A 129,287-nucleotide genomic window follows, 5' to 3' on the forward strand; every position below is an offset into this window, starting at 1 on the left:
TGACATTTACTTTTCCTAGTTTGTTTTTCCTCCATATGAAAAAGCTGCCCCGGTATTGGTTAAGAGCGGCTATTGGCCTGCTCTCATTGGTCTGGAGCAGGCCAATAGCAATAGCTGCTTGGCATGCAAAGTGATCACGTGTGATCACACAACAACAGAGTTAATGAGCGTAAGGAGAAAGAAGGTTGCGGTCAAGTGTTATAATACTTGACCGGTAAACGGTATCAGCGCTCTATTTGTTGGTACTCGCTGATACCGATACCACAATTTAAGTGCCGGATTGGCCCCCCTGCCGATACTGGTATCGGAATCGGTGCATCATTACTAAATACTAGCACTCTAAATTTATTGCTTTTAGGACTGCAGCTATCGATTATTTTAGTAGTCGATTAATCAATGAACTAGTTAGTTCAAATAATCGAGCAATCGGATAAGGAACTTGAAAAATTAAAATACCTGAGCTGAGCCTTTAAAATGAGCCTTCTTTAAAATGAGGATCTATGTACAACAAAAGAACAATAGGCTAACTTACATAGCAAAAGTCCACTAGCTTAAAAGCTATAAAATGCTATTGTTTAAAAAAATTTTTTTTTTTAATAATGATCTTAACTAATGGTTCAGACACATATTCTGACAAAAAAAAAAGGCTAAATGTACCTATAAACTAAATTACTAATGCATTAAAAAACATTAGCTTAGACAAAAACTTGGTTTACGTTGGTCTTAACAGGGAGGAGTTGGATTCAGCCATGTGAAATGAGGCAGACCAGAGGGCAGTGTATCCACAATAATCAATAGAACTAAGTGCAAACACTTTCAAAATAAAGCATTACAACGCTACTTTAATTAAAGGAATACTCGAAGCAACAAAATTTAATTCGAGTATTATTTTCTAATCGAATACTCGAGTTAATCGATTAATCGTTGCAGCACTAGTTGCTTTTTTTTTAAAAAAATTAAACGTGATTTTTCAAGAAAGCCAGCCTGTCTCATCAGACCATAGGACATGGTTCCAGTAATCCATATGCTTTGTTGACATGTCTTCAGCAAACTGTTTGCGGGTTTTATTGTGTACCGTCTTCAGAAGAGGCTTCCTCCTGGGGTGACAGCCATGCAAAGCAATTTGATGTAGAGTGTGTGTATGGTCTGAGCTTTAACAGGCTGACCCCCCTACCTCTTCAATCTCTGCAGCAATGATGACAGCACTCCTGTAATGAGTCACATGACATTTGGGAGGGAAAATGACAAGCAGTACTGAATTTGGACATTTAGGGATGTACGTAGTTTCTAAGGGGTGTACTCACTTTTGTTGCCAGGGGTTTGGATATTAATGGCTATATTTTGATTTATTCTGAGCGGAAAATAAATTAACTCAATTATATAAGCTGCACACAGACTACTTTTTAATGTGTCAAAGTGTTATTTTGTCAGTGTTGTTCCATTAAAAGAAATACTTAAAGGGTATTATAATAGGGGCTGTGAGATATCAATAGAACCGTTATGTGGCAGGATAACAAATATTAATAAAGTCAACAAAACAAAAAAAATCGCATTCATGAGCTATTATCGAAAATAGATCGAAAATTACAAACATTTCCGAAAGTATTCCGGAAACAGCCGAATGGGGCGGAGACGTCACAACAAGGAAACAAAATGTCGAGGCAGGTGCCATCGTTGTTTATCAACGAGAGAGTTGCTTTCGTGTTTTATCAAAAAATCGCTAAAATGGTTCATACATGTCATGCTATGTGGTGTACAAATAGCCATTTGTCGCAATGTAGAACCCATGAGTTCCCGAACGCGAGAAAAAGAGCTGGACTACACAGACAATGAGTAATGTTCGTCCGTGCTAAGAGGACTAATTTTGCAGACCCAGCCTCCGGCACAGTTTTGTGTGGTTCGCATTTTACACCTGAAAGCTATTCGAACTATGGACAAATGAAATCAGGTTTTGCTAAGAAAGTTCTGCTGAAAGCAGATGCGGTGCCCACCATACACACGCAGCCACCTAAATGTCCCGAGATATCAAGAAAGAGGATGATGACTGGCTCTGATGAGACCGCCCCACCACCCCAGGCTAACCAAAGGAGCGGAGCAGCCAAGCTCGAAATGGCCAGAGTGAGTACTCTTTTATAATAAAAAACATATCACGCATTGGATATAGGACTGGACACATGTATAAATTATCGCTCGTAAAATATATAGAACAAATCCTCTAATCCCATTCATATTTGTGTCTGTAGGCAGAGCGAAAACCTAAGATAGCACAATAAATGATAATTATTCTATACATTATTTTGCGGTCACGGTGTATCAGCTTCACAAGTAGAAATGCAAAACAAACCATTCGGTGTTTCCCACACGATCTGTTGCCCGTGTTTCATCAGTGTGATTGCTCCCCTCAATGATCCTTTCATTAGGCTGCATTGGCTTTCGTTTGGGCTCAAATTGATAACCCAAAACACCAAAGAAAGGTTCATAACTCTCCTCGTCACCATTAGAAGAACGTTCGTTACGTCGGATTCGTCGCTGCAACTAGAAACAAAATTGTCCGCCATCATCGCTGCCATTCAGTACTAAGCACTGAGTCGGTTGTTTCCTTGTTGTGACGTCACGCGCACAATATGCTAGATTTCCGGGATCTCGGACGCCGGTCGTTTTAGCTTGAAAATCGATCCAAATTTCTATCATTTTCTTGGTGTTGCGATGTGTGTAATTACACGAAGTGACATGATATGAATCCAAAAGGCATGAGTTTATGGATAAATGATGGAATATTAGCGTTTCCCCAGGTGTTGTAATACCCTTTAAAAATCTGCATAAATGCGAGGGGTGTACTCACTTTTATGATACACTGTATCTGGAAAGCTTCCTAGTTCCATACATGTAACATGAGGAAATGAGTGTGTGTCAGAAGTATTTTGGAGATACTTTGAAGTCTTATTTTACCCCATTTGCCTTCTGGGGGATCGCGCTGAAAATAGGGAATAGGGGGCTGGTTGAAGAGTTATGCAGTACGATTCGGGGAGATCTGCTCTTATATCCCAAAAGGCACTGCTCTCTGCTCTCCTGATCTCTTTCCTGGGTGGCCAAAATAGAAATGTAGTTCCATTCAGATTTGATGAGTGAGTTTTTATGTTCAAAATAGCGTTCTGAATGCATTAATTACCTATAAAATTTGAATATTTTCCTGACCTCAGTATTTTGCTTTGTGAATGTAAAATGTTTCATTAAGAACTGCTTTGAGGAAATGTATTGAGAAGACAACAAACAAGCAGAAAAAAAAAGAAAACATAAATCAGAATCCTGGTGAAAAAGGCATTGTTTTTCTCATATTGTACAATCAATAATCGCGAGGGAGTCTGTCGATATGAGCCTTGAGCAAAGGACTCCTTTTGGGGGAGGGGGATATTCCTGAGGTACACATCAAACAATGTTTTCTGCTCACTTAAACAAGACAAATATTTGCACACAGAAGCCAACAGCAGCTTAAAAGAGCTTCTTTCTCTATGGAGGAATAAAAGAAATAGGCCTGGTCATTGGCATATGAAACATCAACAAAATTTTAGACCAGTGAAGCAAGCCTCATCTTTCCATGACAACTGCCTCGCCCATGTGCTTCTGTAGCATCAGCAGAATGATTGCTAAAGGACTACAGAACACACACAAATGCGCATGCACTGAACCAGACTTCCTTGGTAAAGATGGTGGAAGTGTCCACCCCCTGTTGCTTAGGCAGTGATGTTCCTGAAGTTGGAACAGTGAAAAGGGCATCCCGCAGAGCTGTTCGAGCGTCCTTGGCAGCGCCAGACAACTTCACTATCCCCTCCGTAGCAGGGGGCAATAATCACATCAGGCTCCCCTGACAAGAGGCATTGAATTCAGCTCCGGTCTCCTTCAGAGCTTGGCATCCAGCTGCCTCTTCTGAACATGCTGCTGACATTAGCAAAGGTTTGTATTCCCTTTTTTTCTTTCTCCAGACTCAATGGCATCCCTTATCTTTTTTGTCCCTCTTTTTGTACCACAACCATTACATAAATGTAAATGGAAGTATTTGACTGGACAGAATTGCATCTCATGTGTGTTGTTGGACTTGGACATTCTGTTTGCCTTGGTCTTGGAATCACATATATTTTCTAGTCCCAAGACATAATAGGCTTTGGATAGTAGTGCTTTTGGTTTATGAGAATCACATACACTTTTGATAGCCCATCCACCAATCAAAGCATCAAATTATCTTAATTAGCATGATATATTTCTTCTCAAATCCACCAAAACTGACGATAACTCCACTGGACTGTTGTAAACAGCTTTGAGGCCCGACAGAGCTCATCCAGCTACCCAGGGAGTCTGGCTTCCAGCAGCTATGCTCCATTCATCACCTGCTTTCAATGGCCACCACCAAGCCGCCTCCGGCTTGAAGGCCAGGTAGGGAGCCGAGCAGCGCACAATGTTTAGGGGATTAGCAGTCAAAGGAACGTGAAGGCTAGGGCCTTGCATCTCAGCCGGCCATTCTCTTCTAGCCTGTGAGAAGAGCTCCAGCAGCGGCCAAGGTCACCCTCTCCTGCTCGGCAGGAGGTAATTGGGAAAGACTCTGGGAACTGGATGTCTGCGTTTCGCTAATCGGCTACTAGCGGGCCAGCAGCACAGCTGGTGTCTCATCAGACAAACATTCATTTGTTTGGACCTAAGTTAGCAAGGCTGACAACATGATAGTAATGCCTTTTGCCAGCCTTGCACTTTTTCCACTGTTCCGGTCTGTCACATTAGTTTGCGGATGTTTGATGTAAACTGTATGTCAAGTTAGACAATAGCTAGATAGACTGGCTCCATTGTTTTGCTATTTTCATTATGTCAAATTTGTTGTCAGAGGTTGTGAAATGATATGAAATTGATTACAACGGACTACTGGACAAGGAATTGAAATATCTTGCGTCTGGTCTCAAAAGAAATACATTCTTTTCTTGCACATCTTCTTACGTAAGTATTTCGGTTGTTTTTTTTTTTTTGTATCATTCCTCTTTAGACTTCTGTTGTCACTCTGAAGAGTTTTAAGCTGATTTGGCATGCTGGGTTGCACGGCACTGAGCTATTAAACTGTGATGGGACAGCTGGTCGTAGACTTGGATCATAGTTCATATATTTCCCGCAAAGGCACACTGAAAAGATCAGCGTAGCCTGCTACAACCGAGAGGGGGGAATCTAGCGGTGAGGTAACAGTGATACAAAACAATTCGTAATCCAGTCAGAGGCAAGAAAGCTGGCCAGTCCAGCCTCCCACAAACACACCCCTGTTGGGATATTGGCAAGTTGTCATGACGACAAGGATGTTCTGCTGATGAAGTCTCGCTTAACGTTGTCCAATCAGATCGTGAAACTACCACCGCAGCATGAACAGCGCAGGACGCACCTATTTCGGTTGCACAATTCCAAGAAAGGACTGGCGAAATCCGAGACCACCAACGGAAAACTGGCAATCTATGGGATGTTGTCATTGGAATGCCATGGTTCGACAAAACGCGATCAGCAGGGGTCGTGGATCCAGGGGCTGCCAGGTAGGGGGTCTCCATTATTCAGCCGGTAAAGCCATATTTATTTCCTGTTATTGGTAGAAAGTTTGAATCTACTACTATTATGGTGAAATACATTTAATATTTGCGTTATTATGACTTACGTAGGGTGACCATAATGAGTCAAAGTCATCCAGCTTCTTTGGAGCACTTAGCTCAAAACACTCCTGCAGGTGGTTTTTACAAAACTGCACTGCCAAGAATGAAAAAATATGAAAGGGCTGGAAGTGTTATGAATCTTATGTCACATTCAAGTTACACATAATTCAACGTATTGTCATGTGGTATCCATTTCATTGTGGTATGTGGACCCGCAGTATGAAAGGCTACTATTACAAATGTGCAAAGTGAGCTAAAAACTCTCCTTGTGTTATCTTAAGTCAGGCCTTTTATCACAAACTGCGGGGAGGATTTCTCTATTCATTTTCTTCTAGCTGGCCAAAGGAGAACCCTTTACTAGTGAAAGATGGCTTGGTGGGGGTGCATTCCTTTTTTTCCCCCCAGTGCACTGCAGGTAGCCGTTACGGTCAACATCCTTTTAAGCCTATTGTGGCGCTCTATCAAATTGAATGTATTTACAAATAACACTTAATCATAATAGAATACTGAAAAATAAAAACATTATGTATGTTATAATCGTTTTCAGTTTTTAGCTTTTCATTTGTGGACTTTAAATTTCCACCTTTCAACCCCATCCCTTGCTGAACTACATTCTACGTTCTCTGTGGGATACTATTGGAAAAAAAAACTTGGACATAACAGAGTGTATTCAAAACTATAAATATCTTAATATATGTTTACTTGTGGAAAAAAATGGCTTGATGTTGGCTGGTTTGGGGCAAGTGAAAGTAACGGGAAGCCACTCGTAAATTGAATTTCTTATTTCTGTTTGACAGAACGCTGACATTTGTTGTTTTTTTTCTCTCTCTCCAGTTTCTACTTATTGTGTTCTTGTCAATTTCATTGTTTTATTGATGATTTATTTCCAATTACTATTAGCAGCAAATATGATTTGAAACAATACACATTCAGTCAACTTTTCAAAATAGAGTAAAATAGAATAGTCCAACAAGAAAATTATGTTGGTTTTATTGTCAATTGATCACTATGTGTTAGAAATGGCAGTAAGATAGTTATTTTATTTTTAGCCAGCTCAGTCTCTTATATACAATGATGATGACAATGATGTCAATTCTTCTTGGCCCAGACCGATCCCATTTTATTGTTTTCTATAAGTAAAATAGAGTTGGGCCAAGTTCCAAAAATACTCATCACAGGCTGATTATTGTGCAATCATACTAAATGCAGTATCTGTAATATGCGGATCACTTTGCCTATTTGCAAGTAGTAAAGACGTGTCAGTTAAAAAGTTTCACAACAGTGCAGTGGTTAACAACTTTCCAAAAAGAGAAAGCACAGGTCAAGGTACAGTATATGGCCAAAAATTAATTAACTATTATAATTGTTTGTAGTAATGTTTTAAATAAGAATCATCTCTTACACTAGAAATTATACATCCTTACAGGTAATTCATTATGCACCTAGGCACCTACAGCCCACATGGTTTTACTCATGAGGGCATTCTGTGCCTTGGTACACTAGGCCCAGCATAATCAATGGAAGTTACATTAAGCAAAGCATAACTGTTCATTTAAAGTACAAATATATGCAGAGGCACAACCTGGAATGGTTACATAGTCATTCCACGACCACCAGTAATTATGATAACAGTGCACCTTGCAAAAGAGGACAACTCAAAATATTAATTGAAATTGGGAGACTTGTAGTGATGCATTATGAAGTGATGGTGCATGACCTGAAGGATGAGTTAGTGAGTAAGGACAAGCAAAGAAAAGAGATGGCAAAACCCTGTAAATGGTTGGTTCCCCAGAACTGGTCCAGTGTGAATGCACACTTAACCACTTTAAAAATAGCAAATTTCTGGGAAGTGATCATTATATTTGGATTTTTTTTTTAGCATTTGAAACCATACACCTCAAGCAGGGTATTAGTCACCATTGTAAAAATGTTCTTTATAGTAGAACATTGATTTGTGTGATGAGTATGCAAATTCTTATGTTCTTCATTTGATACAGTTTTACTTAAAATGTCCATATCTCCAGGGATTGTACTCCAAAGGGGTGGGCCACCCCTCTGTAAAAAAGTTTTTTGAGCTGACCCCAAACATGGACGATGAGAAACGATACACTTAAAGTTTACCTCCGGCAGGATTCCAATTTGTTCCACTCTTTCATGCATTTTAGTGAGACAAACGAGACAAATTTTAGTGAAACAAGACAATCCAAAATTGGTGACGATGTGATGTCACACTGCGCCCCTTTTTCATTAGTGCCTGCCCACTTTGTGCTTCCTCCACACCCATTCAGCTCAGGATTGCACTTTCTGGTTCTGGCAGGGGGTTAATGCACAAAGACAAACAAGAACAGTATATGAACGCTATACGTATGTAGAAACTGTACATGTACATTCATTGTGTTTAACTAAAATACATTTAATACTAGCATTTTACCATATTATGACGCATTAGGTTAAGACTGGCCTTCAATAGAACATGATGTGCACATTTGCTGCCTCTGACACCGGGGCAGCAATCCGCGACCATCACTATAGTAGTACAAAACATTAATGCATGCATCTGTTGTACTTTAATTCCAATAACTAATACTGGGTGTAACTGTGGATTAAATATCAGTTTAGTCTTTCACTCATCTGCAGTTTGAGTTGAGGCTTCATGTGATACATATTATGTGAGCAAATCGTCTCCTATTATATTTTGTCCATTTTTCAATCTTTGTGGGAACACTATGTTAATACTGCTTCCCAACTTGTGACTTGCCTGGCACGGCCAGACTGCTCTCCCTGTATTTTTCAAACACTGAGAGAATAGTCTGGGACCCAGCCCATTAACGGCCTCTCGAGCAAGTACAAAATCAATCGTCAAATTAGATTCGTTTATTTGCGTGATGTGTTCTTAACGAGCAACGTCACTCTTCCACGTCAGAAGTTGTCTCCACAACAACACAGATGGCGAACAGGAAAGCCGAGAATATGTTCCAATCCACGGTAAAATCGGTTTTAAATTACCAAAAACACATCGACACTAGTCATTCACAACAATCTGTCTCGCGCTAGCCATTTTGAATAAACAATAAAGTCCCTCGTCGCGTTTCTAACGTCATTAGTCCACTCCGCTGTCTGTTTGCTGTGGCTTGCTCCGCCCTGGAAATTTTATCCGCTTAATGGTGGCCAGACTCAATAGCTGGAACAGCGGTGAGTCTGGAGTACCAGGCTAACTTGTGACACCCCACATCATCAAACCATCGAAATGAAAGGTCCTATTCTTTGTCTATATACAGTTGCGAGTATTGCATTCGACACAAGCATTGCTAAAGATAAATCAAGACAAAGAGTTTAAATTAAAATATCAAATGTTTGAATTCAATCCAATCAGTTAGATATGAATGGGATTCTGGTATTTTGCAGGTGCAAGCAAAAATGACCAATAAAATAGCATAGAGAAGGACATTCTGGACTTTCAGTTAAATTGTCTTGCAAACACGATAAAATGGCGCCAAATGTTATGAAAAGTAATGTGAAAAAAACCCAAAACAAAACAAAACAAAACAAAACAAAAACATGGGGTTATATTAAAGATGAGTACTGAGGATATGCCATTTTCAAAATATTTTCTCTGAAAACAAAGAAGCTTGTAAAAGAAACCGTCTACTGTTTATGATCATCATTACAGCCAACTTCAGGATCTATTCAAACCCTGGCAGGAAATCAGGAAACATATCATATGATGATAGGGGCTGGAGGTGGGACAATTAATTGCCTGTCACTTGTCAGAGAAGTGCATAAAAGTAGCACTGTTGTCTAACGGACTGTCAGCCAAGGACAATGAATGCATCCCATTTCATCCCTAACTTCCATGTGATTTAATAAAGAGAGACGTAGAGCCCAGACAGAGTTGTGAGAAAGTACACAGCGGCAGTGTGCTCAGGTTGTAAACACAGACATGAAATAAAAGAGCTGGATTACAAACAGGTTTGATCTCCTCAGGGCTGTCCAGACTGACTAATGGGGGAAGGGGGAAAGCAATGATTTAGGCCCCTTTTATTCACATTTTCACATCAAGTACCTATCAAATGCCTTCAGCGTTGTCATTTGAGCTGTCCAGATACCAGTGAAGGTCCTGCATTGACAGAAGCACCGCAATAAAGAATGAGACAAACCGGCAGACAAATGCAGCCAGAGGCTGAAGACAGAGAAACAGCTGAGACCCTCCAATTTGTTAACAGCACAATTTTCAATAGAGTTGTAACATTTCCCCTCTATCCCATCCTTGTCTCTGTCTTTCTTTATGTCTTTGTTCATAACTTTGAGGCACAAAGAGCTAAACAACACCCGTCCCCCACCCCTCTTCTTTTTTGTGCGTTTGATGGAAGCAGCAGAATCATTGCAACGGCAAACTAATCAAATTAAATTGATATAATTTTATTTTTAAATTCATGAAAAGCTGTCGCCATCCCAGTGAGATTGAGTTCTTTATGAGACAGTAATAATTGTCCTCTGTGTTCTTATCCTACTTGTCTTGGAACAACTACGGGCAGATCATGAGATAATGATTGTGGGCCTTTCTTCCTATGATGAGGCCCAGAGTGAGGATGACACGGTCCAAAGATGAAGAGGCATCCTCCCCAGCTAATTTAGACAGGAGAATTAAAGGTCTAACATAGCTCCAAAGTGAATTGTGTCCTTGAAGTTAATGTGAGACATCAAATATCATTTGTGGCTGAAAGGCAGTTTTCTCAGTGAAAGGTAATTATACATCTGCAGGAGATTAAATCGTATCTGCCTTAAAGAATTGAAATATGTTAGAAAGTAATGGAGAAAGACGTTAATTAGTCCAACTTATTGTTCATCTAAAATTAATATTTACTTACTCAGTTATTTCTGTTAAAGACCTATGCCCACCCACAGAAATTTGGTAGTGGATGTACTATAGCACCTTTAGCTCAATTTCTAAGTAAATGATCTGACAGTAAATCGACATGTACTGTAGATTCATTAAATTATTTTTAAAACAAAAATTTTAAATTGAATGTGCACATTTAGTATTTTGAAAGCGGGATTTTGACTTAACTTGGAATGTTTAGGTCTGAACAAAAGTGCTTTTATCACACTGTATGTTGAACAAACACTTCCTTTCTTTCTTCTTCTTCTTTCTTTATTTTCCTTCAGGCATGGCAAATCCAACAACATACAGCATTTATATGTTTACAATTAATTCAATCCGAAAAGAAAAGGGCAGACGGGAGATGCAGAAGCTTATTGAGACCCGCCCCCAGTATACCATAGGACGCAGAAAATATCGTATAAAAAATTTTGACATTCAGATTGCGAAGTGATTACAAGGTTTTTTTTTTTTTTTTTTTAATTTAACCATCCCCCTTGATTGTTCGTTTTCCCAATGGTCCATTGTCGATCGTGTCCATGTGATCGTTATGTTAATTAGATCCAGTAGATTAGTTCATATTTCAGTGGTTAGTTTATTCAGTTGATTCGATCCAGAAGATAGGGAATAGCTGAGGACCGATGGCAGGCCGTTTCCGCCACATCCCTTTCGTCGACCTAATCCTCGGCGCAGTTTTCGTTTCTTGCTGCCTCGCGACGAACATTCATCTCGAGGTTGCGCAGCTTTGCAGTAAGTTGCATTGCCATTCAGGTTGTGGCAGTGTTGGATGTCGCCTGGTCATTCTTCACCTGTAATATATCATCACAGGCCTTGTTGCTGACATTCACTCTAGCGATAGCATTGACCGCAGTAGTTGCCAATTCCACCGATCGCTATTGGCTATCCAACACTTTGATGATGTTCCGACGAATCAAGTGTACTCCAAGCCCCTGCAGAAGAATAGCAGCCAGCAGCGCAACAAAAAGAACATCCTCGATGTCATTCCACTTCGAGTGCGGTCAGACACAGCGACCGCCATCTACCCCAGCTATCCATCACATATCCAGACTTTAGAGTTTATCCCAGGCAGACGTGTTGTCCAGGTTTTGGCCGCATTGTAGAAAGATCTTGGCCAGGGCACTCAGTGGCCAATTGATCAGTTCCATGTCGTTACAGAATGTCACAATATTACTATTTGAAGTCAATTTTCTGTGCAATTACAGCCAAAAGATTATTTGTCCTTGTGATGTCTGGATGAGTTCTGTTTGCATTGGCTTTGAGTCACCTTTTTTTTTTATTTTTTATTTTTTTACCCTTACCATCAAAATTAAAGAGTCCAATTTATGTGCAATTCATAAACGGCTACCAATTGCTCATAACAACCTAAAAACAAATCAAAGTAAAGCACAAGTTTCCACAAAGAACAGTTTAATGATTAATCACATTCACATCAAGAGCGAGTAGCTCATAGGCCAATGGGTAGTTTGGTATTCAAGGTACTCCTATAATTGTGGTGGTAAATGGAGAGTACTTATATAGCGCATTTCCCCATGGTTACCATACCCAAAGCACTTTACATTAGCACACAATTACTCTGTCACGCACACATTCACACACCAACTATGCTGCCAGCACATTGAAGGAAAATTAGGGTTCAGTGCACTTCGACAATGGGCAGTCGTAGCCGGGAATCGAACCGCTGACCTTCGGTCCCAGGACAACTCAAGCTACCAACTGCACCAAGTGTGGTGAAGTAGATTACCATATTTTTTAGACTATAAGTCGCACCTGAGTATAAGTCGCACCAGCCATAAAATGCCCAACGAAGAAGAAAAAAACATATACAGTGGGGAGAACAAGTATTTGATACACTGCCAATGGGTTTTCCCATTGGCAGTGTATCAAATATTTGTTCTCCCCACTGTATAAGTCGTACCGGAGTATAAGTCGCATTTTTGTGGGAAATTTACTTGATAAAATCCAAAACATAGAACAGATATGTCATCTTGAAAGGAAATTTAAAATAAAAACACAATAGAGAACAACATGCTATATACCTGTACAGTATGATAATGTTACATGATGCATGAACAACGAAATGCGAATGTGGCCGGTATGTTAACGTAACATAGCTATTAAGAGTTATTCAGATAACTATAGCATAAAGAACATGCTAACAAGTTTACCAAACCATCAGTGTAACTCCAAAACACCAAAATAGCATGTGAAATGATATAATAATGTGGTAATAATTTCACACATAAGTCGCTCCAGAGTATAAGTCACACCCCCAGCCAAATTATGAAAAAAAAAACTGCGACTTATAGTTAGTCCCGGATCTAGGTTTACCCACCAGAGTGGGCACTAAGAAATCTTTATTGGGCACCCCCAATGCAGGCTTTTTTTTACCCTCTGCATTTCTCCGGGCTTAGGACCGGCGCAAGTAGGACATTGGCTTGTGTTCCGTTGAGGCCGCATTAATTAAAAAAAAATTTTTTTCCTTCATCTATCTACTTATTCTCGCAGTCGGCGTGATGTCACGATGACGTCATCTCGCATAGCAACGTGTCGCCATTTGGAGATGGGGGCATACACATGTAAACATCCAAACATCCGTAGACAAACGTCTGAAATTCATATATTTCAGCTGTGTTTTGCGTCTATTTTCATAAAAACATCTTAAACATGACTTATTATTATCACAAGTCACTGCCAACAGACGCGAGGAGGCGATACAACTTAAAATTAGCGTGTATTGGCCTGCAAATCTGCCCATACAAAGTCGCAGCTGATAGCTGGATAAACAATCCAAAAGACTTGCCTGCAGTGGAGTTCGGAAACATCTACAACTACCTCATATAGTCACCCAGTAAGTTGACCTTTATCAATTACGTGGAATATGTACTGTGTGGAAGTAACAAAACTGGTAGTATATATGGAGTGATTATTTCTGCTGTAACCAGTAATTCGCCTCCAATCGTTATTTAGCCATGAACCGTGGTAGTACAACTAAATGGGGTGTCACGAGGCAAGAACGCAGTGCATGAGTCACATCACGGCAAAATAACCAATTCCCACCAGGCCAATAATACATTGGTTGACCAATCAGAGCAGTTCACGGCAAAAGAAAAATAACGCTTTGTGAGTTGTTGGTTACAGTAATAATAACCACTGCCTAGTCTATTGAATCCTAGCAGCTAATTGGGGCAAAAAAATCGATTAAAGTTTACTCACCAGTAATAAAATGTCGGCTGCAAACGTAAATGTGCCTGGATTTAGGTTCCCACTGACGAGAATGGTCCACGGAAAAGTCTTCTTTTACTGTTCCTCGATTGATTGCTTTCACCCATTTGCTTGTCCTTTTCTTCTCACGAGGAAGAATGAAGATCTTAAAATGCTGCTCCGAACTCTTCCTTGTGTTACAACCCGCAACACGGCAACTTTTAGTCATTCCGACGGAAAAAAAGACTGCAAATAAGACAAAAGTTCAACGCGTTTGTACTACAATGCATGACAGAGCAACTGCATGTGACTCGTGTTTTGCCCCCATTTCAATATGGCGACGCTTTGTTGTGGCTGGTGACGTCATTAATGCCCGGATATCCGACTGCGAGAATGTGTCTGGAGGAGAGAGAGGAGGCGCGCGGATAACAAACAAGGTTGGAAAAACAGCTTGTTTTGGTGATTGCTTGTTCGGCGTGGTTGCAGCCAACAGTAACCTTTAATACTGCAATAAAAAAGTAGGTGAGACTAACTCTCCGTGCGTTCTCTATATCCAGTGCGATGCTACAATAGATATTCCCGACATTTTGATTGGGTGGGCACGACTCATGTCTGGGTGGGCCGTGCCCCCCCATACATCCGGCCCTAGTCCGAAAAATACAGTAATATTTTTAAAGACTAGGTTTGGTCTGTTTTCATTGGTCAGATAAACTTATTTTGTTTTTTGTAAATTGAATGACTTACTTTTAGGACTACGAAGTGAATAAGTGGTTAACAGATGCCTCGTCATTCAAAATTGATAGGTCCAAAGCCAAGCAATGTGTTATTCTAGGTGTTCTGCTGTTTTCATCATGTCTGCATTGGTTTTACTACTGTTTCCTTTCACAAAAAAATACATAATTAATAAGAGACCATATTGTTGGTAGATGTATCTGTGAACAATTGTTTGTCTATTGTGCAGGTATGTACTGATTGACTTGCAGTTGGTCAATGGCCAATCAAGGGTGTACCCCAACTGTCACCCGAGGTCAGCAGGGATAGTGTTGCGCATCCATGACTCTAGTGAGGATAAGCATTGCACAGATTGGATGATTTAAAAAACATGACCATTTCAATCAAATTCAACCCCACTAACATTGAAAAGGAGTGTTGACCCTCTAACACGTTTGATCGTTTGAGTTCTGCATTTTTGTTTTTTGTTGTTTGCACTACAGCAACCTCATGCAGGAGCAAGCAATTGTCCAAAGTACAGGAAAAAGCAGAAAAAAATGGAATAAACTAAGACTGCCCGAAGGAATGCATTTGAGCTAACGTTGTGGGAGCAGTGCAACATTTTTACAATGCTTACGTGCTTCCAAAAAAATAAAATAAAAAAACAAATTGGCTCAGTGAATCGATGCATTTACAGCCCTAAATTATATTAACCAAATTTCATTCTAATCTATCCACGAATAATAGAGGAGGAGCAATTTTAGTTAGTGTCTTCAATATTAAGAAGAACAAGAAAAACAAAGTGATTGGCCCATTAGGCTTGCCCCCATTGTTAGTAATATATTGTTCTGTTGATTGAATGTATTATTCATTCATTTTTTTAGATGGCTGTCCAGAGGAGAGATAGTGAGTATATTTGCAAAAGGCTGCTGAATTTCCATATGCCAGGCAAAAGGTTTATGGATGTAGTTAATGAGGACATGAAGGTAGTTGGTGTGAAAGCAGAGGATGCAGAAGACAACGTTAGATGGAGACAACTGATTCCCTGTGGCAACCCCTGAAGGGAAAATTCGAAAGGACGAAGAAGAAGCTCAATACTTTAGTTGTAACATTGAAATATCAGCAGTGTTATCTTTGGTGGCCCTTTGAATTTTTATGTCTTTTGAACGCAAATATTTAAAAGTCTATGTCATATTTTAGACATTTCAAAATGGATTCATCATCGTCTAGTTTTAGTCGACAGTTATGCAAAAATGTTTTTGTCTCTTAAATTCAAAAGTTTTAGTCAAAAATAAATAATGCTTTAAAAAAATTTTGAAAGAACATAAACAGATGAGCACATATTGTAGCATCTACAAGGACAATGCCAACTTAGTGATGATAATACACACTCAGCAGGAAAAGCAGTACATTATTTTCAAATAAACCCACCTAGACGCCACAAACTGTATGTAAAAAAAGGTTTCTGAGCGTTTAAAAGGATGGTTGCCACGCTAAAGTTGATGCTAATGCTAATACGAATGCAATGCTAAAGTGGTTAAGGTTAGTAGTAACGTTTAGTGTGAGACGATCACTGAGCAGAGTCCTTTAAAGGCTAAAGCAACATTGCATATTCCGTTTCGCCAAGATAAGAAAACAAATCTTACCATGTGTTTCCAAACAAGTAAGATGGAGCACAGTCTAGCTTGAAACACATCCTAATCTAAAGCAGAGTGAGGGAGAAGCGCAGCACATCTCACATGAGTGACATGACCCAAACACTGCTACGATGCAAGCTGACGTACTCCAATACAATATGAAAATGTCACGCATTGTGAACAATTTACAGAAACTATGTCGCATTTTCGTCTCGTTGACTAATCAGACAAAAACTGACATTCGTCTCGTTATGTTGTAGTCTCACAAGCCACGTTTTTAGCTCGTCATTGTCATGACAAAATTTTTCATTGACTAAATATTTTCTTTATTGTCATTGTTGGCGAAAACAACAATGGAACTATGCTTGGTAGAACGCGACACACATACACGCACATTTACAGATGCACTAATTGGAAGTGGAACATCTGTAAGACCAGTGGTTTAGTTAAAAGATGAGGAACACTCTGCTACTCATTTATCTCGCATGACTGCCCATTGGTTTTAATTATGGCTGGCGCTTTCAACTTACAATCAAATATAATTCAAAACGCTCCGTCTTTGACTGTTGTTTCTGTAAGCCTTAGAACATAGTGGAAGGGTCCACATATATGTGTAGAGTCTATGTGAAAGTGTACTATATCACTTCTCGACTATGATTTCTTACCCTGGTTTCTCCATCTGTGTGGATGCACGCACTAAGTTTTGTATTTGATGAGCATCACACTCTGTGTACATACTATGCACACGTCAGCGCACACAGTTCCATGCAATTGGGGGATTGGTGCGCTTTATTTTCCCGGCACAGCTGCACAGGGACTGGATTGATGTGTAACCCAAGCCCACACTTTAAAGGGTGAGAGGCCTGGACAGACGTGGTCTTGCTAGTACACCAGATGGGCTTTATGATGAAAAGAGCATAATCCCCATCCAGGCATCACATCCATCACTTGTGCCCTACAAAGCCGTTCACAGTTTTATTTATTGCAATAAATAATCCTTTTTAGCACACTCCCAACTAGAGCCCAATTTTGACGTTTCTTTCCTCATGCTCTTACTTTCTGATTCTATCTTTATCTCCCCCTTCTGACATTCTTGTGTTTCTTCATGCTTTTCTAACGCCTTCATCTCTCTGCCCCTCACCCCCTTCACCAAAACCCCCCAATGCACTTGAAGACTTGCAAATGTGGTATTAGCTCAAATTCAGAGAGCCAAGCAAGTGATCTCTTTTTATCCACCAGGGCCTTTCTGATTGAGCTACAGCATGTGCATTGGAAATGAGTGCTGCACTGGGGCAGGCAAACCCCATGCCTCTGATTGGTATTCAATATACATGTCACTGCAGGACATGCTTGTTTGGGGGTACGATTTTACTACAGTATGTCTCTATTTCTTGCTCTCGTGTGAGCTCTCTCTTAATTCCAGCCTTAGAAAATGCCTTTCTTTTCAAATAGCAGAGAGAAAACAGTAAATTGGACTCTCTGGAAATTATTATGTTGGGCCATGCCTGCGCTAGAAGTGTGTCAATGTTATTTTGAGGCTCAGTCATGCTTTGAAAATCTTTGACAATGATCTGATGAAGAGTTACATTGTTACCAAAAGACAGTATTGTGTATGCCTGTCTGGGTTTCTTTCAACAAACACTTTGCATTCAGTAGATATCGAATGCATTAAATAATATTCACAGAAAAATTGATGTACATTTTATTACATATTTGCTCATTATCTTTCCGGAGGTACAGACACAGAAGTAAGTTGTCAGTCGAGCTGTCAGTTTCCTGTTCTTGTCTTTCTCAAAGTTGCACTGGGATCCCAAGGGAAGCAAATGATTTCTCACCGTCACACTACTTATGTCACACTTGCAGAAATTATGAGAGCTTGAATTTAAAATTCATGTAATGTAGGCGCGGCATGTATTAGGAAAATGACATTGCCCAAGTATTCTGTGACATTGTCATTTAGACTCATTTACTCATCTATGAATGCCCATGTGTAGTTTGCCTGGAACTTTTTTGGTAAAACGTATAGAGTGATGCTTAAAATATGACTTCGAATAAGCTAATTAATGACACAAATAATTATGTATTCCACGGAAAGAAAATGTGTAAAAATATTTCCAGCATTTTATGTGTCATGTAACATGGATTTTGATAAGACTTCAGAGTAAGGACTGGCGACACGTCAATTTAGATGTGTTATGGTGACCGTGTGACTCCCATGTTTGCTTTCATTGTCAGAGGTTGGGGCTGTGTGTGCAGAAAAAATGTCTAATGTGAGTATAACTGGTTGTGTTTCCCAACCATTCTGCTTGGATAAGCTCCAGCTCACCCGCAAACCTGGTGTAAAAAGTACTATAGAGCTGCATAGTATGTATGGAAAACTACGTATGTAAGGATGGACTATTAAAATAACTTTTTTTTTTTTTTTTTTTGTCCAGTCAAAATTACTGAAATATTCGATCAGATTAGATCATATCAAAGCGCTGAAGTTTTAGACTAGTAAGACAATATTCTTCTTCAATGCAAAAATAGCCCTATTCAATCCAGTCTAACTTAAACCTGAGTGAGTCGCTGCCAGATGAAGCAGAATACCAGGTTTTGGAATTTCGTGAACAGACACAAGACTGCACTTTGGAAAGTGTAGCATACGCTGGATAGGGTTGTGTATATTGACAATACTTGTATACCCAATAAAAATGCTTTATGCCATTCCCTATAACTATCACATTTGTTCGGACAGCGCTTCGGCGACCTCATACAATAGGGGTCAGGAACCTTTTAGAGGGAGAGAGCCAAAACCAGGGGTGAAAGTGGCTAGAATTTCTTGCCAGAACTCCCCGACATGAAGGTCGCCATGGAGCCAGAAATTAAAATTACATTTATTTTTTTTTTGGGTGGGTGGGTCAAACCTTCCAATACTTCTGAAATGCAAAGAAAACTGTTTTGGCACAGTTATTTCTATAACACATACAAAAACGGATTTTCATTCAAAATTGTATTTTTTCAATGATTTGCAAAATAATAGTTATTAAAACAGCAAAAACCCCAACCTCTATCTCCAAATTTTTATTTTCCCACATTTCCTCACATACTAAATGCCAAATCTCAATTTTAACTACTTAAGGATGTATATTAAAATTGAAGTTAATGTAAACATTTACTTTTGCTTTCTTTTTTTTATTAATTAAGATATAATTAACATACATTCAGAAAAATAAGTACAAATGAATTATATTATGCAGAGTGAAATGGAATATATTTTGAAGATCGCGCAAACATTGACTTTTTTAAATCATAAGGAAATGAATAAGTAGCCTAACATAAATGAACAAACAGTCCAAAGTGCACATTGACACTAAGATGTTCTAAACCCTCCCATCAGAGCAAATAAAACTAAATAAAATAAATAAGCCTCCTCAACTCTTTCTTTACTCTTAAAGATGTGATCCATTTTCTGTTGCATTGCCATTTTTTGTCACATAAATTCAACAAACCTTTATTATTATTATTATTTTTTTGCTGCTCCAGAAAACATGCATATTTGAACCAACCAGAGTTAACTATCTCTGCTGATCACATGTCAGTATGTCAGCCAATTGAACGGATAAATGAGTCCAGGCGTTTTGCTTTGCATTCGCATATTGACATGACTCATCATCGTCAGACTCAGATAATTGCAGCAGATGGGGAAACCTCCATGCCGTCCATGGAATAAAATAAATAATAAGTATCGTTGGAAACGGATTACACTACACAAGCACTTTATTATGCTTGCTGTTAATACTAGTGTATGTAAATCTGACTTTGGTAGATTGTTTTCTTCTTGGAGATGAAATGCATGTGTGGCAGCTTAGCCTTTTCTATTTTGTTTCGACATTTGCTGTCATATTTTTGGAATCAAAGCACTGTGTTCCGGAACAGCATTCCAGCCCTGAATCTTATACCGGAACTGCGTTCCAGCCCTGAATCTCATACCGGAACTGCGTTCCAGACCGTTCTGGCCCACTTTCACCCCTGGCCAAAACCCAACATATTTTAAAATGTGATTCCACTAGAGCAAAGGTGTCAAACCGGTCCTCAAAGGGCCGCAGTGGGTACTGGATTTATTTCCAACCAAACGAGATGAATACCTTTTCACCAATCTGGTGTCTTACAAGTGCAATCAGTTGATTGCAGTCAGGTGCTGCTTATTTTAGCAGAAACCTCATTGGTTGAACTGTTTGTGCTGGATCTGCTGGAACAAAGAACATGACCCACTGCGGCCCTTTGTGGAATCGGTTTGACACCACTGCACTAGAGCCATTGCCTGGCACCGCCAGACTATTCTCCCCTGTATTTTTCAAACACTGTGAGAAATAGTCTGCGACCCAGCCCATTAACGGCCTCTCCAGCAAGTACAAAATCAACCGTCCAGTCAGATTCGTTTATTTGCGTGACGTGTTCTTAACGAGTAACGTCACTCTTGCGCGCCGAAAGTCGTCTCTACAACAACACAGATGGTGAACGGGAGAGCCGAGAACATGTTTCAATCCGCGGTAAAACCAGTTTTAAATGACCAAAACCACATCGACACAAGTCATTGACAATGGTCAACATGGCTCGTGCTAGCCATGTTGAATAAACTTCTCCATTCTCCGCTCACGCTAATTACTTGGGAACGGTTTTGCTCAGTGGAAGGTCGACTTCGGCTGATCCTATGAATTTGACAAGGGATATGTGCGCAGAAAAATTGGTACTTGGAGTGTGCCTTTCTACTTGATTACTCGCTTCCCACCTCACCCCAGACTGTGCTGGAGCCCATGACATGTTTTTAGAACCATAATAAAGATGATAATAACCATTAAGCGTTAAATGAATTGAGATATATAATGATTCACTGGTTTAGGTGCACAATTAGACCACCTATTCGGCATCATTGTATGAATGTTTTCATCCGCAAACTTGACCAATGCACCGTACTTGTCCGCAAGGACACGCCTGTGCTTTGCAAGTATGCCTATATTGGTGCAGACCACCAAATTCCAAAAATATGTGACGTAGGCTGCACTGACACAAAATACATTTGCGTCGCATTTTACACCAGAGCGCAATGGTGCCATGCATGAAAATAGCTGGCTCTCAATATTCTCTGAACAAAGAGTGTCACACTTGTGAAACTCAAGAGTAGTTTTTCACAATGACAGAGTCCTAGTTTGTAGTGAAAACTTGAGCACCCTGAATTCAGGTGAGTAAAATAAAATACAATCATGGCGAGGCAAGTACTGTAGGAACAGTGTAGTGAAAAGGGGGAATTCAATGATCATATCAACTGTTTACGAGAAGGGATTGTTTGTGCACACACACACCCGCACACATTATTCTGAAACCAGTCGATGCTGTAACAGTAAAAGTAAAAACAACAAATTGAGGTGGAGGCAAGCAAGGGCTTTGAAGAAGTAGAAACGTATATCTCCAAGGACACATACCACCCAGCAGATCAAAGGACCCAGAGGACATTTTTGATGGGGAAACCACAGCGGTTTTCAAAGCATTGTCGTGCTGCATCTCACGTTGCCACCAAGGCTCGTGATAGAAATTCTAACATAGCCGCCTGTCAGTTAATTGACGCTCGATTCTGTCCCTTGGGGGACAACGGGCTCGCCTTGGGAGAGCATCTTTCACCCGACTGCATGCTCATCATTCATTTTTATTGATTAATAAGCTTGTCACTAACAGTTTATCACTGAATTCTTTTCTGTCTTGGGACTAATATCTAATCTTCGGAGAAGAGGGCGAGGGAAACACCACAATACTTCATCTATTCATTTATATGGCATCCACCTACCTTGAGGGTAGTGTTGACTTAGGAGATGTTTGTTTATATTTTCTAGTGTTAGATTCGATCAAGGAGGGACTTGTTTTGCCGAGGACACGAGGAGGACGTGGAGAGAGAAAGACTAGCATTAGTTAACTGCATCTGCAATCCAAACACAAAACCTCATTTGAAACCAGTGTTAAAGCTATTCCAGAAATAAATACCCACTCTACAGAAAAAAACAATACAGGAAGTCAGATCAGTCAGATATTTGTTCCCATATGTTTGGTCATTGTACTACTGTTCATTTTCATATCATTTTGTACCGGATAAATCTCTCAGCGTCTGGTCATTAGATACGACTGCTGCCTGGTGTTTCTCCATGAGGAGGTGGGCGCTAGCCTGCCGCCTAGTATAACGACAAATATAAACTGTATAATCTTGAAGGGTCAGGGCCAGTGTTGTCACTATCGCGTTACTGAGTAACGCGTTATTATAATCTGATTACCTTCTTTCAGTAATGAGCAATCTAACGCGTTCATTTTTCCAAACCAGTAAACTGATTAAAGTTAGTTTGCTTAGTGTCTGTGCGTTACTATTTTGTTATTGCCTATTGAAGAATATTGTAGTCATGTACGAAGAACATTTTGAATAAAAAATGTTAGAAAGAGTCCCACTACGCATTCGTTTCCATGGTAACCGCTCATCGCTACTTCCTGTTTTGGTCTCGAGTCACAAGCAGTATGTGTTTTGGGACTGAGAAAGGCGTGAGGATCGCGGGTGCATATTCCAGCCGAGTGCAGCCACCTGTTGAGATGTGCGAGGGAATGTTGATCTGTGTGCGTCAATGAATGTACGTGAGGATTTTTCCTTCATTCTGCAGGATTCCAGCGATAGGTTGGAGCTGCTACATGCGCAGCCGTTTCGTAGCTTTGCTGTTGCAAAGGTGGTTAGTCATCGCTCCCTCTCATCCTCAGCGAGCATTGTTTACATCATATTTGTGTTGAACATTAATGCCGAGAGGTGACATTTTTATTTAGCATCTTTGGGATGTGTTGTAAGTCCGATTGAGTGTAAATTGCCTAGTTGCCGCTGCGTTTGTGGCCTAATTGACCACGTGTGTGTACAGCGTACTTCCGGCTTGCGTACGCGCATTCACGCCCGCCCCACCTTTGTCGTTATTGCACTGTGCAATTCATTTGTGTGTTGTTGATTACTGTGCAGTCAATTTGCAATGTGTTACATTGGCGCTGATATGCTGTTAACCCTAACCCCTAAACCCAAACCCGAAGCTCAGAATTTTGTCATTAGGCTTAATCTTTGAATTAGTGGGGGTTTAATTAGTCGGTGGAGCTTTCAACGAATTCCATGCAGTTTGTCAGTTATTTGTTAGTTTAAGGGCTCTGAGGTGGCTAAGTTAGCACGAGTCCATGGTGGTTGAAATCAACTGTATGATAATAATTAAACTCCCACTAACTCGAAGATTAAGCCTTATGTGAAAAATTCTGATCTTCCCCTTTAAATTCAATGATCAGAAAGTAAATTACATGCGATAACATTTTTCTGTTGTCATTCTTATGTTGAGGCAGCAAAGGGAGAACAGTTGGTAAAAAGTTTTTTTTTTTTTTTTTAGGTGTAATCAGTAATTAAATTACTTTTTCAAATAATCTGTAACACTGGTCGGGGCAGATCTACTTGGGGGCACCTGGGGCTTCGGGGATGTTGGTCCTGGCAGGCCAGCTTTTAATTATTCTTGCCTTAAAAAAGTTTTTATCGTAAGCAATTATTGCTTTCTTTTTGTACCTGAATTGTGTGTCATCATTTCCTATTCATTAAGAGAATAAAAGAATCTGTAAAAACAGAAAATTGACTTTTTCTTCAATATTCATGTGTTAAGGGTGAACGTTCACATGGATATACTGAACTGTTTTGGTTTTACCTGTTCGGTTCGGAGATGCCTTAAGTGTTGGATACGCTGAATAAATAGTTTAGACTTTACGGCCTGTAAAGTCCCTTAAACTACAAGCATGACAAATGGCAACATGACAAATGCTAGTGAGAGACTTGAGCTAAAAGGTATTTCACTACTGTTGCTGGCTCACCTCAAGCAGCTGGGGGCGAGGCTATGGGTGCACGGGTTTCCGTCGGTGCCAGTGCTGTTGAACATTTTTTTTTGGCTTCCCAATTAACCTAATCGGTGGACAGTGGCAAGTGGATTGATCCATAGTTATGTCGACAAGGGCTGCACAGATATGTTAACCCACTTAAAACCGCACACTCAGACAATGAATGTTGCGTGTATATATGCATTTGCATCTGCAGAAAATGTGTATATGTTCATCTCGCTTGCAAAAAAACTTAAACTTGGATTTGTCATGTTCAGGTTGTTGCTGCTGATGATGCAAAACCGAACCGAATGACATTTTGGTGCTTACACCCCATATATATATAAAGGGTGTTCGAAAATGTTTGACCCCATTTTGTAGGCCAATAATTTTGACAGTTTTCGTTGGAATGACCTCAAATTAGAAACGTTTAAAGTTTTTGTGTGTAACGTTTGGCATTTCTATCTTTTCAGGTTAAGAAATGCCGTTCACTTCAAAAGAAAAGGCATTTTGCGTGTTAGAGTATGCTCGGACTCAGTCACCGAAAACAGTGTAATGTGCCCTCTTCACAAATTTTGCAAAGAAGGCACCAACTACGAAACAAATTAGGACTTGGCACCAAAAATTTCCAAGTTTGAGTTTCGAATTTGGCACGAGCTTGGATACTGACTCAGTCACAGGCGGCGCTCATATTAAACATTTATGAAAATCAGTCATAAAACCAACAAATGTTTGTACTTTTCTTTGTAAATATAACCAATAAAACTTATGACCTTAAACATAAAGTGTATTTAGTTTCATTAAGATCCATCAAGTAGTTTCTGAGATATTGGCATTTTGAACGGGGTCAACCATTTTGGAACACCCTGTATAAAACTGAGAAATTATTTTATAATTAAATATACTGTACTGATTATATATATCGAAATCGTCGTCTCGCCCACCCGGGCGGTATGGTCTCTCCTTTCAAGTTCGGGTCCTCTTCCAGAGGCCTGGGAGCTTGAGGGTCCTGCGCAGGATCTTAGCTGTCCCGAGGATTGCGCTCTTCTGAATGGAGACGTCGGACGTTGTTCCTGCTATCTGTTGGAGCCATGCACCCGGCTTTGGGGTTACTGCCCCTAGTGTCCCGATCACTACTGGCACCACTCTTACCTTCACTCCACACATTTTCTCCAACTCTTCCTTCAACCCTTGATATTTCTCCAGCTTTTCATGTTCTTTTTTCCTGATGTTGCTATCGCTCAGGATTGCTACATCTATCACTACTGCTGTCTTCTGATGTTTATCCACCACCACTATGTCAGGCTGATTGGCCATCACCAGTTTGTCTGTCTGGATCTGGAAGTCCCACAGGATCTTGGCTCGGTTGTTCTCGACCACCTTCAGAGGTGTCGCCCACCTTGACTCTGGGGTCTTCAGTCCGTACTCGGCACAGATGTTCCTGTACACTGTGCCTGCTATCTAGTTATGTCGTTCCATGTATGCCTTGCCTGCTAGCATCTTACACCCTGCTGTGATGTGCTGGACTGTCTCAGGGGCCTCTTTGCATAGCCTGCACCTGGGGTCCTGTCTGGTGTGATAGACCCCAGCCTGTATTGCTCTTGTGTTAAGGGCCTGTTCTTGTGCTGCCATGATCAGTGCCTCCTTGTTGTGTTTCAGTCTGGCCTTTTCCAGCCACTGGTATGTTTTTCCCATGTCAGCTACCTCCTCAATTTGTCGGTGGTACACACCTTATATATATATATATATATATATATATATATATATATATATATATATATATATATATATATATATATATATATATATATATATATATATATATATATATATATATATATATATATATATACACCGTTGCACCCCTAATGTATATATATATTGGGGCTGTCAAACGATTACAATTTTTAATCGAATTAATTACAGCTTAAAAATTCAAACCATCTCTAAAATACGCCATATTTTTCTGTAAATTATTGTTGGAATGGAAAGATAAGGCAAGGCAAATTTATTTATATAGCACAATTCAACACAAGGCAAATTTATTTATATAGCACAATTCAACACAAGGCAATTCAAAGTGATAAGACACACGACGGATATATACATACAACATACTGTACATAAGTACTGTATTTGTTTATTGTAACAATAAATCCACAAATGCCATTATTAACATTCTTTCTGTTAAAGTGTTGCACGGATAGAAAGACTTGTAGTTGTAAAAAGATAATTGTAAAAGATAATTGTTATAGTTACAAGTTATAGTAATTTTATCTTAAAACCCCTCTTCATGTTTTTGTTTTGATAAAATTTGTAAAATTTTCAATCAAAAGTAGAGTTAATATAATAAGAATAAGAATAAAAATAAAAATAACAATAATAAAAATAGAGTGACCAAAGTCTAAGTTTTACCTGTATTTTGCATAGCTATTTTGATATGGAATGCCAGTTCATTTTGCATTGTTGTTTAACTGTGTGTCAGAATAGGGCCTCATTACTATAGACCCTACCCACCGACGTCATAAAACCACGTGCTCGCTGTATGGTTCCGCCCACTTGTCCGTCATTTTGTCTCTGTATTAGCATTGGTTTAAAATGCATTTCATGGAAGACCCGGTGCTTTCTGATGCCGTAAACTCACTGGATGTGTTGCATAAAAGGCGTTATGTGGAAAAGCTTCGTTCTATACAGTCGCCAGATCCATATTTGATGCCCAAATCGATGTTTTTCGACCCACTGTCTTCGCCCTGTCTGCCTGACATCTGCTACGCTGATATTTACAATTATCTTGTCCACACAAAATCAGCCTATTCTCACGAAAATTTGAAAAACTTCAAGAGCTTGGAGGCTTATAAATACTTCGTTGCTGGTTGGGTGAAACAGTTCCTCGTCCACGAAAATTCGGCAGGAATCTATCTTGTGCTTGGAAAGGTGAGTTACGAAATTTTCAATTCAAAATCTTTTGTTATTGCTAACATCCACTGTCAAGTCTAATGTATTTCATGCCGTTTGTCAATGGAGTTAAGGCTTTTAATGTTTATATGGTTTAGCGATAGCACTCTCACTACATACATACGTGTATGTTGTCGGCGATTAGCCTAGCAATGATCTTAATTGTGGTTATTTGTCAGCCCAAAACCCTCTAAGTATATCTTAAATGCATCTTACCGGATATAAAATGACTACTACATAGTCTGTGGTGATTTTTTGGTGCCCAGTTTTCACGTCGAATTGCAGCCGTCCATTTCGCTCTCCTCTTTGGATCCCTCGGAATACGGTAAAACTTCAAGTCTCTCCTTCCATCTTCTCTGTTAGTGCAACCAACAGCCACACACGCCTTCACCATTTTGATTATTATTGTTAAGGAGCAGAAAAACACGCCGTAAATAGGAGGAATGTACGTAGCCGTAACAGGTTAACACTATGTTTTGACGGACAATTGGGCGGTACCATTCAGGAGAGCGGAGTTGTGACGTCACGTGGGTAGGGTCTATAGAATGAAGTGCTTTGTTAGAAACAAAGTAACAAGCGGACATTACACTGCTGTCATTTTAATCTGAGCGGGGCATGTGCATTATTTGCGTCAAATATTTTGACGTGATTAATTTAAAAAATTAATTACCACCCGTTAACGCGATAATATGTATGTATATATATATGTATGTATATATATATATATATATATATATGTATATATATAACCATTAGGGCTGTCAAAATGATCGCGTTAACGCGCGGTAATTCATTTTTTATATTAATCACGTTAAAACATTTGACGCAATTAACGCACATGTCAGACAGTATTCTGCCTTTTGGTAAGTTTTACAGCAAGGTTTTTTGTGCTGTCTAACAGCGAACTCTTGTGGTCGCTTTGCGACATGGTTTATTGCTTTCTTGCCAGTTCAATATGGCTGCACGACGTCTCGGGCTGACGCCTACGTTGTAATGTTGTGCTTATATGATCCTTGGACAAGATTTGTCCGTAAGTATGGTTGTTGTAAAGAATGTACATATTATGTTAGTAAGCGAAATGTTATATTTTTTGTATGAGACGCTTTTTGTTTATGTTTAGTAAACCTGTATAGCGTGCTAAGCTAACGTTGTTGCTAATGCAATGCTTGTGTACGTTTTTTTTGTAGTTTCACTACGGTCTAAAGAGGACAATGGTTTGAGGCCATTTTATTAATAAATCAGATGAAAAAGGAAGAAGTCTGATTATTAAGGCGTCGTTCACTAGCTGTTTAGCTTTGGAAAAAGTAGACGCTTCGGAGTGAGGACAGCATAGACAGATTTAAATGACAGTAGAGTGAAATGCCCACTACAGTCCTTATGTACCGTATGTTAAATATATATATCCATCTTGTGTCTTATCTTTCCATTCCAACAAATTATTTTACAGAATATATATATATAATTTACAGAAAAATATGGCATATTTTATGATGGTTTGAATTGCGATTAATTGCGATTAATTACGATTAATTAATTTTTAAGCTGTAATTAACTCGATTAAAAATTTTAATCGTTCGACAGCCCTGATATACATATATATACACAGTGGGGAGAACAAGTATTTGATACACTGCCACCATTGGCTGTGTATCAAATACTTGTTCTCCCCACTATATATATATATATATATATATATATACATATATGTGTGTGTGTATTATACATTATGAAGTTCATAACCAACTACACTAGTCTGGTTTTTATTCAATGCAGACTTTTTGCTACCCTTTATGCTTTGGCTCTCATTAAATCATGCAGGTGTATTTGCCTCTCAGTGTACAAGCCTAATCTTGCTCTAGTGACAGGGAGCTGACAAGACCTGAATTGGGGGCAGCACAGTAGTACAGTAATTTCCGCTGTTGCCTTACAGCAAGAAAGTGTCAGGGTTAAAGGTTTTAGAGACTATACAACCTTTCTGTACCTCTGCTACTGTATATCATAGTAGGTTAACTGGAAACTCAAAATTGTGGTTGCAAATTTCTTTTCAGTTGCGGGAATCTGCCCCGCTGCATGCCTATTAGAATAAGCTGCAATTGCTTGCTCTTCATGAGACAGAGATGTCCATGTTAAAAAAAAAAATCTGGTTAAAATAGTAATAATAATTTATTTCTATTTTTTAAATTTGGGGCCAATTCCTACAATTACTTGTAAAATCAATTATTTGATGTGGTTCTCAGGCAGCTTAAGAAGCTTCTGCCGAATGGTAGCTAGAGCCCACATCAAGTTTAAAATCGCATTTTTAGAGACTTTCTGAACATATTCATTTCCTGTAAGCATTATTTCTTAAAAACAAAAACAAAAAAACCATACTGTACACTAGTATTAGAGAATGACTTTTAAGCCACCTTGTAAACATTGAAGAGTTACTATGTGTGGTCCTGCCTGATAGAATCCAATCCAATGAAGTTTTGACAAAAGCAATTCCTTCTATTTACATTCCAAAAATGTAATGTGGTTTACTTATGCACGGCACCAATCAAAGCATTCATGCCCAAGGATCAAGTGCAGGCACAAAAAAGCAAGAAAGAGGGATTGATTGGTGGAGGAGAAATTGTTCAAAGCGTTCAAGGTCGCTCTTTGGGGTCAATCCCTGTGCCTCCTCACTGGCTGCATGAATTAATAACTGCCAATTGACTTTCCAAAGGCTTTCATAGGAGGGTTATTAAATATGCAGTTTAATAATAATAGTCATTATGCGACTTTTTTGTTCCCACCGTGCTTTTAGTACTAAAGCATTTAAAACGGTGGCGTATAATAATTGAGCTGCTACCTGGTTCCCTTTTGTACAGTGTTTTCTCTGAAATACAAAATGACAGCCAACCATTTCCTGCAACCACTCACATAAAAGAACACCCGTCATTGGATTTTCCTCTGATTGGATCAAAGCTTTGACCTGTGTTGCCAGGTGACCTTTACTGATCCCACTGGAGGATGCAGAGGGGTGGGGCATTGCCTGCACACCTGGGAATTGCTTCAATGGAGGCATATTCAGGGGCTCTAACCTTGGCTTTTTGATGCTACCACTTGAGACAGCTGACACTCTTCTGGGCTGTGAATTAAAGAATGAATGTGCTTATTTCTGCCCATCATTGTCACTTGAGTAATTATTAGCCATGCTCATCTTAAGGAGTTACAGTGTCTTGTTGACTGTTTCAGGGTACAGAGCAAGGTGGTGGCAGCTAACCATGGGAGCCAGCTGGCAACAAGCTGCTTCAGCTGGCAGTGCACAAAGCTCCCAAGAGGAAAAGATGTGTTTGAAGAGGACACTCCAGGATGCTGGAGGATGATATGGAGCAGCTGGAAAAGAGGAGTTCTGACCCAGGCCTGGACTGCAGTCCTCCCATTTTCCATTTGATCAGTAAGTTAACCATGGTTTGATCAGCCATTATCATTGCCTTACATCAAAACAGTGCTTATTACCTTTGTTAAACATAAAGCACCAGGAAGAAGATATAAAAACAACCTACTATTACAGCCATGACATCAGAATATTTCCGGATATGGCATGCCGTAAATATACAGGTATGATCAGACACATACAGTGTGAAGAGAAAGGGTGAAAATACAGTCCATTGCAGCGCCCCAGTGTTGACCACTTCATCCACTCCCTTGTTCTCCTGCGACGGATCCTGTGTCTACTTGGTCTTAGGTCTGAGCTGTCAAAGTAGTAACCTCGCCATAGTCTTCATTATTACGGACGTCAGAGCAACTGGTTTGTAGTTCATCCCCACCGGCCTTGCTGCCTGGGCACTGGTAAAAGTCATGAAGTCCTCCATTGGGCAAGGGCATGTCCAGTTTAAAGACTGCAGTTGAAGATTATGTAAATATATGGAATTACACTTGTATACTGCCTTTCCAACTTCAATGACTTAAACCTTTGAAGCACTTTGAAATTATATCCTAATTGACCTACTAATGACGCAGCATTGGGTGAAACCTAATATTTAGCTAATATGCAAATTCAAATTTAAATGACTGGAAGTAACAAAACAAAATCTTGAATACCTCAGACTATGTTTACATTGTTAAATTATGAACGAAACCTATACTCAACTACAGCAGTTGGCTCCTGCACATGAATCAGTGTGATAATAACAATTCCTACTTGAAATTACAAATTTTGAGAATCTTTATTTAAAGGGTATTTTGTGGGTTTCTTCTAAATGTGACAAAATGTTGCCGTTATTTTCAATACCGTGCACCTCATCCACGTAGATATAATGCTCACAAGGGGAAGTGTAATTTGGTACCTTCTTCCATCAAGCGAAAGGCTTGTAATTATTTTGCTTGTTATTATTTGTGATTGATGAAGAAAAAATTAAGCTGTTATTTTTTTCAAATTGACATTGGATAATTTACTGTGCAACTCCCTGTCACGGTTCTGGGATAACGGGGAAACCATGTGCAGAGACGGGAGACAAACTGGCAGTGGTAACAAGAATTTATTGACAGGGATGATGGTATGGCAGGTGGTGTCCAAAGATTCGGGTGGGTGGTTTGGTGAAAGAGCAGATGAGCGGCCAGGCAGGCGTTCAGGCAGGCAAGCTGTATGGGATCCAGGCAACAAAAAGCAAAATGAGTTCAATAGCAGATTTTCAAGATTCTTGATTGGTGGACACTGGATTCACAAACTCATGCAGTTGAGTTGTTGATCTGGCGATGATGTGAGGGCAAGAATTGGTTTAAGTACTGTATTTTTTGGACTATAAGCCACTACTTTTTCTCTCCGCTTTGAACCCTGCGGCCTATATTCCAGTGCGTCTTCTATGTGGATTTTGCAGGCCGATAAAGTGTATGTCTTTTGTAGAGTTGTTAAAAGTATTGAATTGTATTGATACTGAAATGTTGTATCGGGATACGATATTTGATTACTCAGTTTTCTATTGGTTTTGGGGCAAGCACAGTTGAAGAGAATTTATTTGTCATGGGGTAAATTTTAATTCTGCACGACTCTCCATAGTAATGGAGGGCATTTTTCCATTTTCATTGTTAATTCGTTGACTGCACTTTAAATGTTGAATGAATATTCATTCGCTTGCAACCCTCCCAATTCAAATGGATTGGACATCTACTAGTCTCTTTAAACTCTTTAAAAGATTTAGAATTTTTCATGAGCCACAAGACTGGACGTCTATCATCATCCAATGGCACTGAAATGGTTCCTAAAAAAACTAAAATTATGTAGTATCGAAAATGGAATTTAGTATTCTTTTTTTTTTAATGAATATCAAGTTGAAAATATTATAGCATCATGACAACAGTAGTCATTAGGTGTGATTACCCTGTGGCTTATTGTCCGGTGCGGCTTGTCTATCAACAAACTTCGTTTTCCTGTCAAATGTGCGGGGTGCGGCTTATAGTCAGGTGCGCCGTTAAGTTCGAAAATTACGGTAATCCGTTGATAATGATCACCAGCACCTGGTCCCAGGCTCACTAATCTGTCCAATCCTGCAATGAAGGCAGTGACACACACGTAAGAAGGAGGATCAGCGGGGCTCAGGGGGCAAGGGCCCGAACACTCCTAGGGATTTTTTACAGCATACTGGTTGGAATCACCAAGCTAATCTATGTTGACAAAACATAGAGGACGTAACAAAACTTTACATCATTCTATCAAAGTTAAAATACTCATATAGTAAATACACATACTTGGATATCATCAAAAAGCAGCAATTCAAATATTTTATATTGGTGTATTGGCACTAAACTGTGCGATACAATACAATACATCACAATACTTCAGCGATATTTTGAGCCACCCTTAGTTGTGACACATCAAAATCAAGGTCTGCAATAATTTCCTTTAACATTACGGTATTGAAGCGCAAAATCTACATCTGAGAATTATTACGGTCTGTAAATGTCTGTGGAATGATGTTCCATCTATTATATTTTTTCCTTTGTAATCAATATCAGTGAAATAACTGAAATAAGCCAACCACGTTGGTCTCTTCTTTAAATGATCCATGAACAAATAAATGACTTATCCATTTTTTCTCTACATGCGATAACAAAACCCATATGTAGACAATTCACCAAAGTGGTATGGTTCCTTTTGTTCTGTCACTGTTGATAAAATTGGCTGATTAATGATGATAGAAAAGATACAGCAAACAACATCAATTGGAATTTTTCTCCCAGCATCATTTTCTTATTTTCTATCCATTCATCGTCACCTAGCACCTATACCAATTCCATCTTTCTTTCTTAGTATATCTCACTTCCCACTCTTTCTACCTGCCACTAAGCTATTTGGAGATACAGTACAAACCTCATTCCAAGAACGCACACAGAAATGCTCACCACGCCAACGTCAGCATTTCTTAGTATGGCTTACTACCCCCCCCCCCCCCCCACACACACACACACACACACTCTACAGAAACACAGAGCAAAGAAAAAAAGATAGTGTAAGGTGAAATCTACTAAATCTGCCAAAGTCAGGAATGTATTTTCATTAGACAAGTTTGTTTGAGGGGATTGGTTGCTGAAGGAGAAGGGAAGGTTAGTCCAAGGTATCAGAAACTGTGGCTGCAGTGGTGGTGTGTAATTTGATTTCAGAACAGAAATGAAGTTTATCAGCTCACAGAGGACAGCAACAGCTACAATTAAAAAAAAAAAAAAAAAAAAGTGCGTGTGTACGTAAGTGTTTGTGTGTGTGTTTGTGCTGTACCTTCCCCAAAACCATCATACAGTAAGTCTTCATTACACCTGATCCAGCACCTACATCTCCATTTGTTTCTTATCCTTTTCAGTCTCGGGGAGAGGTATCTTTCAGTAAGACTAATAAAATTTTACATCTGAACTGTGTGTCCTTTTCTTAAGTACAGTACAGTATGATTTTCTTGATTTTGACTTAGTTTATTTTTTTACATTTCAACATCTCACATAAATCATATGATATCTTGAAAAGTTCTGTTTCATGAAAAGAACTAAGTAAAAGGGCGTTATTGTAGCGCACAACACAATTTTATACCAGCGCAAGCATTAGGAATGCGGCATTATAGGCATGAACACCGCCAACACTTTTTACCAAAAAGTAGGCTTTTCTGAAATTCGTTTAAGTTCGACAGGGGGATAGTGCAGTCCTATTCTCTACCTAACAGTAGGAGACCCTAGTTTACTCAGTAAAAGGTTGATGTACTGTATTAGGAAGTACTGTACAAGCGGACCTCATGGGGAGAAGAAGTAAATTTGTAATCGGGAATTGGTTCTGTGAAATAACCACTTGGAGACCCCCTTCCATCAAGATCACTTTATGTCCTCATGAACATATCATTGCTCAGTGCTTAATTTGTAAATCATAGGTGCCGGAGCACAAAGTACATGTACATATGACAGCGTAGGGATGACGACACGGGCACAAGTCCCGGAACATACTCAGAAAATGGTGCTGAAAACAAAACTCAAATGCCCACTTGCCATGCCCACAACACTGTCTGTTTGGCATGTTGAAATACCGTTTGATCCTTGCTGCTTGCTCCCCAGATGCCGCAAATTTCAAAAGTTTTTTTTTTTTCCCATGTCAGGGGCATGATTTGTTGGTCCAGCTTTCCAGTGCATCAACACATCTCCGACTCTTTCAAATGATGTTGAGTTTTTATAAACAACATGCAATTCATGGGATTAGTTGTGTAAATGAATTTATGCATATTATTATTTAATTTATATTGTAATGTCTGTAACTATGTGTAATATTCTGATATTATGTTTTCCGAGGCACCCTGAAGGGCACACAACGTTACTGTTGTTTTGGTCACGTGATGCAGGAGTGCGATAGAGAGGCAAAGCCTGCCGAGAGCCCAGAGCTGTGTCCGTGCTGTTAGCTCCATGTGTTAATAAAGAAATCAAGTTGTCACCACGTCATGTGTTCGATACATTTGTCAACAAAAAGCTCAAAACAAGACACTATGCACGATCCGTTTTAGAGACGCTGGGACTGGAAGGCTATGAGTAGTAGGATGCGAGGGGGAGACTGGCGAGAAGCAAAAGTTTGCGGTCGAATGTGGCGGCCGGCTGCAATTATTTTGTTTATTGTTTTCTTATTGTTGTCACAATAGAGCGGAGAAACCCATCAACGACCCCCCCCCCCTAACGATTTTATATTTTTTTATAATTCTATATGCACGAGAGGTGCCGGATCTGCCCAAATAAGTCCCGGGATACAGGGAGGTCAAAATCAAGAGGTGCCGGATCTTGTTCCAGCAAGATCCGGCTCAAATTAACCCCTGCCATTGCTCCAACCTTGAGCCTCCTCTCAGGTTGTCATTTCAACAACGACCAACCAGCAAACCTCTACCTTAACTTCAGACATCTAAAATGGCCTTGACCAGAAAGGGAGGTTAGTCTTTGACTAACAGAAAAATCAGGGGTACACACCAAGCCCAGACTGGCCATAGGGAGTAGGTGGAGAATTCCACCAATCTCTCTCTCTCTCTCAATCTTTTTTTTTTTTTTAAATGCAGGCTTTGCTGGTTATGAGAAGCAGGTCAGGCCAATCAGTGGCCACTCAGGCCAGAAGCATGTGAGTAAGGCAAGACGATTGATTTGTTTGCATTAACACCCGCCAAGGGCAACCCTAAAAGTCCGTATCAGTCACACAAACAGCGTTTGGATGGAGGGAATGATGTGTGACTTGTCTGGCACCTGCAGCTGTGGCGTCGCGGTGTGTGTCGCGGACAGAGTAGGGAGGAGACGATAGATGAAGTTAATCGATGGACTCGCAACAGTTTAAAAAAAAAAAATTGATGAGAGAGAGAGGGAGAAACGCGCTGGAAAAAGATGGAAAAAAGCAAAAAACAAAGAATTTTATTTAAGCCCCCTGCCACGATGCCTTTTAAAACAAGGATGCATCAGCAAGCAAGTTGGCAAAATAATAATAGCAACAAACAAACAATGTTTTCTTGTCAGTATGAGATCCAGTGTGTGTCACTGTCATATGAATGAAGGCTTTCCTTCTGTGGATCAATTGTTAGGTTTCATTCTAGTTGGCTTTGCTAGCTAAAGAGTCGCTTGGTATGCAGTGATCTCTTGTTTTTCGCGGTTAAAGGGGACCAGAATAAGTGAAAAAAAGCGAAGTAGCACTCCCCCCAATTTTTTTTTTTTTTTTTGTGTGTGTTCAATGTATTTATTCACTATATGTATTTTTTCACTTTTATAGTATTATTAAAAAACTTTTATGTACTATATATACTTTAATAAATGTTTTTTAAGCACTTCAAATGTAATAATTATGATAAGTTTTAAACATGTTACTCTCCCACCTAATTAATTTTAAACAAGTAGAAAAATGCTTGCCTTTATAAAATGCTTCATTAAGTGAGTCCACTCAAATCCGCTCAAGCTGCTCACTTCCACGCAATGAGTTACCACAGCAACTGTTTAACAAGCTAAAAGATGACTGACGCATGCTGCGCTTTGAAGTTTCGGCTTCCAAGCGTCTCTGGCAAAATCAAACTTTAACCTCTGTCAATCATCGCTAATAAGCAACTCCAGTGCACTCCTAGACCAAGAACAGCAGCAGGAGGGAGAGGAGACTACGTGATCGGATCAGGACAGCTCATCTGTATTTATTTTAGGGCTGACAAATGATTAAAATTTAATCAAGTTAATTACAGCTTAAAAATTAATCAATCGTAATTAATCACAATTCAAACCATCTATAAAATATGCCATATTTTTCTGTAAATTATTGTTGGAATGGAAAGATAAGACACACGATGGATATATACATTCAACATACGGTACTTAAGTATTGTATTTGTTTATTATAACAATAAATCAACAAGATGGCATTAACATTATTTACATTCTGTTAAAGCAGACATGTCCAAAGTCCGGCCCGGGGGCCAAATGCGGCCCGTGGTCAAATTTTATCCGGCCCCCAGCCTCTGTCGTAAAATCAATAACGTCTGGCCCACACACAGACTTAATAAATTGGTCAGCAGTACTGCTACCAGCATATAAAGTAGCTTACACACTAAATGCTGCTCCTCATTTACCCACTAAAAGGAAGCAGCACTCTAAGCAACATTACCCCGTGTTACCCTTTACTCCCAATTTTCTAAAATGGCAATCAACAAAAAAAAGAAAGTTGACTGTGACGGCCGTCGCTTCAAGGATAGGTGGAAATTGGACTATTTCTTCACAAAAATACGCAACAACTGTGTGCGTCATTTGCAAAGAGAAAGTCGCTGTTTTTAAAAGAGTTCAATATGAGGCGATATTACAAAACAAGACATGCTGACATGTACGACAAGATTACAGGGAAGATACGTAGCGAGAACTTGAAGCAACTTGAAGCTCGTTTAATTTTATAGCAGCAATATTTCGCAAGAGCCCGAGAGCCGAAAGAGAACGCCACAAAGGCTGGTTGCGAGATTGTTGAAACAATTACTTAAAAAAAGAATAATAAAGCAAATGTGACACACAGAACGGCTTGCTAAAATTTGCTTAAATATATTGTTCTACGTAAAGGACGTCAGCCAAGGTCGGCCCCCCCATTTTTACCACACCATATCTGGCCCCCTTTGGAAAAAGTTTGTGTTAAAGCGATCCATGGATAGAAAGACTTGTAGTTCTTAAAAGATAAATGTTCGTACAAGCTATAGAAATTTTATATTAAAACCCCTCTTAATGTTTTCGTTTAAATAAAATTTGTAAAATTTTCAATCAAAAAATAAACTAGTAGCCCGCCATTGTTGATGTCAATAAATACACAATGCTCATGTGTTCTGAAGCCCATAAAATCAGTCGCACCCAAGCGCCAGCAGAGGGCGACAAAACTCCAAAAAACACAAGTTACAAGTGGACATTGCACTGTGCTGTCATTTTAATCTGTTTAAGCGGGGCATGTGCGTTAATTGCGTCAAGTATTTTAACGTGATTAATTTAAAAAATAAATTACCGCCCATTATTTTAATTAATTTAATTAATTTTGACAGCCCTAATTTTTTTTTTTTTTTTTTCAATTGAAACTGAGATTTGAAGCACGAAGTAGCCAGGGATGACTGTACTTTCTTCCATGCACACGATGGTTTACTGAATTTTTCCATTTGGATAAATAAACTTTGCAACTGGCCATTGCAAAAATAAAATGAAATATATTTCTATGTTTCCTATGCATCAGGTGCATCAGACATTGAGCCCAGTATTAGCTTAGCTTCCAAGCAACTGGAAGGCAAAGAACAAACAGTCATCTACCAGTATACTAGAAAGCATTTCTACCAGCGCGTTTGTAGTTTTGATTATGTCATCACAAGGCGACTATGGTTCTTCACACTTTTCGGCGGTAAACTTTTAGTCTTTTAACCGAAAACCAAAAATGAAATTTTATGTATTTTCCGCCGAAAGTTTTCACCGCCAAATTTTCGGTCATGTCTCTAATTCATTCCAATTGAAAATGTAGACACGTCACTTAAGGTATCCATACATTTTTTCCAAAATTAGGGTACCTATAAAACGGACACCAGGGGAGAATGTGCAAACTCCCCTCAGGACGGCCAGAACGTGAATTTAAACAGCAATCTCTGAACTATCGACGTGTTAACAATTTTACATTTTAAAATCCTAATATTTTGCCAATGGTCCACAGATTCTGTGTATGAGGGCACCTAAATGTCACAGTAATTTTATGTCCTTAGAATGTTTTCCTTCTTCTTTTGCCACATTCCTTATCACCTTGAAGTGAACCAGAGTGGTAGTGTTGATATTTAAAGACTGGGTTCGTGGAGAAAGATAAGGATGAAGGAGCATCAGGAAAGAAAATGAGAATGTTGGGACAAGCATAAAGGAGTAGACAAATGAGGAGAGAAAGGAAAGTGGGTGCTTTTCTTTTTACTGTGGTTTTCTTGCATTAGACCCATAGCTGTGCAACGCTGATAGCACTGCAATTGGCATGTGTACACACATTATAGACACAAACATGCACGCTTTCTCTAGCTTTGCTTGCTCAATGTTGCAATCACCATGGTAACAAAATGTACAGAACACAATCGAGTGGGATATTTTTAAGTTTCAAAGACATGGAAAAAACAACAAGGACAACAAAGGGAGGAAGAGAACTAGGGACCAAGAGAGATGAGTGAGCAAGAGAGAATAAGACTAACATCAATGCAAGAGCAAGCAGATGGAAATCTGAGGTGTATGTATTTGTGTGTGTCTAAGGTCACAGCCCAGAACTTTCTGTTAATTAAGGAGAAAAGTGAGAGTCAGATATGGAATATTGATAAGGTGTATAAAAAAGAAAACTCCATACATTAATTTTGACCAAAATATTACACACTTAATCCCTGATTCACCCTGTTAATGGCTGTTGTAAACGCAAATAATAAGTACTGTATCTCATGGTGCCAAATTGAAATAAATCTGTGAAATTATCATGAAATTATCATGAAAACCTGTCCAGGCAATGCCAATGTTTTATGCAAGTGCAAATTTGTCAAATTAACCCTCTAATGCAATTATGAAATCCTTGGTCAAGATTTTTTTCTGAAGTTTTTTTATTGTTCTTAGGCAGTGTTGGGAATAACGCTATTATAAATAACGCTGTTACATAACGGCATTATTTTTTCAGTAACGGGGTAATCTAACTAATTATTTTTTCCGCCGTTACAACGCCATTACCGTTACTGATGGTCATAAGTGGCGCGTTACTTACTTTGAATAAATTGAAGAAACTACCGGCCGTAGCGAGTCTACTCTGCTCTGTTTATTTGTCATCCAAGACTTGGGGTGCGTTCAGGTTCCTGGCAACGAAAATAGTATACCCACATAGCCTACCTTTGCAAGAACGATGGAGTTGCCGTTTGATACGGTCATAATGTGCAGGTCCTGCACCCATTCGCAGCAAAACTGTTCGTAGCTTTGTAGCGATTTGTAATTTTGGAATCACTGATGAGTTTAGTAACATACACCAAACAATAAATACAGCAGAATGTCGCGTAATTTTGGAACCCGTCGACATCTTTACTCCATTTGTCTTCGGCTTGCTCGTAAGGGTCAACATTGTTCACATCCTTAAGTTTGATCACATATCTGTTCTTCGCCTTAGTAACGTGTTTGTCTCTTTATCAAACTGGCAAGTTAAAGTTTAATGTCCCGCGAGCCAGACCTGCTTCCAATATGGCTGCGTTGTTGTCAAATCTCAAGTGATCCCCCATTCTCTGACGTAAACGCTCGAGCCTAATAGCGCACGTACTTCAGAGCCGGTGTTTTCACACACAAACCAGAACAGCGTGTGCAGCAAACACACACACGCAAGACAGATGCAGAGGGATATGATGGCATAGCATTCAGAGGATGATTTGTTAATGTGTATCTGCTGGAATTTTAGACCATTCTTCTTTGGTCAACTGCTCCAGGTTTCTGAGATTTGAAGGGTGCTATCTCCAAACTGCCATTTTCAGATCTCTCCACAGGTGTTCTATGGGATTCAGGTCTGGAGTCATTGCTGGCTACTTTAGAAGTCTTCAGTGCTTTCTCTCGAACCATCTTCTAGTGCTTTTTGAAGTGTGTTTTGGGTCATTGTCCTGCTGGAAGACCCATGACCTCTGAGGGAGACCCAACTTTCTCACACTGGGCCCTACATTATGCTGCAGAATTTGTTGGTAGTCTTCAGACTTCATTATGCCATGCACACAGTCAAGCAGTCCAGTGCCAGAGGCAGCAAAACAACCCCAAAATATCAGGGAACCTCCGCCCTGTTTGACTGTGGGGACCGTGTTCTTTTCTTTGAAGGCCTCGTTTTTTTTTTCCTGTAAACTGATGCCTTTTCCCAAAAAGCTATACTTTTGTCTCATCTGACCAGAGAACATTCTTTCAAAAGGTTTTTGGCTTTCTCAGGTAAGTTTTGGCAAACTGGTAGACACAGGAACATTCAGGTCTTTGGAGATGGACTTGTAGACTTGAGATTGCCCGTGCTTCCTCACAATTTGCTTCTCAAGTCCTTACACAGTTCTTTGGTCTTCTGTCTGTCTTTTCTTCATGCTCAATGTGGTACACACAAGGACACAGGACAGAGGTTGAGTCAACTTTAATCCATTTTAACTGGCTGCAAGTGTGATGTAGTTATTGCCACCACCTGCTATGTGCCACAGGTAAGTAACAGGTGCTGTTGATTACACAAATTAGAGAAGCATCACACGATTTTTTAAAGGGTGCCAATACTTTTGTCCAGCCCATTTGTGGAGTTTTGTGTAAAATGATAATGATTATTTTTTTCCATTCTCTTTTTGTGTTTTTTCATTACAAGCAAAATAAATGAAGATATTACTACCAACGCATTTATAACTGCAAATATTCTCTGGGAGAAATTAAGCATTATCTGACAGAATTGCAGGGGTGCCAATACTTATGGCCAACAGCGTACATACTAACTTATAACCGAAACAGACAGACAGTGACGCAATAATGTGACTTGTGTTAAAAAAAAAAAAAAAAATACTGGGACAGATGGTTAATTGGTTAATGGTTATATTATAAACAAATATTTGATATTCCAAACAGTTATTATCTTTCCTGAGATGTAACTGTATATTATAATATGTTTTTACCACTGTAGCTCTTCGGGCATTGTAGTATTGACAGGATACGCCAGTTGTAGTTAACATAGGTGGTAAATTGCCGGTTGTCTTGGATTAGAAGGATATTTACTTGCAGTTAAACCAACTGACCACTGAATTGAATTGACCTCAATAGGTTATGGCAGCAGAGAGCAGTCTTGAGGTTGCTATGCAGTTGTTAAACCATAGAAACCAATGCATTAAAGAGAAAGGTACGTTTCAGTAGCTGTCCACTGTAGTGACCACTATGCACCAGAGATAAATTACTTGATGCTTGACCTTAAATTTGATATGAAGCGAAGCTCATATTAAAAGTGGAACCTTAATACAGTATTTTTTGGACTATAAGTTGCACCTGAGTATAAGTCCCACCAGCCATAAAATGCCCAACGAAGAGGAAAAAAACATATCTAAGTCGCACCGGAGTATAAGTCGCATTTTTGGGGGAAATTTACTTGATAAAATCCAACACATTGAACAGATGTCCTCTTGAAAGGCCATTTAAAATAAGATAAAATAGAGAACAACATGCTGAATAAGTGTACAGTACGATAAAGTTACATGATGCATGAACAACGAAATGCAAACGTGGCCAGTATGTTAACGTAACATAGCTATTAAAAGTTATTCAGATAACTATAGCATAAAGAACATGCTAACAAGTTTACCAAACCATCAGTGTCACTCCAAAACACCAAAATAACATGTGAAATGATAAAATAATGTGTTAATATTTCACACATAAGTCGCTCCTGAGTATAAGTCGCACCGCCAGCCAAACTATGAAAAAAAAATTGCGATTTATAATCTGAAAAATACATTACTAGTTATTTCAATCTGTTCACATCACACACTGAATACGCAGAATCTACATATTAAGCATTAACCTTTGCTCTATTATAAATTAAAATGTGTGTTTTTGCTATAAATGGTAAAACCCTATCACCTAAGGTTGTTTAATTTTAGAGCTTTAACTTAATTCCGATGTCAAATGATTTGTAAGAATAGATTTCCAAGACTCAGGTGCCTCTCTGAAAAAGAATGCACAACACATACATTCGGATGATTGTTTTGATTGTGTAGCTTTAAGACTAACGACATGTGCTTGCTGATGTACACTTAACCTTGAAACCATCTGCAATTTTTGTTCTTCGGCCAATGTGTTGCAATTAAAAAGCTTTATACTAGCAAACCTGGTCCGGTCCGTCTCAGTTCAGTTCAGTTATGAGACCTAATGTGGAATAGTCAACTGGAAACCTTTCAACTATACTGTACATCTGGGATGAACTAAATTAAGACAAGAAGGTCACAACAGGTTTACTGGCTTTGTTATTTCTTTAGACAAATAACTTCAGACTGTGCGGTAAGCAGCTGTAGAGACTCAAAATGTTTCACCATGAAAATATGCCTGAAAAGATATATGATGATCTGTATGTTTTGCTGCCAGGTTAGAAAACCACCTCCACTATCTTCTTCCAAACCTTCCTCCTGTTCATTAGTTTGCTGCCTTATTAATTTCTGTCAGCTGTTTTTCTCTGCCATTTGGAGATACTACCAAATCACATTATGTCAGTCATGGATTATGTGTGCAGGCAATCTATCTCATTGAAGAGGGGGAAAAAAGATCAAAGATGTTCCTACAATCACATCTTTATGGATATGGGAGGTGGACGTTTGTGTATGTGCCTGTGCGTGTGTGTGCGTGTTCGTGAGAGCATCCGTGTGCATGCGCGCTTGTGTTTATATGAACATATGTAAACATGTCTGTCCAGCATCTATATGTGTGGGTGTTTTCATTTTGAACTGGGAAATTGATTTCTTTTATATTTTGTATTTTTATCTGTTTTTCCCCTTTCTCTTCTCAAAAATGTCATCATACTGATTTTCATTATGTATAGAATAATTTGTGTCGACCATTTTTTTTAATACAGCACAGAGTAGTTTCAAACCACTTTTTAAAATAGTTGGACACCTTTCATATAACACACTTTTAGGGACCCACAGACACGTTCACGTCTCCTGGTTGAAATGGATTGGACGTTTATCGCAATGGCAGCACATAAATTAATTTCAATTTTTAGCTCCTTGTATTGCTTTAGTTGACTGGAGACACATCAATGCTTTGTATTATAAAGTAATACAAACAATTTACCTCATCAGACATCAAACTGTGGTTTAAATCAGGAGGGATTTATGATATAAATATTTTTAAAGTAAACTACAGTATATGCTCAGCATGGCAGGATACAGGTAGTGAGAAAATGACACTTCCATATTGTAAATAATTACAGTCAGTTTTCCTACATACTGAGTAATTAAAAGAAGGTAAAGTAAACTGATAATAGTAAGATGAGTTAACAATTTTACATTTGTGAGTGCAGTATGTCAAAAAATGCATTTCTTTCTTTTATTGCACTATGAAGACAATCCAATCATTTTTTCCCCCCATATGAATCTGTTTATTTCTCTGTTTTTATGTCTGATCAGAAACCATCATGGAACAATAGGAAACAACAACACTCACAAGAAACCCTTACAAATAAAGACAAGGACAAATGACTTGAATTTATAGGACAATGGCGAGATACAACTAATGTTCATTTTTTTATATTCAATTGTTGGCTGGGGAGATCTCCAGAGAATGCAGGAAAAAATGGCCATGAAAGGAAAATGTGCCGGCAACCAGAGAGAGAGCCTCAAAGAGACAAAACAATAGAAACTTGTCCTTGGTTATCAATGTGTGTGCTATTGTCTGTTCTTTTTTTCTTTGTCCTCAAGGACGAAGGAAGATGGGGAGCACAAAAGTTGTGCATGAAAAGTGTTAAGCCCACCAGATAGATGGGTCAGAAAGGCCGCGATTAAAAGCTGCTGCTCGCATATTTCTTAGTTTGAAAGTGTGAACAGTTGTTAGTTTGTATGAAGTCCGTTTTTTTTTTAATACAATAATACAGAGAGAGCAGCAAAATTAGATGACTGGTCAGCACATTTGCCATGGTCGGCAAAGACAGGATCCAGTTTATCTGTGATCTTGAACAGTAAAAATTGGGGAAAATGTATGGAAGGAATATATAATGTCGAACGTAGTGGCATCCAACAAAGTGTGTGTCCCAGACATAGTTAATGATGAATACCATTGAATACCGTTATTTCGTTCAACCTATTGCCTGAAATTGTGACATACTTCTGCGTTAGGGTGATCTTAAATTGCCTTTAAATTTTTACATACAGTCGGTCCTCCTTAATGAAATATGACACTACATTCCAGCAATCTACGGCAACGTCTACACAAGGACAGATAATGGCCTTAAACGTGCAATTAGTTAGACTGTACGGCATGTCAGCTACACTAATGTGCCTCCTGTCCAGAATAGTTGTTACACGGATAATATAGGCAGGTAATATTACCCACCGCTTAATATAGACTGCTGTCTCCTTACAACTATCGGATACTAAGGAAATAACGTCATGGAGCGTGCCATTGCCATTTTTAGTGCGTGACGGCATTGTAAACAATGGGGGTGGGCGATCAAGACGTGGCATTCCTGCTCCTCTTTTCTTTTCCACAGTCATTGTTTACAGTTTATCATCTAGATTTTAGAACAGGTGTCAGGAACCTATGTCCCATTAGTAATTTCTGGCTCTTTTGATGAGTGCATCTGCCCCTCCGCCAACCCGTAATTTTAAATGTGGTACCAGCGGGCTCGCTCGACATGAACGAGCTGTGATGAGCTGATAATGCATTCACACATTTTTGTAGAACCTTCAAACGTACGTCGCAATAATATGCTTCAATTTGATGCCCATTTGTGGTCCTCGCATCGCAGATTATGCGGAAATGACCGTTTTATTACACAGCTCGTGTCCCGCGTTAAGTCTCCAATTAGCCAGCAGCGGTGCTGGCCCCTCCTAACTCAGTGCCGACCGAACTGAATTATATAAAAATTCGTAGAGGAAAACTAAACCCCAAAAAGTGAACTGCGTGGTACCCCAAGTCACATAGGTGCTAGATCAGTTTCATTTTGATGACATTTCCTCTTGTCAAAACTCTCACAACTTCCAGGAGTGCCACTATTATGCACAAGCACTCCTGGTTGCGGTTTCCACTTCCAGGTAATATACGCAGCGCCACACCATATGTTTCTATTTGTTATTTTCCAGATGGTGAGTGTGCAACTGAGCATCGATTGTACCATCCCAAGTAACGATGTCAGGCTTTCGTTTTTGTTTTTTAAAGATTTTTTTCAAACACAACTCAGCAACTGTTCGTAAAAGCCGAGCGTGCCCTCCCTTCACTCTTTGTCCCACGTGATGCGTTCAATTGCTCATGAAAAAAACAGTGATCCCAAAACGGAGTTCCCAACCTCTGGTCTAGAAGGTGTAGTAATTTTGAAATATCCCGCCGGCGAGTAATGAGTTTCTGGTTCAGAGGTAAACCGGGCTGGCGATGAGGTAACACGTGAGGCTGCCTTTCGTAGTTTGCGCAAATGCAGGCGTACCGTGCAGAAGCGGGGGTCCTTAAAGAGAATTATAATACTAAGGGGCTGTGAGGTATCAATAAAACCGTTATGTGGCAAGTTAACAAATATTAATAAAGTTAACAAAAAAATAAATCACATTCGTGAGCAATTATCGATAATAGATCGAAAATTACAAACATTTCCGAAAGTATTCCGGAAACAGCCGAATGGGGCTTTGACGTCACAGCCAGGAAACAAGAGGTCGGGGCAGGTGCCATCGTTGTTTGTAGACGAGAGAGTTGGGTTCGTGTTTTATCAAAAAATCGCTAAAATGGTTCAAACCTGTCATGCTATGTGGTGTACAAATAGCCATTTGTTGCAATGTAGTACCCATGAGTTCCCGAACGTGAGAAAAAGAGCTGGACTAGGCAAGGAGTAAAGTTCGTCCGTGCAAAGAGGGCTAATTTTGCAGACCCAGCCTCCGGCACGGTTTTGTGTAGTGTGCATTTTACACCTGAAAGCTATTCGAACTATGGACAAAGAGGGCTAATTTTGGAGACACAGCCTCTGGCACGGTTTTGTGTGGTGTGCATTTTACACCTGAAAGCTAATCGAACTATGGACAAATTAAATCAGGTTTTGCTAAGAAATTGTTGCTGAAAGCAGATGCGTTGCCCACCATACACACACAGCCACCTAAATGTCCCGGTTTATCAAGAAAGAGGACGATGACTGGCACTGATGAGACCACCCCACCACCCCAGGCTCAGCACAGGAAGGGAGCACCCAAGCTCGAAATGGCCAGAGTGAGTACTCTTTTATAATAAAAAACATATCCAGCATTGGATATAGGACTGGACACATGTATAAATTATCGCTCGTAAAATATATACAACAAATCCTCTAATCCCATTCATATTTGTGTCTGTTGGCAGAGCAAAAACCTATGATAGCACAATAAATGATAATCATTCTATACATTACTTTATTTTGCAGTCCCAGTGTATCAGCTTCACAAAAAGAAATGCAAAACAAACCATTCGGTGTTTCCCACACGATCTGTTGCCGGTGTTTCATCAGTGTGATTGCTCCCCTCAATGATCCTTTCATTAGGCTGCATTGGCTTTCGTTTGGGCTCAAACTGATAACCCAAAACACCAAAGAAAGGTTCATAACTCTCCTCGTCACCATTAGAAGAACGTTCGATACGTCGGATTCGTCGCTGCAACTAGAAACAAAATTGTCCGCCATCATCGCCGCCATTCAGTACTAAGCACTGAGCCGGGTGTTTCCTTGTTGTGACGTCACACGCAGAATATGCTAGATTTCCGGGATCTCGGGCGCCGGTCGTTTTAGCTTGACAATCGATCCAAATTTCTATTATTTTTTTTGTGTTGCGATGTGTGTAATCACACGAAGTGGCAAGTGGCATATTAGCATTTCCCCAGGTGTTGTAATACTCTTTAAACGCGCCTTAAACGTAGTGCGGACAGGTATAAAAATAGTTGGCAAAATACCCTGGAGAAAATGATCTGTCCTAGTGTAGACGTAGCCTAAGGTGACCTACGTCACGTCAAATCCTGCCTCGATTTCTTCCTATACAGCACTTTAAACGTTGGTACATTACTGGCTGTTAAGCAGCATCTTTTTACTTGTCAATTACTTTTCATCATTCATTTAGGCTTTTGCTAAGATTGAACACTGGCTTTTTCTTATGCTGATTAGATGTGCTTCAGTCATATTACAGACATTTAACAAGAGCTGTGGTGGGTTATGACAGTGGTTTGTCCCCATGGCGTCCCTGATTGCTGTGCCTCCAAAGCTCCATGTGTGCCACTGTGTTGGTGTTTCAATGCTAGCTGCCAGGTCATGGATCAGATGTCTCTGTGAGTGTGTTTTCTCACTTGCAAGCTCTGTACCCAGCCACGTTCTTTACTGCATCTATTTAACCTTTTTCTATGTATGTGTGTGTGTCTGAGTCCTTATGAACAAGTCTGTTTGTAAGAGAAGGAGTGGGTTATTATTTTAATTCATGTGAAACATATGGAGTTGCATTTTTACATAATAAAAGCACTGCATTAAAAGTTTCAATGATTGGCATGCATGCATCCACTCCTTGCTCTTTTAAGCTACTAACAAAACAGGATTGTAAATACGACCGATATTTTAGTCACAGCCCAGATTCGATCACCTAACCTTAGGACTGTGATACAAATTGCATGTGCCCATCTAAAGAAGGGCATCTTGGCAATAAATAAATACAAGCCAAAATGTGTCATAACAGACATGCAAAACCTTAACAGCAATGATCACATCCTGTTAGTCAGCTTCAACCACAGCCAGCCTCACCGCTATCCTGAATGAAATCATCAAACAACACCCCCTCTACTCTGCTCTCTTTTTACACAGGCAAAAAAGACCTTGATGTTTCTCCAATAATTGGCAGTAGGGGTTGACTTTTATTCCCCCCCTCTTTTTTCTGTTTATCCTTTTTTATTTTTTTTGCTCTTCCTCTTCCTTCAGAGATGAATAGTTGGCCTAGGATCAAAGGCAGTTCCCAACCGGCCACTGTGTCCAACACAAAGGGGTGTTGGGTGCTGGCGTTGAGCCAGGTGCTGCACATGGTCACACAACCAGGGACAAGACATGCAGATGGGGCCAACAGAGCCCTTGTCATCTCCGCCCCCCAAGCCTTTATACAAGAGGTCAGTGGCTAAATTATCAGAGCGTGTGCTTCCTGTAAGTTGATCCAGTCACTAACTCCCTTTTCTTTCCATTTGGTTGACTCTTTTTGTTTCTTTAACGTCCGACTGTCCTAGCTTTGTTTTTTTCTACAACACTCATATACGCTTCATCTGTGTTTTTGCAATTTTCTTTTCAGTCAGGGAGTGGTCCTCCCAAAACACACAGCCAGCATGCTCAACGACAACAGAGGAAGCTGAGGTAACAACTTACTATCCTCAATCACGACCACACAAAGTTCAGTTAAACAGGCTTTGTCAGTCATAAATATATTTCGCTGAATGCACAGCTCATCAAAATAAAATTATTGAGCCTTTATTTATTTAAGAAACACCTAGAAGTAACGGACAGTTTTGCTGAATCTTGGACAAAACATTTATGACATTCAAAAATGTTGCTTAAGTTTCAAATTCAAAGTTATTATCATTATTATTACTGTTATTTATTTATTTTTTTATTGTTATCATGATTAAATTATGTCAATATCTAGTGTCATGTAGCTTGGACTATGCAGTACAGTATCTTAATAGCTATTTCTATTGGTTGTTAAATTCTGCAGATTTTCTCTTTCTTTGTGACAAAACAGAGTTTATGCATAGACTTCACTATCATTTGACGGGACACGGGGCCGATCCGTAGGGGCCCTATTTTCAAAAACTTAAAATTCCAATATTTTCAAAAACCAAAGCCGCCAGCGACCTAAAACCAAATCACGCAACTTCCTTTGGCACATATGAGTGTCCATGAGCAGCGACATAAAAATTTCAAAGTTGTTCCCTAATGAAATTCACATGAATTATTTTTTATTGAAATATAACAAAACTTAAAATGGTTATAAAATTCTCAAATTTTATGCTAGATCCACAAAAATCATCAAATGCAGAGATAATTATCTATATTTTCAGGATCAATAGCAATATTTAACATATCGTATAGGTTTTTGCCCACAATAGTAATATTTAACATATCATATAGGTTTTTTGCCCAAAATAGCAACTTAAATTTTTGTAAAATTAGTTTTCAACAGCTAATAAATCACCCAATTTTCATATCGGAATTATCTTAATTTTTCTCAACAAAAGCAAAATTTGCATTTTCCTATATTCAATCACAACTTATTTAGGTTGAATCCCGCTATTGTGTAGAGATACAAAATGCAACATTGCGGCCATCACAAAACAAAGAGTTTTTTAAGTTGAAAATGCTTGTAAATGAATGCTTAAACCACAGAATTTTTATAGGTAGAACGCACAACAGGCTAGATTTTTGGTTAAAAGCAAAAAAGGGCAGGTATCATTCATTTTAAGTAAATATTTCAAGCAAAAGTTACATTATTGTCTAAAACAACATGACAGCCTTCACGAAACAAAGAGTTTTTTAAGTTGAAAATTCTTATAAATAAATGCTTAAATCGCAGAATTTCTATAGATATGAACGTAAAACAGTCTAGATTCATGGTTAAAAGCAAAAAACGGGCAGTTAGTCATTTTATGTTTCAACCCTAAGTCACACTAATTTTATCCATTGATTTTTTTTTTTTTCACAACATTTACAAGTCCATGCATGGTGCTATTTATATATTATAATTACCTTGATTCCTCGACCAAATTACTCTTGAGACACTCCTGCCTGCAAGTATGTGGTAAAACCTTTGTCCTATTTCCACCTAAATCCGGCATTAGAACGCAGCGTGTGTTTGAGTTTGTCACAGTGAAAGCCAACTCAACGTTCTGCGTGGGTTGGCCCCCTACGGAGGGCGTGACGCAATGTCTGTGGGAGCTGTCTTGTCAGCTGATGGTGGAGTCTATGAGTTATGCATTAAATAAATAAATAAAAACCACACACGATAAATTTGTTGCGCTTTTAATGGTGATTTATACTTGCAGGATTTGAATGCCTAAATCCAATAATAATATCCAGGTATAAATAGGCTTCAAGTCTACACATCCGAGTTTAAATGCCAAGTTTCTGTGATTTACAAACTGTGACCAAGATAAATAGTTTCCCAATTTCACCTCATATCTGTAAAACTTGATTCTTTTTTTTTTTTTTTTTTGTCAAAAATGGGAAGTAAACAGTAAACAGTTCAAATGCAGTGGTTGCACAAGTGTGATGAAATTGAGATGTGGTTGTGATCATAATGAGCCAATCACATTCAACCTGATGTTAAGTAAATGGTAAATGGTGTTATACTTATATAGCGCTTTTCTACCTTTCAAGGCGCTCAAAGTGGCAATAATAAACCTGACACTATTTAAAGTGCTTCTGATTTATAAAATTCAGATACTCTTGTAGTATCGGCTTTTCATGACTTCATATATTTTGCTTTTTTGAAGAAGACTTTTTTGTGCTATCACAGACTACTGTTTTATTTTGTTCATAAATCCCTTCATCTTTTGTTAGGCCCAAAGTTGAGCTAAAGAAAAAAAACACCAACCACATGCTACCATAAAGTTTTAGCTTAGGTATGGTGATCTTTTTGATGATGAGCTTTTTGGAATTGTGGCCAAAAAGCTAACCTTGGTGTCATCAGACCATAGCAAAGCCTCCTAAAACACAATCGGAGAAAGGTGTGAGGCTAATCTGTGAGATGCTGGCTGACAATACGTGAACCCCCAAATCTCTTTCTGACCCAAGTTCATTAGGATTGGAGATTGAGGGGCAGTTTACATGGCGACTCTGCGACACGAAGACGCAATGACTACGTTGCGGAATGGCCTTGCGTGCATATGGTGCCGGCGAAGACGGAAGGCAAAGACGCAAATATCCGAATCCTGCCTCCAAAGTGGAAAGATTCGATTCGGGGGGTCGCAGCGCATTCATATGAATGGAAACCCCCCTCGCTTCGATGACGTAAGCGTTACCACATATCACATGGACGTGCGCAGCTTTGCTATTAAATATCAAAAACAGCAAATGGCAGAACGTCGGCTTTAATTTATTGTGTTAATAATATTTTTAAATTTAAATATGTTGAAGTTTTCCATTTTTTGTGCCTTTTGGAGCAAAAGAAAAATACCATTGCTTTGAGTGGTCGGGCATGTTTTGTTCCGGGCTGAGGAGCTTGGTGGGGTCAAAGTGCATCATTCGCTGTTGCCTTGTAAATCTGCACTGCCCCCTTGGGCCTGGCATGAATACTACATCGTTTTCATGCGTAATTGCGACATTGTCCGAATGGAGACAAAACCATATAAATGAACATTTTAAATTAAACGTATTCTCTGAGCGTCCCCATGTAAACGGCCCCTGATTCTACTCTACCGTGACTTTATAGCGCAGGAGCACCACAGGGCTGTCACCTCTTCTTGTCACCCTATAAACAGCCGACTCACTTTACAATTTGAGAAAGTTTCGCATGCAGATGTTCCCAGCTGCCTGCTTTTGTGTCAAGGTAGGGCTGCGGGCAACACGGTTGAATGCAGCGCCAAAATAGTGACAGCTCAACACGAAGCTGGTACTTGACTTTCTGGCAATTGACACTGACAGAGTGGATTGGAGGTCACGGAGTGTTACAGGTACTACAGGCTGGAGCTCAACAATAATAACGGTTTGTGAGCACTTACCTGCCCGAGAGGACTTTCCCCCATAGAAGCCAATTACCCTATTCAAGGCTCTAGTGTGTTGGGACGTCTGACTTAAACAAGGATGAGGTACACACAGCAGCTAAAAAAGATAATCATGAAGGGGTTTCTGGTGGTTGTAGAGGAACTGTACTCTGATGATGCTAAAGGGGAACAGAAAGGAAAAGGGAGTATAAAAAAATGGAACATCAAAAGTATGAAAACTGAGTTTTTTGCCTTTTTGACTCAATTGTTGTTTTACTATTTTATTTTCTAATACTGTGTACACTGATGGATGTGCTTCTGTTAAGTACGTTTTCAGTCTGGTAGATTACTCGCTATGTTTATGTCTTGTAACTTTGCTTTGTTTTAGTTTGCATTTTTTATATACTGTATGTTTTATACATATCAGCCTGACAAGGAACTATAGATGAAATTTAGCTACCGTAATTATCGCACTATAAGCCGCTACTTTTTTCCCTCATTTTGAATCCTGCGGTTTATAGTCCAGTGCGGCTTTTTCGTTAATTTATATGGGTTAATAGGTAACACTTTATTTGACAGCGGCATAATAAGACTGCCATAAGACTTTCATAATTATGACATTACACTATCATGGGCATTAATGAATGCTTATGACGGTTTTCATTTAGTGTCATCTGGCAAATTATGTTTCGTTATGTTTTGTTTATGTCCAGCTCAGATGTTTTACATCCATTAAAAAGTGAGATTATTTTCCAGATGACACAAAATGAGATCTGTCATAAGCATTCATTAATGCTCATGGTAATGTCATGTCAGAGTTATGATGGTCTTATGACAGTCTTATGGCACGACTGTCAAATAAAGTGTTACCAAATACCATAACTAACACTTAAAGGGTATGTCATGCCCTGGGAAAATTTTAATATTCCATCATTTATCCATAAACGCATGCCTTTTGTATTCATATCATGCCACTTCGTGTAATTACACACAAGAAAATGAGAGAAATTTGGCTCGATTGTCAAGCTAAAACGACCGGCGCCCGAGATTTGGCAGATTGTGTGCGTGACGTCACGACAAGTGAAGAGAGTGCCCACTTGGGGGGCAGCGCCTGTCTGCATCAATATAATTCCTTCTAGTGAGGGGAGAATTAGGGGTGTTTTAAGCTGTTTATGCTGATGCATTGTGTTCGTCATGCACATATTCCAGGTTCCCTCATGAAGAAACACCCCTCGTTGTCAATAAAAGACAATTCAGAATTGACAGTGAGGGGTGTTTCTTCAACAAGAAAAAGGCTCAGTGCTTTAATACTGAATGGCGGCGATGATGGCAGACAATTTCGTTTGTAGTTTCAGCGACGAATCCGACGTAGAAGGACGTAACGAATGTTCATCTAATGGTGACGAGGAGAGTTACGAGGCTTTAATCGGTGTTTTAGGTTACCAATTTGAGCCCAAACGAACGCCAATGCAGCGTAATGAAACGGTCATTGAGGGGAGCAATAACACTGATGAAACATCGGCAGCGGATCGTGTGGGAAACACCAATGATTTGTTTTGCATTTCTTTTTGTGAAGCTTATACACCGTGACTGCAAAATAAAGGAATGCATAGAATAATTATCATTTATTGCGCTATCATAGCTTTTCGCTCTGCCAACAGACACAAATATGAATGGGATCAGAGGATTTGTTCTATACAGTGCCTTGCAAAAGTATTCGGCCCCCTTGAACCTTGCAACCTTTCGCCACATTTCAGGCTTCAAACATAAAGATATAAAATTTTAATTTTTTGTCAAGAATCAACAACAAGTGGGACACAATCGTGAAGTGGAACAAAATTTATTGGATAATTTAAACTTTTTTAACAAATAAAAAACTGAAAAGTGGGGCGTGCAATATTATTCGGCCCCCATGCGTTAATACTTTGTAGCGCCACCTTTTGCTCCAATTACGGCTGCAAGTCGCTTGGGGTATGTTTCTATCAGTTTTGCACATCGAGAGACTGACATTCTTGCCCATTCTTCCTTGCAAAACAGCTCGAGCTCAGTGAGGTTGGATGGAGAGTGTTTGTGAACAGCAGTCTTCAGCTCTTTCCACAGATTCTCGATTGGATTCAGGTCTGGACTTTGACTTGGCCATTCAACACCTGGATACGTTTATTTTTTAACCATTCCATTGTAGATTTGGCTTTATGTTTTGGATAATTGTCCTGTTGGAAGATAAATCTCCGTCCCAGTCTCAGGTCTTGTGCAGATACCAACAGATTTTCTTCCAGAATGTTCCTGTGTTTGGCTGCATCCATCTTCCCGTCAATTTTAACCATCTTCCCTGTCCCTGCTGAAGAAAAGCAGGCCCAAACCATGATGCTGCCACCACCATGTTTGACAGTGGGGATGGTGCGTTCAGGGTAATGAGCTGTGTTGCTTTTACGCCAAACATATCGTTTTGCATTGTGGCCAAAAAGTTAAATTTTGGTTTCATCTGACCAGAGCACCTTCTTCCACATGTTTGGTGTGTCTCCCAGGTGGCTTGTGGCTAACTTTAAACGAGACTTTTTATGGCTATCTTTGAGAAATGGCTTTCTTCTTGCCACTCTTTCATAAAGGCCAGATTTGTGCAGTGTACGACTGATTGTTGTCCTATGGACAGACTCTCCCACCTCAGCTGCAGATCTCTGCAGTTCATCCAGAGTGATCATGGGCCTCTTGGCTGCATCTCTGATCAGTTTTCTCCTTGTTTGAGAAGAAAGTTTGGAAGGACGGCCGGGTCTTGGTAGATTTGTAGTGGTCTGATGCTCCTTCCATTTCAATATGATGGCTTGCACAGTGCTCCTTGAGATGTTTAAAGCTTGGGAAATCTTTTTGTATCCAAATCCGGCTTTAAACTTCTCCACAACAGTATCTCGGACCTGCCTGGTGTGTTCCTTGGTTTTCATAATGCTCTCTGCACTTTAAACAGAACCCTGAGACTATCACAGAGCAGGTGCATTTATACGGAGACTTGATTACACACAGGTGGATTCTATTTATCATCATCGGTCATTTAGGACAACATTGGATCATTCAGAGATCCTCACTGAACTTCTGGAGTGAGTTTGCTGCACTGAAAGTAAAGGGGCCGAATAATATTGCACGCCCCACTTTTCAGTTTTTTATTTGTTAAAAAAGTTTAAATTATCCAATAAATGTTTTTCCACTTCACGATTGTGTCCCACTTGTTGTTGATTCTTGACAAAAAAATTAAATTTCATATCTTTAGTTTGAAGCCTGAAATGTGGCGAAAGGTTGCAAGATTCAAGGGAGCCGAATACTTTTGCAAGGCACTGTATATTTTACGAACGATAATTTATACATGTGTCCAGTCCTGTATCCAATGCGTGACATTTTTTTATTGCAAAAGAGTACTCAATCTGGCCATTTCGAGCTTGGCTGCTCCCCTCCTTTGCTTAGCTTTAGCCTCCTTTACCAGTCATCGTCCTCTTTTTTGACATCTCGGGACATTTAGGTGGCTGCGCCTGTATGGTCGGCACCGCATCTCCTTTGAGCAGAAATCTTTTAGCAAAACCCGATTTCATTTGTCCATAGTTCGAGAAGCTTTCAGGTGGAAAATGCGCACCACAGAAAAGCGTGCCGGAGGCTGTGTCTAGAAAATTAGCCCTCTTTGCACGGACGAACTTTACCCATTGTCTGTGTAGTCCAGCTTTTTTTTTCACGTTCAGGAACTCATGGATACTATATTCCCATAAATATTTATTTGTACACCACATAGCACAGCAGTTTTGAACCATTTTTGTGATGTTTTCGTCAAACAAACCCCAACGCTACTCTCTCGTCGTTAAAAAACAATGGCACCTGGCTCCGCCTCGACTGTCAATCACTTGTCGTGACGTCTCCGCCCCATTCGGCTGTTTCTGGAACACTTTCGGAAATGTTCGTCATTTTCGATCTATTTTCGATAATTGCTCATTAATGTGATTGATTTTTTTGTTAACTTTATCAATATTTTATAACGGTTCTATTGATGTCTCACACCCCCTTTGCCGCTACATACCCTTTAATGAAACAACTAGAACAGTAACTGAAGAAATAATTAGCAGAGAACATGAATTTTGGTTGTAATTTACATTTTTAGTGCTGCAATGCATGCTAGGAGGCATGCTGGATAACAACAGTGTTGACAGCAGAGGTTGACTGTCACCCCCAAGAGAGCAGTGATGGCCAAATGAAGCTTCTTGAAGCAAATTTGGGCTTATGACAGTCTTGTGTTTCCGCTGTCAAATAAAGTGTTACCGGTTAATATCTGTTGGTGTAAATATTCCATGATACAGTGAGGACGGCTGCCGCTTATAGTCCAGTGCAGCTTATCTATGAATAAATGCCGTTTTCGTGTCAAATTTGGTGGGTGGCGGCTTATAGCCAGGTGCGCCTTATAGTCCGAAAATTACCATACATGGCTACTGTATATCTGGCATATTTACAGGTTTTGTATTAACACTGTATATATTGTCCCTATTTAAATATATAAATATAAAACACGCCCCATTCTTGGAGATACCACTATTCCTTGCACACTTACAACACCCACTAGAGGCCCGCCAGAATGGCAGGCTGCCGTCAAAGTAATGCTTTATACACTTAAAAAAATAATTGCCCCTTGAATTACTAGACTTCAACACAACATTGAGGAAAATGGCAGTTAAGTTCTTAAGCAGCAGTTTGTCTTTTTATATTCTACAAAGATTCTTGCCCTCCCCTTTTTTCCCCCTTTTATAAACACATTGTTGCACATCATATTCCATGGCATGTAAACCTGTATTTTTGTTTTATGGTTTGACTTGAGAGGAATTTGGCACTTGACTGTGAATTTCCTGCTTCAATAGATCTTTTTCCTGTAACGTCCCGCACCGCCACTTTGGAAGTTGAGGCATTGGTTTGTTCTAGTGCTTAGTGAGTGTTTATTTAAACACAGAATTTTCCCCATATCAACAAAATATATGGAAGTCAAACCAATCCTGATCATGTTTGAAAACACGTAAAAGTATTAGATGCTGGTGAAAAAATGAGAAGGCATTAGACATAATCATTTTTTGTTCATCTTGATACTGTACCCAAATATCCTTTCTTGCAGAAGCTCAAAATCATTCATAATTTATTTAGAACAGGGTGCCAAACGTACAGCCTACGAGTCTGAAACGGCCCGCCAGGGGTCCAGTCCAACCTGTGGAGCTGTTTTGCCTGACAGGCACATTTTCCTTCATTTATACAGTAAAACTCAAATGCTTTTATTCTGACAAGAGTACCATAAAACAGAAAAGTTGTGACTTGTGTAAGTGTTCCATTGATGCGCACTTTGTGCTGAGCGCCATAAAGCTGGAAGCGTTTGGACTTGTTTGAAAAGTTATAATGTGCTTGAGAGAATGCATGCACTCCGCTCTCTTTCGTGTTTTCAAGAAGCTACAATCTAATAATAGCTTGTCTGCCATGTTTCTCTGTGCAGAAACGTCTACAGGGTTAAAAAATTCCAGCGGATAATCGGTGCAAAAAGTTTGTGCCATCTGTATGCTGCGCGGAGAGATGTGGTTGCCGAACTCATGGACACGTCAAGCATAAACAGTGAGTGTTGTCCTGCTGATGCAAAACTTCATATACAGTATCATATCATAATTGTGTTTAATAGGCATTTAATGGAAATTACAAACAAATATGTGAAGTTGATGTTCTCTGAATGGGGATGTTGTGCTACAAGTCCCTCCAACAGAGTTCCCACTTTAGTTTGCACATATGCAAATGAAAAACACTGATTAATTTAAATCTGTATATGGCGGAAAACACAGACAAGACTGAAAAAGCAGTTTCTGCTCTTGCACCCCTCTTTAAATTAAACAGCTGTATTTTAAGCCAAATGAACTGTTGTGTTTGATAGAACAATATGTCTATATGCTGCCATAGCAGATTCATGGTGTATTAAGCCCCCGAACTATTTTTAATTTGTCCGTCTTACCCTGAAAACCCCCGTTGACAGATGTCGCGCAACTGCTTTTGTTTCAACCCAGCAATAAAAACAGGGGAAGTAATTATATTTATTATTCAAAATGTCTGTCATTTTTAGCTTAGAATCATTCATTGATGTCTAATATGTCATTTAAAAAAAAAAAAAAAAAAAAAAAAACTACTTAAAAAATTATTCACTCCCATATTTTAAACTTTTAAACAAATTATGTCACAATGAAAAAAAAGTAAAAAAGTCATGGATATCTACCTCATAACTATCGATTAATTGTATTTTTTTTGTTACTGTCGCATTTCCCCCAATATGTTAAATGATAAATAATCGATCCATACAAAGAAAAAAAAAAAACTTTTAAAAGGGTAAATATATATATATGAAAAAGAACATCTCGACCACTGTCTGCGATTTCTGCGTCATGACCCTTGTTATATTACCATGTTTCACCCATAAAATCCCCCCAAAATCCGGCTGTGGCCATTCACATCTGTTTCTTGACACTCGATGATACATGCTACATAGAGTTTTTGGTTCGAAACAAGGTAAGTATGCGATAATATCTCGTTAAAATCATGGCATCTTTAATTCTGCTCTCGCGTGCTCTCGCCTCCAGTTAGGGTTTTGCTGTTTAAATGTATTTATTTATTTATTTACTGCCCTCCTGTTCAAAATTTTTCCTCCACCAGAAAATAGAGATTTTAAGCTTTCCAATGATGTATCACACATGCATATAGGACAATTTTGAAATTTGTTCAAATTGGGGGTCTCAGAGCAGAACTTAAAGTCACCTGAGTGTTTTCCGCCATATACTTAGTGTATACTGTATATGGATAATAAGCTGGCAAAAGGAGTAATTTCAGACCACAGATGTGAAAACACGGAAACTGCTCACCATTCACGGAGGGTTCCATCCCAAATCCAATATCCAGAGGCTATACACTAAGCGCAAGGAGGGAGGCCGAAGGTTAGTGAGCATCAGAACCACTATCCAAGACGAAACATCCAAGCTCCGGGAAACATCTGTGCAGAGTGTGGACTGGAGACCCCTAGATCGCAATGGGAGACACCTGCCAAGGTGTTGGAAAATGAGAGTGCCAAGATCCTGTGGGACTTCTGGATACAGACTGATAAGATGCTCATGGCCAACCAACCGAACATCGTGATCATGGATAAGCAACAGAGGACAGCCGTTGTGATCGATGTAGCCATCGCCAATGATGGCAATATCAGGAAAAAGGGACACGAGAAACTAGAAACTGGTAGGTGAAAGCGACAGTGGTGCCCGCGGTTATCGGGGTACTGGGGGGCCATGTCCACCACACTGGAGAACTGGCTCCAGTAGATACCTGGAGAAACATCAGACATCGCTGTACAGAAGAGCGCAGTCCTAGGAACAGCAAAGATATTGCGCAGGACCCTCAAGCTCACAGGCCTCTGGTAGAGGACCCGAGCTTGAGATAAACAGCCACTCAGCCTATCAGGGGTCATGGGGGAAGATGAGGGAAGAGTTTTTATTTTATTTATTTATTTTTTAAATGATCCGCAACATGATAATTATCAGTAAATGTGAATATTTACCCCGGCACACTCGTGAGGATAAGCGGTTCAAAAGATGAATGGAAAAAAGAAATAAATGAATTTTTACCTGATAATTGATTGCGTCATTTATTTGGAACATGGGTGGGGAAATCATTTCTTGTTATTAAAAATATACTGTTCCAGCTGGCTTAAGGCCTGTGAATAAATCTGCATGTCTGAATGATGAGGACAGGCCCAATTAACTTAGACACCCCTGATTTTGAGTAAATCAGAATGACTGACCAAATGATGAAACAAACACAAACGACCTAAAGAGTTCATACTTTTAAAACACAAGTGTTTTGATATAGAGACGCGACTATCATACTAAACTTCTCTGTAAGTTTGAGGTGGATCAGCAGAAAATAGAGTTTGTAGTAGTCTGATTGAACATTTGTTATAGACCGGGTGAAATCTATATGCTATATAAGGACATTGAAAGCTTGATTGTTAATTTTAAGCTGTTAGATGTTAAAAAAATTCTAATTGAAGCACTGGAATAAAAAAATGTATAGCTTAGTTTTCGGACTATAAGGCGCACCTGACTATAAGCCGCCACCCACCAAATTTGACATGATAACGGCATTTGTTCAATGATAAGCCGCATCGGACTATAAGCCGCAGCTGTCCTCACTGTAATATGGGATATTAACCGTTAACACTTTGACAGCAGTGTCATAAGACTATCATAAGGCTATCATAATTAATGTCATGACTATTAATCAATGCTTATGACAGATGTCATTTAGTGTCATTCGGAAAATTATCTCACTTTTGAAAGGATGTAAAAGATCAGAGCTGGACATAAACAGAGTTAGTGACAAAATTTGACAGATGACACTTAATGACATCTGTCATAAGCATTCATTAATACCTATGACAGTGTCATGTCATAATTATGACAATCTTATGACAGTCTTATGATGCCACTGTTAAATAAAGTGATATATATTAAGCCAAATAAATCAACAAACTGCCCTATAAGCTGCAGGATTCAAAATGAGGGGGAAAAAAGTAGTGGCTTATAGTCCGAAAATTACGGTATGTCTCAGCATTTCTCTTATGAACACCTCTCTTATTATTGAATTATACTGTATACAGTAAGCACAAACTACCCATTTAAATTACATATCGTATTTCCAACCTGATTTGTGCAAAACAAACCTAATTTTGGTCTCCCCTTGTTAAGTAGCCCTTGTGATTTCTTAGAAAGTCAGTACTGCAGTTAGTTCCATGTACTGTATGCAGTCCATATTCTCATCTCAAGTAGTCAATAAAGTTGACTAATTCAGCGTTTACTGCGTTTAATGTGACCACCATGGAAAAAGCAGTTACCTCCAGCTCAGATAATGGCCGCTTTAACACTAAAAACCGACCAATTAAACCAAGAGAAATAACTATTCAGTTCATCAAGAAGGGTCAACTGCTTGACTGTGTAGCTTCAGAGGCAAGTCTTGCCAGTGAGACAGCATGCTATTGTGAACACCAAAGGCTAATGCTGTTTTTCTGTAATAATGAACATTACTTTCACTTTTATGTGCTCCTCCTACGGAGAAAATAGGCCTGATCTCTCCCTTTGTGGTTGCTCCAACTGCTTACTTCCACCACCCACACAATGCATTTTTCCAGGCAACAATGTTCATCCAAAGTTTACAAACAATATGCCCAAAGCAGTTAGAAATGGCTCCGCATTCCGTTTCCTGGCTGGAGTTGAAATGAAATGGTAATTTTGACTTGAGGAGGATTTCAAAGGGATGGCCTTTACTTTTCATCTTGTTGCATACCACAAGCTCGCCGACACATTCACGTTGGGATTTGAGACAAAAGAGAGAGAGAGGCAAGAAAGGTACTGCATTCTAAAGTATTTTTTATGATCTTCATTCTCCCCTCCCTGGCCATCTTCCCACAGAAAGTGGAAATGAAGCAGTGTAAAGATTTTTATCCCAGATGGATAGAATTTATATAAACATCCACCCACCACCCGGAAGTATTTGATGTGTCATCATCTGAAGATTGTTTTCTTCTATTTTAATAGATCACTTTATTTTTCAAGCCTCAACATTTTTTTTTCCCAAGAACTGATCACCCATTGCGCTGGTAGAGAAATGTCTAGAAATGCCTGTTACTGTCCTAATTGATGTGCCCAATATTACATTTTACTGGTGACACTGCTTTCATTGAAGCATCAATTTAGATGGCTGGTATCAATCTACATTAAAACAGGTTTTGTAATTGATTTTCCAGATGAACCTAAGTAAAGGAAATTATCCTACATTCCTTCACTTTAAGCGAATGAAATTTTATATGCAGAATTGGGGGAAAAGAAGCATTTTTGCCAATTAAAAATGTGAAATACCTAATATCTTGATAGGACTGCTGTGTGATATTGAGAGTAGACAAGTTCCTTCATGTTAAGGTATATTCAGGACAGCTATCATCAGGCAAATGCATAATAAGAAATGTTGAGCACCTCGAAGGGAAAGATCCATGTGGTGGACACTTGGGTGAATAGAACAATCGTGTCAAATTTTTCCTCGTAAGAGATGTCTAAGGCTACGTTCATACTACAGGTCTTAATGCACGAATCTGATTTTTTGTCATATCCGGTTTTTTGGCGTGCCCGTTCAGACTGCCTTTATCCATTGAGACCGTTCAAGTATTACGCATGCGCACTAATTCGCGGTCCGACACGTGCTGAGCAAGACGACCTGCATGCGCAGAAGCATCAAAACAAATGACACACGTCATCCGTCATTCCAGGGATATCATATTTTGCTTTTCAAAAGGAGGACACAAATAACAGACATAAATAATCCCCGTTTAGGCTTATATTCAAAGTTTATATGGATCGATAGCATGCACGCACGGTCCGTGCACGTCACACACACATACGGGTAGTTTGCCCCGACCTCGGCCGTGTAGGCGATGTTGAAATATTGCTCACTTGGAGCAGAGAGAAAACTGAGCATTCTCAGGCTTATCCTCAACCCATTTTTATTTTTTATGACTGTTGTCAAGCTCAGCCCTTCCCCAAAAGCCATGTTCACTGCAAGCTAGGCGCTAATAACGCACAGCGGCACCGCTACGGTAAGCGTCTCTCTCGCTATTTGATGACGTAATTGCTGCATGAAATCCGATTTGGGAGAGTGGACAGTACAGACCGCCGCGACAGTCTGGAAAAATGTGGCCCAGATCGGATTTGAACCACATACGAAAGTGACCCAGATCGGATTTGAAATGGTCCAGTTCTATGCGACTTGTCACGTTCAGACCGTCAAGTTAATGCCTGACTCGTGTCGGAAAAACGCGAAAAAATCGGATTCGTGCATTAAGACCTGTAGTATGAACGTAGCCTAATTTGACAAATACTAGGTTCTACACCTCACATGGCTGAATTGTGTACACTTCACCCCTTCCAATCACTTATCTTTCTGACTCCCCCTCCCACCACCCCCACCACCCTTCCTCTTTCTAGGCCCCCCACATTGTGTCAACAGGAAATACAACTAGCTAATGATAGCAACAACATATTCATAGTTAGCGTGGGCGTTCGATGTATTTCTTGTTGTTGTTTGTGCTTTTTCTGTCTCTCCTTCTCTTTTTTTTCCTGTCCCACCATAACCCCTTCATGTTTGCCTCTTTCTCCTAAAAAACGAAACACATTGAATAATCACAATGTGTTGCATTAAAACTAGGGCTGTCAAATTTATCGCGTTAACGGGCGGTAATTAATTTTTTAAATTAATCACGTTAAAATATTTAATGCATTTAACGAATGTGTGGAATGACCCACTCACGCATTGCCGCAAACAGACTGCAATGGTGCCGTTTTATGTATATTGAGAGTTAAGAGGCAGAGACAAGCGAGTGGAGTGGAAACAGGCATTCATTGGGGCCGCACTATTTATTGGCAAAAGCTTTAGCATCTCTTTCACAACAATTATATCTATTGTGGCAAGCGATGTAGGTGCCAGATGATCTTTTTCTTAACACCATGTATTGAACACAACACAGAGAAGATATACCATTTGCAGCCACCACTGACAGTCATGGTTGCCCAACTTCCCATCATGCATTTGGGCAGAACAGTTAAGTCGCTACAGTATCATTTACTGAAAGCACAACGAAAATAATATTCCTATCTCTCAAAAAAAAAAAAAAAAAAAACGTTCACAAAAAGAAAAGCGCTCAGTGCAAAGAGAACTAGCATTCCCAATCAAAACAGCTATGAAAAATAATACTCAGACTTTGGTAAAACTCTATTCAAACACTTAGTTTAGCTAAGAAAATACACTAGATGGCAATATTTAGTCACAATATACAAACTCACATTTATCTTTTAAGAATTACAAGTCTTTCGATCCGAGGATCCTTTTCACAGAAAGAATGTTAATAATGTTAATGAAATCTTGTGGATTCATTGTTATAATAAACAAATACAGTACTTATGTACAGTATATTGAATGTAAATATCCGTCTTGTCTTATCTTTCCATTCCAACAATAATTTACAGAAAAATATGGCATATTTTATTATTATTATTATATTATTATTATTTAATTTTTAAGCTGTGATTGACTCGATTAAAAATTTTAATCATTTGACAGCCCTAATTAAAACTGTTCAGCCCTATAGGACAGTGATCCCCAACCACCCGGCCGAGGACCGGTACAGGTCCGTGGCGCATTTGTTACCAGGCTGCAGAGAAATAATTTGTTAACGACCGCTATCTGGTCTGTGCCTCTCGACAAATCAGAGTAGAGATTTGCGTACGTCGCCCTCTAGTGGTTGACCACCATTACCTGTGTGTTTGCACACCTATAGCAGCCCAGCGTCAGTCAATGTAAAAGAAGTCATTATGTAGCGAGTAGCGACCAAGGTTATTTGCAGATCTCCCATCACACCTAGATTCAGTGACGGTTCTAGGATTCTTTACAAAGAGGGTTCAATAAGGGACCACATGTAACCCTCAGGGGCCAAGGGTCGCTGCCTGTTTTAAGAGAGGCCACTGTTAAAAATGGTTGATCCAGCATATGGTGAGTTATGCGCTTCATGTTCATTTTTAGCCCTGTAGTGTGTTTTTATATTTACTGCGTTTTTCTGCCACACATTGCCGGCCCGTGAAAAAAGACCCACATCTTACCGGTGGTGCCAAAAAGGTTGGGACCACTGCAATACGACACTCAGATTCCATTTTCCGTGTCAAGCAGCTGAACAGGACAGGTTAAAAAAAAAAAAAAAAAAAAAAAAAGAAAGAAAGAAAGAAAAATGACTAATTTGTTGTTAAATATAACCATTTACTTCCAAAGTTATAATAAAGCAAAAGCGACACATGTAAAAACCTCTTTTCTCATTCTTTTTGAAACAGTATTCAAAAAATGCATTTCAATGTTACTTGAGTTGTGTATGTCTGGTATTTACATTTGTATGATGACCTGAAAAGAACAGTCAAGTCATTTTGATGATTTGTTTCTAAATGCAAGGTACATTTACTTCCCCAGTTGTGACATAAAATTACATTCCCCAATTCTCCAAATACATAATCTCTCGCATGTACTGTATACTATTTTTGTTTTATGTTATTTGGGCTTTGTCTAGGTGAGACACACGGCTGGCCGCGAACAGCAATGCCAGTGGCTGGCAGGCCCTACAGACAGCAGTGTCTCGTGCAACAGGGGCCGACACTGGATTCATTGTGGCCAGCTACAGTTCTGCCAAGGGTCCACTGAATTTCTAGCATTACTTCTAGGGGCAGCAGTGAATGAATAATGACCTCTGTCATCAGATACATTTTCCCTTGCGTTTCTATGTGTTTTATGTCATGAATAAATAATGAACCGTATAGCAGATGACCGGCCGCGAGCAGCACCGTGATATCACTGCAGCTGGGCGGTCCTTCTTTTGGCACTGGTTAGTAGAGGCGTGCGAAATTTCTGATTCTTACATTATTCGCGATTCGGCCGTGGAAGATTGGTGAACGATTCACAAACATCCAAATTCTGATTATTTAATTATACTAGGTAAAGTAAAGCTGAACTAAAACACAGTCAGCACGGTCTTCGGGACGCAAAGAGGACCGGACTGAGAGTAAATATCATGTTCAACTCATGCCGCTCGATAAAAAAGCAATAATACCTGACTGCGGCTGACAGCCGCTACAAACAACATCCAGTTGCTAGTTGCTACAAAGATACGGCCACATAATGCTACGGTAGATATCACATATATATAGAACTGGATGCGAATTGACAGACTTGCCGGTGTTAGTAAACAGCCACCATTTTAAAGCTGTAGACTTCTCTGGAAGGCTCTGTTGAAGCGAACCTAATTAACTTTTTATTTAAAATACTCCTAATTCGGCTAAATTTTGACTTGAATCTATCTTTAAATGATGAAGTTTTAAAACTCATGTCGAAAGTAGCTCGAAGGGAAATTATGGAATAACAGGAGCAATTTTAACAACTTTAATGGTTGACACAACATTAAATTAATTGAATGTAGTTTAAAGCTGCTGATACAGAATGGGGACTTGAGTATTTTATTTACTGTTTTGAACTGTTAACTTGAAACTGAAATAGTAGTTTGGTTTAGCCTGAGAGGAATTTTGGAAGTAATGTACAAAACATTAAAAGCGCGGAGGGGAGAGGGCGCGTGCACCAATAATCGATTTGTAATCCAATTGTAGCCTCTGAATCGTAATCGAGTCATTAGGTGCCCCAAGATTCTCACCTCTACTGGTTACATTTGGCTGCAATACTGCCAAGAACCCACAAAATTTCAAGTGAATTGTAGCCAACTATACGATTTTACTGGCAGAAACCGCTGCACGAGGCAGAGTGTCCGCTTGCTTGCATGTTTCCAGGGGTTGTGACTCGCCACTAGCGGACTGTTTTGCTCCCGCAAAGCCCCACTCACCAGAGAGATGCTTCTCCTCGCGTTCACAAATCCTCACTGGCATGGTAGACGAGTTCTGTAAACATGAGAAGCATCTAAACAAAGTATCTTCCAAAGTATAACAAGCTACGATAACAAGTAGCCATTTCGCACCTGAGTGAGGCGTGGTTTGAGTACAGTCAGCGGAAACACCGACAGCGTCTGAGAATTTTTTCCCCTTCGTGAAGCCTTATTAAATATACAGTAGTTATTAATTATTTTACAAATTCAAATTTGGTGGACTTGTTAACAACTCTTTTCTTTGACACGCTGAAATAATTTATTAACATTGACTTCCACTAGATTGTCCCTTTAAACATTAAAGTAGGGAAACGAAGGGGGGAAATTTTGAGAAGGAAAAAACTTTTTCATGTTATTTTTCTTGGTTCTCCTGGCAGTCTGATCCTCAGAAATGTTATTGTTTTCGCAGGTAAATGAGTGACATTAACATACTGCACTTTATACAGTAGGTTGTCACTTTATGAAGTTCAGTCTATTTATAAAGTAATTGCCTGTGTTCTAGTCTAGACCAGTCTAGCCACATCTATAATGGTGGGTTAAAAGGTACTATAAAAGTGACTCAAGATGGAGTGCCTATATTTTCATGGTAAAACATTCACAAATGCAGTTTTATGATATTCTGGTTTCTAGTAATTCACTCTCCATATTTTACCTTATTGTCTCTTTGTCAAATAAAGTAGTTTTAGCTGAACAAGTCCCAATTTCTAAAATTGGCAGCAGGGTATTCCACAACTGGGATTAATTCAGTTTAGTCTTATCTCAAATGTTATGAAGAGTTAAAGGTCAATTAACTCTTTGAATGCTTTAAAGTGCCTATGACAGCATAAAGCATGTTTATTTCATATTTGACACAATATTTTATGCTCCTGAATGAAATGGACCGCTTGGATATGTGTGGAAGCGATCGATAAATATATTCAATTTTTTTAATCCCGCGCCATGAAAATGAATAACTTCCTATATTGAGGAGGAATGCGAATGTGACGTCACCCGGGCCAGCATTTCACAATATAGCATGCAGATGGACTGTGGATTCATCTGATTTTGCGGATTAATTAGTTTATTTTTCGCATCACGCCATCCACATGTACTGCAGGGTTTTGTTGCTGCACCAGGGAGAGGCGTGTGAGCCTTTTTGGGTTTCAAAAAGTTGCCGTTCACCGCGGCTAATATGGAGGTAGATTTGTGTATTTTATGCCACCTGTGCCATGATCCCAGTATTTGACATAATATAAAACACGTAGCTTATTTCTTTGTTGGTCCAATGGTCTCACAGTTGTCGGACATGTTTTAGCCATTATCCTATACAATAAACCATTGTAAATAATTACTGCCTTCTCCCTTGTCTGCTTTGCGGACCAGTTCATAGCGCACCATAACATCACGCCTCCTGATTTGTTTACGGTCTCCGAAGCCAGGGCAAGGAAATGACAAAAGCCGGACTAACTCCAGTAGCATAAAATATAGTTTGGGAGTTGCAAGAAGTCGACTGTTTTGACCATTATGGAGTAATTTTGCCATGTCGTACTGAATAAATGCATTTTTGATATTTCATATTCCATTTAGTACAAGACTGTTATTTGTCATGACCATACCACTTATTTAGTAATTGGGGGAAAAAAATAGATAAAAAGAACATCCTGGAAAAATATTGGAGTAGAGATTGAAACAATGACATTTTGCTGCTCTCTTTGTCGCATTATCCTAGTTCAGAATAATTCCCTCTCAGTGGGCTGATTTTAAAATCAGATGAAATCGTGACCCTGCTGAAGTCGTCCTCCAGCTGGGGACGCAAGACCGCTAAAATGACAGGCGGGGCTAAACGGCGGATTAAAAGACTAATTTCTCGTCATCTGCGCTTTGCCAAATTGTTGTATATAGTCGAATTGTCTCAAAATATGATTCTAATTCACATAATAATGCTATTTAAGATTTCTTTTGATGCTGTCATAGGCACTTTTAACCCGAACAGACCTGTGTTCATTTATGGAAAAGTGTAAAATAACAAGCAGAGTGGTGGTTCTTTTTGACATAATAACGATTGAATATTTTGCTGTCACAGTGTTTCAGCCGTTTAAGAAGTAAACTATTAGTTTTTTTTAAACTCCTATTTATTTATTTTTTGGGGCCAAAAATAGTTAATGTATTTTGTAAACAAACAGGGAAAATGACCCAATTTCCCCACATCAAAGATTGCCCAGCAATTCCTTTCCACTTCTCTTCTTTAGCATCATTTGATGTTTTGGGCTTGCTGAGACTCGACCACAAGACCAGGCCAAGCAAGGGCGCTGATTGCAACTCTCAATTAGTAGTGTGACATCTCAGCACCTAACATCTGAAAGTCATCCCACAGTTAAGAGAGGGCTGCTTGGATGGATAAAGTAATTAGACTTAGTGCAGCCCTTTCATCTGCAGTGACAGGGAAAGCTTCTGGGTCTTGTCACTACACTTTCTTCTTGTGACAATAGCGCCACTGTGTTTGGAGTGGCTACAAGGCTGCTGTGCTGTATAATTTAGATCATTCTTTTCTGTTATTATTTCAATTCAAATTGGGTTTAAAATATTTCCATACATTTTTTGTTTAGTTTTAGTTATGTTTTTGGATGCAACTGAATAGTTCACATTTTCGAGTGATCATATCTTAATATTTTTACACATCTCTGAAGATGTTGAGAGTTTTTTGTTGCATGTCACTCAAAGACAAAGTGACTTGAAAGGATAACTTTGCCTGTGGGAAGGACAGTGTTCAGGTTCAGATGTGTTTCTGATAACACTTTGCATTCTGCAGGCACCAGCGACAAGTCTGATGCATGTGTTTGATTGTCTCTTTAATGTACTCCTCCCCCTTCACAATCAGGAAAGCAGAGGTGGAGGTGAAGCGATAGCCAGCGGACTACCGCAGTGGAGAGGGAGTGATGCGCGATCCAGTTCTACTGTGTTGATGGACAGAAGCAGTCAGATATTGACATCCAGATAGGGTTTCTCCATTGTTTAGTGATGCACAAAATGCACTGGTTCAAAAATATTGGCTGATGGGAACATATGTAATATTGGGTGTGTTCTACTTCTACTCTTAGGACTGCAAAACTGTTTATTGTTTCAAATTTCAGTTAGTGGACGTCAGTAGCACAAAATCATTTTACTTTCATCACTAGATAGTTTTCATACACAACTTATACAAGTGCTTGATTTACAAAATTGTTTCACTTACATAAATGGGCAAGGATTTAAATACACACACGCACCACTACATAGACACACAGATTTGGAAACTGCCTAATAGGCAAAATCGCCGCACAATTTTGCAAGGTCTTGGAGGATCCAGTATTTAAATGAATGAATTTAGTGGGCCTGATGTAATATTGTAAAGACAAATTCCACATGCTTAGTTTACATCTTTAATACTTTTGAATGACAGGTACAAAAGGCAAAAAAAAAAAATCTGTGACATAAATCTCTTACCGTTCATGCAAAAGATAAGCAGCCCTTTAGTTACTCACTATACCAAATTAGAACCAAAGATTACCTTCTACACCGTGATGTTTGGCGTACCATTACTTAACTAGTAACAAATAAATACATACATAAAATTAGGGTGGGGGGCAGTGCTTTCAATGACATCAAAGCAATGCATTGATATGTATTTATGCATGTGATTGAACCCACTAGCTGCTTGTAAGTCAGTTGAGTAACCACTGCATTACACAGTGACACATCAAAATCAACATAAATCAAAACTAGTTGCTCATTTGACCTAATCATCTGCTCCAAAAATTAAATTAATTATCAATGGTACATCAACTTGGTTGACTAAAACCAAATAATGATCAGTTCTTATAGTTGTAATTGATAGGTCCATATTCTTGCATATGTACACAAGCCCTTTCGTAAGCACCTGGTTTTGTGTACTTTTCATCTCCATGGATTCTTATGCTCAGTCTTCTGAAACAACCATCCTGTGGAAGCTGTGAATGACTGCAAAAAGAGCTACGTTTCATTGACAAATTAGACTGCCCTCAAATCCTTGAACATGTACCGAGACTTGGAAAATGCATTTAAAGGAATTGGGAAGCTTTAGTACATGACCTTCATGTTGAAAATGGTTTCTCAAAGAATCTAAATGTGCAGATCTTGAATTTCTTAAAACTATGAAAGGATATGAGAAAATAATGTTTAAACACAGAAAATGACAGCGCTCATATGTGCTGCCATTTTTGGACAGATGTGACATCAGTTATACCCATGCTTCTTTGCCAAGGGTAATTTACAGCCAGACAACCAGGAAGTCGGAATGACACAGTACAAAGACAGAGCAATGTATTAGAAAGCCAGAAGTGGCCGACTCAGTTTGAGCCAAGCTGAAAATGAGTGTTTTAATTTGAATACATGTCATCATGTTAAAAAGTGGCCAAGAAATCACTATGGGGACGAATTGTTTTTTGTACTTAAATACGTAATATTACACACCGTTAATATTAATATGTTAAAATTACAGTGGTATGAAAAAGTATCCGACCTTTTGGAATTTCTCACATTTCTGCATAAAATCACCATCAAATGTGATCTGATCTTTGTCAAAATCACATACAGGTAGATGAAAAAACAGTGTCTGCTCTAACTAAAACCACGCAAACATAGGTTTTTTAATGAAGATAGTATGCAAACAATTACATAATGGGGAAAAATAAGTAAGTGAACCATCACATTTAATATTTTGTGACACCCCCCCTTACACACACACTTTGGCAGCAATGACTTCAACCAGACACTTCCTGTAGCTGCAGATCAGTCTGGCGCATCAATCAGGACTAATCTTGGCCCATTCTTCTCTACAAAACTGCTGTAGTTCAGTCAGATTCCTGGGATGTCTGACATGAATCGCTGTCTTTAGGTGATGCCACAGCATCTCAATGGGGTTCAAGTCTGGACTTTGACTTGGCCACTCCAGAACATGTATTTTGTTCTTCTGAAACTATTCTGAAGTTGATTTACTTCAGTGTTTTGGATCATTGTCTTGTTGAAGCAGCCATGCGCTTTTTATTTTTACCTGCCTGACAGATGGCCTCAACTTTTGAAGCCATTCTTCCATTAATGATTGCAAGATATCCAGGCCCTTAGGCAGCAAAACAGCCCAAAATCATGATACTCTCTCCACCATGCTTCACGGTGGGGATGATGTGTTGATGTTGGTGAGCTGTTCCATTTTTCCTCCACACATGACGTTGTGTGTTACTCCCAAACAATTCAACTTTGGTTTCATCAGTCCACAAAATATTTTGCCAAAACTGCTGTTGAGTGTCCAAGTGCCTTATTGAGAAGAGAAAATTAAATGAGAAACAATGTTTATTTTAGACAGCAGTGGCTTCCTCTGTAGAGTCCTCCCATGAACACCATTCCTGGCCATAGTTTTACATACAGTTGATGTGTGCACAGAGATATTGGACTGTGCCAGTGATTTCTGTAAGTCTTTAGAAGACACTCTAGGGTTCTTTTTTTACCTTTCTGAGTATTCTGCACCGAACTCTTGTTGTCATCTTTGGTAGACGGCCACTCCTTCAGAGAAAAGCAACAGTACCAAACTCTATCCATTTGTAGACATCTTATCTGACTGTCGACTGATGAACATCGACTTTTTTGTATGGTTGCTGTTGTATGGTGGTTTTGTATTCTTTTCCAGCTTTATACAAATCAACAAATAATTAATTGCAGGTCTTCAGAAAGCTCTTTTGAATGAGCCATGATGCACATCAGACAATGATTCTAATCAAGACATTTCTTACTAGGTGTGTGTTTTACAGTGGGCAGGGCAGCGTTAAACCACTCATCAGTGATTGGGCACATACCTGATTTAAAATGTTTGGTAAAAAACGGTTTAAATTACTCTTTTAGGCAGAGGGTTCACTTACTTATTTCCCCCCCTTCTGTCATTGTTTGCATGTTATCCTCATTAAAATATGAAAAACTATAATTGTTTGGTTTAGGTTAAAGCAGACACTGTATTTTCATTGTGTGATTTTGACAAAGATCATATCACATTTGATGGTGATTTTAAGCAGAAATGTGAGAAATTCCAAAGGTTCAGATAATTGTAAACATATTAATGACAAATATTCTGATGTTTATACACTCTTCGTGATAGTTTACAATGTTTGCAGGCACAGTTAGCACAGAGCACATAAATGCTGCTGAACATCAAACACAGTTATAAAGAAGCTAAAATAAAACAAACTCCTATTATTGTACCTGTACTGTACCATAAAAGTCATTCAAAAACCACTACTGCTGACAACTTATACCGAGAGGTGCCAGGCAAGATATGATAAGGAATTACCTATTAGGGTTTCTTTACCCTGAAAGTAGCATGAAAGTGTAAAGATGACAAACTTGGGTTGACTGGAGAATTTCCACATTGCACGGTAAGAAAAAAAGCACAATTGTATTGTGGACCCATTCTTTTCTCTCAAGAGAGAATATGGCCAATCATGAGTGATGTAGTGTGGTTTAAAGTATATGTACAGAACAAGGGCGTAGGTTTGCATACGGACAGTAGGGACATAACACTACCAACTTTTCAGGATGCTCAAATTGTCCCCACCAACTTTTAAGCAACTTTATTTGCATTATATAATGACTTTATTTATACAGGTAATTTAGAAAAACCCACTTCCTTAAAACTGGGGGGGAAAAAACTAATTCCCTTGTTTTCAGTGTAAATCTGTTAGAAATAAGTGAAATTATCCGCCATTGCTTCAAGTAAATTTTACTCAGATTTCTTGAAGATAGCTAGCTGAAACTAAGCTTAACAGACTTATTTTAAGCAAAAAGTTTGCATATTTAATCTTAAAAAACAAACAAACATGTCAGTAGTGTTCTTAATTCAAAAATGGATATTGTCCAAAACATTATTTGAAAGCATTTTTCTTGAATTCGGTGAGAAATCTCTAAAAGCTTTTAGATGTATGGGCTTAACATGAGCAAATAGTAATATTTACTGGCAAATGGAAGAATCTGACGCATTAATTTGTTAATTAGTCTTTAACACTCAAAACAAGATGGATAAAATTATTCCACTAGATTTAAGGAAAATGATCAGATTAAGTTGTTAAAAAATTTGCAGTGTGAAAGTTAGTATAAATCAATACAGATTTATTTTGGATTAATCATTTAGTCTATGAATTAAATAGGTTGATATTGGTGAGAAATGTAGCCCTGACCCCCGTTCACCCAATCTACTTGGTCTTATTAATGTCCCGTCCCCAGCAATAAGTGTACATGCAGGTTATGCTGTTATATCGTCCCTTCCAATATTGAGACCAAACCTACACCCTTGGTACAGAACCATAGTTTTAGATTTAGCAACACATTTTGAATAGTACATGCATTAGAGCACATCATCATATTATGATGAAGAACTTTATATTAGGAAATTATTAAACCTTAAATCAAAATTGAAGTGACTAACCTCATGCCTGTTTTAAATAAAGGTAATCTGGTCATTATTGAAGAAGCCTGTTTAAAAAATGTTGCCCTTTGTGTAAGTCAATAGGAAAGAAGTAGCTCTCAGTTTAAAATAGGTTGAAGACCCCTAGCGCTCCCTAATTTGATTTTAAAGGATCTCAATAATATCCTTAAAAGATTTCTCAGTCGGACACATATCTTAATCTTTATTTGCGACACTACTTTTCTCAAGCCTTTATCCCATCTTTGCTGGCTATTGTGTTGATCTAGATAATAATAATACACAAAATATTCACTGCTGTGAGAAAGAGGGCCAGAATTGCTCCTTCTTACAATGAAAGAAATATATTACAGTATTAGACCAAGTTTAATTATACAGCGGCTTGCGGCTGGGCCCCCTTTCTATCAACAGTGAGGATGCTTTGTGTTTGTTGTCGGTTCAAGGCTTACTAAAGGATGTGTTGGCATGTACAAAAGGTTCTGACAAAAAGGAAACTTGTGGTGGTTGTGGGGGTGGGAGTGAACTGTTATTGTTTGCAAAGCATGTAAGCGACCATCATAATGCTGGATCCATGGAAATGAAGCAAAGACACAGAGGGAGAGAGAGGAAGAGGGAAAAAACAGCTTTCACTGGCGACTTAACAAGAGAAACTGAATTTGTCTTTTTCCGAGAGATGTCAGATGCGCTGCCAGTTAGCTAGTGAATGTGAGAGAGAATAGAGCAAAAGCACAGAATCTTTCCTGCATCTCCTTCGCACTCCCCTTTCTCTTTTGGTTTAAGACGACATGCTGAATGTAGCAACATCAAAGTTCTCGCTCACTGAATGTACATTGTTGTTCCAGTATCCACATGAAACAGAAAGAGCTGGTGAAAAGCTATGAGAGATGAAGCAAGTTGTTTTCCACTTCTGTCCTTGCACGTATTAAGGTATCTTTGGGTAGAAACTACTTAGAAATTAACTTCTGGCAATCTTTACGTTCTACCAGCAAAGCAGCGATGTCTCTAAAATTAGGACAGGCGTTACCTAATACCGTAATTTTCGGACAATAAGCTGTTATTTTTTCCTTCCTTTTGAATCCTGCGGCTTATAGTCTAGTGCGGCTTATTTGTTGATTTATTTGGGTTAATAGGTAACACTTTATTTGATGGCGGCATCATAAGACCGTCATAATTATGACATGACACTATCATGGGCATTACTAAATGCTTATGACAGATGTCATTTAGTGTCATCTGGCAAATTATGTCACATTTATGTCCAGCTCGGACCTTTTCCATCCATTCAAAAGTGAGTTAAATTTGCCGGACGACACTAAATGACATCTGTTATAAGCATTCATCAATGCTCATGACAGTGTCATGTCATAATTAAAATTGTCTAATGACAGACTTATGGCGCCACTGTCAAATAAAGTGTTACCAAATACCATAACTAGCAATTAATGGAACAACTGGAACAGTAACTGAAGAAATAATTAGCACCGAACATGGATTTTGATTGTTATTTAAATCTGTATGCTGCAATGCATGCAAGGACGCTTTTTGGACAACAACAGTGATGACAGCAGGTGGCAGCAGAGGTCGACTTTCTCTCTCAAGGGAGCAGGGATGGACAAATGAAGCTTCAAATGAAGCTTCTTGAAACAATGAAGTTTTGCAGCCAACTGGTTCAAAGCTTCATAGTGGTTCATTTGGTTGTATGACAGTCGTATGCTGTCAATAAAGTGTTAACGGTTAATATCGTTTGGTGTAAATATCCCATAATACAGTGAGGACAGCTGCAGCTTATCGATGAAAATATCGTTTTCGAGTCAAATTTTATGGGTGGCGGCCAATGTTCCCTCTAAGCTGCACGCGTGCGCAATCGCGCACTGCTGGCACCTACTCCGCGCACAAGAAATTCTATGCTGCGCACAAAAAAAAAAATCAACAGAAACGTATTAATTGCGTTGTAACTCGGTGAGTGACAGGTGTCCAGCAAATGATACGATAAGGTTCACTTCCGCTACGCAGCCAATCATAGCATTGACATTGCTTATGTATTGCCCAGCCTACACGCGCGGTGTAGGTTAGCAAGCTATCAACAGTGCGTGAGTGCGGCGGAGTTGAGAGACACAAAGGCCAACAACCCCTTATCATGGCGAAACGAACGGGCAGCGACACATCCACTCATCAAGCCAAAGTAAAAAAGAAATGCGGTTCATATAAAATGGAGTGGCTGTCGGAGCATGTGCAAATAGACGAACAAGCGGTGAAACTGTGTGATATTTGCCGCGAAGCCAAAGTACCAAGTGAGTTTTCAGAGGGAAAAATGCGGACTGAATGGAAGTTGGACTACCTCAAGTGTCATATTCAGCAGAAAAGTCATTTGAAAGCTGTTGAAAATTACGAAGACTCAAGATGGGACAGGCGATTGGTACATTATTGCGGGAGAATGCAAAAAGACCGACAGAAGAGAAACGAGCTGTCCCACAAAACAAAATCTGACCCAGAGCAAGTTGAAGTTCTCATTGACGATATTTTACTTGCCATCGAAATGAATGCGTCAATGGTGTCAGTTCAGCAGATCCGCAATCACATGGCAAAGAATGTAAGTATACCAGAAAGCTGGCGAAGTAAAAACTATGCCTTTGAATTTGTAAACTCAATAAATGAGATAGTGGAGAACGAGACTGTGCAGTGTTAAAAATGCACCCTGGCATACACCGATAGTAGATGAGAGCACTGACATATCAGTACACCAAGTGCTAGTCCTATATATTAAGATGTGAAAAATAAGGTACAATTTAAGTCAGATTAGTGTGTATTCTAGTGACATTTATAAAGATATTTTAATTATGGATATTAATCATTAAATGCTCTTAATACTAGATAATTTATGGGCAGTAGAAATGCTAATAGGCGTGAAAAGGCGTGATACTGGTTTGTGGCCGCCATGTACCGTATTTTACAGACTATAAATCGCAGTTTTTTTCATAGTTTGGCAGAGGGTGCGTCTTATACTCTGGAGCGACTTATACTGTATGTGAACTTATTCACACATTATTATATCATTGTTGCTAGTTAGCATGTTCTTTATGCTATAGTTATCTGAATAACTCTAAATAGCTATGTTACATTAACATACCAGGCATGCTCTCAATTCGTTGTTTATGAGTCATGTAATGTTAGCATACCGTACACTTATTCAGCCTGTTGTTCTCTATTGTATTTTTAATCTAAATTGCCTTTCAAAATGACATGTCTGTTCTTGGTGGTGGATTCTACCAAATAAATTTCCCGCGAAAATGCGACTTATACGCCGGCGTGACATATATGTTTTTACCTTTTAATTGCGCATTTTTTGGCTGGTGCACTTTTATTTCCAAAAAATGCGGTACACATCTGATGTTGCTCACCGTGGGCCGCAGTGTGCTCAGGGAGCAGGTGTGTTTGCTCAGACACATAAAAAATTAGAGGGAACATTGGTGGCGGCTTATAATCAGGTGCACCTAATGGTGCAAAAATGACGGTAATAATAATCATGATATCTAAAACAGATATTTAGCCGCAAAAGACACTTTGTAAGACTCACCAACTAATCAGTTTACCCGACCGCTGTAAGGGGGTGTACAGTATGTACAAACTTAATGTAATCAATAATTTTGATGTAATAAACATAACTTTCATTGATCATTAATGCATCAAAATGACAAGAGTGATTTTTTTAAACACTAAATCAAAGCAAGCCTTCATAATCTATTGAATCCACTTAATACCAGTCTTAACTTTTGATAAGTATAATTGCTTCAGGACCTTGGCTGTACTGTAAAATGGAAATAGGTGTTACGTTGAACAATCAGCCTTCCATAATTTAAAAGAAAGAAAACACTTGTAGTTACTCTTTCAACGTGAAAAAAAAACAGCTAAAATTTTAAATTGCTCATTTTAAAAAGCATGTAAACACATCGTTCTGACCTTACATACTGTACAATACAAGAAGCAGGTAGCTTTAATTATCTTCCATACTGGTCATCCACACTCAGGTCACCTATCACAGCTGGCTATGGGGACATACGGTAGATACACAAACAACCTTTCATAGAATTTTGAGTTTTTGGGAATTGGGAGGAAATCGGGGGGCAAACTGGGAGAAAACCATGAGAAAACTCATGTAGGCTCAAAAAACATGCATGCTCAACATAGGTTTGAACCCTGGATTTCAGAATCCTGAGGCATTGTTCTAAGGCATGCAATTAGATCATTTTGTCCATTGTTTTCATGTTTTTCAGGATTATGCTTTGACTGTGTGTATGTAAAAAATAAATTGGGTTTCTCTTTTTCACTGGATGGAAGATGAAAATGTTGCTACCAGCTAATAGCTATTAGTGCAGAACATGCGAGTTTGGAAAAGGTTCTTCGAAGTGCTTGTTTTAAGAAAATCTGCATCCTATGCCTTGTTTGCCTTTTACCAAATGACAATTTCACCTAACTGGAAATTTCCTTTGGACAGATGATCTGATTTGGGCTGACAGGAATGATGCTGGTTTGTCGGCACCACTATACGCAATGGAATGGCTGTTGAAAAGTGCAACAGACTGAAAGTGAGTGAAGAGAATCATATTATATTTTTTAAATAAATGTGCCTGTTAATTACTTGTGGGTTGCTAGACGGCTTCCATTTACAGTACTATATACACTGGCGTTTCTTGGGGCCCACATCTCACCCTTTCATGCTGCAAAAATGTTTTTTTTTTTGCATACACATACTGTATATGCACGATAAAAAAGTAAACAACGTATAAGGCCACATTAAAACAAATATGAAGTCAAGAGACAATGTATTCAAATATTTTAATAGAAAAACATTTAAAAGTGCAAGTTGATAACGTCACTTAAAATAAACTTACACACTTGAAATTACACATCTAAGTTTTACTTTTCACAAATTACTCGTGGTCCAATTACAGTGCCAAGAGCAAGTTGGTATGGCAGATGGGGTGGAGCTTCACAAGGGGGATTGTATGCTGGTGTTATTTCAAATGGGCAATTCTTGTCATTTCTTTGGAATACATTTTGGAAGTCCAAGGGAGTCCCTTTATTGGCCAGGGCCCCAAGCAACTGCCTGGCTTGCCTGTCCGCTAGCCCCGCCTCTGAGTATACATTACACATTGGGTGATTAATTATTGTTGTTGTTGTTGTATGTTCAGCCGTTAACTATTTTTAAGCAGAGCAAAACTAAAACAGTATAAGTGTTTTGCAGAGAGTGACAGGGTGAAACTGGACTTGAAATGGTAAAAGTTTTTTTCCTAAAAAATTATAGCATTTGATGCTTTTCATTCAAGCTTTACAAATGTAACAGGTTTAGTTCAACATTTCATATCATAAAAGAACCCAAAGATTAACAAATTAGTGTACAAAGGATGCCTCATGCAATATAACGCCTGTGTTTGTACATGTGTGCATGTGTATAAAGATGATTGTTATGGCGGGGAGTCTACCGCCCAGATGGTGGGCGGTAGAGCTGAGCTTCACGGTAAAAATTTCAGTGGCATCATAGCAGGATTAACACTGTGGAAAGTAACACATAGAAGAAACTTTGTCTTCCAGTTCCTCTCGGTTGCAAGCTCAAAGATGTCTCTGATTTCCAATCTTGGGGTTGAAGTATTTGTTTTGGATTTAAGAGGTCATTAAGTGGATTAAAAAAATTAAAAAAGGGGGAGGGGTCTATGTCTTTTAGCACTGGTTTATGTGCACGGCGTATGTTTTTCTGTTTTTACTGCAGTCAAAAAATTAAAGGCTGATTATCCACAGTGAGTATAAGCCTGTGAATGAAAGAGGAATAATCCCAGATGAAAATTGAGTCAGCGCATCTTCATTGAAGATTTCCCATCAGAAATAATCTCAGTCTCGCATTAGTTAGAAATAAAACTGTTTTGATGTTCAAAGTGGTTGTTCCACTGAAATATAATATACTATAGCGGTTTTCTATTTGTAATTTTTGTTTATATAACATCCTCAAAATTGTCGGTGTCAAGATAAACCCCTGTGTTTGCAACAAGAGGATTGCCCAACTAGATCCATTACAGGGGTCTTTTTCTATTTGTTGAGATATGCATTTTATAGGTTTAATAATACAGAGTAATAATTGCAGGCAAGGAAAGGATGCACTGTGACATCACGACTAACAGACAAATACATACTTTCCAAAGTCATTTAAAACAACAATTATATAGTATATAAGAATACTAAATAAAATGTACGGTTTTTTTTATCGGTAGTTAGGTAATTTGACAGTGAACGTTTTTTCCAGTTTTCTATTTTTCTTTTTTTACGGTTTAATTCAGGCAAACCGCAGCTGCCAGTATTTGACTGTAAATTCAACAGGTAATTCTTATTTTTCTTTATAGTATACTGTATTTGCTTTTTGTACGGCAAGGCAGGCCAAATTTATGTGTATAGCATAATTCAACACAAGCAAATCAAAGTGCTTATAAGTATATCAATTTTTTTCGGGTTAGATGTTAATCTCCGGAAAGGATTTAGGATGGAAATTAGCCTTCGGCTATACAGTATTTCCATGTATGCGTTCATTAATATGTATAGCTCCTTTGTTAAATTTTATCTATCTATCTATCTATCTATCTATCTATCTATCTATCTATCTATCTATCTATCTATCTATCTATCTATCTATCTATCTATCTATCTATCTATCTATCTATCTATCTATCTATCTATCTATCTATCTATCTATCTATCTATCTATCTATCCATCCATCCATCCATCCATCCATCCATCCATCCATCCATCCATCCATCCATCCATCCTTTTAACTTTCCACTAAAGCCATTTCCATTTAATGCCACTAGAGGGCAAAAAATAGGTAATTAATGATTAAAAAAGAATTGATGAGTTGAAATTAGGTCTAGTATTGTAGATTATTATACACACAAAAAACAAAAGTAATTACACCATTTTATATTTAACCTATACTTTTCAGGGTCTCCAGGAATTGGTGTACGATATCCTGGAGTGGTGGTTCAGTGGTACAACTGTTCCTATACATACTGACACATTCAGTGGGAAGCAAATCATTACTGCTTGCATGAAAGTAAGTTGAGTATACCACCACACCACTGTCAAGCCAGTCTTTGTCAAATCCTCTCATTTAACTCACAAAAATATTTTTTATCTGTAAACTTTCTTTCATCAGAACTATGAATGCACACACTTTCTCTATTACACTCTCATACACACACTCTCCATTCAAGTCCACAAGCCCCTCGTACCCACAATCATCCCCTCCTTCCCCAATTGTCCACCCACCCTGTTGACCCGCTGACACTGCTGGTGGTGTCTTGGTCTGATGTTCATGACATCATGCATCACAATGAGTCCACTGCCACCGCTGGCTCGACTGTCTATTATCACCCACACAGTGAGTGTCCTTGTTTGCCGGGTTGAAGGGGGTGATGTGGCACACTCCCTCAGTAAATGATGCAAGAGTGCTGCTGTAACACATGGGCGTTTTTTGTGTGGGGGGGTCGAGGGAGATGCTGAGGGTTGTGATCTGAATGTACTGGATGGTGAGATGATCGGAAGGCTTCCTTTTCCTCTGACCATAACTTCTCTGATCTTCCACGATCAAAACCCAAGAAAAATGTGTTTGATGTCTAGACGTGAATAGATACTCTGATGTTAATCGTTTCCCAGTGTCTTTATGGGTAGCTATAAATCAGGAATTGCCTGCTAGCATGTGATGGCGTATTCCTCCCACAGTCACTAAATTTGTGCCTCTAGAGCAATTGTAACATATTATTGTTGTCTTTGTATGTTGGCTGTGCAAGAGAATGTTGAAATTCTTCAATAGACTTCTACATTAAAACATATATACATACTCAAACAGTTTTAAAAAATGTACATATACAGTATATATACTGCATATATTTAATGTACTGTAAATAAATTTACCATCCAAAATAACCATCACTCTCATGCCGATTGCAAAATCTTAAAGCTTTGAGTGACTTAAGGTTTATGTTCTTTTCCCGTTTTCTTTTTTTTTTTTAGCACCCCTTGTTAAGTCTGATCCTTCTTTTGGAATATATGTAACAAAAAAAGGAACCCTAAAAGCCACAAAAACCAAGACACCCACTCAGAGTTATTCCTTTGTTGTTAACTGGAACGAGGTTTGTAAGCTCTCATGCAATAGGCTTACGTCTGGCGTGACGTCATGCATGTACAGCGGGGGTTTTGTGGACCTTCACAGGCATAGTTTTCACAAAAATGTTGTGGTATTCTCAACCGGCTTTGAGGGGCACTTACCTTACAGAGTTTTGATATTTTTACTGTCAACATCAAAATGGTTTTATTTTAGTTTTATTCTGGTGATTTTAGTTTGCAGTAGTGAACAACTGTGTGGTGTCATGGTGAATTATACAGTTAAATACATTTACCAAAATATGAGCATAAAAGGATGGAGGCCTGATCATTAATATGGAGGTCGTGTTTTGGGGATTTTGCACTTCAATATTGGGTGTGTCATTTTAAACTAATGCTTTTTTTTTCTTAACATGTTTCATATAAGATGAATATATGGATGAGCAGATCAGCGATTTTTTTCCTGGAATTTCACAAAGATCCACATCTGGAAAGGATTTTGATTGTGTTGTGATTAGCTCCAGCTGCTGTTCTTAAAGCTGAAAAGGAACAGCAGCAGTGGCTTAGAAGTTTAAATTTTATTCGTCAAGTTAAGAAGACTGGGGGGAGCCTAAAGAACCTGTGACCATCTGGCTACAACATGATACCATAATATATATCTTATGAAGTTTCTTTTGTAGTTGTTTTGTTAACAACTGTCAATACTGAGGTTTGATGGCACGTTTGTCTCACAATTCTGAAGTTTGGGGTAGAGATCTTACAACTTCTTGTGTGGAATTTCCACCCCATAATGTGCGGGTTTTCTCTTGTCTCAAATTCCAAAAACTTAAAAGTAGATTTTACTGAAAGCAAATATGAATTTCAATGTAAATGAATATTTCTCTATATGTGGCCTGTGATTTGCTGATTACCATTCTGGGTGCACTTTGTTTCTAAACCAAAATCCGATGGCATAGGTTCCAGCTCCAGCAAAGCAGTCAATGATGATCTTTGTTGACATGCGCAGTTGGTTGGATGGCAAGAAGTCACAAACATAACGGCAGACAATGGAGACGCATGTAATTTAGCGGGCAAAATCTCCAAAATATAAACACTTTAAGACTGGAGGAGGTTTAGCGAGAAGCTTGAAATGTGTATTGGCGACAAAGTCTAAGTAATTCAAAATTACAGGATTTTTTTTTTTTTTTTTTATTTCAAGGAGAATTAGGCCAATGGTGTTCTGTCAGAGTAGAATACCCTTATGCTAATATAGCGCTATTCCACACTTTAAATGGTGCTTAAAGTGCTGTATGATACTTACTGTTAAAATACTGTTAAATTATAGATGAAGTTGTGCTCTCAGTGTCTCCGTGGGGTACACTGGACTGAATTTGAAGTTGTGTGGCCGGCACCAATTTCCAAATTAAAATGCTTTATGGTTTTATAAGTATCTTGGGGTCTTGTTCCCGAGTGAGGGTAGGAGGGACTGGGAGATCGACAGGCGGATCGGTTCAGCGTCTGCTGTGATTCGAACTCTGCATCGTTCCGTAGTGGTGAAGAAGGAGCTCAGCCGAAAGGCGAAGCTCTCGATTTACCAGTTGATCTACGTTCCAACCCTCACCTATGGTCATGAGCTGTGGGTCATGACAGAAAGAACAAGATCCCGGATACAAGCGGCCAAAATGAGTTTCCTCCGCAGAGTGTCCGGGCTCTCCCTTAGAGATAGGGTGAGGAGCTCGGTCATCCGGGAGGGACTCAAGTCACTACACCTCCGCGTTGAGAGGAGCCAGTTGAGGTTGCCCGGGCATCTGGTTTGGATGCCTCCTGGACGCCTCCCTGGGGAGGTGTTCTGGGCATGTCCCACCGGCAGGAGGCCCCGGGGAGGACCCAGGACACGCTGGAGAAACCATGTCTCTCGGCTGGCCAGGGAATACTTTGGGATCCCGCCGGAGGAGCTGGTTTAAGTGTCGGAGGCGAGGGAAGTCTGGGCTTCCCTGCTAAAGATGCTGCCCCCGTGACCTGACCCCGGATTAAGCAGCAGACGATGGATGGATGGATGGATGGATGGATGGATGGATGGATGGATTCATATATATATATATATATATATATATATACTGTATATATATATATATAGGCATTGCAGAGTAGCACATTTAATGTGAGGAACGTAGTCACGGTGCTGTGGTTTGATGCGATTTGGTACCACTCAATCAGACAGCAAAAACAACATGACACAGTGGATTTTTACGCAGATTAGATTTTTTTTTTGTCTTCTCTCAATAAGACATTAATAATCACAAGAACTTACCATGAACCAGGTGATCCTGACAAACCCTGTCAGTCAGGAATCTCATCTTTCTATAGAGCGTCCAGGTTTTATCTCCTAATCGCCCACAGACATTTCTTTAGTTTTTCGCTGTCCTTTTCGGTGAGAATTAAAAAAAAAAAAAAAAAAAAAACTTTTTATTCGGCTCCCTACATGTTGGACAACTGAACACAGAACAAGAGTGAACGATCTGCCTAGCTGAATCCTCCTACAAACATAAAAAATACATTAAAAAAAAAAAAAAAAAAAACTGTCAAACTCATTGTAAAATACGGTCGTTCTTGCCACATGCTCCCATAATGCAACTCCAGAAATGTCAACAATGACGACACAAAAGATCCACAGATAGAGAATGGATGGGTAAATGCATACACATACAAATTTAGCAGTCAGAGATGTTTTATCATGCATTATATTTGTAGTTGTCAAGGTTAGAACCATTGAAGAACAATTCCTCATAGGTGTCAGAGAAGCAAAGCCTTTCCCCTGCCTTGTCAAGAAACAAGCACAAACTTGGGTTGGCGCACACACCATATGGAGAGATGTTCCAATTTCGCTTCCTTTAAAACAAATGCAAGGTGTTTCAAGTCAGTCCCTTTATAGCGAACACCACTTGCGATTTGGGCTCTTGTGTGGCGATGCAAACTTTGACTTTTTTATATATCTGTCAGTGCCGTCTGACAAGTTTCTGTCACTTGCTTATTCTTCTTTTTTTCACCTCAAGTATATTTCTAACCCCATCGATTGATTAGCATACATCGTTCCCCTGTCGTCATGGCAAAATCTTCATTTGAATCAGCGTCTTTCAACCAGTAGCTGTCATCCACATCAACACAAGATAGGTTCCTTGTGTGACGTTAGATGCAGGCACTCTTAACATGATATATATATTTAGGAAAAGAAAAAGTATCTTTATTCAAGGGACAAAGAGCCTTGAAGGTTGTCAATACAGAGTGCCTTATCATTGCCAAAATAACTTTGAAACGAGAGCTCACAGAAGATGAAATGATTGTCTCATTCTACTTTGAGCGCAAAAGGGAGGGAAAAAAACAAAAATAATTCTAAAGAGGGCATGAGCTTTTAAGGGGTTTGGGTTTTGATCTTTCTGTACATCAATAGAATGTCTGAACATTAGGTGTCCTCAAAGTGTCACAGCATCTCTTTGTTATAGCTGAGATTGTCGATTCAAGGCAAGAATATAATTTATTAAATACGCCATTGAGTAAAGAAAGGAAAATGATCCAGGACCTTAGTGTTGAATTTCGTTAAGTGCTTCCTGAGCAGCGATGAAGTCGGCTGTCTTTTGAAAGACGACTCCAAAAGGCAAAAGAAATACGGCATGAAAGATTTTGTTTGACAAATTTATAAACAAATACAAGCTTATACTGTTATTTCTAACTGGTAAAAGAATGGACAACACTGGCAATATATGGCGGAAAACACTCAGGCGACTTGAAGTTCTGCTCTGAGACAGCCAATTTGGACTAGACATGTGCCGGTGAACGGTTTCACGGTTTACCGTGGTGTGAAAACGTCGCGGTTTCAAAACCACTAAAATATTCCGCCAGACCGTAGAACGGTATTCGCTATTTTTCATGTGTCAAAACTGCAGCCAGAAGGGACGTGGCGCGGCAGCGCTCACCACCTCCCGTTTGTTGCTGTGTGTGAAAGTGACTCTATCGGCTAGACAGCCAGCGAACCCAAAAACAAATACTCTTTCAATTTCAATTTATTGAGCTCTCAAATCGTGGTAAGTGGAATATACAAAATGCATACATTTAAAACGTTGTACAATTGTATTTTTCCATGTGTGAGTAGCTTCAACAGATTAGCACTATGGAAAAAGTTCGCCAAAAACAAAACACACATTTTCCTTTCAAATTCGATATACAAACTAAATAAAAGCTTACAAAGACGAATGTTAGCCTAGGTTTAGCTGGGAGAGCAACTTCGTCGAGTTTTACAGCCGCAGAGTGAGAAAACAAGCTTGATTCGCTTGAATCAGTGGCTTGAATGAAAGTGGGAAAAAAATGGTAGCCTCAAAGATCGCTAATTGCAGAAAGATGATCTTGCCCTAAGCACAAATCCACGTTCGCTGGATCAAGGAGAAGTCACACTCCCAATTTTTTTTTTTTTTTTTTTTAGATGAAACCTTTCCACAACAATATTGACATTTTAACTAACTTATACATTTTTAACTAACTTATTAACTTATAAATTATTTATGTTCTTTTTAACACAAAGGCATGACATGTAGACTAGAGTTGACACAGTGGCTGAAAATGGCGAAACTTCACTTGAGCTTTTCCACCCTCAAAACAAAGTCATGCAGTATAATTAAAAAAAAAATTTATTTAGAAGTGTTTTTACTTTTTTATAGAAATTGTTTTGTTCGTGCTCTAATCTTGAACAACTTGAGCTGTGGGTATAGTCTATAAATTGTATTTTAATTTTATTTAAAATATTCGTTTTTTTAATTGATATTTTATTTATTTTAACAACATATTCATGTTTCAATTTGCAACTATGTTCTGAAAAAAAAAATTCCTGTTCAATGGATTTTTTTTTTTTTTTTTTTTTAACCCATACATCTCAAAATAGCAATACCGTAATACCGTGAAACCGCGGTATTTTTGCTCACGGTTATCGTACCGTCAAAATCTCATACCGGCACATGCCTAATTTGGACAAATTTCAAAATTGTCCTATATGCATGTGTGATGCATCATTGGAAAGCTTAAAATCTCAATTTTCTGGGGGAAGAAAAATTTTGAACAGGAGGGCATTGAAAAAAATTAAAAAATTTAAACAGCAAACCCTAACTGGAGGCGAGAGCACACGAGAGCAGAATTACAGACGCCACGATTTTATATACCAACCTTGTTTCAATCCAAAAATTCCATGTAGCATGTATCACCAAATGGCAAGACACAGCTGTGAATGGCCACAGCCAGATTTTTATTTTATTTTATGGGTGAAACATAGTTATATAACAAGGGTCGCGATGCAGAAATCGCAGACAACATGGAGTGGTTGATATTTTCTTTTCATATAGTTACCCTTTTAAATGTTATTTTTAAATTTTTCTTTGTTTGAATCAATTATTTATCATCTAACATATTGGGGAAAATGTGAAAGTAACAAAAAACCATACAATTAAGCAATAGTTATGAGGTAGATATCCATGACTTTTTTACAGACGCCAAATTTTTCATTGCGACATGCAAGTGAATAATTTTTTAAGTCGTTTTTTTTTTTTTAACTAAAAATTAGATATCAATAAATGATTCCGAGCTAAAAATGACAGACATTTTGAATAATAAATATAATTACTTACCTTCTTTTTATGGCTAGGTGGAAACAAAAGCGGTTGGGCGACATCTGTAAACGGGGGTTTTCAGGGTAAAACGGACAAATTAAAAATAGTTCGGGGGGTTAACGCACCATGAATCTGCTATGGCAGCTTACAGACATATTGCTCTATTAAACACAACAGTTGTTTTGGCTTCAAATACTCCAGTTTCTTTTAAAGAGGAGTGCAAGAGCAGAAACTGCTTTTTCAGTCTTGTCTGTGTAATAATACATTTTTCAAATATGCCACCTCATTCTGGAAGTCCCTCCTATTCCGCTATTTCACTTTTCTTTCTAAACTTTCTTTTTTTCGTCTACCCTGTTGTGAGGTGTTTCTTTGTAGTTGAAAAGTTATTTCAAACCCCAACTTTTTGCTGTCTTCATTTTTCAACTGGCAAGATGAATATCTGTGGGACAAAGTATTGAAAGAACAGTTTTTGACAAGACTTCTAAAGGCCCAGGAGCTCGTCCTGTCGCTCCCTTTTGCAGTTTTCCCATAACTGGCTTTCTCGTGTGGCTTCTTTAAAAAAAAAAAAAAAAACCAAGAGACAATATCAAATGCAAACTACGAAGTCACTAGCTTTCAAGATACATCAGTGAAGCCCTGGTGGAGCAGCTTGCTCGGCAAGGTTTATACTTTACTATATATAAATATACAGTATGAAAGAAAGAGAGAGAGAGCGAGAGAGAGCGAGAGAGAGGGAAAGAAATTAGAAATTGGTACACTCGCCGCTTTTGTTATCAGAGCTACTGATGGCAAAGTCATGTTCATTATACTATTTGCACATGGTTCATGCTATGAATACATGACCGTAGATTCAGGATGAGTCTAAATGCTCGTCTAAACGCCCGAATAAGTTTCTATTTGGTCTCTTGCAAAGGTATTCCCCTTTATTGGCTTTTTTTATTAGTTTGTTGCATTGAAAGGCTTACCGGTACATATTTCTTTACCTATACTTTGTTTTATAAATCTGCACAAAATAGTGTAAGCTCTGGTGTCCAATTATCAATTATTTGTATCTCTTTTCCTCAGTCAAATAATGGATGTGCCTATCCAAACTATCGTATTTTTCGGACTACAAGTCGCTCCTGAGTATAAGTCGATCCAGCCATAAAATGCCCAACGAAGAGAAAAAAAACATATACAAGTTGCACCGGAGTATAAGTCGAATTTTTGGGGGAAATTTACTTGATAAAATCCAACACATAGAACAGACATGTCATCTTGAAAGGCAATTGAATATAAAAATACAATAGAGAACAACATGCTAAATAAATGTACAGTGTACAGTGCATGAACAACGAAATGTGAATATACTGTCCTACGCTACGGCCTGTCCTGGCTATACAGTGAACTCGCAAAAGACAATGCTGGACGTCCGTATAATTTGCTGAATCAATTTGGTCCTCGATAGAAAACAGGTTCGCATCAACGTAAATAAATGATAGTTAGGTACTATTAGTAATAAGTAACAGGTTAGCATGCGTTCGCTATCATTAGCACATCGTTCAAACAACCACACAACTGGCTCTAAATGTCCGATCGCGGGTGGAAAACACACAACAACAACAGAAAAGATGATACATGCAGGCGTTGCCTCTGTAGAGATGATTTAAAAGCATAAACAATGAAAGTAGGTTCGCATCCGTCTATTCTCTCTAGCTAACTCGCCCACTCACTCACTCAGAGCTACGTAGCTGTCAGTCTTCTCCTGGCGTGTCACGTAAACAAGTGCGAGTGCGCCCTCACGTGGGCGTGAAAGCGCCACAAACTAAATGCATCCATTTCACGATAAAAAAGTCAATAATACAATTGAACATACACTGCCAAAGGCAGAACGCGAACGTGGCCATAGCTAGAAAGAGTTATTCAGATAACTATAGCATAAGAACATGCTAACAACTTTACAAAACCATCAGTGTCACTAAAAAACACCAAAATAACATGTGAAATTATATCATAATGTGTTAATAATTCCACACATAAGTCGCTCCTGAGTATAAGTCGCACCCCCAGCCAAAATATGAAAAAAAAACGCGACTTATAGTCCGAAAAATACGGTAATTATACCAGCAGTTACATATATACAGTTATATCAGTCTTAAGAGGGTTAAAAAGCCATTGCTAAAGCATTAGGACTCCAACATCTACCGTGATGATATTGTTATTATCAACAAATTGAAAAAATATGGAACAATAGTAAATATCTAACCAATAAATATGATCCCAACAACACAGCTACAAGTCATTCAGGAGGTCACAAAGTAATTTCAGACAACATCAGAAAAATAGTCTTCTTTGCTTCACCTAACATCAATGTTCATGGCTGAATATTAAGGAAAAGAGAGGGCTGAATTTACCATAATTTTTCATTTGATTTCATTATATAGTCCTCAACAAAATTGATAAATATTTTTAACCCAAGCTAAACTTCTAAACAATTTAGTCTCTCATTTGTCTGGGTAATTCTTGGTCTTCATGGCCAAGTTGGTTTAGCCTTAGCTGTGCCTTATGCATTGGTTTTATAGCTTCTGGTTCTTTTGATAAATATAACAATGTGTGTGGATCATTACATCAGGGGCGTCACTAGACCTAATACGATACTGGGGTACAGAGGGCACTTGCAAGTGAGCAAAAAATGTTTTTAGCACTTATATATCATAAAAGTCGGAAATAGAAATTTGAACTTTATATAATCAATCCAAAAATACAACTTTCTGTTAAAAAAAAAAAAAAAAAAAAAAAAAAAAGTGATTTCTTTTTTTTTTTTTTTTTTCCCCAGCCATCAGTATTCAAAATCAAAATTGGGTTGTCCGTTGCTCATGCTAATCAACTTCCATCCAGTGTTGTTTTTGGCAGCAATTTTAATTTTAGTCTTAGTCTTTTGGACGAAAATACTTCATATTTTAGTCATTTCAAAATGTGTTAGTTTTAGTGGAGTTTTAGTCAACGAATATTCAAACAGGTTATAGTCCAGTTTTAGTCTAGTTTTAGTTGACGAAAACTCAAAAAAAAATTTAGACTAGTATTGGTTTATGGATACAGAAAGTTTTAGTAAAAAAAATAATAATAATAATAAAGGTTTCCAACAATTTCAATTAAACATTAACAGGTAAGCACTTTACTGTTTTTTTCACAACACTAGCTTTACTTTGGCGAGATTTACGCAATGAATGCAGTAAAATAATATTCCTGCTGTGCAGTGAGGTACAAGTCATATGTAGCTTACAATTTATAAGGAACTTGAGGAAACATACATAACATGTTTGAAATTAAAATAGGCCAAGCCCTGAAAACTGAAAAACAACACAAAACTAATAACCAACACCTGGCCCACTCTGAATAAATTCAAATTGAATTGTACTGTGTAACCCTTCTCCCAATCTGAAAAAAACAGCCTGCACGAAACTTGCAGGGTCGTTACTCATAGTGCAAAACAATAAAATACACAGACCAGTAATGGGCTAACTAAATAAATAAATAAATAAAGAATATAGACCCCAATCACCAACGTCACACAATCACGTGATCGCTGTATTGTGCCGCCATATTGTCCGTCATTGTGTGTCCTATTGTCATTGATCGTAGTTTCTAAAGGTGGATTCACTTGCAAATTATTGAAGCCCTGGTGCTTTCAGACGCTGTAAACTCATTGGATGAGTTGCATAAAAGCCGTTATTTGGAAAAGCTTCGATCGATCCAGTCGCCAGATCCATATTTGATGCCCAAACCGATGTTTCCTCCCCGCCGGTCCCGTCCCGTGCGTCAGAGCTCGTCCTGAGACCACAAAATTTCCAATCATACTCCAGTTTATGTCACAATGAGGAGTCGGGTACCTAAAATCGGCACCGGCCCGAATATAAACCGACATTTGGTCAGCTGAGCGTCACCGTTGTCACGATTGTAAAATGAAACTTGATCGACAACGGGCCAGTGTGTGCCGAAAAATAGCTGTCCCGCGTGAAATGTCCCCCCTGTTGGAAAACATTAAATATTTTCATGGATGCATTACAGTAATGGATTTACGACTGTAAGATCAGTTTTAAATAATTAAATTACACAAAATATTAGTACTGTATTTTGGTAACAAATCGTGGACTGGGCCACATAACCATCTTTGAACAGAAATGTATTCGTCTGCAGGTTTTCTTGACCATATCCCAATGACAATCACACAGGTATGACATTTATGAGTTCAAGCAGAGTAAAATAATACATATTCACAGTACAAGAAAGTCGTTTCCATGTGGGCGCTCCCGTTGGAGGGGACATTTCACGCAGGGCGGCTATTTTTCGGCACAACACCTGTTGTTGCGCTCACCTTCTATCTGCGTGACCGTGGCGACGAGCTTCGTAGTCTCCGTCTGATGATGTCTGCGATCGTATTGACATCATATTGATGTTTTCGCCACTGTCTAACGGCTTCATGGACCGAGATAAACAAACCGTGCTGCTTTAGAGATTTGCCCTTTTAACAATGGGCACACAGCAACTACTAAAATGACCGTTTATCTTCTCTGTTACTTCAACCAACCGCCACACATGCCTTCACCATTTTGATTAATCAATGTTAACGATTGTCCGGAAGGTTTTTGGGTTCCTTTATTAGGCGGTGATTCCTTAGACAAGCAGAAAAACACGCAGTAATAGGAGGAATGTACGTAGCGGTAATATGTAAACACAATGAGCTGACGGACAATATGGCGGCACCAGTCAGGCGGGCAGGGTTGTGACGTCACGTGATTGGGGTCTATAGTCAACACCGTTATTCCTATTACAAGCACAGCTCATGTGCTCATGCTAAATTGAAAAGTTCGCTAAAACACTTTTTTTCCCCCACCACTCTTCAACATGACTGACATAACAACAGTGCTCTTACCAAAAATCTTTGTCCATTACAGTATTGTCCTGGCTGGTTTAATAATTTCACGTGTGGATTTTTCCACATTGTTTAGTGCTCGTCAAGCACTAACTCAATATAGCACGTATAGGAAACTCACCAGGATAGGTTTGGATCGACAAACTTTCCTCTCTTTGGCTCAATACGCACTGGACTCGTCTTCAACACCTTCTAGCTTAAAATAAAATGTGAATGACTAACTTTCAGGGAGTATTATTTTTCTAGGACAACTTACATGGAAGCTTCTGGAAGTTTTTTACGTCTAACGTTGCCGCCCCCTCTAGGTATTTTCTCCATCAAGTGTGTGGCCACAGCCACCGCACTTGTCTCCCACGGAGACAGTGCATTGCAGTTATTACAGTTAAAATGCGACCATGAATCCTCGCGCTTGCAGCCGCCATAGTTGTTGATAGATCCTTGCGTTCGTCATCATGACGTCATCGATACTTCAATTTGCGACCAGGGTAGTTTACCGCAGATAACTGCCTGAATAGTAAAGAGTAAAGCTGGACCATTTCAATTCACAGTTCATGGGAATAGGCAACCAAACAAACATCAAGACAGATGTAAAAACAATTAACAAAGATGGGCAGTTTATCTGGCACTTCCTGTAAAACAGGTGGGAAGATGTAATTTGCATCGTCGGCTGTATGATTGGCAAACGCACCGTAATATTAATGCTGCATTCACCTGTTGTTGGAGTAATCGAAAAAATGATCCTCTTTTACATGGTTTCTATAAAAAGCTCGAGTCATTCAACTTGTGACGTATTGTTGGAGCATTAAAATAGGTTATTCTGTTTTCGTAGCAACCATGTTCCACATTACGACCTTACAACACATCGGAACGGTTTTCCAACTTGGGAACTCAGATCTCCCAACACACCTGAATGCAGCATATCTCCCCAAGGTGCTTCGCTGAAGTATCAACTCATATGCCTATCACAAAGTTACGTCTATTAATTACCATATTAAGGAGCCATGTGCAGATTGTGTATATGGGAGTGAATAGAGGAATATGACCATATTAAATAGGCACATTCTGTAGATTATGCTAAGTAGATTTAAAACTCAAACAAAGTATTTTTTTTACCAATGAAATTTGCACTGGGGCACTGCAGATCAAAATTGAGGCACTTGCCCCAGTGAAATATGTTTGGTGACGCCCATGCATTCCATATACGATGAGTGCACGTAAACCTGCTGCATTGTAAGCACTTCCGGGCTGAAGTGCCCATGGATAACACTTTAAAGAAGCTCTTTTTGCTGTGCAGCAGCCTCAAAGTGGCCTGAAATAGCTGGAATGAGACCACTGCGCAAATAATCACCTAGGGCCTCTGTAAGCAACCATGAGTATATATGCATTGTAAATTGTGAAAAGGAATGCTTTAACAATATGTGGCATACGTATTTCAAGGCTTTGAACATTGTCTGGCATCTGTAGTCCACCCACACAACCACAGCCTTTTTGCTCTCTTCTTTAGACTGAAATATCATTCAAATTGCAGAACAACGAAAAAAAATTTTTTTTTAGGCTTATAGGAATGTCTTTGAGCTACTTACATGAATGAAACGGCCACTGCTGCCTCGACCATTTTTTCTGCATTCCAGGTTTTTACTGACTACGCATTTTTGTGATTGGACGTGAAGGCACTAAGCCATAAACTTTACAGGGAATATATATTTTTTGGTCTTCCATCATCTCATCTTATTTTCTGATACCATACAAATAATCCATGTTACATAAATTAACACATAAAAAGAGACTTCGTTCAGGGCTACTACATAAGCATTATAGATGTCTCTAAAGGGGCAGTTAAAAACATCAAATTATATACAGTGGTATGAAAAATATCTGAACCTTTTGGAATTTCTCACATTTCTGCATAAAATCAGCTTCAAATGTGATCTGATCTTTGTCAAAATCACACAGATGAAAAACTGTCTGCTTTAACTAAAACCACCCAAACATTTCTCAGTTTTCGTATTTTAATGATAATAGTATGCAAACAATGGCAGAAGGGTAAAAAAAATAAGTATATTATATATTTATAGTCATTCAGATAACTATAGCATAAAGAACATGCTAACAAGTTTACCAACCCATCAGTGACACTCCAAAACACCAACATAACATGTGAAATGATATCATAATGTGTTAATAATTTCACGAATAAGTCGCTCCTGAGAGTATAAGTCACACCCCCAGCCAAACTATGAAAAAAAACAGCGACTTATAGTCCAAAAAATACGGTAAGTGAAACATTAAGTGAACCATTATTATTTTGTGCCCCCCCCCGGCAACCAGACGCTTCCTGTAGCTGCAGATTAGTCTGGCACATCGATCAGGACTAATCTTGCCTCATTCTTCTCTACAAAACTGTAGTTCAGTCAGATTCCTGGGATGTCTGGCATGAATCGCTTAGGTCATGCCAGAGGTTCTGAATGGGGTTCAAGTCTGGACTTTGACTTTGCCACTCCAGAACGTGTATTTTGTTCTTCTGAAACCATTCTGAAGCTGATTTACTTCTGTGTTTGGATCATAGTCTTGTTGTAGCATCCATCCTCTTTTTAGCTTCAACTGTCGACCAGACGGCCTTTCTTGCAAAACATCCTGATAAAATTTTGAATTCATTCTTCCATTAATGATTGCAAGTTGTCCAGGCCCTGAAGTAGCAAAACAGCCCCATATCATGATTCTCTCTCTCCCATGCTTCACCGTTGGGATGAGGTGTTGATGTTGGTGAGCTGTTCCATTTTTCATCCACACATGACATTGTGTGTTACTCCCAAACAATTCAACTTTGGTTTCATCAGTCCACAAAATATTTTGGCAAAACTTCTGTGGAGTGCCTAAGTGCCCTTTTGCGAACATTAAATGAGCAACAATGTTTTTTTAGACAGCAGTGGCTTCCTCCATGGAGTCCTCCCATGAACACCATTCTTTGCCATAGTTTTACAAATAGTTGATGTGAGCACAGATATTGGACTGTAGGAGTGATTTCTGTATGTCTTTAGCAGACACTCTAGGGTCCTTTTTACCTCTTTAAGTATTGTACGCTGAATTCTTGGCATCATCTTTGGTGGACGGCCACTCCTTGGGAGAGAAGAAACAGTGCCAAACTCTCTCCATTTGTAGATAACTTCTCTGACTGTCGAACATCCAGACTTTTAGAGATGGTTTTGTATCCTTTCGCACATTTATACAAATCACCAATAATTAATTGCAGGTCTTCAGACAGCTCTTTTGACCAAGCCATGATGTACATTAGACAATGCTTCTCATGAAGACAATTCCTACCGGGTGAGTGTTTCAAAGTGGGCAGGGCAGCTTTAAACCACTCATCAGTGATTGGGCACACACCTGACTTAAATTGTTTGGTAAAAATTGGTTGCAATTGCTCTTTAAGTCTCTCTCGGGTTCACTTACTTATTTTCCTACCTTCTGTCATTGTTTGCATGCTATCCTCATTACAGTATGAAAACCTATAAATGTTTGAGTAATTTTAGTTAAAGCAGACACATTTTACATCTGTGTGATTTTGACCAAGATCACATCACATGTGATGGTGATTTTATGCAGAAATGTGAGAAATTCCAAAAGGTTCAGATACTTTTTAATACCACTGTATCTCATATGGTGGCATTATTACCACACACGATTTATGATTATATTCATGGTTATAACCACAATGACTGAATTCTTACTTTTGAGAAAGGGTTTTGATGTCGTTTCAGATGAGAACACCTAGAAACACACTCAGAGAGAGTTTTTTTCCCAGGGCCATCTATGTTCTCAACACTGGACTGTACTAATTGTTTCATCATGCTGCTATGTAGCGACTTTTGCAGAATAATTTACTTATTGTCTATTATTATTTAGTAGTATGTTTAAGTTGTGTGTTATATTACTGTCCTGTGTCTAGTGGGTGTTTTATGGTAAAGCAGAGTAGTTTTTCCAATTTCGTTCTTTGCTCGGTTTGCAAAGACAATAAAGGAATAGAATTGAAAATAAAACAAGCATGTTTGTTTGTTTCTAAACCTATCATAGCATAACTCTAAAGCTTCAAATAGAATATTGATTTTCATATTACTTTTTTAACAGCCACACGACTTCCGTAAGTCCTAAATTCAATATAATTCAGAAATGATTATGCATATTAATAACCTAGAATAGCTACTTAATTAACAGGGTGCTTCTTGGAAAATAATGAAAGAACCAAAAAAGTCACCTGCTACTACAAGGAACGTATTTCATTTTTCTTACAGTTTGGCCTTGGTGAAGAACAGCTACCCACTGAAAATCTTTTTTTTGTAATTACTGTATGTAATCTCTTGCTTACTGCTGAAATATCATATCACAGAAATCTGAAAACCCATCCATGTTGTGATGTTTGTTATTATACTGTTTAGCACGAAATGACATTAAATACATTCATTTATTCATCATTCATTCATTCATTCATTTTCCGAGCCACTTATCCTCACAGCATCATACAAGTTTTGCGATATACTGTATCTGTTTTCTTCATTGCTTATTCTCATTACGGTTGCGGGTGAGTTGAAGCCTATACTTGCTTACTTCAGGCAAGAGAACAAAATTGTTATACTGTATTTTTTAAAACAACAGTAGTGATGAAAAAGTCTTACATACAGTAAACATTGGCATGTCGGAAGACTAATTTAACATTCAAAATGAGATTTTAAGGGAATATGATTACACTGTGGTTCATATGATGTGGTAATGCAAGAATTCAAAGATTGTGAAGCCCTCAAATCATCTGAATTCCTTTCTTTTGGTCAAAACGCAGCAACTATTGTTATGAACACTAACAGAACGCAAAGATGGTCAGGTTTTTTTTTTTTGAATATTTTATTTTATTTTTATCAGCTCCGTGGCATGCGGTTAACATGGACAGCTATAGTAAGATGTAAAGAATCCCAAAAGATGTATCATCTTTTGTTAACACAATATACAAAATCCTTACAGAGAATGGATGGATTTCAAGGCTACAAACGACATGCAATTAACTTGGTTCGTTTTTTTTTTCTTAGTAAAATATTTATTGTAATTGTGACTCTACTACAGTGTTACTCATAGTTAGTGATATACCATGCCGCATTCCAACATTAAAATTTGGGTTACATTGCCTCCATATCAACAAAACTGTGTATTTTACATCTTTTGGTTATTACCTGAAAAAACTACAATAAAACTACAACTACAATAAAAAGAAAAACACAAACCTTAGGTTACAATTGAAAAAGGAACATTTATGAAACCTAATGACATATTAGGTTGATCTTTGGCAAGGTTTAATTTTTGACCATATGCAAATAGATTTCCTGAAATTTAAAAAAAGAAAAAAAAAACAATCATAATTTGCTGTCCATACGTAGTGAACTGCTTAATTAAAAGATGCCCCCAATCAAATTAAACCATTACGTTAAGGGAGAGCCCGGACACCCTGCGGAGGAAACTCATTTCGGCCGCTTGTACCCGGGGTCTTGTTCTTTCAGTCACGATCCATATCCATGCATGAAACTGAAGGCACTTTCAGGAAACACCATGTAATTTGGCATTGCAAAATTTGTTGGAAGTCCCTGAGATTCTAAGATAAAAGTCAAAAAGTTAACTAGGTGAACATTTTCCATATGGACATTTCCTCAAAATGTTCAAAGTTCCATTATCATCAATTATCTCAAAATATATCATAAAAGTTGCTTAGCAATCAACGATCCAGGACAAGCTGAAGTGTCTATTTTTCCCGGCTGGCCTGGGAAAAGCTAATTGCCCCACTTCAGAAGAGCAGGACCAAAAGTTTAGGGAATGGAAATTCTGGGCTTCCTTTCTGAAGGTGCTTTCCCGTGGTCCGACCTCAGATAAGCAGATGGGATGGATGGTGTTCACATTTTCTCTAATAGTTTGCTGCAAAAGTCCTGATGATGTTGTCAAAATAGAACATTTGATAAACAATTGTTCAACCTACACGTGATGCACACATACACAGGCCCAGCTGCCTTTGCTCCAAAGTCAGTGTCCCAAACTGATTGGCGGTCCAGCTGCTGGACAAGTCCCTTTGATCCCGTTCCCCTTTATGATAAAGACAAACAGCTCAACATTGTCTATCACACTTCAATGATTGATACATACATACATGCACAATGTGAACACACTGAAGGCCCACATGCACACATTCTCATGTTGATCAGACTGGTGCACAGATGCGCGTGTTTGCATTTTTCAAATGGTGTGATCAGTCTACTAATGGCTTTTGCTGAATGAAACCCATAGAATGAGTAACACTTGAACTGCCATGCAAGGATTAATTTCAGGTTCAGTGTTGTTCAATGAACATAAAACAGCAACAATTCTTGCCACAAAGCGTACAGTGATAAAAATAATATAAACATCTTAGATGTCGATATTTGCACTTGGAGTATATTTTGTTCATATGCAAACATGGTTGTTGTTATTGTGTATAATTAGTGATCACCACACGTCTGCACTATTACTTTACAAATGAATTGCAATAAAATACTGGTAGTAATATATTGTTTTTTAATCTTGCATATGCCCCCATTTAACATGACGATTTTTCACTTTCTGGCAACCTTCCTTAGTGGTGTATAGTTCATTGTAAAATTGTAATGGGGTTGAGCTTCACATAGTAAAGAAAATCGCCAATTCTCTCTCTTACCATAGTCCATCCAGTACCAGTCAGCTGTTCTTCATTAAATGAAGAAAAACAGTTGATTTTCTCTTTTTACATATTCTTTTTTCTCTAATGGAACAGGAGATGACAGTACACAATTCAGAAACAAAAAGGAAGCAATCATCATATTGGATAAATTGACTTTTTAAGGAAAGAATAATTAAAAGCTGTCTGGCTCCGTCCTCTAGAGTCCCACCAAGCTGCCTTCGAGAAGATTTGCCCCAAACTCTCAAAAGCTTACACTTTTTGTTATTTCCAAAGCAAATAGGCGGCCCCGTGATAACCTATGAAGTGGCTCACAAGAAGTGGAATTTTACTAGGCAGCTGTGTTATCTGTTTATGACCTTGCTTCATAGAAGAAGCTGAGAGCTGCAGTGTTTATCAGGGAGACAAAACAATATAGAAATTAATGTACAAAGTACAATGAACAAACATATGGGTATAAATATCTCTACAAATACCAGTGGAAACCAAAGTTAATTCTAAAAAATGAACAGCTGCCCACCCACTCCCTCTTCCTTTGATGCTAGCCACAGGGCTAATCACCTTCAGCATCATTTCTACTTTAGAATAAACTCTCCAAAAAAGTAAGGGTAAAAGTGTTTGTCACTCTTTACATGTTACAACATCAGATTTACTGTGAGTGAAGAAAAGAGAGCATGGAGTGGGATTGTTTATATTTCACCTCTCCTCTCATTCTCTATCACATTGGTCTCTTCTTTCTCAGGTAGGAGAGAGTAAACAACGAGGTATGCTCCTTTCACACTCTTTTGTTGACATATTTCAGCAGTGCTGGGGGAGTAGCAATGAGAGCCACAGCCTCCCTTCCAGGAGGTGCTGCTCATTAATCGAAGGCCTGCTGAACTCTGCCAATCTTTTCAGTCTGTTGTTCACCACCTAACTGTTTGAACTTCCTCACACTTAAATCCTCACATGTAAGACACAATTTGGTTAAAATAAGGTGGCTTCTGAAAGTTGTTAGACACTATAAGATCTTTTGGGAGTCTACTGTAACTACTACTACTGTAACTCTTTTAAAAAATGCTGGTGTCATTGGAAAGCTTGCTAAACACACAGTTGTGTAGGGTGACCAAACATCCTCTTTTGCTCGGACATGTCCACTTTTCAAGTCCTATCCATATCGTCTAGTCGGGTTTTATAATTTCATGAAAATGTCCGGTTTTCATGATTTTTCACAGGACCAATTTGAAGAGAATCCCTCCGGCAGCTGGGGGCAGCGCCTTCCTGTGTTGACGTGGCTCCTTCTGTTAGAGGGAGAAGTAGTAGTTCTAAGACACGTTTATGTTGTTGTATTGTGTTACCAGCATCCCTAAGGGGCCGCTATCCTTTTTCAATATGACAGGCATTACAAATATAGAGCAGAAGAAGAAATTGGGCAGAGCAAAAGAGAGAGAGAGGCAGGTGTTAGTTGAAGTTGCGCAGAAGTGCCATGTTGAGGGTCAGTGTCCCACGCTGGTTCTGTTTTATTAATAAAAAGTCTCCACTGAAAAAGCCATCCGACGCGTCCATGTATCTTATACACTTCACCATCTACTCGAAGGAAGAACCGGATCTTTATGTTTATCTCCAATTATTGTTGATCATGTGTCTTTTTTGTATATTGGGTTATATCTGTACACAGAGATAAAGTATATTGTATTAGTCTTGTAGTAATTGTTCTGTGTTTGTGTATTTGGTTGAATGTTAGTATTATATTGTAAGTAGCTGTGTTTCTTACGGCTCAGGGTTCTGTCATCTATGTTAATAAAAGGAAATTCCAAATTGACACGGAGGAGTAATTCTTAACAATTACCGTGTGTTGAAATTGACTGACACTTTGCACAGAATACTACGCTACTGTGCTGCCTGTGACGTGTTCCCAGAGAGCCTGCTCAGTTGTTAAGACTTTTTTACGATCAATACATATAATAATCAAATGCTCATGTACCTAAAAAATAACTAAGTCAAAATACCTTTATTTTACTTTGGATACAAATTTGTGCATGCGTGCAGTCACGGGTTGTATACATACATACATACATTTCCATGGGTCTGCATTAATTTTTTTTTTATCATTATTTAATTCTCTTTGTGTAAGTGGGTGTTTTTTTTTTTATTGTTTCATTATCTTTTTTTTTTTTTAGAAGAACCTCATAGTGGAAGCAAACTTTAAATATATTAAAGTGATGTAGGCTTTGAATGAACTTAGAGTAAAATTCAAGTATCTCGAGGCCCAGCCAAGTGTCCTCTTTTTTGGAAATCAAAATATGGTCACCCTACAGTTGTATTCAAAATGGTTCAACTCCCACTGCAATACTGAATAGTGTAGCAACGCTGAAATTAAATGGACATTTTTCAGTATTAAAATCTAACCAGTATCTTGAAAACTCATTTAAACTAATCTGTGTGTCTCAGTTGTTCATAAGCGTCATACTGTATTGTCTACTGTAAATAGGGTTAGGTACTGTATACTAACAAACATTACTGTTTACTCAATCTTCACCGACAGTATCAGCGGCTGTTATTCATGTCTGATGCCTGATTCTTTTATGCTAATTACTGCTATTTGGAATTTGCAGCTGTCTGCTAAACCTTGGTTTTTCATGCAGTGTAAATATCATTTTGTTCCCCTCTTGTACGTGTCTTACTGAACAAGTTCTTCCCGAAAATTGTTGACATTGAAGTTCTCCAAAACAACATATGGCTTTTTGATGTTGTCCATGGTGGCATTTTCTGGTCAGGTTTAGTCAGTCAAAAACATGGTTAGGAGAACATTATGGCCAAGTTGTCATAGCTACAATAACAACATCATTTGAAAACAAAGAGCCATTTCCCTTTCCACTATCTCATGTTTTGTTAAATCGCAGACTATGCTGTCATTTGTGTCTGTTTTAGCTGATCACATTACTTACATGTTTAGCCTGTTTTATTATTATTACGAAATTTATGAGTGACACTCCCAATATCTTTTTGTGGCTGCTGTTAAATGTCAGTCATTTTTGGGGATGCAGTTATTTATAAAATCATATGCCTAAATACAGCATATTTTAATAAAGTTGTGGTTGGGCCAATCGCATGTGAAAGATCTTAGTTATAATCTTGAGCTCTATTTGGACTGCCTACTGTGCTACTTGTTTGCTTGTGCAACAAGCAGAGAAAACAAACAAAAAATAACAAATACTAGAAATGTATGATGCACATAATAATGGATGATAACATGGATAAAGTGTTTGTTAGTCAATGGTGCAGACACATTGCATTGCATCCAACATGTGCCAACGATGTGTCCAACCACACCTAATGTTCTGATCAACACAACCACAAGTATGCGTTTGCTATTGAAAAAGTGACAACCATGCAAGACGAAAACTTAGAATAATACCACCAGAAAAGAGCTCACTCATATTCATGACAGCCAGTAAAATCTCAATTTTTGCACCAACATAGCACATGCATCACAGTCAAACATGAAAGAATATTCAAATTTCTGTCTCAGCGAAGGTAAACCCTACAGTGGGTGCGTAAATAATTAAAGTAATTCAAGTTACGTAAACGTAGCACTCCAGAATGATCACCTACACCCCCACAAGATATTTGGGCACTATAGGACTTTTCATGACACTAAAAGGCAAACTTAAAATGTGGCATTATCTGACCACAGAAAGGTTTTCCACTTTGCATCACTTACTATTTCCTATGACCCTTAGCCCAGAAAAAACGCTTGTGCTTCTGAGTCCTGTTTAGTGGTGGGCCCAAAGGTCACGAAGATCACGAGACTACATCAGTTTTTTGGCCTTGCTGCTTACATGTACAGATTTCTCCAGATTCTCTGAACTTTTTGATGATATTCTGGGCCAAAGGTAAAAATCCCTAAATTCCTTGCAATTGAGGAACATTTTACTTAAACTGTTCAACTATTTCTCACGCACCTATTCACAAAAAGTTAAACTCCATCTTTGCTTTTTAATAACGGAGCAATTCATGGATGCATGTTATACCCAATCTTGGCGCATACCTGTTCCCAGTTGCTAGTTGTCTTGTGGGATGTTCCAAACAGTTGTTCGGTGAGCAGTCCTCAACCAACTCAATCTTTTTTGTCACCTGTCCCAGCTCTTGTCGAACATATTGCAGCCATAAAGGTTTATGAGTTTTAACATTAAATATCTTATATATATGTCTTTTTGTGTATTCAATTAAATACAGGTTGAACATGATTTGCAAATCACTGTATTCTTTTTTTCACTCGTATTTAACATAACGTCCCAACTCCATTGGAATTGGTGTTGTAAAGTAAAAAGCAATTTTATTGTTTTTGACAATTTTGTTGCTGAAAGAGACATTTAAATGAAAACCATGCTTTTTGATAAAACACTAACAACAGACCGGAAAGGACTGAGCAGAATTTGGACAGCATAGGAGTTTTGGATTCATTTGGCAGGTGTTTAATATTTATAGAAATTGCTCAAGTATTTTTTTGGGCACAATAATTAACATAAATTGGTGGAAGATGTGAAGAGGTGTCCGCGCATGTAGTGTTATGACCGAGACTGGACCAAAACTTGCCATAAACTAGTTATCACTAAGACGCAGTTAAGATCAAAAGTTTTGAGAGTCAAATCAAATATCAAGACAAAGACTAAGTTTTTGGGAGTCAAGATGGAGACAAACCAAAAAATTCAAAATGCATCTTGAACATTGACCCATCACGAGCGCACAGCACTAGCACAGTATATGCATGCGTGTCTGCTATCACATTTGTTTATGGGGCTAGATCAGTCTCAAAAAGATCTAGCCCCATATTTGTTGACCGCAAAACACAGCTACTGTATGGCCGTAGCTGACAAACAACACGGACAGTATACAGCTCCCAAAACAAAAGTTTAAAATGCTGAACATGAAGAAGCTTAACATATCTGGAAACAGTAATCAGTCCTCAGCAAAATCTATACAGACATATGTACTTATGCCCACTCCAACCTCTGAAAAACTGTTGCTCCAATATTTGGGTTAATGATAATGATGTGCTTTTGAGCATGCATACCAGCAATTCAGATGACTTATTAAAAAGTTACTAAAAAGACTTACTAAAAAGAAATATTATTTCTTATATTTTTTTAATGTCCAAAACAGCACAACCATTGAAAAAGTTTAGAGCAGTAGTTCTTAACCAGGGTTCGATCGAACCCCAGGCGTTCTGTGAGTAAGTCTAAGGGGTTTGGTAAAAGTAGAGAAATACAGAGCCCTATTCTCGTACGCTGATTAAATCTAGGCAAAGTGGCTTTTTAGACCAGGTTTTCGATTAGTTTTCTCCCAATTCACAGGCTTAATCCATTTCATTTAACTGCTAGTCCTCGATCTGATGGGAGGAGGAACTGGTATGAGGGAATACAACAGAACAATGTGCAGCATGGTCACAAATTTTGACCTGTTTATAAAACATGCTGTCAAAATGAGAAGAATTTTGAACAGGAATTTGCTAAATTATTAGCTTGCTAGTTTAGATATATCAGTTTTTAATTTAAAGAAAAATTGCTTTACTATCTAATTATGAAGGGTTCAATTAATCCACATGTGGAACTTGTTGGGTTCGGTACCTATAGTGAGGTTAGGAACCACTGGATTAGAGTGAATATTTAAAGTAAGATAATAAATATACAGTACAGTGACCCCTTGCTACTTCACGCTTCAAACTTCGCGCCCTCAGTCCATCGTGGATTTTTTTTTTTTTTTTCAATTTAAAAAATATATATATATATATATATATATATATATATATATATATATATATATATATATATATATATAGATGAGCTGTCCCGATTCGATCACGTAGTCTCACTCTCCTTCCTGCCGCTTTTCTTGGTCAGGCAGTGCACTGAAGTTGCTTATTAAAGTTAATGATGATTGACAGACCTTAAGGTTTGATCTTGCCAGAGATGCTTGGAAGCCGAAACTTCAATGCGCCGCATGCGTCAATCATCATTTAACGTGTTAAAAAGTTGCTGTGGCAACTCATTGTGTGTAAGTGAGCAGCTTTAGCTGATTTGAGTGGACTGACTCAATGAAGCATTTAATAAAAACAAGCATTTTTCTACTTGTTTAAAAATAATTCAATGCAACGGTAACATGTTTAAAACTAATCATACTTATTACATATAAAGTGCTTAAAAAACATTTATTAAAGTATATATACATACAAGTTTTTTTAATTATAATTTGGGGGGAAAGTAGAAAAATGTTTTATATGTATCTCTACTGCTTAATCTGAATGAATACATTGAACACAATTTAAAAAAAAAAAAAAAAAAGGGTTTTCTGGGGGGGAGGGCGCTACTTTGCGGTTTTTCCACTTATCGCGGTGGGTTCTGGTCCCCGTTACCCGCGAAAAACGAGGGATCACTGTACTAGTTAATATACCAGTAAACAAAGCTTGGAAAGTCATCATTTGCATTTAACGAATGAGAGGTAATAAATTTCGTGATTATTCTATCTACAGTATGTGACATACCTCAGAGATTTTTTTTTTTTTTTTTAACATTAACTGACACATAGGATACAATTAAATCAACTAACAGTTCAACAACACATATACAAAACACTCTATCCTTTTGATCAGAAGTGACAGTCGGCTATCTATGCCTCACTTATCCCATGTTCTTCTCCCTTCCGTCCTTTAATAAATGTGTCACAAAATTTCAAAGGGAAAAAGCAAAACACACCAAGCAGAGTTAATCCTTTGATGCTGGCTGAAATCAGGTCTACTGAAGTGCGCTCAAACTTCACTTTCTACATTCAGGACATGAACTGATGCAGAAGGCTGTTTCCATGGAAGAATTATGAGTACCGGCTGGCTTGGAGAACATCAGATAGATTTTGCTAACCACGCAGGTTTGCCAAGCCTAAACGGATTAGGCCAAACATCACAGACATTGTCTGTATACATTATTAAACTTTTAAGCCACCAAAAAACAGGATTGCAATAGAAAGGAATGAGAGTGGGCAGAGAAAGTAATTATTCATCCTCAGTGCCACCCTCCCACCTTCTTGAACAAATCCCTCACTCATGTTTCAAAAGATGACTGTTCTTTTTTTTTTTTTTTTTTTTAATTCCTTTTTTTAATTTTTTTTTTAGCCCTGTTGAAACTCTTAACAATTATTACAATTCTTGATTTATTTATACTTTTCCAAACTTGGAATTAAAGTTTATTTTCTCAAATTGGATCTTTTAAAAGGGACAGCCTTAACTAGCCATAACAAGGAGATGAATGGCTGGCTTCTCGAATTTTAAGGGTGTTATGCACCATGTCCAACTTCAAAGCCCGTCTTAACTCCACACTCTAATTGTATCTTCTTCAAGCCTGTCTGCCTGACCGCCATCTGATTCTGCTGACAACTGCACTCCTCTCCCTTCTTCATGCTCATCCTTCTATCTACCCAGTCCTTCTTCCCAGTCTTTCCCCATCTGTCATGACAGATCTTCTTAAGTCACTATAGCCGCTACAAGTGTCATCTCAGGCACGAGCCCGAAATTACTTTTTGGGATAAGTGTTGACATTAACCACCCACCCCTCAACTCATGCAAGCAGAATGATACTACTTGGCCTTCTTTTGCTCCTTCTCCTTGATTTGCTTATTTCTCAATCCCTGCATTTTTCCTGCTGTTTCTCTCTGAGCCTACAAACAGCCATTCACGCTTCTCTCCATATGGGCTTTAATTTGCCATTGTCCCCCAAGATATTCCTCGCTCAGGCTTGAGATAAAGGGATAATCACTTCAAAGGGAAGCTAGGGGGGAGAATGCCCCCTCCCTCCCACGCTGAAAGGAGAAGTGGACAATACGCTAATTGAGAGGGGGAACTGATCACAGGGTCCCTTCAAAGGGATGCCTGGCCACACCCCCTCCGATGCACTTAATTTTATTAGTGTTTATAGAGATGCTTCAGCCAAAATTATCACCCAAACTCACCATAGCCTTTGAACTCCTAAATATTGGGTTATTTGCAATTATCCACCCTCTTCACTCTTCTCTGCTATTTTAGTACAAGTATAGGGATTTGTGCTTGGGAAAGGGTGATGAAGACGCTGCACATACCGTATTATTTGCATTGTGGGGACTTGGGGCTAATGTAAATATAAAATTTTCTTGTTGTTTCTATTGGTGCGGCATCTCAGCATTAAGGCCTTTTTACGTTAGTAGTACAGTAGCCCAGTGTGAAAGGGTCCTGCGGCAAAGCGTAACATGACGGCAAAAGGAAGGAACCCACATTGTGCTGATGTAGAAGAGGCTAGGAAGTGAATAGCGGCCACTCCGGCTACTATAGCGCTGAGCACGAATGAATTTATTTTTATTATTCCACAAGAAAACTGTGACTTTTCTTATTTTATGGTGTAGGGGAGTTTTGGCGAGAACATAAATAATTTTTGTTGTTGTTCGTGAACAAAATTTCCACACAAAAACACATCGAAATATCATTTGGCACAGCAGGGAGAGGTAGAAATGTGACTCTCAGGCACTTTTCGAGTGTCCTAAAGCTTGGGAAGCTTTAAGAAAGCGTATTTATCAAGATTTCATCTGCTGTGACTTGTGTGTATCAGTCCATCAAAACAGCATGATGTCACTACGCCAGCACCTTTTCTATTGGACGCGCGCAGAGTTTATCACTCTGAAATAGCACAAGTTTCTATTTCGGGACCTACCCCTCCACGGTAAATTAAGTTATTCTTTGCCGTTCCATCCGAAATGTCCGTGATGCTCACAGCCGCCAGGAACGCCCCCTCCTATATACACAATGAATGGGCTTCCACGCGGCAAATTGCGCTACTGCTAAAGTGAAAAGGCCCTTACTACAATAGCCATGAAAACAAGTGGAGATGAGAAGTTTATTTAATCAGTTTTTCCAGTCTATATTCATTTACATCCTGTGTCATCTCCCTGGAATAGGTTTTTGGAACCTGAGATGTCTGTGTATGCCACGTGCACTGACAGGCAATGAATTGCTCCCTTTCTCTTTGGTGTATTTTAATCAAACAGATGCTTGATTTCCAATCTCTGGTGATAGACCGGAGGTGCTCCATTTATCCTCCTTCACAATCTCCCATTTAGCCTTTAAGGTTACCCTGTTTTATGAGGGGTTTTATTTCAAATCAGTTGCTGCACTGCCATCCTGTATTGTGCCTTTAAAGTGTTTGAATCTTTTTGTGAAATGGTTAGGGTCCTAACAAAGGGGGTCAGTGCCGGGTCAACATAAAAAAGGGGGTTCTTGTGACTACTTTACAGCACCCTCTTTTGTTGCAGCACATGCATGGGCATTCAAGGGTCAACAGGTGTGGTCTGGAGGATTTGGCATCCCATGGCAACTGCAAAATACGTTTGACTCAAATCAGAGTTGAAGAAACAGATCAAAACTAAATATTTCCAAAGTAGTCGTAACTTTATGTCATTAAGAACAGGCTGAGGAAGCCATGAAGCCGCTTCCTGTCTGTCAGCAAAAATCTGTGTGGTTTATTTTTTTCCTTTTTGCAGCTGCATCTTCAGTCTGATTTGATTTGGACAAAGATATACACTTATTCGTATCTGAATGTAATACACATTTAGGATTTTCTGTCACATTTCAAAACCACTAATGTACATCTACAGATCTGCTTTTTAATCATGACTATGTTGTAGACAGTGAAGAAATATCAGTGTCCCTACGACATGCTAGAAATTGGCCCAGATCAGTCGAGTGCCACTTGACATCCCAGTGCTTATGCTTCTGACCCACTTTGTCATTTAAAGTTCCATCTTTGAGCCAGCAGGCACTTTACTTTGGGAGGTTTTAGAGTTTTTTTTAAATTTTGGGTGCTGGATTGTTTGGATTTGTGGCAGCCGTGTTTGTTTTATAGAAACCTCTAGAGTAAACAGAAGCTAGGGCCTCCTCATATTCCATCTTCTAAACACACAGACGCACTCACACACACCTTCGTGCTAACACAATTTATAACTGTTGTCACACCACTTTATGATAATACTTTACAGTGAACAATTGTTTTCAAAACACATTTTAAATAAGCTGTCCTTAGCCACCAGACAGGCTAACTGTGAGCTGGGTGTGGTTGGCTGGATGTCAGTGTAATCAACTGGTCTACCAGAAAACAGGAAAGGCTTGGGAAAGCTCATATTTTTGTAAAAACATGGGATGCTTCTCAGATGAATCACAAAAACTATAATTTAGCATTTATAGATTAGCTGGGTTATACCAAAAGCTCAGAGATATTGACAATGTGACATTAGGACATTGAATGTTGACAATGATCACAGTGAATTTAAAAAATGAAACTGACTTCAGAACGCACAGAAGCATTTTCTGTTTATAAACAGTGCTGGGGGTTCAGTCTTTAACCAGTTCAGTTGATCCAATGTGTGTGTGTTTTTTTTTTTTAAATGTCCATTTACCCGTCTCCCGTTTCCTTGTAGTGTCAATGTCTTAAAGCACAGAGACAACAAATGGTCACTGAATGACATTTATTATAAAAGTACACAACACCATAGATCAGTGCTAACCTACTTTTGCTGGCTTTGAGCAGACACTTGCTGCGTGACTGAATTGAGTTGCACTATCTATGTTCGGATATTTCGGTTTGCATGCCAAACAATAAATATATTTTTCTTAGGTGGTTATTGCTTCTATTTGTTCTGGAATTGTGTGTCGTCATCTCCTGTTCCTTAAGAGAATAAAAGAACCTGTAAAAAGAGAAAATCAACTATTTAATTCTACAAGACAGACAGACATATGAAATGAAACTTAAACAGGATCATTTTTAACTTTGAAAATAACAGAATTAATATTTATTTCATTTAAAACATTTGAATCTTCCTTTACAGTTGTTTCCTTTTATGAAAAAAAAACCAACAACAAATACATGGAAAAGGTGCCTTTGATGTAAAAATAGCTAGTTTTATTCCTAAATATTAGGCATGTGCCAGTATGAGATTCTGACAGTATGATAACCTTAAGCAAAAATATCACGGTTTCATGGTGTTGCAATTACAGCTCTAAAATGTGTTACTTTGAGAAGAAAAAAAACTTTTTCCATTGAATAGGATTATTTTTCAAAACATATCATCAAATTGGAACATAAGTATGATGTTAAGTTAAAATACATTAAAAAACTTAACAAAAGAATTGCGATTGTGATCAATTATTGAAATATTCTAAATAAAATTAAAGTACCGCCCTTCAGGTGAGCCTTGACCCACAGCCACAGCTTAACATTTTTACCATCAAAACAAAATTAATTAAATTATTTTCCATAAAAAGCACGTGTGTATGACTTGTATCATGTTTACATTATACACACTCTCTTTCTCAACACAGACAGTTGCCAGAGAGAAAAAACCCACCACAGCTAGACACACTAAACACGCTGAAGTTAATTCTCGTAGCTGGTGGTAAACGTGCATGACAGTGTTTACTAACCTTTAATTTTGTATAAATACAAAATCATAATGGAGGTATTGCCTCCTTGACAGCCACCCTCCGCAGACATGTTTTACATGGCGGTTGGCCCTCCTCCTCTAAGCCGTGGCCGTCTGCAATGTTTCTGTAGCCGAAGTAGTCCCATACCGGCGATTTTGTTTTCTTCGATGGGGCAATAAGTTCCGGAGTTTCACCTCATCCGATCATCGTGTAGCACAGCTGACTCACTGACACTGAGCAACAACCGGTCGGGGAGGGTTAAGCCTTACAGCTGCAAGCAAGGCATTTCTCCATGCATTTTTGGGACATAAAAATAGCTACTACCTTGGGGACGGTATGATGGAAAATTTTTGCGGTTTTGAAACCTTGCCGTTTTCATACCACGGTATACCTTGGAACCAGTAATCAGCACATGTCTAATTGGCATACATAGTTGTCAGATGAAATGGGTAGGCACTTTTGACCTGAGCGTCATGCTGTGTCCTTCTGATCGCCTTCACATCTTCATTGTAATGAAACTTTCTGAGATCTTGCTTAAAACATACTGTTATTAGAAGTAAGATGTATTGAAAACTACCTGCGTCGCTATTGTGATCGCGCAACCACCACCCTGTTCCTGCCTTTCTAAGCTACTGCAGGCTAGGCTATTATTATTAATAATAATAATAATAATAACAACGTATTTCCCTATCCTGTGAATAGTTCTTCAATAAAAGCTTGACTATTGAGGATGCTGAGCAGGACCATCGTCCAGGCTCCCCTTCCAAATGTGATATGATTCAATGCCATTTATAGCCACAGGGAGCCGCAGCACTGGGAGCCACATGTAGCTATGGACCCTTCAGTAGCCTATTTATGAGGTAGAGAGTGTATTTGGCCAAAGATGAAATTGTGCTCAGTGCAGGTAAATTGGGAATGCCAACAGATAGGTGAAAATGTAGACAGAACTTGTTTCAGCAGCATGATTAGCATCTAAACAAACATTTGCAATGTAGGGCAGAGGGATTGCAACCGCCAAATTCGCAAAATTGTTGCACACTTAACAGCCCTGGGAGAAACTGTGGTGTCGACTAATGCGTTTTATATACTATTAAAAATGTAAGCTTCATATTACCTTTGCAGTGCATTACCAAATTTTTCATGGAGAAAATCGTAAGAGCTCATAAAACTGAAAATAGCTTCTTTAAAATATGGTCATTGTAACATCTTTACACCTGTTGTCAACAGCACACCATGTAAGACTTAATATGGAATAGTGCAGCCTGTTAGAATTTTAATAATCAATACACACAGCAAAAGTATAGGCGGTCTGTCTGCGTGGACACACAATTTAGCAGCAGCTATTTGGATCTTGCTAAATCAGGGCCATACTGTAGAAACTCACATGGGAACTGACACACAGCATGCTTATTTCTTCTAAACTTGAAAAAATGTCAGGTTCTGGATTTCATTAGTTGTCTTGTCCTGTACCATCAGGAGAGTGTTGCGAATTTGAATCCTATGACTTACATAATTATATTCTACCCCACAAAGTTGATTTTCACCAACATCAAAAGGACCTTTGAAGTACCATGGGACTGGATCACTGTCTAACCCACTCTTGAAGATTCTGTCACAATAACATTAAGGAAGTCATGTGAATTAAAAGACTAGCAAGTAGTTTTTTTTCCCCTTTGCTCTCTGTCCAATTTTTGTCAAAATGTCATGCTGTGCCATTTCCACCTAATGTGGAACAAGTAAGTGTGTTAGGGTAACATCTTTGTGGCAGTTTGTGGCAGGCCAGTAACTAATAAGGGTATTAACTGACAGATGCACTCTGTAGCATTATCTGGTTTAGGTTATAAATCTCTGTTAATTCATTATTTTTATTTTAAATTGACAAATATTAATCGAAGTAGGAAAAATACACTTTTTTTTTTTGCCTTATGGTCACAATTTTTTGTGCTCACAACTTGAAGCTCACAACTCGAAAGGGAAAATGTCTCACAGAACTTGCAATAGCTTTTGTTCATTCCATTTCCGATTTTGGAAAACAAATTAGAAAAAAGAATGACCAGCTAACCTCCTAAATGCTTTTGGTATAGGTATAATGATGATTGTGGCATAGTTATACATACAGTGGGGAGAACAAGTATTTGATACACTGCCAATGAACCCATTGGCAGTGTAACAAATACTTGTTCTCCCCACTGCATATTCAAAATGGTAATTTTTCAATGAATTGCAAAATAACATATAACAAAAACACCAGTAACCCCAACCATCCACTCTATCTCCTAATTTTTATATTTCCCTCATTTCCTCACATCAAAATACAAAACCTCAATTTTAGATGCTTTACCTTAAAATTGAAGATAATGTAAACATTGACTTTTTTAAATAAAAATAAATATAAAAGAAACATGCATCAATGAAAAGAATTAAAAATGACTTACATTATGCACAGTGAAATGAAATACATTTTGAATATAACGCGAACATTGACTTTTTTTTTTTAATTCTAAGGAAATAAGAAGCCTAACGTAAATGAACAAAAATAAGTCCAATTGAAGATCATGTAAACATTTACTTTTTTTAAATAAAAATCAATAATTATAAAAGTAACATATGTAAACAAAAAGAAGTACAATGACTTATAAAATGCACAGTGAAATGGAATATATTTAGAAGATTATGCAAACATTGACATTTTTAAATCCTAAGGAAATAAGAAACCTAACATAATTGAACAAAAATAAGTCTAAAGTGCACATTAACATGGAATATGTTCTGAACCTCGACATCAGAGCAAAACGTGCATTTGAACCAATCAGAGCTAACTATCCATGTGGATCACATGTCAGCAGGGGTGAAAATGGCTAAAATTTCTTGCCGGAACTCGCCACAGAGCCAGATTTTTGTTGTTGTGTTTTTTGTTGTTGTTGGGTGGGGGGTGGGGTCATATCTCCTAAACCCACAGGAACGCAGACAAAAATGCTTTTGCCACAGTTCTACCTACGTATAACACACACAAACAAAACTGGTTTTACACATGCATTAAGCAGTATGTGTAATACTGTAGTATTACACAAACTGTCACAAGGCATACACATAAACTAATTTTCATTCATATATTTATTTTTTTCAATGATTTGCAAAAAAACTGTAAACCAAAACAGCAGTAACACCAACCTTCATCTCCTAATTTTTATTTTCCATCATTTCCTCACATCTAAATGCAAAATCTCAATTTTAGCTAATAAAGATCATAGGATGTACATTAAATTTGAAAAAAATGTAAACATTATTTATACTAAATGTACATGGACCTGTTGAAATTATGAAGATATAAGTAACATACATTAACAAAAATAAGTGCAAATGACCTTTATTATGCACAGTAAAACGGAATATATTTTGAAAATCACGCAGACATTCACTTTTTTTGTTTAATTATAGGGAAATAAATAAGTAGCTTTACATAAATGAAGTAAAATAAGTCCAAAGTGCACATTGTCATGGAAGATGCTCTAAGCCTCCCCAGCAAATAAAATACAATAAAAAAATAAAATAAATACTGTAAGCCTCTTCAACTCTTTCCTTTCTCTTAAAGATCTGATCAATTTTCTGTTGCATTGCCCTTTTTTATCGCATTAATTCAACAAGCTTATTCTTTTTTGGTGTTCCAGAAAACATGTGCATTTGAGCCAATCAGAGCTAACATTCTATGCTAATCAGTCGTCAGTATGTCAGCCATTTGAACGTACAACTGAGTCCAGCTGCGTGCATGCGCATTTCCGCGTGACTCGTCAGACTCAGATAGCTGCTGTAGCTGGGGAGAGTTCCGTAGCGCCTTTGGAATAAATACTGTAAATAATAAATATCGGTGGAAACGGATTACGCTACACATGCCTGCTGTTAACCATTGTATATGTAAATCTAACATTGGTAGATTGTTTTTTTTTTATTTCGAGATCTGATGCTTGTGTGGCAGCCTGGCAGGTTTTTTTAACATAGGGTTTTGACAGTTGTCGTCATATTTTCGAGATCAACGCACCGTTCCGCCCCGTTCTGGCCCCACATCTTTTACTGGAACGGTGTACCCGAACGTTCCAGCCCAATTTCACCCCTGCATGTCAGTATGTCAGCCAACTGAACGGACAACTGAGTCCAGGGTGATTTGCTGCACGCATGCGCACATCGATGCGACTCTTCAGACTCAGACAGAGACTTTGGGCAGCAGAACTCACTGGAATAAATAGATAATAAATATCTTTGGAAACGGATTACGCTACATAAGCACTTTATTATACTTGTTGTTAATACTTGTGTATGTAAATTCGACGTTAGTACATTGTTTTCTTCTTGGAGATGAGGTGTGTGTAGCAGCATGGATGTTTTTTTTCAACATGGGGGTTTGTTTGTTTGTTTGTTTGTTTGTTTGTTTGTTTGTTTGTTTGTTTATTTATTTGTTGCCGTTATATGTTCGGGATCAAAGCACTGTTCCGCCGCTTTCCGGTGCCAAATCTTTTACCGGAATGGCGTACCAGACTGCTGCGGCCCACTTTCACCCTTGCTTATGACCGGAGCTGAACCTACAGTTTGACCAACAAAAACGGATAAAAATGTATGTAAATGTTTATGTTTTTTGATAAGTTGGTAAAGAAAATACTGGAGTTTTGTTTTAGATGAATTACAACTGCCTGGCTCGCTTGCTAAATGTTTCACCAGCCCAGAGACATGAGATGCACAACCAAAGAGTGCACATGCCCTCTACTGGGCACTTGCGGCAACAATACGTCAACAGTTGATTAGTTGAATTAATCAGCCATGAGAAAAAATATTAGAAATTAGGCTCCGAAGATCGACACGAAAATATCTCTTGAATACACCTGCCAATTTCATTGTGATCCAACCCACAAAGAAGGGGTACCATTTTTATTCTGCCATAAATGAATCTGATTAATCAGCCCGGAGACAAAAAAAAAATCGGGCTCTGAGGATCGAATTCCTAGAATATACCCACCAAATTTCATTCTGATCTGTCCAGAAATAACGGAGGAGCAATTTTAAGTCTACAATTAATCAATCTAATTAATCACCGCTCAGAAAAAAAAAGGTTTCTGGAGATCAATGCGTATACAACTCTAGAATATACCTAACAAATCTAATCTTGCTCCATCCTCAAAAAACGGAGGCGAAGCAATTTTATTTGGTGTCCTGGGTCCTCACCAAGAAGAAACAAAGTGAGCGAGCCCTGGAGCCCTCCCACCGGACGTTCTATAAATATGACCGGGAAAAAGCACCGGTTCAGTGGCTGTGATGGGAGTTAAAAAGGTTGAATGTGATACACAGGCAAGTTGCTCTGGCAACACCAGACTAATCAGAGGATTCACCGGTATGTCAATTATTCCCTCATGAATGAGAGTCAGAAAATTCTTTGTAAACACAGCAAGGTAGGTGCATCTCTTTTAATCCTTGAGGTTTTGGGAACATATCCAATTGCACATAGCAAATTTAGATGGTAAAAAATACACTTTAGTTTGGGTTAAAACTTTTAACCCAAACTAAAGGGTTTTCACTTTTAACTTAAAAGTGTTTAATAAGTGGGCTTTAAAGCATAACTAACAAACTGTTTCCACGAATTAACTCTCCATCTCTTTTGTTAAACACTGTGCTGTCCCAACAACTAGCATAATCATAACACAAATTCGGGTCCATTTTGCAGTAAATGGGGGGGCTTGAGAAATTAATTTCGAGTGATGACGTCCCTCTAAGCCCCCCCCCCCATTTACTGCAAAATGGTCCTTCAGTGGTGCCATTCGTTTGTGCTATGTTTGTGCTAGTTGTTAGGACACCCCTCTGTTATTGAGAGACTTGGTACGATCCATTAGACGCGGGAACTAAGCTAAGGAAAAGCTCGCAAGCTATATCTCCATAAAAGCATAATACTGTATCCACAAAACCGTTGCAGCACGAACCAGCAACAACGATTGACATCATTTTAATCTAAATTTGCGTCTGATACGGGGTGGGGGGGGGGGGGGCAACTTCACGGATGTCCGTAGAGATGGTCACAAAGACATATAGCAATATACAAAGTGTCGTCTGTAGTGACCACTACCTCATAACAGAATTCACATAGGGAACTTATGTGGGGCATGTTGTGTTCCTGGGGGGGAACTATTCAGCCGTGCGCATTTCCGGCAGAGTCACGAGACACTAGAGAATTACGAGAGACACGAGCGGCCGAACACGGCAACACAGACTCAATAACATCATCCGCTACACTGGTAACCCCGACTGGCCTCACTGAAGTCTCAGAGGCATTTTACGAACACTTAAAGCGATGTCGGACACTAGGTTTCTCGAGCTAGCGATGTTTAACGAGTCTTCTGCGGCCGCGTGGTTCGCGTACGCGGAGGCGCATTTCGTCCTCCGTGGTATTTCGGACGATACCATATGCTTCTACCACGTGGTGACCGCGCTCAGGTACTCGACGGCGGTCAAAGCTCAGCGATTCATTGCTTTTCCGCCAAAAGAGGACAAATATGGAGCACTTAAGGTGGACCTTCTCATGCGTTTTGAACCGTCGCATGCTTCATCGACTTCAAAGACGTCCGAAGTGCCCGCCACGAGAGCCCTACTGCCTGAGCTTCCCACCAACATTGACGGTGCTTCCGCACCTGATCCTCGCAGTTGTCCTCCTGTCCCATTGCCCGCACAGCCACAGCACGCTCCCGCTCTGGCGCTTTCCGACGCTGACGTTGCTGTCTCGACTCCAGCGCCACTCTCGCTCACCTTGGCTCCAGCGCTGCTCTACGACAACGACTCTGCACCCGCCTCTGGCCTACTCGACGACGCCCCATCCGATCTGGGCCTACTCGACGACACCCAGTCCGTTCCAGGCCTACTCGACGACGCCCCGTCTGTACCTGGCCTTCTCGATGGCGTCCCGTCCGGCCCTGGTTTTCTTGTCGACGCAGGGTCTGCTCTTCCTGGCGTCTTCATGGCAACGTCAATCCTGCGCCTGGATCTCTGGCAACTGCTGACGTTGCTACTGCACCTGCGCCTCCGGAAGTCTCCGAGGTCACTCCTCTGCCAGCACCACTGGCCGACGCCGCTAATCTCGCTGCTGTGCTAGCGCCTCCAGAGGTCTCCAAGGTCGTTCCTCTGCCAGCGCCTGTGAATGCCGCCGCCTCTCCTCGTCCACCGCTTTTGGATACCGATTACGTCGCTACGGCTCCGGTTTCTGCGTTTCCCTCGCTCCTGCTTCGGCCGGTCGACTTGGTTCGTTTTGCCAGTTGCCCTCATCCCCAGCCGGGCAACTCCGACCGCCATGCCTGTCGCCCTCGTCTACAGCCTTGACTGGGTGGCACTGCACGTCGCGCGTCTCGACCTCATACTTGGCCGCAGCTGAGCAGCACATGCCGCCTCTCTCGGCATCCCCTTTTCCGGCCACGCCTGGACGGTGCTGCACGACACGCTCCTCGTCCTGGACGTCCACCAGATCGTCCTGCTCGGTCGACCATCGGCTGGCATCCTGGACGTCCTCCCGATCGTTCTACTCGGTCGTCCAACGCCTGGCATCCCGAACGTCCTCCCGATTGTTCTGCTTGGTCGTCCTCCGCCTGACATCCTAGATGTCCTCCTAATCGTCGCACCTGGTCGTTCATCTCCTGGCATCACAGATGTCCTTCCGATCGTCCCACTCGGACATCCCACACCTGGCATCCTGGACGTCCCCCTGATCGTCCATTCGGTCGTCTTCCATAGGCGCCCCGGCCGTGCATTCCGTTCCGTTAAATCGGGTTACGCCTCATAACAGAATTCACCTAGGCAACTTGTGTGGGGCATGTTGTGTCCCTGGGAGGGAACAATTTAGCCGTGCGCGTGTCCGAGTCACGAGACACTAAAGAGTTACGAGAGACACGAGCGGCCGAACACGGCAACACAGACTCAACAACATTATCCGCTACACGTCCTTTTTTTTTTTTAACTTCTGGGTCATCCTCTTTCCGTCGTGCTGCAGGATTTTGCTGTTGCGCTGCGGGTTTTTACTTTTTTGCCTGGTCACTGCATTCGTCTTGCGAGCATTTTGCATTCGTGCTGCAAGCCATTTGCTGTCGTGTTGTGGCAGTTGGGGTTTGTGCTTTTGCCAATTTGCAATCGCGCTTTAGGAATTGGGGATTGTGTTGTGGCAGTTTGCATTCGTACTTTTTTCTTTTGCAAAGCGTTAGCGTTACCAATCGGAGTCCGTGCTTTTTTCTATTTGCAAAGTGTTTGGACTTTGCATTTCGTCTGACACCTCTCAGCCACTGTACATAATGACAGAATGTAGTAATGGCAATCAGTTTTAGGGTTAACAAAATGGGGCGAGTGGCTCCCCATGTGTGCCCTGGTCAAGTGTCACCTTGGACAACTGCCCAATTTGCCCATATAGTGTGAGAAACTGCTTCTGAGCATGACACATAAGTACAGAAAGCAATGTAAGGATACAAGTACAGTAGTGTAAAAGGGATGAACTAAACAATGGCACCTGTGCAAGTGATGCAGATAATTGTCCAACCATATAAAGTGATGTGGTAGTGCAGATATGTTGACAGTTGTGCAAATGATGAAGCTGTTATGCAATATGAAGAGAGAAATCTTGCAATGATTATTATTACACCATAACAAATGTGCAAATAATACTGAGTCCTTGATTGTTTAAAGTATCCCAGAAGTGTTTACATGTGTTTTACTGAGAAGTATTTGTGTGAAGTACTGATTCATAGTGTGAAATACTGATTCATATCTTTTGTTATGAATAAATCCATCCATCCATCCAGTTTCCTTTAAAAAGGATGTAACTCAAGTCCATTATTGTGCATAATGAATTATTTGCTGCATCAACACCTCATTTTACATATATGGTACCTGGCTACAGCATTGCTTGTGGCACTATTTACTTAAAGCAGACTGGAAAGTGTATCAATAAATAAAAATAAATGAAACTGAGGGGAAATATAAGAAATTCCAAAACTCTTAACTTTTAGTTAAGATAATGAAATGTACAATGGTACCTCGGCATACCATCGCTTTGACGCATGATCTTTTCGACATGTGATGTAAAAGTTGACGCGCCACTTGTTTCTACATCCGACGACATGCTCGAAATTTGACGATTCACGACAACGCCATAGTTTCTTTGTTTTCCCGGCAGTATTTATTTATTTGTTTTACCAGCAGTATTTATTAAGGATTTAGTGTAGGTTTTCTTGGTTCTTCTTAGGTTTTCAACATCTTGATGGCCCCGAAACGCAGTGTCAGCAATAAAATTAACTTACAAGAATATTTATCATAATAAGTTGAAAATTAGCAATTTTTTGTTTTCCATCATTTTTGAGGGGAATTCTAAATCAGGCGTCTTAGGACAGCTACACTTTTCGCCAAGATCGTCATTCATTGAATATGGTATGCCCGCCGGTGTCGTGCCAATGTAGTTACCCCTGTCAAAAATTGTATCTTCTGGGCGGAGCCACTACACTGCACTGATTTGATTGATTTCCGTGTTTTGGTGATGTAGTTATCTACCAGGTTTTAAAACATGGCCCATTCATCAAAAAAAAAAAAAAAAAAACTATTTTTTTCGATCGTATTGTCATGGAATGTCATTTCCTGTTTTATTTTGAAGGATTCACCCTCCTCGTGTCTGCGTACTTGCCCTTCCTCTGGTCACCTAATCACCTATTGTTTCCACCTGTTCCCCATTACCTCCTGTGTATATATTGCCTCAGTTTCCCTTGTCCAGTGCAGAAGTGTCTTTCTACTCAAGTAAATCACAGCAGCCTTTTGTCATAGCTTTCATAGTAATCCTGTAAATTTATCCTCACTTTGGAGTGCTTTGTGTTTGTAAATTTTGATCATAGTAATCCTGACTTTGTCCTCTTTTTGGAGCATTTTATGTTGTTACCTTTCCTCCCTTTAGGAATGCTTTGTGTTTGAACTTTTTTGTTTCTAATCATCCTGACTCATTCCTCCGTTGGAGCGCTTTCTGTTTGTACTTTTCTCATCCTCGCAAGTCAGCGGAAGGACCTCTGTTTTCAAAACAAAAGTTTTTTGCCCAAAACTCCGCAACTGAGTCCACCTCGTCGTCTCAGTCTTACACGTATAAGGTAACATACGTACTGAATGTAAAAAAAGGCAATGTTTTACTGTTTTACTCATAGGATGACCTATAACTGTTATTACTGTAATTCAAGTCATGTATGGAGCTTCTCCAGTTTAATAAACGTCGATATCCAAAATATATAACTGTTTTTTTTTTCTGGCTTCAATTAATTGTTTAAGTGGACATAACTGATAACTAATGTGTGTGTGTGTGTGTGTGGGGGGGGGGGGGGGTGCGTGTGTGTGTGTGTGTGTGTGTGTGCGCGCTCCCGTGGCAAGGGGATACAATTTTTGAAGGGGTTAACTACATTGGTAAGACACCAGTGGTGGCTCTGTTGTACAATTAGCGTTTTTAGAGGGCCAAATTGAAATTCCGCTCACGATTTTGGTGGTGCTCTCTGGCGTTTCATGGTCCACATTTTCAGTCCTTAGTTCTTGCTCAATAGTTTTTGTCACTTTTGAACATTGTTGGTAATCTTACTTTAAAAACGTAATTAATTACAGTTACAAATTACTTCTCCCAAAAAGTAATTGCGTTAGTAACTCAGTTACCTGAATGTAAGAGTAATTAGTTAGTTGGCAAAGTAACTGGTGTTACTTTTCATGTTTTTTTTCTGAACTGAATTGAACTGAAAAAAAAACATAGGTCACACTATGTGAACTTTAAAGGGTTTTTGGGACAATTGTCCCTAGCCCAATTCTTTACCCTAAATTTAACTAGACACAGGGGTATTGCGGATATTGTGATAACTAGAGAGTAACCTTTCCTATGTTTGGAAGTCATTTAATGTTGTAAATCAACTGTTAAAGTTGTTAAAATTGCTACCGTTATTCCATTAGTTCCCTTCTGTCTACTTTCGACATGTGAAAGTTTTAAAACTGTTTCATCATTTAAAGCAGTACTTCTCAAATAGTGGGGCGCGCCCCCCTGAGCGATGCCAGGTGGGGCACATGTGACCTCGGGGAACATGCTTTTTTTGTTTGTTTTTTTGCCGTACTGGAATAAAGTGTACTTGCACATCCACTCAGTAGGTGGCAGTGGCGCTCTCATTTTCAGAGTGCGCGCAGTATTTTTGAACTAAGGAAGAGCACTCAGCACACACAGAAAACAGATATGAAGAGCAGTGTGCCACCGCCGTTTTCGAAAGCCGTTTTCCCACTCACGCAGCGACCCACTGTCTTGTCCGGTTCTCACGTCGCCGCCCGAGAAGTGCCATTTTCGGCTTGGGATCGTCATGACGACCGCCCTCACCTACGGTTCTACCTCGGCTGCCGAGAATGCGCTTTTTTCGTGCCGTTTGCCTTTTATCTTTGACTTTTAATACAGTGTGTGATGAGGAAAGACCACTGTTTACTGTGTCTAAAAATAATTATAGCGGACAGCCAGAAGCCAAATCAATTAAGATGCCACTTAAAGACATAAGACCCCAATCTCATTGATAAGCCGCTTGATTGTTTTTCAGTGAAAATGTGCCGAATATTGCCAACAATCGTCCAAAGGTTACAAACGAATGCAGCACACTAACAGAAAAAATCCAATGCAGGGGCGTAACAAGCAAATTTAGCGAGACTATAGTGCGAGATGTCAAATGGCGATCAGCAAAGCAAATATCTCGGCAGCCTTCTCTGAGCTCACCCGTGCTTAAATGCTGCGTTGATGAGCCTGCATTGGATTCAGGTGCGACGTCAGGAACGCCCCCACTAACAGCCCAGCAACAAAACACAATCTAACCAGCAGCAGAATGTGACAATAATTTCATGAAAGTTGCACTGTTTGGCCTTTGAGAGGTTTAAAAAAGTTTACTCATTTCATTCAGAGTTTATTATTATGAACTTATTTTTACTTTCTTACTGTTGGGCTAGTATTATAGTATTATACTTTTTCCTATTTTGCAAAGCTAAGCAACAGCCTGTCAAAGCCTTGATAGCAATGATTTCACATCCAATTATGTAGCTCTTTGGGGGAAAAAAAAAAAATATATATATATATATATATATACTGTATATACATATATATATATATGTATATATATGTGTATATATACAGTGCCTTGCAAAAGTATTCGGCCCCCTTGAATCTTGCAACCTTTCGCCACATTTCAGGCTTCAAACATAAAGATATGAAATTTAATTTTTTTGTCAAGAATCAACAAGTGGGACACAATCGTGAAGTGGAACAATATTTATTGGATAATTTAAACTTTTTTAACAAATAAAAAACTGAAAAGTGGGGCGTGCATTATTATTCGGCCCCCTTGCGTTAATACTTTGTAGCGCCACCTTTTGCTCCAATTACAGCTGCAAGTCGCTTGGGGTATGTTTCTATCAGTGCTGCACATCGAGAGACTGACATTCTTGCCCATTCTTCCTTGCAAAACAGCTCGAGCTCAGTGAGGTTGGATGGAGAGTGTTTGTGAACAGCAGTCTTCAGCTCTTTCCACAGATTCTCGATTGGATTTAGGTCTGGACTTTGACTTGGCCATTCTAACACCTGGATACGTTTATTTTTGAACCAGTTCATTGTAGATTTGGCTTTATGTTTTGGATCATTGTCCTGTTGGAAGATAAATCTCCGTCCCAGTCTCAGGTCTTGTGCAGATACCAACAGGTTTTCTTCCAGAATGTTCCTGTATTTGGCTGCATCCATCTTCCCGTCAATTTTAACCATCTTCCCTGTCCCTGCTGAAGAAAAGCAGGCCCAAACCATGATGCTGCCACCACCATGTTTGACAGTGGAGATGGTGTGCTCAGGGTGATGAGCTGTGTTGCTTTTACGCCAAACATATCGTTTTGCATTGTGGCCAAAAAGTTCAATTTTGGTTTCATCTGACCAGAGCACCTTCTTCCACATGTTTGGTGTGTCTCCCAGGTGGCTTGTGGCAAACTTTAAACGAGACATTTTATGGATATCTTTGAGAAATGGCTTTCTTCTTGCCACTCAACCATAAAGGCCAGATTTGTGCAGTGTACGACTGATTGTTGTCCTATGGACAGACTCTCCCACCTCAGCTGTAGATCTCTGCAGTTCATCCAGAGTGATCATGGGCCTCTTGGCTGCATTTCTGATCAGTTTTCTCCTTGTTTGAGAAGAAAGTTTGGAAGGACGGCCGGGTCTTGGTAGATTTGCAGTGGTCTGATGCTCCTTCCATTTCAATATGATGGCTTGCACAGTGCTCCTTGAGATGTTTAAAGCTTGGGAAATCTTTTTGTATCCAAATCCGGCTTTAAACTTCTCCACAACAATATCTCGGACCTGCCTGGTGTGTTCCTTGGTTTTCATAATGCTCTCTGCACTTTAAACAGAACCCTGAGACTATCACAGAGCAGGTGCATTTATACGGAGACTTGATTACACACATTTGGATTCTATTTATCATCATCGGTCATTTAGGACAACATTGGATCATTCAGAGATCCTCACTGAACTTCTGGAGTGAGTTTGCTGCACTAAAAGTAAAGGGGCCGAATAATATTGCACGCCCCACTTTTCAGTTTTTTATTTGTTAAAAAAGTTTAAATTATCCAATAAATGTTGTTCCACTTCACGATTGTGTCCCACTTGTTGTTGATTCTTGACAAAAAAAATTAAATTTCATATCTTTATGTTTGAAGCCTGAAATGTGGCGAAAGGTTGCAAGATTCAAGGGGGCCGAATACTTTTACAAGGCACTGTATTATATATATATGTATATGTATATAAATGGGGTGGTATCGGTATGGTATCGGTATCGGCCGATACTGCACAGCCAGGTATCTGTATCGGTATCGGGGCCAAAAAATGGTATCGGTGCAACACTAGTAATTTTATAGACAAATGATACTATTTACAGTGGCGACAGAGAGTTTGGGGGGGGGCGCGAAACATTTTCGTCTTCCTTGGGGGGGGCGTGACAGAAAATAATTGAGAAGCACTGATTTAAAGATAGATTCAAGATTTTAAATAAAAAGTTACTTAGGCTCGCTAAGAAGGTTCTCTACAACAGAGCCTTCCTGAGAAGTCTACTGCTTTAAGATGGCGGCTGTTTACCAACGCCGGCGAGTCTATCATTTCGCATCGAGCTCTCTATAAATGTGCTAACGCGGCCGTGTCTGTCATTGCGCATCTAGTTCTATACACATGTGATATCTACCGTAGCATCATGTGGGCGTAGTCTGTAGGCTATCGGCTACAGTCATGTATCATTGGAGCAACCTAGCGTCGTGTTTGCAACGGCGTCACAACTCCCTTGCCTCTTCCTCACTCCCGCTTTGCTCTCTCGTCTCCTAGAGTCCATGTCTCTCTTTTCTTGCGTCATTCAACCAATGTCGTAACGCATAGTAACGCACGCCTTTACATCCTCAGTAACGCTAATGGCGTTGCCAAGATGAGGAAAGTAATTAGTTAGATTACTCACTACAGAAAAAAGTAACATCGTTAGTAACGCCATTATACTCTAATGCCATTTTTAACAAAACTGCTTTTAAAAGCTTAGGTTTGAAAAAAATACGTAAATGCTTTTTGCCTCTTTGTTCCTCGGGTGGTTTTGGCTAAGGACAGCAAATGACCGTCTGAGGTGCTAATCACATGATCTGTTCGAATAAAAATTTTGACCCATTATAAAAATTGCTTTTTTTGTTAATTTTTGTTGTTTGTTTTATTGATTTACAACTTTTATAGACAATATTTTACCGGAAAACTCTTAATTTTAAAATCAGGTATAGGAAAGTCAATAGTGTACAGCAGGCAACACGTCACTTCTGCTCATTAATATTCATGACGTTAGCTACTGTTGCTAAAGGGGGACTAAGGCTAAAGGCAACCGTTTGTCCCCAATAGGAAATGAATAGAAATCGTGTACGAAGGAGATGTTTACAGAGCTAAACCTACCAATTCACTCCGAAAATGATGTCCCTGGTGCCAAATTAACATGCAAAGATGTGGAAGAACATAAAAATGTTCAGTTTAAGAGATGGCTTGAGTGTCGAGGGCTGAAAAAGACAAAAAAAAAACGAGCCGACCGAAGCATAGCCTTAGCTTTTTTATCGACACCTTTTTCTTACACAACTGACAATGACATTCTCCTGTTTCAACAAGCTATCCTTTACCACCAGCCCTTTCTTTCTTATATATAATATCCTCTGGTCGTCCTACGTTTGACCATTCTTGGGGGTAATTTATATTCAGGGGTGCACATAAGTGATCCGCATGCACGCATGCGTACTGGACGTAGACAAACGTCCAGTACGCACGAAGCCGTTGAGGGCCAGCGCGGCCCTCAACGGCTTCCATACGCTTTTGCATACCGATGGCTGACCACTGTATTTGCGGCGGACACGAGAAAATCACTTCTCAAAATGTCAAAGAGGCAGGCCCTACTGAGTAATTATTTCCGTGTTCCCCCAACCCCGTCAAAAGACAGACGACAGAGACGTCACCGGAGCTAACGAAAAAAAAAAGACTTTTGCTGAAAAGTGGCTGCAGGAGGTAATATGGCTAGAAGCAAATGATGCTCGCACGGAAATGTGGTGCAACATTTGCTGTGACAATCCCAAAGTCGCTAATATGAGCAGCGCATTTTATGTAGGGTCAAAGAATTTTACCCATCCAAACTTTGAAAAGCACGAAAAAAACAGAGCATGTGGCAATTAAGCAAGCTATCGATGTCAGACAGGACCCCACTCTGCCCTATGGACAAGTGGCGGAATAAAGTTATTGAAGAACAGTGCCATGCACTGACAAACGTGTTTTTGTACGCATTTCACAAAGCTAAGCATGCATGTTCAATGAGCTCTTATGAGGAGGACATCCCACTTTTACAAAGGCTTGGAGTTAATGTGGGAGCCGCATATGAATGCACTTTATTTTGAATGAGTGCTTTTCTGTTTATTTCTTTATATTTCATTTCAAAGTAATGGCAATTTTATGTACCAGTTGATGTTAATCAAGCGTTAATTGTTTAGATAATTAATTAAAGGTAATTGGCTCTAAGTAAAGCTTGTCATAATTTTATCGCATCAGGCGGGTCGGCTCTCAAGCTCAATCAGGACCAAGTCACATCTCCAGGGCAAAAAAAATATGTGCACCCCTGTTTATATTGTTTGTTTTGTGTAGCGATCGGAAATGCTACTCAGTGACAGCCAACGATCACTTTAAATCATTTCATTGATAACAAATCTTTATTCTATAATTTATTTACACTCCCCCTCACTAAAATTGTTGTTTTTACAATAGAAAATGTAACAGTGGCAGTCAGATACCATTTTAATTCTTTTCAGGTCATTCATTGTCAGACAGAAGCAGCACGGCACAACGTCACGCTAAAAAATAAGTTAAAAATATGAAAATGGCTTACCTCTTTATCCTCTGAAAGACAATGCCAACCAAACAAAATGTTTACTGCATAAATGTTTACTGCTGAGCTGGTGTTAAAAGTCTGCGCAAGTTGATTCATTTTTCACATTTTTTCCTTCGAGTTTTTGGTTTCGGGAAACGTATGAAGAAAAAAACACCCCTTATATGTCGTAATGTCTAGAGTCGTTTCTACAAGATCCAAAAAAGCAATGTGTGATCGGGATGTTCGTTTTTGAAAGATTACCGGAGAAAAGTAGCAGAATTAACATGGTTTCTATGCGAGGACGGGTCTATAATGTTCCACTACTGCTTTACGATGCGACGTCACGGTCTAAAAATAGCATGCGTGCGGTACGCCATTGATTATTTAGCCTATTAATTAATTAAGTTCATATTCGTGAGAAATTTAGCCCTGACCTCCGTTCAACAATCTGTCTGGCTTTATTAATGACTCCTGACTCCAGCAAAATGTGTACATGCAGGTTATACTGTTATGGAGAAAGTCGGCGTGATGTCATGATGACGTCACCTCGCTTAGCAACGTGTCGCCATTTTGCGAAGGGGGCACGCACAGCTAAACATTCCGTAGACAAACGTCTGAAATTCATATATTTCAGGCGTGTTTTGCATCTTTTTTCATAAAAACGTATTGAACATGGTTTACTATTATCACGAGTCACTACCGACAGACGCGAGGAGGCGATACAATTTAAAATTAGCGTTAATTGGCTTACAAAGCTGCCCATACAAAGTCGCAGCTGATAGCTGGATAAACAAAGGAATGGCCTGCAGTGGAGTTCGGAAACATCTACAACTACCTCATAAAGTCACCCAGTAAGTTGACCTTTATCAATTACGTGGAATATGTACTGTGTGGAACTGAGAAAATTGTTAGTATATACGAAGTGATTATTTCTACTTTAATTAACCGGTAATTCACCTCCAAGCGTTATTTAGCCGTGAAGACGTCACGGCAAAATGACCAATTCCCACTAGGCCAATAATAGACCTATCGACTAATCAGAGCAGCTCACGGAAAAAGAAAAATAACGCTTTGCGAGTTGCCGGTTCCGGTAATAATAACCACTGCCTAGTCTATAGGGAATGGGACGTACTACGTCATTGTTTGGACGCGCCTCCATGCTCGTAATATGATTCACTTCCGGTCCGGCAGACTCAATGCGGATTGTAACGTGTGGTAGTGCTAAGCTAACTCCTTCGGTGTTTTAGAAAGAAAATATGGGTGCTTATTGTTGCGTTACCGGGTGCAACAGCGTCTCCTACCACAAAAAAAAAGGGGTTAGGAAAAATGGACTCACTTTTCACCGTTTTCCTGCATGGAAGACCAAATATCAGATCACGAAGGTACGACGGATGGCTGGATTGCAGCGGTTCGTCGGAAAAGCATTTCTTATGATCATATTTCTGCTGGAATGAGAGTGTGTTCCTGTCATCTCTACTCTTGTTAGTTGAACGATTTATCCACTTTTGGTTTCAATACGTTTTTGTTTTTTTACACCGTTGTGTAAACCTGCCTCGGTAGCAATGCTCGCCTACTACGACTCACCTACCTGTTGTGTTCCTAGGTAAACCTGCTGACAACACATCCCTATTGGT

General features: G+C 39.1%; 1 protein-coding gene across 1 annotated transcript; it reads left to right on the plus strand.

The window, feature by feature from the left end:
* Positions 1–5,437: 5,437 nt before the first annotated feature.
* Positions 5,438–59,608, plus strand: LOC130921080 (uncharacterized). The gene is made up of 6 exons (XM_057844723.1): positions 5,438–5,555; positions 30,186–30,387; positions 48,571–48,752; positions 48,929–48,990; positions 57,832–58,109; positions 59,349–59,608. The coding sequence occupies exons 2-6, from the start codon at positions 30,303–30,305 to the stop codon at positions 59,606–59,608; spliced, it is 867 nt and encodes a 288-aa protein (XP_057700706.1). The 5' UTR covers positions 5,438–5,555; positions 30,186–30,302.
* Positions 59,609–129,287: the final 69,679 nt, after the last annotated feature.

Source organism: Corythoichthys intestinalis, chromosome 8 (genome assembly GCF_030265065.1).
Source record: "Corythoichthys intestinalis isolate RoL2023-P3 chromosome 8, ASM3026506v1, whole genome shotgun sequence".
Lineage (NCBI taxonomy): Eukaryota > Metazoa > Chordata > Actinopteri > Syngnathiformes > Syngnathidae > Corythoichthys > Corythoichthys intestinalis.

Bases quoted from the DNA above. Each gene is read 5' to 3' on its own strand.
- LOC130921080 (XM_057844723.1), top strand. From the start codon at position 30,303: ATGCTGGAGGATGATATGGAGCAGCTGGAAAAGAGGAGTTCTGACCCA. The intron at 30,388-48,570 runs GTAAGTTAACCA...CTCTTCCTTCAG, and splicing joins TCCCATTTTCCATTTGATCA to AGATGAATAGTTGGCCTAGG. The intron at 58,110-59,348 runs GCACATATGCAA...GAAACATCCAAG, and splicing joins CAGAGTTCCCACTTTAGTTT to CTCCGGGAAACATCTGTGCA.